The sequence below is a fragment of the Pleurodeles waltl genome, chromosome 9 (genome assembly GCF_031143425.1).
Source record: "Pleurodeles waltl isolate 20211129_DDA chromosome 9, aPleWal1.hap1.20221129, whole genome shotgun sequence".
In the NCBI taxonomy this organism is placed as follows: domain Eukaryota; kingdom Metazoa; phylum Chordata; class Amphibia; order Caudata; family Salamandridae; genus Pleurodeles; species Pleurodeles waltl.
Window position 1 is genome coordinate 650833784 of NC_090448.1, and position 144179 is coordinate 650977962.

The 144179-nt window shown below is 46.0% G+C and overlaps 1 protein-coding gene across 4 annotated transcripts; it reads right to left on the reverse strand.

Annotated features, from left to right (window-relative positions):
* Positions 1 to 13857: 13857 nt before the first annotated feature.
* ZNF296 (zinc finger protein 296) lies at positions 13858 to 86671 on the reverse strand. 4 transcript variants are annotated; one of them, XM_069207700.1, is made up of 3 exons: positions 86527 to 86671; positions 68891 to 69196; positions 13858 to 15997 (listed from the first exon to the last, which is right to left on the reverse strand). In XM_069207700.1, exons 1-3 carry the CDS (start codon positions 86576 to 86578, stop codon positions 14154 to 14156), a joined length of 2202 nt encoding a protein of 733 aa, XP_069063801.1. In that variant the 5' UTR covers positions 86579 to 86671; the 3' UTR covers positions 13858 to 14153. The 4 variants fall into 4 exon arrangements, with proteins under 4 accessions (XP_069063801.1, XP_069063802.1, XP_069063804.1 ...); XM_069207701.1 differs by lacking the exon at positions 86527 to 86671 and adding an exon at positions 83567 to 83681; XM_069207703.1 differs by lacking the exon at positions 86527 to 86671 and adding an exon at positions 83354 to 83385.
* Positions 86672 to 144179: the final 57508 nt, after the last annotated feature.

Consider the following 144179-nt stretch of genomic DNA (forward strand, 5'->3'; position numbering starts at 1 on the left):
TTTGCGTTTTCTTTTGTTGCAAATAGGTCTATTTGTGGTGTTCCCCAACTTTGGAAGTAAGTGTTTAGTATTTGGGGGTGAATCTCCCAATCGTGGATCTGTTGGTGATCCCGAGAAAGATTGTCTGCTAACTGATTCTGAATCCCTGGAATAAACTGTGCTATTAGGCGAATGTGGTTGTGAATCGCCCAATGCCATATTCTCTGTGCCAGGAGACACAACTGTGTTGAGTGTGTTCCTCCCTGTTTGTTCAGATAATACATTGTTGTCATGTTGTCTGTTTTGACAAGGATGTGTTTGTGGCTTATGATGGGTTGAAATGCTTTCAACGCTAGAAATACTGCCAGTAGTTCTAAGTGATTTATGTGAAACTGTCTTTGCTGAGTGTCCCATTGTCCCTGGATGCTGTATTGATTGAGGTGTGCTCCCCACCCTATCATGGAGGCATCTGTAGTTATTACGTATTGAGGCACTGGGTCTTGGAAAGGCCGCCCTTGGTTTAAATTTATATTGTTCCACCATAGAAGCGAGGTGTATGTTTGGCGGTCTATCAACACTAGATCTAGAAGTTGACCCTGTGCCTGTGACCATTGTGATGCTAGGCACTGTTGTAAGGGCCGCATGTGCAATCTGGCATTTGGGACAATGGCTATGCATGAGGACATCATGCCTAGTAGTTTCATCACCATCTTGACCTGTATTCTTTGTTTTGGATACATGGCCTGTATTGCATTGTGAAATGCTTGTACCCTTTGTGGACTTGGAGTGGCAACCCCTTTTGTTGTGTTGATTGTCACCCCTAAGTATTGCTGTGTTTGACAAGGCTGAAGGTGTGACTTTGTGTAGTTGAGTTGGAAACCTAGTTTGTGGAGGGTTTCGATGACATACTTTGCGTGTTGTGAACACCGTTCTTGCGTGTTGGTTTTGATTAACCAATCGTCTAGGTACGGGAACACGTGTATTTGCTGTCTACTGATATGCGCAGCTACTACTGCCAGGCATTTTGTAAAAACTCTTGGCGCAGTTGTTATCCCAAATGGCAACACTTTGAATTGCTAATGTACCCCTTGGAATACAAACCATAGGTACTTTCTGTGTGAAGGATGTATATGGAAGTATGCATCCTTTAGGTCTAGTGTTGTCATGTAGTCTTGTTGTTTGAGCAATGGGATTACGTCCTGTAATGTCACCATGTGAAAGTGATCTGATTTGATGTATGTATTTAACGTTCTGAGATCTAATATAGGTCTTAGAGTTTTGTCCTTTTTGGGTATGAGAAAGTACAGAGAGTAAACTCCTGTTCCTTTTTGATGACGTGGAACTAATTCTATTGCTTCTTTTTGTAACAACGCTTGGACCTCCAGTTGTAGAAGATCCATGTGTTGTTTTGACATATTGTGTGTTTTTGGTGGGACATTTGGAGGGAAATTGAGAAATTCTATGCAATAACCATGCTGGATAATTGCTAGGACCCAAGTATCTGTTGTTATTTCCTCCCATTGTTTGTAGAACTTGGTTAGCCTCCCCCCACAGGTGTTATGTGTTGGGGATTTGTGACGTGTAAGTCACTGCTTGTTTTGTGGAGTTTTTGGACTTTGGAACTTCCCTCTACTTTTTTGGAATTGTCCCCCTCTATATTGTCCCCGAAAACTTCCCCGCTGATATTGGCTCTGATAAGTGGGCCTTGTTTGTGAGGTTGTGGGTTCCATGCTTTGTCCTCGAAACTGTGTTTTACGAAATGTGCCTCTGCTCTGTGGGGAGTAGAGTGCGCCCATGGCTTTGGCCGTATCAGTGTCCTTTTTAAGCTTTTCGATGGCAGTGTCCACCTCCGGCCCAAACAACTGTTGTCCGTTAAATGGCATATTCAGCACGGCTTGTTGTATTTCCGGCTTGAATCCTGATGTACGCAGCCATGCATGTCTCCTTATTGTCACTGCTGTGTTTACAGTTCTAGCAGCTGTGTCTGCTGCATCCATTGCTGACCGTATCTGATTGTTTGAGATACTCTGTCCTTCTTCCACCACTTGCTGTGCTCTCTTTTGGAACTCCCTGGGCAAATGTTCTATAAAGTGTTGCATTTCGTCCCAATGAGCCCTATCGTATCTGGCCAACAAAGCCTGTGAGTTGGCAATACGCCACTGGTTTGCTGCCTGTGCCGTCACCCTTTTCCTTGCCGCATCAAACTTACGACTCTCTTTATCTGGAGGTGGTGCATCTCCTGAAGTGTGTGAGTTCGCCCTCTTGCGAGCTGCCCCTACTACCACTGAGTCCGGTGTTAACTGTTGTGTGATATACACGGGGTCTGTTGGTGGCGGTTTATATTTTTTCTCTACTCTTGGAGTAATGGCCCTTCCTTTTACAGGCTCCTCAAACACTTGTTTGGAGTGTTTTAGCGTTCCAGGTAGCATGGGGAGACTCTAGTACTGGCTGTGTGTGGACAACAGTGTATTAAATAGAAAGTCGTCTTCAATTGGCTCTGCATGCAGGCTGACATTATGAAACGCCGCTGCCCTTACCACCTGTGCGTAGGCTGTACTATCTTCTGGTGGTGACGGTCTAGCTGGATAACAGTCAGGACTGTTATCTGACACTGGCGCATCATAAAGATCCCACGCGTCTGGATCATCCTGACTCATCCCTGTATGAGTTGGGGATTGCATCATTGGTGGAGTGGGTTACCGGTGATGGTTGCGGGGAGCGTTGTGGAGACGGTGGCGGGGTTACTTGTTTAGCCACCTTTGCCTGTGGCTGCTTGTCTTTCTCTTGGAAGGCAAGTTTGCGTTTCATTCGAATCGGAGGGAGAGTGCTGATCTTCCCGTTTCCTTTTGGATGTGGAGCCTTCTTTGGGTGTAGTCTGGCTCCATTGTCTCCAGTTCCTGTCCAAATCTATGTGTTTTCATTTGTGAGGACAGGCCTTGTTCCTCTGTGTAGGAACTTGATTTCGGTTCCGAGGCCGGATGTTTCGGTATCGAAACCTTTTCGGCTGCCTTTTTCGGCTCCGACGACACTTTTTTGCTCTTCGGCGTACAGATTTCTCGGTGCCGACTTGGTTCGGTGCCGCTCTCTCGGTGCAGAGATTGCTCTGACCCGGTGTCTCGGGCTCGAATCTGCTCTGACTCAGTGTTTCGGGGTCGAGTGTGCTCTGTGCCGGTATCTCGACCGGAGTCGGATGACTTCGACACATGCATGCCCTTTTTCGATGCCGATGCCCGGTCACCTATTTTTTGGGGTTAAGCCATGGCCTGTTGGCGGTGGCGTCCCCTGGGCTTTACTGGTTTTTACGTGAGTCTTGTGTATCAACGTCTTACTCACGGTTTTCGGCGTCTGTTCAGGATCGACCTCTTTCGAGTCCGAATCCTCGATGGAGAAGGCTTCCTCTTCTTCCTCCATGTGTTTTTGTCCTGTCGGCACGACGCCATCTGTAATCTTCTTGCTCTTCGGTCCCTTAAAGTCTTTCTGGACCGAAATGCTCGACAGGCCTCACAGGTATCCTCTTTGTGTTCTGGCGACAAACACAAATTACAGACCAGATGCTGATCTGTGTAAGGATACTTGTTGTGGCATTCGGGGCAGAAGCGGAATGGGGTCCGTTCCATTAGCCTTGAAGACGCACGCGGTCGGGCCGACCAGGCCCCGGCGGGGAATCGAAAACCCCAAAGGGTCGCCGGAGCTCTTCCGAATTTGGTGTCGATCTGTTGTAGCTAACCCGATACCGAACGCAAACAATACCGTCGAATTTTCTGAGTTTTTCACTAACTTTCCGAACCGAAGCGCAGGGCGAAAAGGAACACGTCCGAACCCGATGGCGGAAAGAAAACAATCTAAGATGGAGTCGACGCCCATGCGCAATGGAGCCGAAATGGGAGGAGTCCCTCGATCTCGTGACTCGAAAAGACTTCTTCGAAGAAAAACAACTTGTAACACTCCGAGCCTAACACTAGATGGCGGGATGTGCAAAGCATGTGTATCTGCAGCTACACATGCCATCGAACATATAAATACCCAATGCTAATAAAAAAAGAAGGGGCAGTTGCTATGGTTGTTACGGCTATGGCAACTCCTCCAGTTTGGGGTCCCAAAGGAAGTACAAAAGCACTAAAAAAAGAGTGCGAGGGTAGCTAGAGGTGGGAAAAAGAAAGCCCACGGTGCTGGGCGTCAGTCTTCACCTATAGTAGGTAGTCCAGAACATAGTAAAGCAGAGGGTGTAGGTAGTACCACAGCCCACGGAATTCCATCTACCCCGCACCAGGCCAATACCAAGAAAAATGCACACAAGCTAAAGGGAGTCTCCCTCCTCAGGCTCTGCAAGCAAGTTTGGTTGGTAGAAGTCAGGAGGACCAAGAAGTGAATAAAGCAGGTCAGCAGAAGGGTACTGTTAAGGAGGGGGACATTTGAAAGCAACCCAAGTGGGTGGGGTGAGGGGGAGGGGGGTTGGTGAAAGGCCCGCCAGGTCAGTTATTGAGATTGAATATAAACTAGGGCATAAAGAGAGTATGTCAAGCAGCTGGGATCTATTTAAGGGACTTAACTTCTTTACTCTTTCCCCTTGTCGACTACCTAGGGCTGGCTCTAGAAAGACCCATAGGGAGTTTACCTCCTTCCCCCTGCCTTTTAGTCCAGGGTGAGGATGACCATTCCGTCGTAGGGACCCCATCCGTAGATTAGAGGTTAGATTTGTCCATGCTCTGGAACAAAGTTCTAGTTAAACCCTGGGGATTCGTGGGAGATGGCTTAAAGAGAGAATTTAAAAACCCTGTTAGTAGGATCATGCAGGAATCAAATGCAAAATGCTGGGAAGCCATGATGGAGACCATAGAGACCAAAAATGTCAGGAAATTTTGGAGGCTGGTACAGAGTGGATCAGCTAATTCCCAGGGGCAGTCATCAGGTCATGTGGAAGAGGATGTGTGAGAAAATATTTTAGAGACTTATGATAATGGTGTTATGGCCGGCCAGAGTCCAACTAGATTCATTTTTTAGAAGGAAACAAAGGAGAAGTTCTCCAAGTTAACAACCAAGAAAACAATTTAAAGCTCACAAGGGCAGCCATCCCGGATAACGTACCAGTGGTGGTAATAAAAACTAATACTGTATTGTGGTCCAGGTTGTTTTATATCCTCTTTCAGGAAATACTTTGGACAGGAAGATTTCGCTGGAAGGTAGCAGTGATCAAACCAAATCATAAGAGGGTGAGTATGCCCTCCAGGAAAACTATCAACACATCAAACTGTTGGACATAAGCAGCAAAGTTTTCTCTAAAATTGTTCTGGAAATGATAAATGAGTAGGCAGGATTAAATTCCATTATACCCTAGGCACAGGGTGGTTTTAAAGTGAATCATTTGACAATTCACCATTGTTTTAGTCTGTGGGCCATTGCAAAGATATCTATAGAGCTGGACAGAATATTTTATTGTTGGTTTTGTTGATTTGAGCTCCACATTTTATTCTGTTGATTGCGTACTGTTGTGGGAAGTGCTAAATGAATATGAGATTCCTAAAGATTTGCTTTTAATGCTGCAGGAACTACACAGGGATAATTGAGCCCAAGTCAAGTTGGGCTGTGGTGGTTCCCTTTCCAGGAGAATATAAGAAATTGCCTCAGGCAAGGATGAGTTTTGGCGCCAACATTGTATTCCTTGTTTCTGGCTCATCTCCCTGAGACCCTAAGCCGACCTTATACGTTTAGCCCTAAAACGAATGGTACACACATCAGTTGCCTTTTGTATGTCGACAATTTAGTGATCTTTGACTTGACAGGAATCGGGCTCCAAAGAAAATATTGGAAGAACAAAAAATTTAAAATAAATATGGAAACTAAAGTGCTTCAAATAGGCAAAGTTAGGAAAAGGATGAGTTGAGTGCTAAGAGAGAGTGAGAAAATATAAATATCTTGTAGTATGTTTTTCCCAGAACTTAGGATGGAAGGGTCACCTTGCTTCATCTCAAAGACAAGGCATTCTTGTTTTTAGGGGTATTAAAGAAATTTGACACCCGCTATGAGGGACACGTCAGCCTGTGGTGATGGCCTATCATGCTATGATAATGCCACAATTCATGTATGGGGCTGAGGTGGTCGGCATAGGTGATAAAAGAGTTGGCACCTTGAAGAAGGATGCTCTCTAAAAAAAGTTGGTATCTCTACCATCCTCCTCCGTGTTGCAGGCAGTTAGAAGGGAAACAGGCTTACCAGGGTGGATGCACTTATCAAAAATGTTATTATCTCTGCATAGGCTAAGAATAGACAGTGTTGAAACTTCAAAAAATCTCCCTGTTATGTAAAAAGGAGATATTGCAATGCGAGTTCTCCTGAGCCTGGGGAGTCAGGGGAAGGATCCAAATATGTGCCAGGGAATTAAAGATAAATGTTGTAGAGGGCTCCAATTTCATGGAAGTGATTAAGGTGAAGCTGAAAAGAATATTAAGGCAGGTTTCAAGGGATGAGGATCTCATCTACTTGAGAAAGAAGCAAGCAGTCTCCCACTTATTAAACTTCATGGATGAACGGTGAGAACTTTCCCTATCTGGACAGACTTCTGAATATTAAGATGCGTCAAAGTCTCTTAAGGTTTAGGTGTGGTTTAAATTTAGTTTTAACATCAAGGAATCATGACATCTTGCTAAATGAAGGGAAAGTCACTCAATTTAGCTTTAACATAAAAGACATTTCAATGCATGTCCTTGTAGATTGTCTGTGGTTATAAATCCAACAGAAAATATTTTTAAAGCCTATTTTTTAAATATGGTATTAGGGATAGGGGACAAGCAATCAAATTAATGGTTGATATGAGATTTCTAGATGTGACGTGTTATGGGGCAATTTTCTGTTTCTGTTCACACCCTTTAAAGTCAAATCGAGATTAACTATCTCATTTAGCTGTAGCTAGCCTTTGACATATTATGATGTTTTAGAATATATAGATTTTATGGTTGCACGGGTCGCTTTTCATTGCATTTTATATCTTGTTTATTTTAATTAATTGTATTGGGCTTTTTATCACGTTGTTGTATTTTACTAAATTGTTTTAAAGACTAAGGTCTGAATAAACATATATTTTGACTGACTGACTGTATGATTGCTTGTGATACGGACGGAACCACATTAGGCATGGGCTTAGGAACTGTCCACATGTGAATAATACAACCCGTGGTGGTGCGATCTTGAATTAACCGTTGTAAGTGCACTCAAGTCCATACAAGAATGGAAAAGTAAGAGCCTACATAGCTGGCATTTTACAAACAGCTATGGTATATGGTGCAAGGAATTCAAACATATGCAACAGGGAGCAACCCCTACGAAGGAGCATTACACAACCATCAATACTGTATGCTCTAATGGGTGAATCACTGATTGGCAGAGACACAATCATTATAAGGACAGCTAAGGTATATGGCTGTAATTCCACACAGGAGAGGCGGGTGCAACCAATAGTAATGGGCATTATACAACCAGTAATAGAACACAGTCTGCTGGGCCACAGTGGAGCAACAGAGAACCAACTTTTACACATGCAATCACAGAATATGCTTTGAGGGCTCCACCGAGTGGCGGCACAGAAACAACCATTAAGAATGAACATTATATTAGTGTATGCTCTGATGGGCCGCAATAGAGCAACAGCAACTATTGTGCTACCGGCTAAGGGGTATGCCCTGTGAAAGTTCTCTGGATGCCACAAAATAGTGGCAGTGGAGCAAACCAAGGAATTAAGAGGCAAATCGCATAGCTGACTAACCCAGGAGTGGTGACAGGACAAGCCATCACTGAGATTAAGGGATGAGGGCTTGCACAGGAAAACTGAAGCAACCAAGCCAGAAGGGCTGGAGCAAACAGCTGCATGTAGAAGACGAAGGTGGTAAACAGATTTGTAAAGCCAGACACAACGGCAAGTCAGATATGGCATAACATGCACATCGACTGGTCATCAGCTGCTGTAACTAGGCCAGGAGGGCTGGGGCCTTTATTCACACAAGCAGAGGGGACTGGAGAATCAGTACATTACCCCAAAAAATGCACATCAGCTGGGCAATAGCCACTACAACCAGACCAGAGGTTGGATGGCAATGAGGATGGAAAAAGGACCCATTGTGGCCTAGGCAGCAGATCAATGTATATCAGCTGTTAACACACGTTGCCTTGGAGGACTCAAATATACAATTACTTATTTAACACTTTAACGATGCACTATGATGAAGTGCCTCATTCCACAGCTAGTAGGATCTGGGTTTGGATAGTCACTCACTGAACCTAGAATAGCCTTTCTTAAAGTTTTCAAGTCCCAACTTTTCATGTTAGTCTCTTCCATGCATTTCTGGCCCAGTTTGCGCAAATAGCAGAAGTGCCATACAAATGTTAATCTGAAGTATACAAGAAGTGACGGATGGAATGACTGAAACAATCTCAGCGAATTGTAATTAGGGCTAATCAGTTGGATATAGCTTGGTTCAAGTGGCACAATGTGCATGAGACCCATGGCTGTTTATACCCATCCCATTTAGGGCTTTGTACTGACGTATACAAAAAGAGATGTAGAGAATGTCTGAATGAATCTTAGGCACTGTAATTACTCAGGTCGTTTCCCATTCCACCATTATTTTGCACACCATGCCTCCTCAGTTTAGGCCCAGCCATATACAAGTCAGTCTTGACTCAGCCCAAACTGCGAGGCCAGGTCCTCCCTGAACTGAAACACAGTTTGTTTGTATTCCGGTTCAGAGAGGACCTGGTCTGGCAGTTCAGGCTGGACTGTCCCACTGAAAGGTAAGTATATATAAATGTTCTATTCCTTACTCTACATATATGTACTTGTCTATCTCTGCATTTTTAGGGTATGGGGATATAGCATAAGGAATAGTAAATTTATATTTCCTCTATACACATTTCACTTTCCATAGTGAGGTCTTCCATATTTTGTCCAAGATAAAGCATTTCACAAAACACATATTACACATTCCAATTTTTTCGAAACCCCTGTTGATGGAATCATTTCTTTTTTCCATCTTGCGCTGATTAACACCTGGAAAATTAAATGTGCCATCACTTTTACAATTATAAAGTACTTTCCAATAAAGACGAGCTCAGAACTGCTGAACTTCAAGATTTGCGGTTGCTCTCAAACGTCCTTCAAACGGTCTTCAGCAAGATGAAATATGTATAACGTTGTCACTGAAAACTCTAAAGATGCTAAACTGTTCTAAGCCCAAGTAAGTCCCTGTAGTCATCGAATTTGGAAGTCTATTTAGCCTTGATGAAATGTAGATATTTGCATTTAAGTAGTATCAAAAGAAAAGTAGCTTAAAACTTGATGGTTACAAGGAGAGTTGAATCAACAACTCCCGAAAAGATGAAGCCGCAAGTCCTTACCTTGCACCAAACTAGCTGCTATAAAACCAGCTTATACCACGTGTCTATTAAATCACAAAACTGCCAGTGAGAGCAGAGTTGAAAGCTGTACAGCGAAGAATGAAAGGCACATACAACTCAACCACATTGTTGATCTACTAGAGTATGTTCCCGCAGTATGAGCAGTCCCGGGAACAATGTCAACTACATGTTTGTAAATAAAAATGCATATTAAGGTTAGAGTAACTAAAGTTCGCTGGTAGTGATATGATTTCATATATGTGTGTGTGTGTGTGTGTGTGTGTGTGTGTGTGTGTGTGTATAAAATTGCTGACAGCTGTGCAGTTTCTAGTACAATGTGTAAATGAAAATATATACATAAGCTTAGAATAACATTTGCCAGTAGCAGTAGGGTTTTTACATAAAAATAAGTTATACTTACTTTAGAGTAAGTGCTACTGGCAGGCAAAGAAAAAGTCAAAGAAAGAATACAGAACAAAGATGGACAAGTGGCCGCAGCCTTCCATCAGAGGGCCCCAAAGACAGGTGGCGGCCAGAATGGACCAGCCAGGGTCAGCGGCCCAACTGGTGTTGCATTGTTCAAATTTTCGTGGGCTTGGTTTCCCGCGGGGGACAATCATTGGGTGGGCAGCAGGTTCACCTTGGCGGGCAGCAGGGGTAGCAGTGCAACTTAAAAGGGACAAAATTTACCTGGCAGACACCTTGCTGCCTGCCTACCACTCAGGACTGCCACTTCTTGCAACCCCCATGCCACATAGGGGTTTTTGGAATAACCCGGGTGTACCATGATCACTAGTAAAGGGCTTGTGACATCTGCTGCCTTAACTGTCCATGTGAGATGTGGGGTGTTTGGCGAAGGTGGCTGGCCCAGTTGCTCAGTCTCATCACCCCCCGGTTGGTTACCAGGGGGCTTCCCTTTATTGGATTGCTCTGGCATGGTTCTTGTGAAAGGGCAGCTGCTTTGCTGCCCCTAGCTCCTTCTATCTTGAGGGAGTGGTGAATCCACCTTGTAATCAGTGAAGTATGTGATGCCTCTGGGGACTGAGGGGTGATCAATTATGAATGTGAGAATACGCTGCTAGGAGATAGCTTCTATTTGTCAAAAGACTATCTATTTTTCAATTTTGTATTTAATGAAAATGATTTTAACATGAAGATAACAGCTGGCTTTCTTATCTGTTTAGGAACTGCAATAAATACGACCAGAGAATGTGAATATCCTCTAACGCAAGAATGGTGGTTGTAATTGCATCATTGTAAGTAAGTAGTAAGGAAGTAAAGATTTATTGTTTAGTTACTTAAAACCATAACAAATCGGAAGAAAAAAAAAAGTTTTAAGATGCATTAAAATTGTAATTGCATCATTAGATTGCAGCTTTACTTTGGTTTAAGGGCGGAAATGGCAATGTTAGACTTCTTTCCCAGCCCATAGACCTCACAACAGTCCTCCACCTGTCATGTAAGACTCATTGTCAAGAGAGACCTTTAAGATGTTGTCATTAATTGCAATGGCATGCGTCACCTACAGACCCCATTGGAATTATTTTTGTAATACCAAATGAGAGAAATAAATGATGTGGAAAAAACGGCGCACTCTGCAGTGCCTTGCTGTTTTGCATATGGAGTTTTGTGATTTTTTGAAATTGATAAATGAAAGTTAAAAAAAATATATAGTATAGCAGTTTGCTGCCAGTGTTGGAATTCGAAGACAAACTCTACAAAGAACACTGGAATGTCAACCAGCACCTCAGACTACTCAACCACACCACCTGTGTGATCAAAAGGCTTTCCAAACGGGTCGTGGAGGCATATCCTCACCAAGACACTGTGCTGCATTTAGCAGGGAAGGAAACGAAAATTGCAGTGGGTTGAGCAACAGAGAAGAGCTAGGTACTCTGGCTGTATAATAGTTAGGGTCCAAAACCCCAAGAAGGTGATCTGTAGGGTCAAATCCAACAACGACTTCACGTGGAACCATTGCCAGCTGTGCCCAAAAGGTTGACATCAGCGAAATTCCGTGGGTGTGTGCAAAAAGAGAAAGACAACACAGCAAGAAAAAAAGCACATGGGGTTCACCTAAAAAAATACAACTGCTTCACTTGGGAGGGGTGGGGGGGGTTGCGTTGGGGGGGAGTAATCCAAAACCCACTTTCTTTGTATGTACACAGCAAGAGTTCTTGGTTTATGCCAGACCCAAAAACACTAGGTATTCAGCCAATGCAAGGATGGAGGTCTGATACCCTTACAGGTTTCCATCCCAGTTTGTGCAGGCATTAATTCGCAAAGGCGATACCCGACTCATTAATATAAATGGGACAGGGATTCTGCAAACACTCATGAATACAATTTTTACTTTTTGATGAATTTGCATACTTGTCCCACCGTAAAACATAACTTTGGGTTGCATCGCACATCCTGTGCTAAAATTGCATCTGCGATGTCACACAGTATTGGTAAGTTGGGCCCTAAATTCCTCGTGGGTTCCAATTAAGTTTTTGGCGAGGTAGCTAGAAGCACGTGTATTAGTAGTCACTTGCGTGCTCAACAAGGACTTCTGTTTTGGTAGATCCTCTTCTTTTTCCATCGATTGAAATGACGAGTTGCCCAGGACCCTAAGTGAGAACTGCAGTACAAGGATAGCCGATTGTGCATACCTGAAAAAAACATAGATCTCGTTTAAGCATCATTGCAATTTTTTTTGCTGCGATGGGGTTTTTGAATGGGGCAGATGCGAATGGATCACGGGGAAATATCAACCCACAAGCTGATGTTTCCGAGGAGACACGATAGATTGAAGCCAAATGCCATCAGGAAGAGAAAGAAAACTATTTGGGGATATAATATATTCTCCTTCCAAGTGGATGATTGACTACTACACAGTTCAACATAATCAGCAGGCATTCCATCATTACTTTTGGAAGGAAGATGTCCATTTTGGATACTTGCGTAAGTGAGGCACGGTCACTCCACCTCCCATATGTCTGTCCCTTTGCTGGAGTTGGAATAAAATAATGGTTAAAGGCCTGGTAGGCCAAGTTGAAATTACCAATTCAAATTCTGAACAGCCATATTAAGAAAAAGTGTTGGGCTAAATGCCCTAGATTTTAGATACAATTAAAACTCTAAACCACTATCATCAGTGACATCGAGACTGTCCTTTGTTTAACAGCAGCTTGAGGATTTAATAAGACATGCCACAGTAGAGTTTGGAAATGTAGCCATCTTTGTTTTCCTGTGACAGAGACGCTGACATCTCACTGGAAGAGTTTAAGGAGGTACGCTAACAAATATGGATTATCTGATATTTGTCATCCTTGTGGAAGCTAAGAACCTTATATTGAATTGTGGAGCTGCCCAAGAACCTGTCTTTGTGGACGATGCGACGGGGGCCTCAGAGAGAAAAACGGAAGAACATAGAGAGGCACTATCTATGGGAGGATGACAAGGAGACAGAATAGCAAGTCCTCCCCACTCACCCAAAATGGGCACTTTATTTCTTCAAGACTGGGCCACAGGAAGTTAAGAGTATCTTGTTGCATTATTTGCTGTCTCCCATTTAGGCCTCTCCCCAGAAACAAATGGGACTGCTCGTAAATATAAATGGATCTTAAAGAAGTATGGAAACATAAGAAAGCTGGAAAACACGGCCTACCCCTTCCATAATTTCCGTGAATAGACCTTTTACTATTTGGACTCCAGTCTTTCAATAGTTGATGAAAATCTCTTGCCACAGATACAAGGCAAATGAGGTGGAAATGTCATGTATACATTAATGAGAAGGCAGTGGCAACTTAGGGAAAACTGTAAGCGCCGGTGTGTCAGTCTGTGTGGTGGGAGGATGAATAGTGTACAAGACGCACGACTGCTCAGTCAATCCATGTGACAAATATAAACATAAAACTGTATTATTACCTTCACAGATTTGAGACCGTAATATTGTGCTTTGTATTCAAACAACAGGCAACTTAGGGCAAATAATTGCAGGCACTGGAAGGCTTGGTGCATACCTGATCACGTTATGCTTCTCAAAGAAACCATCTGTCAAATCGCTTGAGTCCACTGTGAAAGCCTATATATTGATAAACTGGTGCCAAATACTTTTTTCAAAGAGAAGGTTCTACTTGGGAACGGGGGGTACTAGGGGCATGGGTGAAGTAAGAAAAGGACTGCCTTCTGGGAAATAGAGCGGACAAAGAAGGAGGTTAGGAAAAAGATATGCAAACACAACAGCACTAACCTTCAAGTCAAGTAAGGGCCACCAGCCCTACCTAGTTAGTGTGCTCCATTCATTCCAGACAGGCCAATGTCTCCAGGACTGCCCTTGGAGCGCTGAAGGAGTGGTGGGAAGAAAGCAAGGCTAGAGGCCCTGCAACTACATAGGACTCAGCATCTTTGTAGATAACTTCTGTTCCCTAGTCGCTAAGTTTTGTTGATTTCTGCAGTGAATGCCAGAATATGTTGACATTCTTATAACAAATAAAATGGCAAAGTCAGTTTAAAGAACAAAACAGATTGTAATGAACTGAGTAACATGTGAGAACAATCACTGAACCAAGAAGTGCCACCCACAGGTCTCCACATCGACTACTGCCAGAGAACCCAATTGCTACAGAGAAAATAGGAGCTGCCTATGTCCCAGCATTTTCCACCACACAGTCAAAGGATCGTAAAAAACACAAGTTGGAGTGTTCCCTTATAAAATCAGTGCAAATACATATATATATATATATTTATATTTATAAAAAGAGAGGTGTACATTGGGTTTCTACACACTCGAAGTACTTGGCTATCTAGTCCACGTCTTTGGCTCTGTTGAGCTCAGTGCAGGAAAGTGTGGCACCATGATACTTCTTCATGTGTTTCTCCAAGGTGCTGAACACGCTGAAGGGAATGTTACACTTTTCACACTGGAAGGCTGGCTTGCCATCTTGTAGGTGTGTCTTCATGTGACGCGTTAGCTTGCTGCTCTGCGCGCAGGCATAGTTGCATAGTTGGCAGTGGTATGGCCGCTCTCCAGTGTGGCTGCGACGGTGCACTGTAAGGTTGCTGCTGTTACGGAAGACCTTGCCGCAGAATTCGCAGGTGTCGCTACGCTTAGAGCCACCTCGATCCAAGCCATTCTGTTTAGGGGTGCAATTTCCACTAGCGATGCCACTCTCTGACGAAAGGGCTTCTTCTGAGCTGTCATCTCCCGTAACAGCTTGAGAGTTGCCCGGATCAAAGGAACTTTCAGAGGAGTTGTTGAAGAAGGGGGGACGCACCTCTCTATAGCTTGGAAAGAGTTCCTTCACAAGGTTCTGAGAGTCTGAGCAGTTGGTGAACCACTGAGAGTAGAAACTATGGAGTGCTGGTGGCAGCAGTGGGACGAGGGGCTCAGAATCATGCTCCAACTTCACTCTTTTCTTGATATAAGAGAGAAGATTCTCCGGAGAGGGATGCAACCTCTTTGGAAGACTAAACTCAGGAGCTCGGATGCTACCAGTGAATGCAACCCCATCTTGTGCTTTGTGCTCCATAGTGCTCTCCTTAGAATGATAAAACCCTGGCGAGGCTGTAAAGAGCACAGGTCGTTGTGCATTCTCAGATGCTTTATTCTGCTGGTAAGGGGACCCCGTGCCCATCCCAGTCTCTGACTCATTCATTGGCTTCTTATTTTTTGAGTATTTTTCACTGAGGATGAAGCTGATGCACATGGGTGGGTCCTGCAGGCTATCCTGGTCACCCTGATCCTGAAGCTCTTCTTTGCCAGATATCCGATTGTCCTTATCTGACTTTCCCTGGTCATCGATCTCATACCCTTCTTCCTCATCGTCATCATCCTGAGGACAATTCTCTAGCCTCTCTAGGTCAGTGTCCACATTGCTGTCATCACCGATGGACATCGTTTCCTTGAGTCTGTGAACTTTCATGTGGCGCTTCAACTTGCTGGACTGAGTGCAAGCATGGTCACAGAACCTGCACTGGTACGGTTTTTCTCCTGTGTGGCTTCGGCGGTGCACCACCAAATTGCTCAGGGACTTGAATGTCTTCCCACAAAACTCACAGGATCTTCTCTTCAAATCCAAAGCCTCATCTTCACTCAAGACTCCTGGATGTACTTGGCGGAATGGTGAATGTGCTTGTGCTTGGCAAGCCAGACCTGGACTATGAGGGAAGGAATTCCCTGCGAGTTCCCGAAGTTTAGTGGAAAAGTTTAAGGCTTCCTCTTGTACTGAGGTAGCTTGGAATGGCATGAATGTTTTCTCCCGATTGCCACGGTGAATTGCAATTGGGTTAATGCCAAAATGAAAACGCTGGGCATTTTCTGAGAGGTCTTTCTCCGAAAATGTAAACGCATTCATCAAACTAGTATGGCCATGGACGTCAAGTCGCTCTCTGGGTGCCTGGGGGGCTTCTTCAACACTACTGGTGGTACTCGATCTCCTGTGATCTGACAAGTCACAAGGTTGTGGCAGTAAACTGGTCCCTCGATAAAAACAGTTGTCTATTTGTTTCACAAGTGGGCTACTGTCATCATCTGAACTTAGGTAGATCTGTAAGCGATGGATATTCTGAGCGTGATGAAGTAAGAACCAGGCACTGGTGAACTCGTCATTACATGTGGTGCAAATGTAGCAAGATGGCTCCGAGTCACCTGCAAAGACGAAATAAAAATAATTAGAACAAAAATCATGAGATTAAGCTTTAAGGTTTAATAATTCAGGAAAAACTCAAAAATTTCTGTAACAGTCCCCAAGCCCCATTAACAGTGGTTGCCAATGCCATTCATAGTAAAGCTACATTTCTGAGCCCAAAACCTAGGAGTTCAGCGTAATGTTGCAGAAAGGTTCAGGTGCTGCATCTAAAAGTAGGCCACTGACCACGTTTACCACAGAGAACCGCTGAAGAGAATTAACAGCAGCATTTGTTTTCAAAAATGGAACACAAGCAGTGGAGTAAATAATATTAACTAATATTAGGTGAATAAAGGGAGCGAGCACAGTTTCGACTTAAATGTTTTCTACTCAAGTCACTCAAACTTTCTGGATTTTGTTCAACACCAGAAAATGTCGAAGTACCTTCGAAAAAATGAGCAAAACAATCACATACGTCTTAATTATTGTGAAAAAAAATGACTAGCCTTTCGAGCCTCGGACACGTCCTTCACTGGACGAAACCAAGTTTTATTTTCATGTTATGCATATGTTTGTCTCTTCTCGCTTCCTTTGGTTTAAATTGAACTCCTACATATCCATTTTGCTCCTTGGCTCTTTATGTTATGCTCTCAGCATTGTAAGACAGGCAGGAGACTTCATACTATCAGGTATCTTATTAGGTTCCTATATTTCTGTCATCAAAAACATTTATGCGTTGAAGTGTCTAAAAATGAACAATTGAGTCCGATGTGCTAAGCCCAGGACAATTTTTTTCAGTTAACTGACGATTGGTGTGTGACCTCCGCTTTATTTTGCGATGCGCATGATGTACTAATCACTCACAAGCAATATGTACAGAGTCGAGACGTCGAAATATTTCCTACTTCATTAATCTTTATAAAGAATGAGGCATTTAGTGACTGCCCTGCGAATATCTGTGAGTGCAGGGATAGAGGCCTTTGCGGGGTAACAACAGATCTCCATCCCTGCGTTTGCATTCCTGCACTCAGATTTTTTTGATTTTTTAAATTTTTTTAAATAACAGCCTGGAAAAAAATATTCACATGCAGGTAAAGACTTAGGGTGGAATATACACTACTCCTTGGACCTCTGCCTACTTACCGGGGGGAGGCAGTCTGCCACCATTCACAAAGTGGAAGCTGCCCCACGCTTTTCAGCATCTAGTCTTAGGCTGGCAACCAAATTACAAAGAAAACACCTGTGACTCCCACTCCTCTCTGTGATCCAAAATGGATTTTAAAAGACACTCCAGAAGTCAGAGAGACTTTTTCGGCTTGAAAAATACCCTCACAACATTGCGATTAATTAGTTTCATGTCATGTTATTTTGCAGATCGCAGGCGTTGTTACTGAAAAATCACTTCATACATAGGGCTCATTTTGGCTTCCTCACTCTCAAAATTAACTGTAATGTAAATATCTGATAAAGGTTTAATAAATTAAATCCAATTTTTAAGACGTGCAGATAGATACAACAGGTTTTGGCTAAGGCTTGCACCACACACACACACACACACACACACACACACACACACACACACACACACACACACCAAAGAAATAGAATACAGATCAAAATGGTAAGATGGTCATGATGGTATTCCCTCATTATAATTAAACCCCAAAATGAGGGCGCCACAAAATGAAGGCTTACAAAACATTTCTGGGGAACTCTCACGGTGATTAAATACCCATTTCATGAAAATACAATGATTTTTGAGAAAACAAATCCATACCCGACCTGGGCTGTAATCCTGTATTCGGTATATACGAAAAAAAAAACCTTACAATTATAAAGCATCATAAATTGTGCGAATGAATAAATAAATTAAAAGAAAACAGAAGAAAAGAAACATGTCTGTAGGAATAAAAAAGGGTTTACAGTAGTTTTCCTCTATATTTAGTGCAACCCAGAAAAAAAGAACAAAGTAAAGCAAAGGAGAAAAAACAGAAGAGAATCACAGGTAAGTAGGGAAAATGGGGGCAAGGTCTACCTAAATAACAGAGGAAGAGAGAGAGAGAGAGAGACGTGCTGCCTACGGGGGTGGTAAACGAGTCGAGGTAGGAAGGGGTGATTTAAAGAGGGGTCGCCTCCCCCCCAACAAAATTGCAGACAGGGACTAAGCTGCCCCAACCACACCCCTTCAAAAGAGAATAAAATGAGAAAACGCAGTTTTGGAAAGCAGGGGGGAACCACCGGATCCTGGTTACAGCAGCTGTTTCCTCAGAGCCACATGCTGAATTCGGCCTGGCGCCATATTCAAATACCAGGATATAATTCACCAATGTGCAGGCAGGAGGGGTCTTCCTTATTTTAACATCCAGCTGGGAGCAAACAATGGCCAAATTTAAGGGGCCATCATCCATCCTGTACCTCAAGTATCATCCTGGCTGGGAACCATCTGGAGCCTAACACTTAGACTCCAATGCAATTTAAGGAAAGAAAGGTACACAGCTTGTTATCACTTCACATGCACTGTAAGATATTTTAAAACCGCTAATTTGTGAATTGTCAGAGTATTTTTTTTCCCCCCAATTCGAGCACTGGGTAAAGACCAACCATACAAAATGAATGTTTGCCTGGAAGGACACTGAAGGATGACCACCATTATAGGTGAGAAACGTATCAAAACATGTTCAAGGTTGAGGAAGAGTCATGGAGGGGAAAATCTAAGAAAAAAAACATGAAGGGCTCACAGGGCTACAACTATGCACAGATCATTTGCACTGGACTGCAAGGTTTTTCTACACACAGGTTACACTGAAGGCCCACCGTATATAAATACAGAAACGCCAACGGACGCCAACCTTGCAAAACCAGATTTGGACAAATGCAAATACAGAATGAGATGGCTGCTTACTTTTCGTGGGTGTACAAGTAATTGCAAAGAATGGCAGGAATTTGTAAGTTTCCTTTTTGCTTTGAATGTGAGCTGTTGTGAAAGAGCAACATATCTACTGCTTGAGAAGACATTTGATTACAAAAACAACAGAGACCACTGGGAGCAAAAAATAAAACTCCAAACCACTCTCTCCTCATACATACAAACACATCATTACCTTTCACTTATTAGAACAATACTTTATTACAAATACCAAAAATATATTTCTTTATACACAATTTATAACATCCCCCATCATATCACAACAAGAGAGAGAAAGTAGAAGAGAAACAAGTGCAATTGAAATAGAGTGCTTGTGTTTTAGAAAAGAATGAGAAGTGATAGATTTCCCATCAAACCATTCCAGAAAACATCCTCTTAAGGAACATATAAAATATAGCCTGTTGGTTAATCCTTAAACCACATAGAATCACAATATTATTTCTTCAAACAGAATTGTATCCCCCATTCTGGTTCTCTTTAAAAGTAAACCAAATCCAGGCACTTCAAAGACTTCCAACCAATGCCACTTCTATTTCTATTTCTATTTCTTTTTCACAACCTTTTGCTAGGCAGCCTTCTTTACACCTCAGATCCTTCGTAATGAAGTCTTTGAAGGGCCTGAAATCTGCGTAATAAATGAAATGGTGTCGCTTTATACGAGTCAAGATTGATGGATTCATTAAGGGCTATGGATGAAAAAGGATATTTAATTTAGTGTGGATTTATATGGGTTCCCCTGTCTGTCAATCCTGATGAAGACCCGTGTGGAGCCGTTATTTGGCCCAAGAGCGTGAGGGGGTTCGAAATGTCGACGATATTGCTCTAGCCTGGATTTGGTTTACTTTTGAAGAGAACCAGAATGGGGGATACAATTCTGTTTGAAGAAATAAGAAATAATATTGTGATTCTATGTGGTTTAAGGATTAACCAACAGGCTATATTTTATATGTTCCTTAAGAGGATATTTTCTGGAATGGTTTGATGGGAAATCTATCACTTCTCATTCTTTTCAAAAACACAAGCACTTTATTTCAATTGCATTGGTTTCTCTTTTGTTCTGATATGATGGGGATGTTATAAATTGTGTATAAAGAATTATATATTTGGTATTTGTAATAAATTATTTTTGTAATAAGTGAAAGGTCATGGTGTGTTTGTATGTATGAGGAGTGAGTGGTTTGGAGTTACCAGGGGTCTCTGTTGTTTTTGTAATTAAGTTTTACCCAGACCCCTTTGGGGTTTTGATGTGTTACTCTCTGTGGTTGGTAGAATACTATGAGAAGACATTTAGGCACCTTTCAACAATTACTTGAATGAGAAACAGTCGGATAAGCAAGGACATGTCTGCAAGTTATTCACGTCTGCAAATCAGAAAGTCATTGAATGGATTCTCACACTACCCAAGAACTTCCTGCTAGTGTCCCCGACAAAATGTATTTCATAGGGCGGAATACATGTTATCATCAATGACAGGGGAAAGTTATACCTTACACTATTTTCTATATGGAGTTCTTCTTTCATTGTCTCTTTTTATCTTTGAATATTTTGGGTTTCCTTTATCTGTCCTTTCTCCCTGAGCTGTTGCCCCCTGGCTCCATCTTTCTCCATTCCTTGCTCTTTGCCCATTTCACTCTAGATTTACGCATCTCTCTCTCTCTGTGTTTCACCCATATTACACCTTTCTCACTCCCACCCTTAATCCATATCTGTAAATCTCTCTTGCTCATTCTCAGTTTCTCCCCTTTTCTCACGGCGTCTCTGTCTGCTTTGTCCCATCTGACTCCATCTGTCTTTCATTCCTCCTCTCTCTCTCAAATGTTTTTCAAAACGTTACTTGTTAGACTTGACAGCTTTAGCATGGTCATCCCACAACTAATTTGCCTGTCCCACCCTTAATCTGTATCTGTATCTGTAAATCTCTCTTGTTCATTCTCAGTTTCTCCCCTTTTCTCATGGCTTCTCTGTCTGCTTTGTCCCATCTGAATCCATATGTCTTTCATTCCTCCTCTCTCTCAAATGTTTTTCAAAATGTTACTCATTAGACTTGACAGCCTTAGCATGGTCATCCCACAACTATTTTGCCTGTTGCCCTCCATTTTTCTGACCATGTTTTTGCTGGTTTTAGGAATTAACCACTGCTGACCAGTGCTAAAGTGGATGTGCTCTCTCCTCTAAATATTGGAATATTTAATTTACTTGTAAGTCCCTAGTAAATTGCACAAAAGGTGCCCAGGGCCTGTAGATTAAATGCTACTAGTGGGCCTGCAGCACTGATTGTACCACCCACATAAGCAGCCCCTTAACCATGTCTCAGGCCGGCCATTGCAAGGCCTGTGTGAGCATTTAAGTAACCCCTAAGGTAGGTCCTAGGTAACCCATAGGGAAGGGTGCTATGTAAGTAAAAGGCAGGACAGGCACCTATGCGTTTTACATGTTCCGGTAGTAAAAAAAACTCCCAAGTTCTTTTTCCACTACTGTGAGGCCTGCTCCTCTCATAGACTAGCATTATAACTGCCCTCATGCTTTTAAGTGGTAGATTCTGATCTGGAAGGAGTAGCCCTGTCATATTTAGTATTGCCAGAATGGTAACAGAAAATCCTGATTACTGGTGAAGTTGGATTTAATATTACTATTTTAGATATGCCACTTTTAGAAAGTGGAAAGTTACCATAAAGGCTGCCCTTTAACCAAAGAACCTGGGCTATTAAATACATCACATGCAACAGTTCTTCTCCTTGATACTTAAATATTTATGATAAACAACGCATAATGGCAAAAAATATACAACAGAATGTACAGTAAAAAGGGGCTTCTCTCTCATAGAGTTGCACAAAATAATCTATTACAAACACGTACAAAGTCAGTTCAGTGTTCAATAGAGGTGTCCCACTAACTTGAACCTCTGACCTATAGTGACATCCATAAACCAATATATGACACAAGCCAAAACAGGTTTCAAACAAACGGCATAAACGACTCTACATCAGTGATCAGCCTCACTGAGGTTTCGACAGGGATACTGTAAGATTGAAAATGGCGTCCCGCCGTTCATTTGAATGAGAAGATCGCGCTATCGTGCGCCACTGTTATTGAGCAATTGTGCTTTTTCAAATACTTATGATTTAAAGTATGCGCGGTGCACGTGGACCCTCACCTCTTTATTGGAAGGCCATCAAGCCTTTGATTATTTGGTATTAGTGAAGTTTCACTGCGGTTTCACATGGATACCGGCATTCTTCTTAGATTGGAACTGGTGTCCCGTCCTTATTCTGAGTGGTGAGAAGATCATGTAAAATTGTTTCCCTTTTTGCATATTTAACTTTTCTGATTCTCAAGTAATGAACACTTTTAGTTCTGTCTAGAATGAAAGCGTGCATTTGGAGTTGTGACATCAAAAAGTCATCTCCCACTCGGTTTGTTCAAGCAACAGGGGGGTAAGTTGTATCTGGAAGACTTATGCATACTGTTTGGATTTTATTTGTCTGGAGATTGATCCAGCCTAATGGAATATATGTTTCTATCTGATAGAAGCTGTATATAGCTCTCCCCTTTGAGTACAATCCTATTATCACTTTGGGATACACACTTGGTGAATTTCAGTTCAAAGGTGTCCCCTCACCAATTACTGTGCATCAATGAGACCCCCATACTACACGGAGGGTTGAAATGTCATTGACTGAGCTTTAACAAACTAACTGCCCCATATTCTAGGGCTGTAATGGATACTGTTTGATTTTTTTTTGTACAGTTGTTTATGGCTGTTTGTTTGAAACCTGTTTTCTCTTGTGTCATATGTTGGTATATGGATGTCTCTATATGTCACTGGTTCAAGTTAGTGGGACCCCCCTATTGGACACTGAACTGACTTTGTATACGTTTCTAATCACATTAAATTATTTTGTGCAACTCAAGAGAGAAGACCATTTTTCTGTACATTCTGTTACATATTTACTTGCCATTGTGTGTTTTTATAAATATTTAAGTATCAAGGAGAAGAACCGTTGTGTGATGTACTTTTAGAAAGTGGGCATTTTTCTGCATTTACTGCGATCTGTGCCTTACAGCCCTGTCTCCAATCCACATCTGGTCTGTACTGGTTGACAGCTCCCCAGTGCATTCCACCCAGACAGCATAAACACATGACAATCAGTCTCATCTGCATACTGAATGGGTCTCCCTGGGCCGGAAGGGTGGAGGGGCTCTCTCATTTCAAAGGCCAGTGGCCTGCCCTCACACAAAGGACTGATAACCCACCATAGGTGTCCTGGCAGACAGGACTGAGGTGAAAGGGGAACTTGTGCACTTCAAAACCAATCTTTGAAGTTTCCCCAACTTCAAAGTCGTTTTTGGGGTATATAAACTGGGTCTCTGACCCCACCACATCAGGCACTTCTGGATCTATACCTGAACCCTGCCTGAGGACCTGCATGGCTGCCAAAGGTTTCATCAGGTCTGCTTTGCTGAGAAGGACTGATACCTTGCTGTTGCCCTGCTGGCCTCTGACTTTGCTGGAAAGACCCTGCCTTCCTCAAAAGTGCTCTCCAAGGGCTTGTATTGAGCTTGCTTCCCGTTCTGAAGTCTCAGGGCCAACAAAGACTTCATCAGCTAGCTTTTGGCTAGTTTTCAGACTTCAGGGACGCCAGGAATAACTTCAGCGACACGGCCACCAACGACGACGCAGCTGCTCCCGCCCTGTGGACCTCACTGCATGCAACGACCACGGCCTGCAATGTAAGTCTGACGCTGCTGCGACACCGCTGACATCACCCAGTGTGATCGGACACCGCAAAGTCGACCCATCACGTCTTCACCAACTAGATTCATCGACCCTAACGGGCCACAAGGAACCGACGCCTCACCACTGACGCCGCACAAGCTCCCCCTGCAGCCGCAAGGAATCGACCCCTCAGCTTCCCAGCCTCAAAGCACGGAACCAACGCCTCACCTCCCCATACACGGTAAGGGACTGACGCCGCACCGGCTTCAGCGACGCTTCATCTCCCCGACCCCGTGCAAAGTCTTTGTTTCGTCGTTTTCAAAAATACTGTGCCTGGGGGTCCGTGCGACTCCGTGACCGGCGCCCATAGCGTCGGAGTATTGGGAAGGACTCCGTCAACAATGTAGTAATAGCCCCAGTTGGAGCTATTGAGTTTCAAAGTGCTTTAGTTAATCTTTAAAAATTCATAACTTTGCTTGTGTACTTTGGATTTTTATCATTTTACCTTATTTCATTCAGATAAATCTTATTTATTTTTCCAAACCTGTGTGGTGTATTTTTGTGGTGTACTCACTGTGTTACTGTATGATTTATTGCACAACTACTTTGCACATTGCCTTCAAAGTTAAGCCTGCCTGCTCTGAGCCAAGCACCAGAGGGTGAGCACAGGATGATTTGGACTGTGTTGTGACGTATCCCGACTAGGATTGTGGTCCCTACTTGGACAAGGCTGTATACCTCTGCTAACTAGAAACCCAATTCCTAACATTACTCATTTGTTTTAATCCACGTATGGAATAAAAGGTATTTGAAGCTCCTTCCAGAATACTAGAGAACATTGCTTTCGAAGCTTAGGTGCATTCCACACAGCTGCGACAATGCTGTGTACCTGTGACTTGATGCGATTGACAGTGTTGGGCGATTGCTAGCAATGAGTTGGGTGGCAACATAAACAAGCATTTACAATGCATCGGGTCTCGCGTTTGCTCATGTTAGAGCTGATCGCGTTGTAAACTCCTAACCCGACTTTTCACCTATCGGGCAAAAGTGCATTTATGCACATAACCCGAAAAAGTGAAATCAAGTACGTAAAGCGCTCGACTTCTGCCAAGCGAGATCGGGCTCGTAAATTAGAGAAAAAAAAGTCCACGAGCCCGATGGAAAACAGCGAGCCTCGCATGTTTTCTGTACTTGTTCGCTGCGCTGGAGGAGGGCTAGCCACCGGAAAAGGCATGCCATATGCGTGCCTTCGACTAATGAAAGCAAGCAGATTTTATTAGGGAAGCCCACCAACCAATAAAAAACACTGATGTGAAGTTGACAGGGCTCCGGGCCCTTTTATAAATACAAAAGAGTCTCCCTGCGAAACGCATGCGCACGCGCATGCAACGCAGGCTCGACCCTAAAAACAGAGATGAAAAGAAGCCACACAGTCATAGAGATTACCAACTTTTTGTAAGGTTTAGACTTGTAAATAGATTTGAGACTTTTAAACAGATACAGTAGCTATGTGGCCATTGTAATGATTACCAGAAAAAAGTGTCTGTGCCGACATGAAGATGACACTAAGAACATCACTCTAGTTTTATCTCCATACAGGTTTATCTGCATGTGTTATTTGCGATCCTACGAATCAGAATTTTATCAGGTCAGGATTCTTTTTTTTACCTCTAGATTTCCTTGGCACCAAACAAAGAGCAAAAAAGGTCAGCTGAATTTCTGGAACTGGCCTAGCCTTAGCTACTTGCAGCAACAGCTCCAGAGGCATGTGAGATGCTGTCTGAGTATTATTAATCCAAGATGTTTAAATAAGGAACCATATTCAGCTACTCTTGTTCCCTCTGTGCCCTTCCTTGTTTGTTCCCTCATTCAGTGTACATCTGTTTACTGATGCAAATGTTTTAATTGATTTCAAATTTGTAATTTGGTACCTCTATGGAGTCCTGTTAGCATCCTGAAGTTCTCACAAACAAGTCTTCTTGTGTTAGGCTCCAAAACTACAGAATTCACTACCTGAAGAAAATAGATTCAACACTAACCTGGCGTTTTCCATACAGAAAGCTGTACTCACCATTTGAAAATCTACATTAACTACAGACTTTTTTCACCATGCAGTTTATTGATGGTCTGCAATGCTGGCATCCATTGTTACTTGTGAAGCACTCTGTTATCTGGGTGGCCAGGTTTACACAACAAAAATGTGTTTAATAAATATTATATCTTACTGACCAATCTCTTTCCACTAGCTCTACACTTTTGCGTTTCTAGAGTCTCCTCAAGCAGACACTTGCATTATATTTTCCCTTTTCATCTCAGCTGGCAATATGGGTATGGTCTCAGCCTAATGTTGTGACTCCCTAGGACGTTTCCACTCTTCGGCAGTTTCCAGGTTGGACTTCCACCACATCTGAGGATGTAAATTGACTATGATCTTGTGCTGGATTAACTGAATTTGCCTGCCCATGGTGACAGTGTCAGAGCACATTATAAACGTTATTGCTCTGACCTCTATTTTATTTAAGTACCATAGCAGGTTAAAGCAATGTATACTATGCGACCATGCAGCAAATACATGGTTGTATCAATGGCAATAAGAAGAAATGTTCGAATTAAACATAAAATGTATAAAGTTGCAGAGCTAGATGGAAGGTCACAATTTGGGACAGCAAGTGAGGTGTCATATAGGCAAGGAGGTCATTTTTATTACACCATTTTATTACGCTGAGGAAGTTAAAAAATTTCAAGGTACTGTAAAATTTGCAAAATTTCTGTAAATTTTGCATTGTGTAATTTAGGTTCCCAGAGGCTTGTTCACACAGAAAATATCGTGTGGAGAGACATTTTATTCTCAAACGAATCTACTAACAGTATCTTGGGAGACATTTTCACGAAAGGTGCGTGTTTGTGTAAAAAAGCCATTAGAGCTACAGGCAAACGAAAATTTGCTCTGAAAGATAAATTGTGTTTCATTTTGCAAAATTTACATGAAATTTCACACTGTTTCATGACAAAAAATTGCGACTTCGCACACACCTCATGTCAGGCTGAGATGCACATATGACTGACTAGCTCTGTCGGCCCACTCCTGCCTGTATTTCTGATCCACTACCATGTGAAATTCATAGACTTCCTAGTATGGTAGTCCTGCTCTACAATCTTGTATTTCCCTTCCAAATGTATTCGGATGTGAAAGTGTCTAACGCATACATCCCTTAACGGGCAGCAAAGAGCATAAACAAAATACAAAAACTGAACTAATCAAACAAAAGAAGAAAAGACCATTACTGTCAGACTTTGAGATAAATGAGGAGGAAAAAAAAATCACAAGATTCCAAATTCTACCAAATATGTATCAGTTAAACATCATATTTTTAGCCAATGTGCAGGAAACAAACATCCAGTGATTTATATTCTGATTTTCCTACTAATCGGTGAGATAATGGAGTGGGAGTGTAGGGCAAGTGTGAAAATGAATACAGAGAGGACTGACTGCGGGTTGTGAGAGCAGATGGGAGATGTAGAGAGAGAAAAGGGGAATGGGTTGAAAGAGTTGAAATGGAGTCGGGGCTGTTTTCGGGTAAGAAAACTTAAAGCCTATGTGGTGTGAAAGTACAGCACAATGTATGAGTGGGTAAGGGGTAGGGAAAGTGTGGAGAGTATGTTATATTATGTTATGACTGATTTGTTTCTGCGTTACCCTGTGATAAATATAATGAATGTACTTTATTCACACAGTTATTTTTTTAAAAATATTATTTCCTCTCATAGGAAATAGATTGTTCTTTTAAGTTTGGATTGTCACCTGCAATGTTTGCCCTGACAGTCAGTGGCTCCTCAGGCAAAATGTTTATGTGAAGCATTGCTGGGGCTACCTAATTACCTATTAACAGATTAGAAGAACTGACTAATGCTTTCGGCTCACAAATTTGGTGATGCTGCCTACTGACGTCAGGATTCACTTCAAGGTAGTTTGTATGTCAAAGCATGTCATAAATGTCAATGCCCCTGAAATCCTTAAATAAAAAGTGCAAGCATTTTCAGAGTACTTCCTTTCCCTATGGCATTCTTATGACTATTTCTTGTAATTTGGAGCCCTCACCGGGATATCTGTAGTAGACTCAAAATACAACTGCCTATATTGACCTTGATGTAGCACCAGCTCTTAGTGTCAGATGTATGATTTGTTTTATGTGACTGCCCTCCCTCTATAAAACAAATGTGCTACACATTTATTGTAATTACTCCTAAAAACTCAAAAGCAGGTTATTTCCAGGACTTTGCTAACAATTCCTTCTCATCTGGCAGGATACGCCTAGGCTGCTCTGTCTTGACCAGAAACCTTACTTGGCATCGAGCACTCTATAAATGCAATCACAATATAAGAGCCCAGTGAAGGGGGTGAGCACGGACGACCATGTCTCACTTTATGCTGATGACATGCTTGTCTTTCTCCGATTCCCCAGATGGACCAGGCAGAGAATGATGGAAATTCTGGATTACTATGCTGATGCCTCCAGGTGAACTGGGATAAAAGAGTCATTGTTCTGGTACCAGGGGACTTTGGTCATTAGTTGGCTAATCTAGGAACTAGATGGCAATCTAGGCAGGTGGGGCACTTTAAATATCTGGGGATACATATGGCAACATCCCCATTAATATGTTGGGAACGTAATATTACTCTCCATTCTCCCTTTTGGGTGAACTGAAAACGGATCTGCAATGCTGGGGAACCTTTCCTCTCATGATCATTGACACAACTGTTCTGTTTAAAGTGATTACACTCCCTAAGATGTTTTACAAATGCAGAATTATCCCTTTGAAATCCCCAATACTTTTTTTAAATGCATGTTGTTGTACATCTTTACGATCCCCTTGAAACTCTCCACAGTGACTAGAATCACTCTTCTGAGCGCTCACAAACTCTCTTTTGGGTGTATTGGGACCACAAACTCACAGGGAGCTGTCACTCTGGGAAGGCATATGGTTGTCCCATGCTTCGCTGACCGGCTTCAAGGCATGGGACTCAACTGGAGTATCAAAGATTGACGTATAGGAGGGACTCTACATAAAATCCTTTGACGAGTTAATGACTTTGTTCCCCACATTCCCCATTTTTACTTTAAGTGCACCACACACTGGAGCCTTACCGGGCAGAATGGACATTGCTTTCAGACTTAAACCAGACAGAGGCCAAAGTTACCACAGAAAGACTGGGTAGGAAGAAAGTCACCAACTTTCTCTGGAGTTAAATACCCAGGATCCATTTAGCCTACTATGGGAAAGCTGAAAACGTGGCTTAATCCTGTAGAGGAAGATGACCGGCAGGAAACTTGTGCTATTCACATGCTTTCAGCTTATACGGGTTAATTACCTATATAGACTGTACCTTACTCTGGAAGAGTAGTGGAAAATAAATAGGAATTAGTCTACAACCTGTTTAAGATGCTGTTTATCCGTCAGATCCCTCTTACATGTGACATGGGAATGCTCTGTGATACAGGAATACTGGTGATACATTCAACATAGACTGATAGCAATCCTCAGACAGTCCTTCAAACGCAACTCGAAAATCAGAATTTGCAGGGCTAAGGGTTCACTTAAGAAACATAATAACATATGTGGGCCTCTGAGATAACTTTCACTAACACAACACAGAAGAAGACATGTATAATCTATTGTCAGACCAATTGGTTGTTAATCGATTGTGAGATTGTCTAAATAGGACTTGTTGCCAAGCGAGACTTACATGAATTGTTAAGTTTTACATATAAAAAAGCGGTTTCTTAAAAAAGGTGGGGAAAGGGAATAACACGTGTGCACCCTCCTTCCCCTCCTGGAGAAATATCTAAGCTACAAACAGAAACAGGTCAACAAAAGAGGCCTATCACAGACACAAAGGAATCAATGCAGGTATAGAGCAAGGGCAAAGCTCAATACCACAGTCTGCAAGGAAACTGTAACAGAGAGCATGAGGCTTCCTCTGCCGCTCGAGAAGTAAATCCGTTTTTAAGGTATTTATTTACAATATTAAAACAGATTTGGTGTAATCATGTTAGCCACCAACAAGTTCACAGTCGACCCATTCCATACATTATGAAAAAAAAAGTTTTTTTATCAACCTGGTTTAAACGTAGTTGCGATACACCGTACAGCCGTTAGTGGTGAATCGCTTCCACGTTTAACAATTCACCTCCCTATCTGCCATCACATTTTACACGTCTTTAAATTCTACTGATTTACTGGTCTTAATCTTTAAAACCTGAAACCACTAACATCCGAACAAAAGAGAAACAATGGGAAGTGGAGCCAAAGGCAAAGATGTGGCGCAGGGCGTGGGGCACGGGTGTGCTGCGTAGATTGTACCAGGCTCCCGAGCGTACAGGGGCTCTTAGGCCAATGCCGCCTTCCCCTAATGGAAAGTCTCGCATCATCTACGCTGCACGAGTAAGAACCTAGTTCTTCCTTTGTGACTTTAGGTGGCCCCGCACGGACCCCTAGGCATGACTATCGCAGTCATAAAAACACATCAGGCACATCCACTTATTAAAGAAAAAGAAAAAAAAAAAGTTATGTTTGTGATTGTGCCAACTCGAGTAAAGGCTCGAAGAGGGATTTGATCGTTGACGGGCAATCCTTGACCGGATATGCTTCTTTCGGAGAATTTCATCACTGCTCTAATAAGTGAACATAACCTGTCATCGAACAACCGACCTGCTCAGAGTATCACGATATCAACACTCAGAGTATGTTTTGGATTCGTATTTCTTGCCTAGGCAGTATTATATCGACTCTAATATGGATGCAACAACGAAACAAGCGTTTTTTAGATTTCTCCTTTGTTATATTTCTTTGAAGCAGTTTGAGGGCTCCCGGAATATGAATCAACCTTGCCCCTCCTGTAGGTTGTGCAATAACTTAGACGAAACCTTAGTGCCTATAGTTAATTTGGAAATGAAAGAGTACCGGTTCCCAAGGCCCTGGAATACCAAGGCTGGAAGTCTTACATTCACCCCATATCTCTTTAATCCACTACCAGTCACTCCCTGCCCATTTATTTCGCTTTTGCAGGTTCCTGCTGCACCGTTTGTAACGGTTTTAGGTAAGACGAGTGCCAGGAAAGGCTGCCGCTCTGGCACTGCTCTGGTCCAGGAAGGGATAGTGATAAGCCCACTGCACGGGAGGCTTTCTAGTCACTATACATGTGCGGAAGCTGACGACTCCGTCCCGCTGCACTGAGAAATGACTGGGATATGGCCATGCAACGGTGGTGGAGATGGCTGTGAAGAGGATGCCTGCGAGGCAGGGTGGGGTGAAACCTCTAGGGGCTGGTCCGTTTCACTTCTGGTCTTCACACAGTGATAAAAATACTCACGCCAGCTGGCCGGTTACAGCTCCACGCCTGGGTGAACGGGAAGCCCAGCTGACAAGGTGTCAGCCACTCCGAAATTCAGGGAACCCCCCCTACCAGGACCCCAAGGGGAGGGTCTTCAATACATGTGTTATTCTAAGGGCTGACAAGATGCGGGCCTGACTAAGCCTGGTTGGGCAGTCGTATTAACTCCTGCCCAAGGCAGAATACTGACCACAGGGGTAAACAAAGACAAAGCAGTCGCATTTTAAAATTAACGGAACAATAAGCTCTTGCACTTAGTGTGAGGCATACTACTCCCAAAAGCAGACCGGAGTATATGGCTGTAGGTAGTGGGATCAGATTTTCCAAATTAAAAAGGGGATAGGTCACTCAGGGGGTCATTCTGACCCTGGCGGTCATGGATCGCCAGGGCCAACGACCGCGGAAGCACCGCCAACAGGCTGGCGGTGCTTCCTGGCCAATTCTGACCGCGGCGGTAAAGCCGCGGTCAGAAAAGGGAAACCGGCGGTTTCCCGCCGGTTTTCCCCTGGCCATAGGAATCCTCCATGGCAGCGCTGCATGGGGATTCCGACCCCCTTCCTGCCATCCTGTTCCTGGCGGTTCTTACCGCCAGGAACAGGATGGCGGGAACGGGTGTCGTGGGGCCCCTGCACTGCCCATGACACTGGCATGGGCAGTGCAGGGGCCCCCTAACAGGGCCCCATAATGATTTTCAGTGTCTGCTTTGCAGACACTGAAAATCGCGACGGGTGCCACTGCACCCGTCGCACCCCAGCAACTCCGCCGGCTCCATTCGGAGCCGGCTTCATCGTTGCTGGGTCTTTCCCGCTGGGCGGGCGGGCGGGCGGCCTTTTGGCGGTCGCCAGCCCGCCCAGCGGGAAAGTCAGAATGACCGCTGCGGTCATTTGACCGCGGTGCGGTCTTCTGGCGGGGGAACTTTGGCAGGCGGCCTCCGCCGCCCGCCGAAGTTGGAATGACCCCCTCAGTGCTTTAAATGGAAATATAGAAGTCCGGGTACTCACTCTTAACATTACCTGTTTGTCCTTAGCAGTGCCAGTACTCTTTCATTAAATGTACTGTAGCAGAGAAGTGCAGGTACTCTCATTTTCAAATTGAAAAAGTGCAGATACTCAGTCCTGGAGAGTACCTGCCCATTTAAAGCACTGAGCTCACTGAAATAAACAAATGACTGCAGTAAGCCTAGGATGAAGATTGGTCAATTGCACCATCAAACAAAGTTGAAAAGTCGGCATATCATGAGAATCGGTGCAGTGTTCTTTATCACAGGGACATGTGTTTTACATCTGTGTTTTTTTTAAATCACATTTGCAAACCTTTAAGGGCCATTGTGATGTGCTTTATATAGCGAGGTCGCTATTATCTTCCTTTCCATTAAAACCAATTTCCTATCATACCGCCTTTTCTTTAATATACCCATTCATATCTCCTCTACTTCCTCTTGCATCATTTCTTTCCATTCTAGTTCCCTCTTACCACCAATTTCAATCAACTCTTTATTTCCTCTCAGAGCTCCAGCTGTTCCTTTTTGCTCTACTCTCATACTTTTCCTGTTCCACCATCTCTCACCTGGTACCTGCATTCCTTCTGTTGCTGTCATTTTATTATATCGTCTTTTCTTTTATTTCAACTCTTCTTGGGACCATGCGTTCAACTGATCACGTCTTACATCTGTTCTCCTTTTCCTGTCCGCTTCCTATTTATACTGTTCCTGATAAAAGAGCCACAGATGTGTTAAACGGATTCTGAAAGCAAGGGATGACCTGGTCAGTGCATTGCTCTGCCTCCCGTGGCTCCACCTGGTAAGTAGAGCCCTCATCCCTCGCTACTCTGAACTCCTGACCCCTGTCAGGTGTTTGAGGCCCTCCTCCACTCGCAGGCTTTTGCCTGCGCCTCATCCCTGGTGTCTAGTGGGAGAGCTCTGTTTTCCTACTAGGCTGCCTCTCTCCTCCTTTTCTCTGCTTCACTCCCTGTGTGCTCTCTCTTCCATGTCTGCCCCCTCTTTGCCCCTTTTGCCGTTCGCTTTTCACAGTGCTCCTTTCTTGACTTTCTGACTTTACCTACACTCTCTCCACTTTTTCCCTCCACTCCACTCTCTCTCTCTCTCGCTCGCCCCTCTCGCTCGCCCCTGCTGCCCCGCAGCCCGGTCCCCTTTTTTTGCGCCGTTATTCGCCCCCCGCCTCCCAGCTGTCCTCTCCTCCCCCACCTCCCTACTTAATGGCGGCCGCTGCGTGGTAGGTCGAGCAATACCACTGACCTGGTCAGTGCACTGCTCTGCCTCCCGTGGCTCCACCTGGTAAGTAGAGCCCTCATCCCTCCCTCCTCTGAACTCCTGATCCCTGTCAGGAGTTCGAGGCCCTCCTCCACCTGCTGGCTTCTGCCTGCACCTCATCCCTGGTGTCTAGTGGGAGAGCTCTGCTTTCCTACTAGGCTGCATCTCTCCTCCTTTTCTCTGCTTCATTCCCTGTGTGCTTTCTCTTCTGTGTCTGCCCCCTCTGTGCCCCTTTTGCAGTTCGCTTTTCACAGTGCTCCTTTCTTGACTTTCCGACTTTGCCTACACCCTCTCTCTGCTTTTTCCCTCCAATCCGCTCTCTTCCCTGCTGCTGCTGCCTGGCCCCCTTTTCTGCGCTGTTTTTCTCCCCGGCTCCCTCCTCCCAGCTGTCCTCTGACCCCCCTCCCACCTCCCTACTCAATGTCGACTGCTGGCACACCAAAGTCAAGCCGATCTGCGCCTGGATCGCGCCAGAACCCCTAGCTCTCGTTTACCCCCCACCTTCACCACGCACGTCTTCATTACGACGACGCCACCCTCCACGCCCTCAACACCGGCCGCTCTCCCGCTTGCCTTCAAGCCTCCCCGCAGACCATCTGCAGACCCTTCTCCTTCCGGAACTGCACCTTCACCAGCCTCCACGCCAACGACACACCCATCCACCAAGGCAGGACGCAACCATCTCAGATGTGTCCTCCTCAACACCTGCTCTGTCCACAAACACACAGTAGAGCTATGGAATATACTCGACTCAGCTTTCCCAGACTTCGCCTTCCTGACCGAGACCTGGATGAACCCCTCCTCAGCGCCTGACATCGCCATAGACATCCCGGACAGCTACAAGATCACCCGCAGGGACCGCACCAACATCTACAAGAACACCCTCAGGATCACAACCAGCACTGAAGACACCCTCAGCACCGCAGAACACCTGCACTTCCAGATCCACACTGATCTAAACACGACCCTTCGAGGGACCCTCGTCTACAGGCCCCCCCACTCCCGACAGCAATTCAGCGACTCCATCACCGACTTCATCAGCACGCAAGCTCTCGCCATCCACTGACTACATACTCCTTGGGGACTTAAACTTCTACCTCGAGAACACCAACAACAACACCACCGCCACCCTGCTCCACAACCTCTCCAACCTCGGCTTCAAACAGCTCGTCATGACACCTACCCACTCCGCAGGACACACACTTGACCCTATTTTTTCTGCCAGCAATCACATCTCCTTCAGCCACAACACCTGTTAGAAATGGGTTTTTTGGTTGGCAGTCAGGTTACCCTCTGTCCAAGCAAGAACCCTCACTCTAGTCAGGGTAAGTCACACACAATCCAAATTATCCTGTGCCCACCCTCTGGTAGCTTGGCACGAGCAGTCAGGCTTAACTTAGAAGGCAAGGTGTAAAGTATTTGTGCAATAAATCATACAATGATACAATATAGCACCACAAAAATACACCACACAGTGTTAAGAAAAATATATAATATTTATCTGGATAATTGCAGGTAAAAGCGAATAAAGATGCAATATGAAATTGTAGAGATATCACTGAAAAGTGATATAAAGTGTCTTAAGTCTTTAAAAAGCAAACAAAGGGGGTTATTCCAACTTTGGAGGAAGTGGTAATCCGTCCCAAAAGTGACGGTAAAGTGACGGTAAAGTGACGGATATACCACCAGCCGTATTACGAGTCCATTATATCCTATGGAACTCGTAATACGGCTGGTGGTAAATCCGTCACATTTGGGACGGATTACCACCTCCTCCAAAGTTGGAATAACCCCCAAAGTCTCTTTCAAGCACAAAGTACCTGGTTTAAAGTGGAAAATGTCCGCAAAGGGCAGAAGAAGAGATACCTGGAAAAATGGTGTGTGCGTCGATTTCTCCCTTGCACACACGGACTTGCGTTGTTATTTTCACGCGGGGAAGTCGTGCGTCGTTTTCCGGCGCGCGGACATTCTCTCTCTGTGGTTCGTGGGATTACCAGATGTACCGGGGTCTGTGCGTAGAATCCTATGCTTGTTTTCCGGCTGCGTGTCGTTCCGGTGGGCTGTGCGTGGAATCTTCTCCCTCACGGCAGGCGTTGCGTCGATTTCCTTTCTGGAGTCGGGCGGTGTTGTCCAGGCGAGGCCGTGCGTCAAAGTTCCGGTCGCACCGCAGGCGTCGCGTCGAGCGGCGTTTTTCCGTATCGGCGTGCAGTGAATTTTTCACCACAGAGCAAGCTGTGCGTCGAATTTTTCGGCGCTCAAGGCGTCCAAATGAAAAAGAGAAGTCTTTTTGGCCCTGAGACTTCAGGGAACAGGAGGCAAGCTCTATACAAACCCTTGGAGAGCACTTCAGCAGCAAGGCAAGAGTTCAACAAGGCAGCAGGGCAACAGCCAGGCAGCATTCCTTTGTAGAAAGCAGTCAGGTGAGTCCTTTAGGCAGCCAGGCAGTTCTTCTTGGCAGGATGCAGGTTCTGGTTCAGGTTTCTTCTCCAGCAAGTGTCTGATGAGGTAGGGCAGAGGCCCTGTTTTATACCCAAATGTGCCTTTGAAGTGGGGGAGACTTCAAAGAGTGGCTAAGAAGTGCATCAGGTCCCCTTTCAGTTCAATTCTGTCTGCCAGGGTCCCAGTAGGGGGTGTGGCAGTCCTTTGTGTGAGAGCAGGCCCTCCACCCTCCCAGCCCAGGAAGACCCATTCAAAATGCAGATGTATGCAAGTGAGGCTGAGTACCCTGTGTTTGGGGTGTGTCTGAGTGAATGCACAAGGAGCTGTCAACTAAGCCCAGCCAGACGTGGATTGTAAGGCACGGAAAGATTTAAGTGCAAAGAAATGCTCACTTTCTAAAAGTGGCATTTCTAGAATAGTAATATTAAATCCAGCTTCACCAGTCAGCAGGATTTGGTATTACCATTCTGGCCATACTAAATATGACCTTCCTACTCCTTTCAGATCAGCAGCTACCACTTCAATACTGTATGAGGGCAGCCCCAATGTTAGCCTATGAAGGGAGCAGGCCTCACGGTAGTGTAAAAACGAATTTAGGAGTTTTACACTACCAGGACATATAAACTACACAGGTACGTGTCCTGCCTTTTACCCACACAGCACCCTGCTCTTGGGGTTACCTAGGGCATACATTAGGGGTGACTGATATGTTGAAAAAGGGGAGTTTTAGGCTCGGCAAGTACTTTTAAATGCCAAGTCGAAGTGGAGGTGAAACTGCACACACAGGCCTTGCAATGGCAGGCCTGAGACAAGGTTAAGGGGCTACTTAAGTGGGTGGCACAACCAGTGCTACAGGCCCACTGGTAGCATTTAATCTACAGGCCCTAGGCACATACAGTGCACATTACTGGGGACTTATAGGTAAATTAAATAGTCCAAATGGGTATGATCCAATGTTACCATGTTTAAAGGGAGAGAGCATATGCACTTTAGCACTGGTTAGCAGTGGTAAAGTGTGCAGAGTCTAAAAACCAGCAAAAATGAGGACAGAAAAAGAGAAGGAGGAAGGCAAAAAGTCTGGGGATAACCCTGCAGAAGGGCCATTTCCAACACCACCGAACTCCACTGGACAGGTCAGCGCCACGTCCACTTTTGCATTAAGAAACCACAACACACCACCACCCACAACGGATCCCCCACCGCAGTTAGAGCAAGGTCACCGTAGACCAACTTATCGCGACCCTCTCCCGAAACCCGCCCATCGACACCACCAACACTGACACAGCTGCCCACAACTTCAGTCAATGGATCGACACCTGTGCCAATACTCTCGCCCCGATCAAGAATCGCTCCAACATAGGCACCAACAGAAACGCCTTCTGGTTTACCGCCGAGCTCCACAAATCTAAGCAAACCTGTTGAAGACTCAAAAAGAAGTGGCGCCAAGATGAGACACTGGACAACCACACAGCCTTAAAAAAAAAAAGCTCAGTCATCGCACCCCAACTACGGAAGAACATCAATAGCTCCTTCGAGTCCGCCACCCTCTTGGAGAGCTTGAAACACCCTGAGATCAACGCCCTCCTCAAAAAACCCAAGGAAGACCCAAAGGACCTCAAGAACTTCCGGCCTATCTCTCTGCTCCCCTTCATGGCAAAAGTCATCAAGAAGGCTGTCAACAGACAACTAACCCGCTTCCTCGAGGAGAATAGCACCCTGGACCCTTCCCAATCCGGATTTCGCAGCAACCTCAGTACCAAAACCGCACTCCTCGCCGCCACCGACGAGATCAGAACCATACTGGACAATGGCAAAACCGCGGCCCTCATCTTCCTGGACCTCTAGGCTGTGTTCGACACCGTCTGCCACCACACCCTACGCACACGCCTCAGCAATGCTGGAATCCGCAACAGAGCCCTGGACTGGGTCACCTCCTTTCTCACCGGCAGAACCCAGAGAGTATGCCTCCCCCCATTCCGCCCAAAGCCACCAAAATCATCTACGGTGTACCCCAGGGTGCATCCCTCAGACCGACCCTCTTCAACGTCTACATGGCACCGCTCGCTAACATCGCCCAATCCCACAACCTCAACATCATCTCATACGCCAACGACACCCAGCTGATCCTTTCCCTCACCAAGAACTCCGCCAAGACCAACCTCCACGAAGGAATGAAGGCCATTGCCGGATGCCTTAAACTCAATACCTACAAGACGGAATTCCTCATCTTCGGCTCCACCCCCTCCGTGTGGGATGACTCCTGGTAGCATGGCACTCTCGGATCCGCTCCGTCTCCCACCGAACATGCACGCAACCTAGGATTCAGCTTGGACTTCTCATTACCCATGACCCAGCAAGTCAATGCCATCTCCTCCTCCTGCTTCAACACCCTCTGCATGCTCCGAAAGATCTACAAATGGATCCCCACTGAAAACATAAGAACAGTCACCCAAGCCCTCGTAAGAAGCAAATACTACAGCAATGCCCTCTACGCAGGAATCACGGCCAAACTCCAGAAGAGGCTGCAACTCATCCAGAACACCTCCGCACGCCTCATCCTGGGCATCCCTTGCCACTGCCACATCACAGGCCATCTGAGAGACCTGCATTGGCTCCCATTCAACAAGAGAATCACCTTCAAACTCCTCACCCACGCTCACAAAGCACTGCACAACACAGAACCAGAATACCTCAACAGTCGGCTCTCCTTCTACACCCCGACCCGGCAACTCCGCTCCGCCGACCTCGCCCTTGCAACCCTCCCACGCATCCGCAGAACTACAACCGGCGGCAGATCATTCTCATACGTCGCCGCCAAGACGTGGAACACTCTTCCCACTCACCTGCGTCAGACCAAAGACCTCCTTACCTTGAGGAGACTTCTCAAGACCTGGCTGTTCGAGCAGTAGCAGCACCTCACCTTGGAATGGAAGACACAGATGTGATGTGCTTAACTGATGCTGTGGTACCAAGGAATCTTAGGTATGTACAGAACTGATGCTGTGGTAGCAATGGATCCTTTGTAGATGACTAATGATGAGCCGGGGTAGGGTGTCCCAGATGTGAAAGACAGATGCTGATGTAGCACGAGGTAACAAATAGGACATCCTGGACGGGTGGAAAGGGGTTCATTAGAAGCACAGGGCCCATGGTATGGTAGCAACCTATGGTCTTGAAGTATAGGACTCTAGGTATATAGGACTGATGATGAGAAACAAAGTGTGCCCTAGATGTCTAGGACTCTAGACAAAAAGATCTGGCGCTCTGGTACCAAGTTGTGCTCTAGTTATGTAGGACCTATTTTGTTGTACTGGGGGATGCTCTCAATGTGGACTGATGCATAAGGGTGTTCTGGATATGTTGGAATAACACCATGGCACTAAAAGGATGCTCCAGTATCGTAGTGCCAGTAGTGTTACAAAAATGGGATACTGAATGCGTGCAGTACCGTCTCTGAAACACCCAGGAAATTGTGTGTCAAGATGCGTTGCTTGAGGCCCTTTGGTGCTCGTTTTGATTAATGAACCATGAATGTAGTGAACAGACGACGGGTTTATAGAAAGACAGGGAAGGAAGACAGGATCTATCCTTGGTTCTGATGGAGCAAGAATGCCACAGGGAGCTATTGGGCGAGGGCGGGCGGAAGTGGCAGAACACTGTGGGTAGGGGCGACTGATGTGCTCACACCATGACAGGTAATGCAATGAATGCGAGGCTTTTGAGATTGTACCTCCTCGTACTTGGCAAATGGTCCAATTTGCATTTTTGTAACAAGCTCAGACAAGGATCGTTCTCAAATGATACTTTTGTAACTCGGATTTCTTAAGAGAACGCCATACAAAGAATGAAAAACACGAAGCACTAAGCTCTGGAGAAGTAATACAATGTGTAATTCCAAGGAGGTGCTTCAGAGCCGGAGCGAGGGGAAGGCCTCGGCTGCTGTAATGGTGAATAATGAATGTGCAGGAGACGGCGCTCTGCTTATTAAAAATGCACATTTCCATCTCCGTGTCCCCAGGCCGCGGCCCTGTGGGGCTTCGGGAGGAGGTAGAGAATTATGAGCCCCGAATATTCATGAGAGGCGGATGAGGAGACTGATGCCAAGTGATGGGGTGAGGGCCTTCCTCCCTGGTGCCATGCTCTCTCTCGTTTGCAGCGATTCAGGGGTCTCTTGTGTTCGGTGGCAGACATTCAATCACTAAATGGGTCTGTCCTTCGAGCTGCTGGGGGACTCGGCTTCCTGGGCTACCCCCTCTTCTTCAGAGCACAGCTCCTAGCTGACATGCAGCGCTTAAGAGCATGGCAGCGCCGCCCTGGGCCGCAGCACCCCGGGTACTACTACTGACTGTACAGCAGCAACAATCGCTATCTCGTACTAAGGGATAATGCTACACATCTGGACTTCTCCGTTTTAACGGTATTATAACTATCCATCGGGAGCACTGCTACTGCTTTCTCAGTTTCATTAGTACGCATCTAGAGGGCGTCTTTGCTAGAACAGCACCAGGGGTACACAGCTAGGGCATACCAGACTATTGTAACAGGAGTGCTTCACCCATGACGCCCACGGATGAGACTGCACTTGGATGTGTGTCTCTGTGGGTGCAGTCTCAATTTACTACAGTGGGTGTCCGTACGGCATTACTCATGCAGTTCGTACATAAAAATACTGAGTGTACATGACTGAGTACGTACAGCATACACGGCAGCATCAATACACGGACACATACATCCGTTATCAGCAAAGGCAAGACACTGAGGTAAGGGTGCATTTCACTAACATTCAGACCTTCATGAATTTTCTTTTTTAAATTCTACATTAAATAGTACTTTACATACATTAAAATATGTTTAAGGGGGTGACAATCTGTTGGAAACCGAGTGGCTCCTTGCTTCACATATAAGTGTACTCATTTTGTGAAGCAAAACATGGGAAGAAGAAAGTGTTACCTAAACATTACATTTATAATATTGTTGCACGCAATTCCTAACCTTTACTTTGTAAAATTAAACTACCCGTGGCTGCAGTAACAGGAGTCATACCAATATCACTGGCCACCAAATAACGCACCTTGAGCAGTGGGAAAGGCCATTGCAAAATCGCGGGCGTCGATGTTTCTCGGGAAATATGAACTCCCTACAACTAGTTTGCTGCATGTATTGCAACATTTACGAGCAAAAAAAAGTGTTCTACCTCAAATTATTAGAAAATTCTTGAAGTCAGCAAAAGGAGTGCAGTATTACACTGGGGACTCAAGTTAACTTTTAGATGTTGACTGCATTATACAGTATAAACGAGACAGTTTTTGAGATACGCCGTGTCAACAAAGCCAAATGATGGACTGAGAGAATTATTTCTGCTGCAGCAGGAAACAAACACCTTAAAGGTCCATCTAGTGTAAAGAAAATTCGGTTCAGTTTGCCGGGCCTGCAGCTCTAACAATCATCAATTTGCATTCTAGAATTCTGCTTTGTTTTTTAAAGTCTCTTTGAGCTTACAGACCTACTGTGATATCACCAGGACTGACCCTTTGACTACTTAAATGCAATTCATGAATTTCTGGGTCTGAGAACATGGAAACAAAACACTTTCATGAACAAACATTCACTTTTTTTCACCTGTTCTCAACGCAGTTCTTTTTAAGAGTGCACACTCCGACTTTAAAACACATCTCAAACATGGTGCATCTCATTTTAAAGGTCCATATCCTGAATCCTGAAGTATCTCCTAGTGAAACAACCACCTAACAATATATACTAGTATGTTTAATGTAACGAGGTGCTTCCAGAAGCTCTATTGGGTGAACCCAGGACTACCCAAAGTGGAATGCACCAATTAACTAATGCACTCTTTTTAAAAATGGAAGTGTGTGCTTATAGGCATGGTTTTTGATGTGTACAACATGGAATGTGTTTTACACAATCGTTTTGTTCCACATTAGCAAGGAGGTTTTGTGTCATATGGTGTTATGGGAGCGGTGTTTCGTGCCATGCAAAGTCACTAGCTGCTGCCATAGAGTGTTCACAAACATTACAGCAGTGATATGCTGGACAGGCACACAACGTGATGTATTGCCCATGGAAACCTTATAGTATATGTACTGTAGGGATATTTTGTGCAACAGAACCTCAATAGCGGTTATTTGTTGCGCTCCTGAAGGCAACAAAGGTAATACTGCATGTGAGAACTTCACAGTGGAACTAGCTTAGGCATGGGAATGCCACTAAGATACTATGTTGTGATCATATTCTGCCACTGAACCTCACAGTGGTGACTGGTTGTGCTTGAAGCCTCAAGAAGCCATGCTTAGTTGTAAACCACACTCTGGCGATATGTGTTCTTAAATCTCACAGGAGTTAGTGTTTTACTTGACACCTCATCAGCAGTGATTCAGTGTGCCTCTATAGTTCACAATGGGGATATGCTGCAATTGAGAACATCGAAAATTGTGATTTGCTGCCCCAGGAAACCTCACAATGAAGAGGAACCTCAGAGTGGAGATATAATTTACCTAGGAAAATAGAAATTACTTCAATGATTATTATCTCGCAAATTACAATTTCGAGATTAAATATACCAGCTATGTGAATAAAATCCTGAGGGGCATAGATACTACGCAAAAAAATAAAAATAAAAAAAAACTTACTAAAACACATTTTCAATAAAGATACATGTTAAAAAACATCAATTTCCTAACTTGACAGTTTTTATTGTATTCTAGCAGTTTCAGACATTGTGAACCATTCCCAGAGAGCTGTATATACTTGTGGGTAAAAATATTCAAAGTACATGTGCTAAGAAGAAAGGTCAACACGGATGTAGACAGCAATTGCTAAAACCGGTTTTCACATTTTACCTTGAGCATGTGGTAAAGAAACCTCCTCATGTGATACATATCTCGGTATTCAATGCCATAGCAGACGTTGTTCTGTCGCTGTTATTACCTAGCGAACGTATCAAGACAGAACATGAAGCGAACAGCTTGCAATTCATCAGCAATGTGAACATGGTTTTCCTGCTGCTGTAAAAATTGATGAGCTCGCGCTTTCCATTTAGATTCCACAGTTTTCAAGTTCGGTGCTTGTTAAAGGAGAACCCCAACTTCTTCACACTATTATACTTTTCCTTGTGTCTGCTTGGTGGTCTTTTTATATCTTTTAACGTGTTGCACTGGTGTTACATGATGAAGGAGCAGTAATCCACTATGTGAAAAGCAGTTGTATTCGAACTAATTAGTGAAGATTAACTTTTAGTATATTTAAAATAATTTGCACTTGCTCAATTCTATTAACAATTGTTTTCTGGCCTGATTTTATAGAATGGTTCTCCCATTGGATTGAAATTCAATCTTACCACAAATGGTAACTATAATTCCTGAAGAAATGGAAAAATAAAAGACATGGAAACTGAAGAATGACAACCGAAGAACCTTTCAAATAGGATTATACAGAGGGCAATGTATTTTATTGTATTGGCGGTGGCATCCTGTTACTGAAGCTGGTATAAGATTTGCGATGACCGCGTTAGAAGCCAAAGGGCTGAACAATAAGCTAGATATTACGGCACATGTGAAATATTCATGAAAAGTTGTAAATGACAGAAAGAATTCAACATGGGATTGATTATTTCATGCAGTTTGTACTCAAGCTATGGAGAACATCAAGATTACCCAAAAAATTAACAGCATCCTTTTAGTAAAATTGTTCAGCATATGTGTTGAGATGAAAACTCGACCCAAAAATTGCAAATTGCTTATTCTAAATAGTTCAAATCACTTGCACAGAACAGTTTACAGCTCCAGCTTCCACTGAGCAGGCTTCCTCCAGCGGCTCAAACGTTACCACCTGCTGACGGGCACCACGAAGATACTAATTTGTTTATAAATTTTGGTCGCAAGTGCTGTGTTTGAGGGTGATGTAATGTAGTGTTTTTTCGTTTTTTTTCACAGAAAGGGAGCAGGAGGCACATAACTGACAACGAGAACCACCACGAACTTCTGTTGCCAATTCCTGCAAAACAGTGTTGCATTTCCTATCTGTATCAAGCAATGGTGCACATCAATGTAATCCTTGTTATGCAAATTGAAGGCACCATATTGAAACAGGAGTCATATGGCTTGGCCCTCGCAATATTACAATCAGCTCACTTCATCCATGATTCCAAAGTAAGACACGCCTAGCAAAAATAGTATTACCCAATTACCTACATCGCCTCACATCAGACTCTGGGATGCCACATCAGTGCTGCACCAAGTCACCAGTACCAACCTAACCCTCTGATTACCTCTAAAAGCCATGGACACTGTCACCACTAAATTGATCACCAACCAAAGACTATGACTCTCTCTACAGCTCCATCGCCCTTGAGCTGGATTTCGTCTGACTGCCTGACAGTTTACTGCTTTTTGCAAGGGAAGCACATCAGTCCCTGTTTTGTTTATGAATGAAGAACCGCTGCATACTGTTTTGTATGATGAAAACCACTGTGAAGACCTATAGGTGGGGGACAGTTGTGAGACTGGTCATATCTCAAACCACTCACATATTTATTCACCCACAAATCTATAAACGATTCTGCAAAGGACACAATACAAGATGCCATTATTATTACATTATTAAAGAATAAAACATTCTCCGACTGTATTTATTACATCTCATAAACACAGCAATTGTTTTCATTCTCATGTTAAGTTACTATATGTACATAAAAGCACTGTGATTATTAAATGGACATAAGTATTACCAGAAATCGCAATCAAATACTCCATACCTAATACAAGAAAATCCCTAGCAAATACCAATTACATGAAAGGAGTCATGGTTGACCACCCCAAGGCCCCTTGTGACATCGACTGATTGAACTGACTTGGACCCGGGATGAAACCCTGCTGGCCCCTCAAGAAGTTGTCCATTACAAGGCGAACTCACTTGCCCCCTCAAGACAGAGGGATCTTGGGCCAGCAGGACAGCTGGTCCCTCAAACAACCATGCCAGAGCCAACCAAATACATGGGATTCCCTCTCCCCCTCCCCCCGGCACCCATTGGGAGATGGACCTTGGCAACCAGGCCATACCTTGGTCCCCTGGCACAGCCCACCATCCCCCCAACATCCCCAGAGGCATGTAATGGTGTATCCTTGTCGGCTATAAACAATCGCGGTAGCGGGCACCCTCAGCCTTGCAATAAAGACAGTAGTACCCCTGCTGCGGCTTCTACTAAAGGCTTAAAAACTGATTCCATCCTGAATTCACCTGCACTTATATTCTTGATGCCAAAGTTGTCTACTGTTTTGTGGTCAAACATGACTCCTTCTCCCCCTCAACTGATAATCAACAAAGTCACTTCACCAAGTGGACTTAATAAAGGGATGGGAAAAGAAGAAATCCGCTGTGAAAGAGCACCGGGCACATCAGCAGTCATTAGGGGCCACCAGCAGTGGACGGGCAATCAGGTAGCCTTGTCCATTATTTAACTAGTGCCACTGCCCATGATGCTCAACCAGGCAACCCCTCCAATACCATAGCAACAATGGCTGCTGTCCATGGGAGACTGCCAAAATTCTAAACCAGAGCCATCTTTGGCCTCTGCCCCGACTGGTCCAGCCCACAAGCTCTCGCCTGGTCTCCTTGTCTATTCGCTATGAAGAGGCCGAAACCACAGACTTTGCCAATGTTTATATAGTTCATTTCCTTTGAGACCACTTCAGATTAAAAAAAATCTGAAATTCACCAGAGTAGGTGTTACAGCTAGTTATTGGTGGTTGCAGAGGTTTGAGAGCTGTCTAGTTGGGTTAATACCAGTGTAGTCCCTGCCTAACTGGAAAGCAGGAGGTCCCAAATATGGAAGACCTAACAATACAGTTTAAAGTTCAATAAATAAAAGGTGAAGAGTCTTACTGGCTACAGCTTGGTGAGAGCCTGGCACCGAAGGCCAACGTTGCCACGAACAGACCTGACCTACAGGTGTGAAGTGGGCTGGCAGCACAGGCCATCCTTGGCACAGTATGATACAATACACAACAAAGTCTGTGAGAGGATGACAGAACTTTCAAGCTCTGACACTTCAAGTGAACCTTAGGTACCCACCATGCACGAGGGAAGATTATTCAGGTGTCATGTAATATCTGTCTATTCAAATATTTTATATCTAAAGTAGTTTAGATAAAAAGCGTTATATGCAGATCAAATTTCTGTACATAGCTTTTTTATTATTATAATTAGTCGTTATCTCAAGTGAGAAAGAGTGTTTTTTTGTCTTGCAAGAATGTTTTTAGTGCAAAAACAAACACCTTTGAGAGGTCAGGATAGTGCTAAACAGATAAAGGGTGGGCAGATTCCTCTAAATAAAGTTATTCGCACCAAAGTACCCCTCCGTATTTATGAAGTGAATTCTGCCATGGAGGTAAAAGGCATCTCGGGATCAGGCGATAGAATGCGATGATTTTAAACGCTAGGAAGCCCGGGTGGGTCAACAGGTGACACCGCTGCTTGGGTTACATACAATACGTGGGATGAGGGGAGAATAGTAATAACTTCCAGTGACCAAGTGCTCAAAGAGGCATGCTGGGCAGCCCCTCTTCAATAGTGCGTCGATACCGTTCGCTTGTGTCCGGTCTCCACCTCCTCCCTGAAAGCCTCCCCATTTTAGGACTGTAAATACAGGAATACAAGGTGTCATTTGTCACAATGTAGGGACTGGTGAGGGTGTCGTGCATGACAATGTACGTCATCTATAGTTTTATTTTTCCAGTTAGAATATTATTTGAGCACTAACCTATCAGTCTCTGCCAATTAAAGTTATTCAGCTGAAAGCACTGCAGTCATTAGGAAGCCCACGGAGCAGCAGCCCTGTTATTTGATAGTTCACGCAAACCTCAACAGAAGGGGCACAACCTTATGAAAATTAGCTCAACTCCACCCCTGAAAAAGCCATATGGCCAGGATTGGTAGCCCACGTCCCCCCTGCACGATACGACCAGCCACCCCCAGACGAGTTTCAGACTCACTGGGCCTGTGACGTGTCGCTCTAGGCGGCGCGAGCAGAGGCCTACGTCTAGGCACAAGCACTCCACTCAGGGAGACTCGACAAAAAAAAAAAAAAAAAACACTGATTCAAGTGAAAATGCCTGCTTGGAGCGCCCGCCTTTCGCGGCCACTGGTACTACCTGGGGCAGCAGATATATCATTTGTCACCTCGCCATTCTCCATTTATAGAGTGACCAGATTTCCAATACCAAAAACAAGGGACAGTTCGCAAAAATAAAAGAATAACTACAATTTTACATCAACCAAGGGACACAGAATGATAGCTCTCCCCAACCTAGAATCACATAAAATGCACTAGGAAAATAAATAAAATTAGATCTTTTTTAAACCCAGCGCAATGCATTTTAATTAAATGGCTTTATTATAACAGCTGCTAACTAGCCCTGCTTTGAAACCCATACAAAACATGACCCCCTCAGTTGTTGGTCGGCTCCGTTCAAAAATCAGGACATAGCTGAATTTGCCTAAATCTGCTGACAGTTGGTGAAAAAAACTGGACCGTCCCGGCAAATACGGGACTCCTGGTCACCCTATCCATTTAAGGCACCATGGAAAACAAACATCAAAGGGACAAACGCCATAATCAGTCTCTCGCGTTCACAATTTCCCTAAACACATCTTTTTTACTGGCGTCCGCTCCGTAGTGTTCAAACCGATCTCACATGTGATCAACTGGTGAGTTTGACCTACTTCTGATTCCATCATGGTATCCCTCGTTTATGTTTCACTTACCTTAACATAAGTACAACTTACGCCCAGTGGAACGTTTGCATTTTGCCCCAAAATAAAAAGCAATTCCTTCAGAACCAGGTGTGCACGAGGAAAGCAAAAATGTGCAATTGGGCAATTTTTATATTTTTTTCTTGACTATTTCTCTGGAGGATACACAAACTTGATTTCAAGTACCGCGGAACGTTCCGGGCTTGGGCTTGGTACAGTCAGTGTATTGAGAGCAAGAAGCCAGAATCCCACGACCACAGCCCCCTACAAAGCCCACCTCTGACTCGTTCTCACATTGCTCACCAGTGAGCGGCAATGACTTGCTGTGGCCTCTTAAAGCTGGCTGGAGGGCCAGCTTTCCACCCTGGCCCACTAACAGCAGGTTTTTACTCTGACCACAAGTGACAGGTCCTTGCACAGTTAAGAGCTGGAATCTCACACAGACCATAGTGGTAGCTTTTCCCACTGACCACAAGTTCATGCTGCCCACACTGCGCCCCAGTGTCAGCATTTCACACGGCCCACAACTTCTGGCTTGTCACACATCTCCGCAGTGCCAACTTAAAGCTGTGGCCTCCTTACTCTGACCACCACTGCTTCCTTGTCCCCAGGCCGCCCACTATTCACGAGACTGGAGTCCATAAACAGCTCCTCCCTATGAAATATGGCTTGGAGTCAATCTAAAAGACGACTTGGCCCATGTGACCTCTGCCGACTTAGAGGCTTCGTGCATCGCTTCATCAAAATTATAATGTTTGAGTCCTTGATATTGTTTCAGGTTACAGCAGGAGGCCTTCTGTCTGACATTGAATACACGATAAATCGACCTGAGAAAAATAGAGGATTTACCTCTGCCAGTGAGCCAGCTGAACGAAGAAAGGCTGAGTGAAACGTGAACCCCCTTGTATTGTGAGTGGTTGGCTGCCTTGCTGGGTCCGCAGAACTGTACTATAATTTGGACCGTTCACGCACTCTGTGGACTAATTGCCGAGCATTTAGCCCCCTATACCTTTGGGTGGGTATGTAGATCGTTTTACAGTTTAACTGATTGGTTGAAACCTCGTGAAAAGAAGGAAATCGTCCTTCAAGCACATCATTTGTTTCACATGGATTATTCCAGCCATCCCGAATATTAATGTGGGATCATTGTTATGTTCTATCCGAAGAAAGTGTATTACTGGGAAAGGCCACATCATGCTAAAGGGAATTAAATCTCAATAAGGCTCTGCTGGGCTTGTGGCTGGCTGAACTAGTGCGCTTCAATGTCGCAGGTCAAAATGATACACGTGAGCTTATGACCCCCTCACTGTGATGACAGGGATCCTCAGTATGAGGCCAAGTATGGCTCGAGAGGCTTGGATGTTTGTGTGTGAAGTTACTTGTACAGCACAAACCTCGGTGAGGAGCAACAGCGCTGAACATTGGCAGGAGTTCACGAAGGAAGGGAGGCGAGTTAGAGCACCCAGGGGAGTAAAGTTATTTGAATAGATATGTTTTCAGTTTGTTCCTGAATTGTTTGAGGGTCTGAGCAGCTCTGATGTCAAGGAGAGAAGCCTTGCGTATTCATTTATCTCTGTGGACCTACACCACAGGCGATGGCTGCTGTGCACTAGTTAAACTGCCACTAAATGGTAGTAATTCACTATAAAATCCTATAACATATAACACAGTTGGAAGGATCCGGCCAAGTGTAAGGTAGCAGGAGTAAAAACGATAAATAGCTCCAGTTTTAGGACCCTTGAGCTTGTGGTGGTTTCCGTGTTCAGGCAGCAGCCACGCTCATTCAACATCAGTGACTATTTTCACCCTTCACAAGTGTCCTCGACTTTGAATACTTCCACCACACTCGTGCTCTCGACTTTGTCAGCCACATCTACGCTTGTGCACTTCGAACACCATACTCACACCCTAAACACTTTTTCGCCTCCATGGCAAAAATGCTCTTCACATTTCCTCTTTCTTTCACACGAATGTGTTCAACAATGCCTCCCTCACTACAGCATTGAGGTCTTTCCCTTTCATCACATTAGTGCTAGAGACTGTCTCACTTCTCTTCCACAATGCCCACAGCTTGGCCCCACTCTACCATTACCGACCCTGGCCTATTTATCTAATTTGGTATTAAAGATTTACCCTGAGGTATGCAGGCAGGCGTTGGCATTGCCGAAAGTAACTCTAGTGGGTGACTTGTTCCTTTCAATTGACTGGCTCTCTGCACTTCCCTTTGCTGTCATCGACAGAAGAAAGGAGAAGTGAAGATGGAAGGTTCCTTATTTCGGTTTCCATAATCAGGTGCGAGAAGAAAGCTTGTCGGCCAGCTACACAGTAGGATAAAAGGACAAAACTGCATGAGAACCAGGTCATGTTGTGCCAGGGCAAGGCAATCACTTAGAAAATCTGGTTAAAAGGACGTCAAACATGAGACGCAAGCCAACATGGGCCGATGCAGTGGCTGGAGATCATGACCTCTCATGTAAAGAAAAAAAATTGACAAAAACACCCCCCAAAAAACAGGAACAGATATTAACGCTCACGCGACGGCACAACAAAGTAAGAAACAAGACAAGAAGCACTAAGCTAGCATACTCTCTAAAGGAACAAGTGTTAAAGAAACAAGCCCCGATTTTCTGAGGCTGGCTTAGGTCCAGACAATACTAGAGCTCTAAACACCTAGACTCTTGTCCGTGTAATCACTTACATGCAGCCGTGGCTGTAGTCTGGTCCCTAGAGATATTTTTAAGTAGCCTGGCTGTAATGCAGGTCAGACAGTGGATACTCTGCAGGTTTGACTGTAAGCTTGTCCATAACGTGAGTCCACACAGTCTAGGCTATTGTTTTCTTCACACAATGGCTGCTTTACAGCACTAGTTATAATTCAGTTTATACATGGACTCCTGTAGGAGGCTGGACTGGCTTGTAGTGAGTACCTAGGGGTACATGCACCTTGCACCAGGCCCAGTTATCCCTTATTAGTGTATAGGGTGTCTAGCAGCTTTGGCTGATAGATAATGGTAGCTTAGCAGAGCAGCTTAGGCTGAACTAGGAGACGAGTGAAGCTCCTACAGTATCACTAGTGTCATATGCACAATATCATAAGAAAACACAATACACAGATATACTAAAAATAAAGGTACTTTATTTTTATGACAATATGCCAAAAGTATCTCAGTGAGTACCCTCAGTATGAGGATAGCAAATATACACAAGATATATGTACACAATACCAGAATATGCAGTAATAGTATTAGAAAACAGTGCAAACAAGGTATAGTTACAATAGGATGCAATGGGGACACATAGGGATAGGGGCAACACAAACCATATACTCCAAAAGTGGAATGCGAACCACGAATGGACCCCAAACCTATGTGACCTTGTAGAGGGTCGCTGGGACTATTAGAAAATAGTAACGGTTAGAAAAATAGCCCACCACAAGACCCTGAAAAGTGAGTGCAAAGTGCACTAAAGTTCCCCAAAGGACATAGAAGTCGTGATAGGGGAATTCTGCAGGAAAGACACAAACCAGCAATGCAACAACAATGGATTTCCAGTCGAGGGTACCTGTGGAACAAGGGGACCAAGTCCAAAAGTCACAAGCAAGTCGGAGATGGGCAGATGCCCAGGAAATGCCAGCTGTGGGTGCAAAGAAGCTGCTACTGGACAGTAGAAGCGGAGGTTTCTGCAGGAACGACAAGGGCTAGGAACTTCCCCTTTGGAGGACGGATCCCTCACGCCGTGGAGAGTCGTGCAGAAGTGTTTTCCTGAAGAAAGAGCGCCAACAATCCTTGCAAGCTGCAAGTCGTGCGGTTAGCGTTTTTGGATGCTGCTGTGGCCCAGGAGGGACCAGGATGTCGCCAATTGCGTCTGGGGACAGAGGGGGCGTCGAGCAAGACAAGGAGCCCTCTCAGAAGCAGGCAGCACCCGCAGAAGTGCCGGAACAGGCACTACGAAGTGGAGTGAAACAGTGCTCACCCAAATTTGCACAAAGGAGTCCCACGTCGCCGGAGGACAACTTAGGAGGTCGTGCAATGCAGGTTAGAGTGCCGTGGACCCAGGCTTGGCTGTGCACAAAGGATTTCCGCCGGAAGTGCACAGAGGCCGGAGTAGCTGCAAAAGTCGCGGTTCCCAGCAATGCAGTCTGGCGTGGGGAGGCAAGGACTTACCTCCACCAAACTTAGACTGAAGAGTCACTGGACTGTGGGAGTCACTTGGACAGAGTTGCTGGATTCAAGGGACCTCGCTCGTTGTGCTGAGAGGAGACCCAGGGTACCGGTGATGCAGTTCTTTGGTGCCTGCGGTTGCAGGGGGACGATTCCGTCGACCCACAGGAGATTTCTTCGGAGCTTCTAGTGCAGAGAGGAGGCAGACTACCCCCACAGCATGCACCACCAGGAAAGCAGTCGAGAAGGCGGCAGGATCAGCGTTACAGAGTTGCAGTAGTGGTCTTCGCTACTTTGTTGCAGTTTTGCAGGCTTCCAGCGCGGTCAGCAGTCGATTCCTTGGCAGAAGGTGAAGAGAGAGATGCAGAGGAACTCGGATGAGCTCTTGCATTCGTTATCTAAGGAAATCCCCAGAGCAGAGACCCTAAATAGCCAGAAAAGAGGGTTTGGCTACTTAGGAGAGAAGATAGGCTAGCAACACCTGAAGGAGCCTATCAGAAGGAGTCTCTGACGTCACCTGCTGGCCCTGGCCACTCAGAGCAGTCCAGTGTGCCAGCAGCACCTCTGTTTCCAAGATGGCAGAGGTCTGGAGCACACTGGAGGAGCTCTGGGCACCTCCCAGGGGAGGTGCAGGTCAGGGGAGTGGTCACTCCCCTTCCCTTTGTCCAGTTTCGCGCCAGAGCAGGGCTGAGGGGTCCCTGAACCGGTGTAGACTGGCTTATGCAGAAATGGGCACCATGTGTGCCCATGAAAGCATTTCCAGAGGCTGGGGGAGGCTACTCCTCCCCTGCCTGCACACCATTTTCCAAAGGGAGAGGGTGTAACACCCTCTCTCAGAGGAAGTCCTTTGTTCCGCCATCCTGGGCCAGGCCTGGCTGGACCCCAGGAGGGCAGAAGCCTGTCTGAGGGGTTGGCAGCAGCAGCAGCTGCAGTGAAACCCCAGGAAAGGCAGTTTGGCAGTACCCAGGTCTGAGCTACAGACCTGTGGGATCATGGGATTGTGCCAACTATGCCAGGATGGCATAGAGGGGGCAATTCCATGATCATAGACATGTTACATGGCCATATTCGGAGTTACCATTGTGAAGCTACATATAGGTAGTGACCTATATGTAGTGCACGCTTGTAATGGTGTCCCCGCACTCACAAAGTCCGGGGAATTGGCCCTGAACAATGTGGGGGCACCTTGGCTAGTGCCAGGGTGCCCACACACTAAGTAACTTAGCACCCAACCTTTACTAGGTAAAGGTTAGACATATAGGTGACTTATAAGTTACTTAAGTGGAGTGTAAAATGGCTGTGAAATAACGTGGACGTTATTTCACTCAGGCTGCAGTGGCAGGCCTGTGTAAGAATTGTCAGAGCTCCCTATGGGTGGCAAAAGAAATGCTTCAGCCCATAGGGATCTCCTGGAACCCCAATACCCTGGGTACCTCAGTACCATAGACTAGGGAATTATAAGGGTGTTCCAGTATGCCAATGTAAATTGGTGAAATTGGTCACTAGCCTGTTAGTGACAATTTGTACAGAGAGAGCATAACCGCTGAGGTTCTGGTTAGCAGAGCCTCAGCGAGACAGTTAGGCATCACACAGGGAACACATACCAATAGGTCACAAACTTATGAGCACTGGGGTCCCGACTAGCAGGGTCCCAGTGACACATAACAAACATACTGAAAACATAGGGTTTTCACTATGAGCACTGGGCCCTGGCTAGCAGGATACCAGTGAGACAGTGAAAACACCCTGACATACACTCACAAACAACCCAAAAGTGGGGGTAACAAGGCTAGAAAGAGGCTACTTTCTCACAACTCCCACACAGCCATGGTTATAGTTTGGGCTGTCTATTGAGTGCACTGCAGTCTGGACTACCGACTAGGGGTGGGCGGTAAACTGTACTCTCTCGGTGGAGTTTGCGGAGTTTCGCACATAGTGCAGAGTTTCCTGCTATAAGTGCCTCCATAGCATGGTGGCAACCCTGAAGTGCCTTGTAGCACCATCAAAAAGACAATTAACTAGAAGTAATTTCGAAATAAAGCAAGGGCAGAGATCAGAAGTAGTAATTGCTTAAAACAAATTTTACACCTCTTAACCACAAAAAAAAAGTTTTGAAACATATTCAGTTACCCATGTTTAGCACGAAGGAGGTCCACATTACCAGTGCAATATCTCTGCACGTCTGGAGCACACACATTACATTTTTGGATGAGGCGAGTTTCCCATATCTCTATGGATCAACTATAGATGTACTTCAGTTTGGGGGCAAGCAAAGCAGACCGCTTCAATTTGCAGGCCACTAAAACCCCTGGGCTAACCCCAATGGCTACTCATAAAGCAAAGAACACTACAATCATTTTTAATTCTGATCTCTTCCTACCCCTACAAATCAAAATGGTAGATTAGGAGACTCACCAGCTAAAACTAAAGAAGAACCCCTCTTCCTTCAACAGAGCTGTCGGCTTTACCGTGACAGGCCTGGGTTAACCCAGATTAGGACTTTTTACAACCCACTCACTGCTGACCTTCAAAGAAACTGACTGACGAGATCCAAATGGCTTAAACAATGGCTAACAAACTGCGTTTCAATCTGATGAAGCATGCTAAAGTCACCCCAATGCGAATACCGTCAACTGACTATCTGCAGAGTGAAGAACGGGCTTCAAAATCTTGGGACCGAATGCTAACATCATCTGTGGGAAAGGCCATACTACCGCCAGAACCTAGCTCCCCTATCTGAACATATAGGACCCATCATTTCAATACAAGATTTAGGTCTGCCATTGCCCAAAGATCATTAAACAAATGTAAAAATCTGAAGCAAGGAAAATTAATAAATACTGCTTGGTAGTAAGCAGTGAAACACTGTTTCCCATACCATTTCAGCCCTTTATATGAACCTGACACAGATATATTTCAGATGTTCCTTTGCTAACCAAAGAAGGTAATGTAGTGAAATACAACTAACACTGGCCATGTATTTAGCAAGTAACGTTATTTTTTCATGTCTGGCTCATAAAAGTGCACTTTGTACCTTTGACCTTTGCAGGTTAAGCCTTAGCAGGGCTGTTCACGCTTCCAAAATATCCAGATCTATGCCACTTTTTCTTGATAAACACTGGCTATAACAACTGGTCCCATTTGGATTCAATGTTTTTTCTGACATCTCCACTGGATATAAAGAAAATGCCATGAATCCAGCCTTATTGAACGATATTGCCTTACCCTAAGTCTATATTTTAGATGGAAGGCATGGGCAGGTGTAAGAGAAGTAAGTTTTTTTATAACAGTAATTCGCGAGTTTTAAAAGCCTATGTTACTACGTTCTTTGCCGTACAGGCCATTTGATAATATTGGCCACTTTAATGTGGCTGAATCTAGCGACCTCACAGCATGAAAGGCTCTGACTGGTCTACTGGAATTAGAACCTGGGGCCCTCTGCTTACCACACACTTTAGAAACATGCACTTAACTCATTAAGCTATTTTACAATCTTTGATATGTTTTTGTAAGAACAATTCTAGATAGACGAGCAAAAGAAAATAGTAAATGGCAACGTACAGCGCCCTGCACTGCTAGCAGAACAATCCAATCTTGGCTCCAAACTAAGACGGATAATGTACGGACAGAGTCTCAGGCTTGAAGTGTCTGGGGTTATGTCAAACCTTGGATGTTGTCTCTCAATTTAGACAAACGAGGGCGCCGTCCCTTCAACGGAGGCAGCCAGTCCAAAGCCCCTTTTTTATTAACTGTCTTTTGGGGCTGTGAATAATTCAACCTTCCAAGTTTATATTTCCAGACAGAATTCTCGGGTACCCCTAGTGCGGAATAAAACACCTGAGGCAGCCAAGCATGTCACAAAAACACAAAATATATGCTTTTTCGTTTTATGTCTGAAATGCAAAGGCTGCGGAGTGTACTCTTACAAATGTGGACTACTGCCCGTGTCTGATAGTGTGAAGTCACAGCTGAATGGCCATCTGAAGTAAATAACAAGCACATTCCCAAATCAAAATCTGGAAAATTCATTTTGTGGCCCACCTGCTTTTATGCTACAAGGAATCGGGATGGGAAAGACAAGAGAAGGTGACTAAGGAGGAGCTGCCACGGGACATAACTTCGTGCAACACCTTGTCGCAGCTTAGCCAGCCCTGGGACCTTGGCAAACAACACTTTTCCATCTGGACTTGTAATTTTATTGTTCATCTTCTGGGTGTGGGCCTACAAGTCTAACCGAGCAAGGTGTCAAAGGCTAGGACAGGCTGAAGGTGTTAAGTTGCCATAGCAATACTTAACATTGTTCAAGCGCAACTTGTGCACCTCACAAGAAAAAAGGTAGGAAGGATTGCTATTAATAAGTACAATTATAATTAGAGTTTTAATAAAGAATTTCATATCACGCTTCTATTTCTAAGCGAAGTTAAAGAACAATTACCCAATTTAATGTGCCTCCATATACCGGCCTCTGAAGGATGAGGTGGGATTGCTTGGATTACATCCTACGGCCACAACAGATTTAACTGATGGAACTTACAGCCAAAAGCTACTGCATTATTACTACAATCTCATCAACAGCAGAGCTGCAGACAGGCCCTATAGAAAAATTATGATGTCTAGAGACAGTTACCAGCTTTTAAAAAGAGAACATTCTTGGTATTTTTTGTTGTTTTTGTTTTAGCAGAATACCTTTCCATTCTCCAACCGCCTTCAACCATTTGCTGGCTAAGTGCCCACAAAACTGTCCACAAAGGCAAGCCCCCTGGCAGACATAGGCATCGCCTGCTATATCTCTCATTCTTGTCCTGGAACCCCACAGCTGGCACCCCTTTAATGCCGGCTTCATTCATCTCAGGCAAATATTCCTCTTCTGCCCATACCCCAATCCATCCTCCTTCCCTTAACCTCATAGAACCTTTTACTTCTCTGGTGGAGCTCCTACGCCCTTCTCTTGTTTTCATCAATGTCCCCAGCCACCTAGTATCGCCTCAAACACTACAGCCCTGCACCCCTATAACACACATTAATCACGTTCAAACTTTAAGTCCCATTTCCAACTCAACCTGTTCTCATCGACTTTCACATTTACCTCATGGCCACCCCACTTTACTCTTCTGCCTCTATAGTCCGCAAGGACTCACTCTGGCACGAGTCCACTTCATACTGGCTGATGCCGCGACAAGCTGGTGCATGGAAGGCCTCGTGCACCACACCACGAGGCACAGAGACAGCCTCAGGCCAAGGAGGAGCAAAATAAAGATATTTGAAAGGGTTGATTTTGGCCTTGTTCCGAGTCTGGACCGGATCCCAGCAGGTAGTGCCCCAGGCAGCCAGGGCTGGGACAGACAACCACGGAGGATGCTGAGGGCAGGGGTGGGGGGGGATAAGATGAGGGTTTAATGGAAAAGGAGTGCGAACGTGAGGGACAGACAGGAGCAGATTGGAGGAACAGAAGGGGCAGGGCAACAGAAGGAACAACGTGAGGGCTAGACGGGAAGAAGTAGGGAAAATAAGAGGCACAGAAGAATGCAGGATGAAATGCCCGAATAAGAACATGGAGGGCAGCGAGGAAGGTGTGAAATAAAGAAGGGGAAAGGGCAAAGGAGGGAAGGATATTGGGCGATACAGTGGGGAAGAACACGTGAATATACCGCAGATTCAGACTTACAAAGCACGCTGAAGAGGGAGACAAGAGTAAAAAATCCAATTCTGACATCAACGGTGGTGTGCGCCTTATAATAAAAATTAAAAACTTAAAAAAAATATTTAGGTGTGGAGGAACGGAAATACATGATACTGGTTTCTGCGTGTGCATGTGCAGACGGATTTAGGTAATGCAGTGACAGTCCCTGGGGATCGCTTGCTTCGTGGCAGATCTAGAAAAGGGGAAGGACAACATCTACTTGACACGGTCCAACAATCTCCTAGAACAGGTCTTTGCTGCTACCTCCATCCTACCTCACTGGCGAGGCCACTGCAATGCTCTGCATTCGAAAGCCACATGAAAGGCTTTCAAAATAACCCTCTTGACTCGAAAGGATTGAAGGGCAATTCAGCTGTACAGCACAGCCCACGTACTGTCCCTGATGAAGCGGTCAGTGGACTATTAAAGGGATCACTATAGATGCCAAGGTTCCACATCGTCCCTGCATTAAACGCTCTGCCCAGCGGTAACAGAATGTTAGAGATTTCGGTCCAAAGGAGTCATGCTCCCTGAGATGCACGTGTCCCTTCTCATTTATAACTCACTACATCATGAGCCAGGAAACACACATCTTCACTTTTTCCACCAATCCAGGACCCACTGCCCCGTACAATGAGCTACATCACAAGAGGTTCCGGATTAACTGTTCCAGGTCCCGTAGCATTTTGATGAGAGGTCCCCCACCACTTATTGACCAAGAGATGTCTTCCTTTATATGACCTCATCCCATTTCTTTCACACTCACTCACAGGGGCACCTTTAATAGGATGTTTAAAATGGCAGGGTCACATGATGTGACAATAGTCTTGACGTAGCATGAAGACTTTCAAACATACTATTCTGAACAAAGATGACAGAAATCAAACTGGCTGTCAAGGCACTATAATGGGAAGTTAAAACTCAGTGAAGAGGATCTGTATCAATCCTTTTTCGTGATAATCAGGTTTTCAACAAAAAGGATGACACCCAAGCCACTACGTGGTCATTCATTCATGGAGGAAGTGCACTTCTAGAACTGACCAGATGCTCGTTTAGGGGTTTCCACGACAACGCTGACCAAGCATCACCTACAATAAGTAACAAAGTGCAATTGCAATATGGACAGCAAGGCTTCTGAAGAAAGCATTCAACGATGTTTTGACCTAAAGTTTACAAAGGTGGCACACAACACATCGGAACTCTGGAAACAAAAATCAGTGTGGTGTCGATTACATCAATGACTACACTACAAAGTAAAAGCAACTTTCAGCCACAAAAAAATCATGGACAGATAGATACTCTTTATTGGCTTAAGTGGATTGCAGTTCCATTAGGCGAAGGCTCTACATCTAGTACTGTTTGTATCCTGATCTTTCATGTCTCTCGCCTCAGAAAAAAAAGCACAGCTGCACATTGTCACTCTGTACATTAAGGCAAACTGTATTTGCCCTGTCCGTATGAAAATGGGTAGCAAAATAATAAAACCCATAGTTTCAGAAGATGCAGGGCATTTAGGGCTCTGTATGTTCACAACTATCAATTGGCACGCAAGTCCATATCAATAATTTGTGGATATTTTCAGCCTAGGGCAGACTAAAATTGCTAAAATACTACTAAGAAAGTTACTCCACTGTCAGCGAGAACATATCAAAATGTGCCAAGAGATAGAGGTGGTCATTACGACCCTGGCGGATTACTTCCGCCAGGGCCGCGGGACGCGGTGGCACCGCCGACAGGCCGGCGGTGCCCCGCGGGGCATTCTGACCGCGGCGGCTTAGCCGCGGTCAGAGAAGGGAAACCGGCGGTCTCCCGCCGGTTTCCCGCTGCCCCCAAGGAATCCTCCAAGGCGGCGCAGCTTGCTGCGCCGGCTTGGGGATTCCGACTCCCCCTCCCGCCATCCAGTTCCTGGCGGTTCTCCCGCCGGGAACCGGATGGCGGGAGGGGGAGTCGCGGGGCCCCTGGGGGCCCCTGCAGTGCCCATGCCAACGGCATGGGCACTGCAGGGGCCCCCGTAAGAGGGCCCCAAAATGTATTTCACTGTCTGCATAGCAGACAGTGAAATACGCGACGGGTGCAGTAGCACCCGTCGCACCTTCCCACTCCGCCGGCTCGATTACGAGCCGGCTTCATGGTGGGAAGGTCGTTTTCCCCTGGGCTGGCGGGCGGCCTTTCGGCGGCCGCCCGCCAGCCCAGGGGAAAACTTGGAATACCCTCCGCGGTCTCTGGACCGCGGAGCGGTATTCCTGACGCGCAACATTGACGGGCGGCCTCCTCCGCCGCCCGTCAATGTTGGAATGAGGGCCAGAGTGTAGACAAAATAAAGGAACATAGATGGTTAACAGGCACATTCTTCTCTTTTCCAGCAATTTCCCGCACTCCAGAGTTATAGCCCACAGCTCGCTTAGGCACTGAAAAAAAGAAATAGTGGGTATTGGATATAATCCATAAGAAATCTAACATAAGCAACAGTTCATTACAGAGAAATGTTTCCTAACTGTGCCAGGACGTCAATAAAGGCCACCAGTAGAAAACGACTTCAAGAGCACATGCTTGTGGGGTTTGGTAGCAACCAACAATAGAGTTAACAGTGGCTATAAAGAGTGGACCAAGGTAGTGTGCTCAAACATGCTACCAGAAGAACTAAAACATAGCCAGACATTAAAAGTGCAGACTCGGCACATTATATAGAAGCTTGTCTCAGAGACACTAGGGCATCAAACAAGCATCTTGGAAAAAAATTAGGAATACAGAACCTGAAGATGCCTACCAGCAACACATCACCTAGTTGCCACTCCAGACCACTCACGTCCCGGAATTAGGAGGATAAGGTAGGTGATCTGATTTGGGTTTGTAAGATCCCGGCCAAAAAGGAGGTAGAAATAAAAAGCCACTTCGCCTCTTGAATTCTTATGCGGCCAATGAAGCAAACAATACATAAAGACTCTTGGACTCAGAGAATCAGTGAGAAGCCTTGCCCTGGGCAGATGCACGGCATCAAGCCTTGATCAGCTACGAAACACCAGGGAGAATTTATAATGAAGAATATGATGAAAGATTCAACTCTCATCTTCAGGGGGACAGTTAAATGAGTGATGGGAGTCTAGCTGAGCTCTTAGAGACTGAGGAGAGGAAACCAAGATGTAAGATTGGGGTGTGGGAGCATACAAGTGGAGGAAAAAAGGTTTTACGTAAGACACACAAGGTAGAAATCTGAACATCCTTAAGACTCAGGCAGAAACATTCAATGGTGCCTGGAGTACACCTGATATATGTTGGAACTTGTATGCAAAAAGTTTGTTGATTTTTTTGCCACATTCGCATTGCAGCTCTGTGTGGCATACAAAGAAACAGTGTTTCCATATGACTAGTTGCATTTTGCACGAGTCACCACCAAGGATGTCTGAGGGATGGCTTAGGCAGGAGTACCTCACGGTGCATCTGGCACATCTGAGATAGGTTGGAATTTCTAAACCACATTTCCTAGATTTTTTGCAGGATAGTGAGTGCAGATCCTGGTTGCACAAAAGCAAACTGTAACTACACACGATTATTTGCCAATTTCACCAGAAGTCACCAAGATGAATAAGGTTCTTTCACAGGACTATCATCTTATCAGCCCAGCATTAATCACTGAAACTCACATTACTATTTACTCACATTACTATTACTTAAAGCACTAGTAAACACCAAGATTAAAAAAAAAAAAAAAAAAAAAAAAAAAAAACTTTGGAAATCAAGGCTCCGGAAGCCAATTTAATGAGACTTAGTTCTATGCCGGGGAATATCCAACCACAGTGAATGGCCAGACTCCTCACTTTTCTAGAAAAGGGATGCAGATAGGCTCTAAGTAAACTGGCCTTATTACTGCTCTACTCCGTTCAATCTGTGATCAAAGCCAGAGTGATGCATTTATTGTACAAGCCTTATATAAATAAGATAATATAAATAAGATTTCTCATGATCTTTCTCACTGTTGTTGACTGTGGGATACCTCTCACCCATGCCTACTCAATTCTCCCCATACAGGTGAAGGATTAACAAATGTACATAGGAACACAATGAAATGACAGCACAGGATGAAATGCTCAGGATCTGATGAAACAAGACCACAGAAAGTAACAGAATGATAGTGCCAAGTAATACAAAATACCAACATAGTGTAACAAAATAAAGTGAGAGAAAAAAATGAAATTATGCAACTGTAATGTAGTGCATCGTATAACATAATCAAATGGTCGTGTTTAAAACACAGCGGCAAACAAGAGACACAAAACCTCTGACATCGACTTTAGGGACAGCCACCAAGGATAAGGATTTACCTCTTGTTTTCTATTTTCCACTGGATCATTTGGGTGTCACATTCACGTCTTCCTCTTTTTCCCCTCTCACCTCGATATCGTTAAAGGACACACTTTGAGTACACAGTTTGCCATGCCAATCACCTTCCTCTCACTAGTGTGTGCATGCTCACACATTTTAACACTAGCGGAGCACGAGTCCAATTTATTTATTTTTCTGACTTGTATATACACTGAAGAATATGCGACACTTAGCATTGATTATTGTTTTACAGCCTTGAAAAAGTCACTTGTGTGACGAAACACGTGTTGGCTGTTTCTCTGCATTAATGAAAAACTCATCTATGACCAACACGGTCTAAAGGATTAAAGACCTTGACCAACATCAACTTGGAATCAGTGTTTTTTTTTTTCTCCGCTTCTGGATCCACATTACTTAGGGAAACTTTTTCCCATTGATATAACCGGACTTTATTTCTCTGAGTGCCTGGTCATTCTGGACTAATTTTCATTGTGTATCTGTATACACAACTCTCAGTGCCCATCGGGTAGTGGGGCACTCGACCAACTTGGCACCAGTTTCTCGCTTCTTTGACTTTGTTGCTTAATACAAACTGTAACGATACGGAGGTGCGGCACTCTGACCGCCACTACCCTTTTTCACTTTTGAAAAGGAGCAAGAAGTGAAGGACTGATATGGGGGCAGACTTTGCCAGATGCACAGTCATGGTCTAAACACTTATAAATTAAGTGGCGCCCTGACACCCCATTATTCAGAAAGGGAAAATGAAGCCTAAAATTCATCTGGACATTAAGGGTGAATAGTGAAGTTGGTGTAAAGAGTCCATCCTGTATTTGATTCTGCAATTGGGGAGGACACAGTAGGGTGCTGCTACAGCACCAAAAGGACCCAGTGCGGCCTGTGGCATTTGGAGGCGGAGCAGCAAATGGCAGGTTAGAGAGAAGTAAAGGATCACTATGCTTTGGGGACATAATTTCATGGGACAAGCAAGAGTGGGTCAGGCCTCAATAAGCGTATGATAGGAGGTCGAGCACCCTGCCCCCCTATGGCCAAGGAATGTCAGGAGAGTACATGGTGGTTCACCTTTGTTGAAACAGTAATGGGTGAAGTCTCGGTGTAGCCTCCACTGATCAGAAGGAAGGGTGCTCTACTTTAGTGCAAATCATCTTTAAAGCCAGGATGGGAGGTGTCAGAAACCATTTCAGAGGGCCACGGGGCACACAGGAGCAACTGAGCCCAACCGTGGAGGTCAATGTCTTTTACTCCTGATGTCCCAGGGCCATCTATGGGCTCTGAGCAAGCAGTTGCTCTGGTTGGGTAGTTCAAGGATTCTCTAGGGCATGGGACAACTTTCACATGGGGAAGGGCCTCAAAACACATTCAGAAGCCCCAATAAATTATTGTCAAGTCAGATACTTGCTTTTATGTAAAAATGTAGTATTTATATACGAACACAAAGTGAAACACAGGACACCACAGATAACATACACGGTCCTTGTAAGGCCAGCACTCGAGCATTGTTCAGGTAAGATACCAAGTATGCTTCCTTGTCTAAGGGTGGTGAATATTTCCCCATTTACCCGAGGCAACACTTAGGCTTGGCCCTGCTAGTGAGTACAAGACTTAGAAGTTCCACAACAGCTTTTACAAAGTTAAAGTGCTTCAGGGTCATAGCACTTCAGTCAGAGCAAGTTCCCCCAGAGCCCCAGTGGCCTGGCATTCAGTCTTACCCACTCTCGTTGGAGTGGTGGTTTGGAACGTCCAGATGAGCGTCAGCGGTGAGTAGAAGTCTGGTTGCTGCAGGTGAGATTGCGGTTATCCAGAACTCTCCTCCATTCATGAGGGCAGTCTTCCTCAGTCTGAACGCAGGTCTCGGATGGTTCTGAGTTTGGATGGTTGACTCGATGCTCTGCTTCCATAGGTCGCAACACGCTGCTCTTCACTATTGCATGCTACTCGTGGGTCCTCTCTTTTCACTGTGGCCCAGACCTGGAATACCGTGACTGCAAACAGTGACACACAGGGGACAGCCCCTCCAGGCCATAGTACGACACAGGATTAAGCCCTTGTTGTGTCACAGCAATGCACCCATTCCCCCAGCACAGCAATGGTGGGGGAATGGGTCAGGAACAACGCACATAAGGTGACAGCCCTTTCAGGTCTTAAAACTGCATAGGGCGATGACCATCTTTTTGCCACAGTGATGCACCAGGGTAACGCCCCATAATTTTTATCGTGGCTCCCACCAAGCAAATGGGAGTGTTGAACAATGGCACATGGGTGGAGTGCTTGAATGGTGCAGCAGTTCCGTTGTGGACTGAAATATAACACTCGACTTCAGGTATCCACTCGAGAAGATCCCGACTGGACCTCACTCTCTCCAAGCACTCTCCTCCTCACAGCATCCTCTGATGCTGGTGCTCCAGGCTCACAGGTGAGTATTCTTGATTCTTCTGAGTGGTGATTCCCCACCCAGCAGGGACACTAGCAGATCTTTTGTCCCCAGTCCTGCTCTTTTGTTTTGCTTTGTTGCTTCCTTTGTCCACAAAGCAGTCTGTCACAGCAGGAGAAACACCAATCTTGATGATTCCAAAAAGCATGCAATGGGAGTGACTAGAGGATCAAACCTGGATGTCGGCCTCACTGATATATCTCTACCAAAAGGTTACAAAGATCCTCAGCCCTACTCTTATGGTTCTCTTTACAGCCCCATTCCCTCCCTGAGATGTGCCCAGGCCCCACTCACCAGTGACCTTTCCAAAATCAAAGTACCCTTTTGAAATGCACAGGTAAGCCTGGCTCTCCTTTCCTCCAGTCTGTGCCTCATCCAGCTCTCACGAATGTAGAAATCCACAAAATTGTCTGAAGGGATCATTCAACCTCTGCATACCTTACTCGATACCCTGGGCTTCCAATATGAAATCCACAGGCCTCTGTGTATTGTACCACTAAAAGGCGCATATACAGACTCAGCGCTACATGCCAACACCATGTAGGTCAACAACGAATTGCGCATACAGGAGTGGAATTTTACGAGTGGACCAGTAGACCACACTCCAATGACACAGGTATAAAGGACTGTTGACACTTATCATTACTAAAACACAAGCTTCTGATACTTAACTCTTTGGTAAGGACAAGAGCCATTTCCCACATTTTAGCGTAGTGCTTTGTGTGCCACACCGGTCCAATAAGACTGCAATCCACAAAACAGGCCTTGGAATGACCCATGTTCGCCTATGACTAGGGATTCAGATATAATTGCAGCAGGGGCACACAGGGAAGGGGTGCACGCCTGTCAGCATGTAAGGGACTTTTCTGCTCAAAAGGAGAGATGAATCGGGATCAATCCTCTCCTTGACGGAGTCACTGAGAAACACTAACAAAGAAGAAAAAGGGAGAGTATGGTGCCAAGCAGGAGGAGTGAATTTTTCAGGAGGAAGCAAGTGGGCCTGCTGGTTAAATACAGACTTTGAGCTTTTAGGGGAAGCTGTGGGATGTCATCTAACACTGGACATATTAGAGGTTATCTTGGTAACACATTTTCAGAATGGAGACAATGGGAATGAGGGAGGTAGCATTGTATAGTTATATAATGCATTCTCTAATATATAGACTAGCAATGATTGGGTACAACTCTCTGGTACAAAATGAATAAAAGAACATAGCTGAATAAAATGCATTCCAGTACGGGAATGCAAGGTTGTTCAAGCCTAATATTTGATTGGAATAAATACTTCTGGGGAGACGTATCAATGGGAAACGAGGCGGCAGAGGACCCTATCAGAGTAGGCAAAGGATGAGGAAAGACCTGTCATAGCGGGGAATGTAGCTGAAAAAAAGGGCAAAACTAAGGGATTTTTTCACTATAGGGTGCAGAGAAATTGAGCTCTGAGGGACATTCTTTCAGGGTATTACACTATAGAAACACTGTCACAAGGTATGAGGAATAGAGAAACCGGGAAATATGGGAGTTTTCTTCAGCTAAAACTTTAGAGTTTGGAGATGGGGGTGAGCCTAAGGTGCTGTATGGTCAGCTGTCATAATTGTATACTGCTATGTGGGATATGGGTGGAATTAAGGACTGCAAAAAGGTTACCAGAAGGTAAGAGTAATCCCAGTTTCCAACGGCCTGAGTTTACCAAGGAGTGAGGTAAAGAACTTTGGCATCTAGGAGTTTCAAATGAGAAAGGAATCAGGAGTAAGCATGCTCTCCAATCCAATGTGAAACATTTTGAAAATGCGAGACTGGAATGGAAGAAGCATCAGTGGGGAAGATGGGATACAAACACCACCTGCAGATTTACTGATAAAAGTAGTAGAATGGACATGGAGTAGATACTGTAGGGAAAGTGAAAGAATATCAAGTGGGGTATGTTGAGTTCTACTTATTAGAAAAGCAGGTCTTGTAGCTGACACCTACAAAACAACATTGACTTTAAAAAGTTCAAGGGCGCATGGAAGGGCCAAAGAAATAACAGCTTCCGATGGAGACACAGTCTTGTCTTGTAGGGAGGTTGTAAGGGGATAGGGTGCACAAAGAAGTCAGTATGCATATGTATGACAGCTTGAACAGAGTAAAAGGCAAGCACAGGGAGTGGTTCTGGGTCTAACTAGGAGAGTATTTCGAAGTCTATTAAACCAAGGGTACTAAAAGATTCTACAACATGATAGGCAAGAAAGTGAGTCTATCACAAGATATCTGACGTGCGCAGCATATGGGATAAGAGTGGCAGGTAGACCCAGGGCCGTCTTTAGGACTGGTGGTGCCCTGTGAGACAGTTTATTGTGGCGCCCTCCCACCCCATGACCTCCTCCTCGGTTTCACTCACTGCCACCGGCAAATGAGTCCCTCATCTCTCCATTGCTTCACTTTTACATACATTCATGTGTTTTAAAGCACTGGTAAAGACTGGCTTTACTAATCCACTCAGCTAGCCATATATAATATAGGGGCATATTTAAGAGCCCCCAGCGCCATTCTAACGCTACCTTAGCGTTTTTTTTGTTTTTTTTTACACTAATGTGGCATTAGAATCCCGAAGGAGCTGTGCCATATGTGCAAAATAATGTAGTGCATTCATTGCGCCAAGTTGGATCCCTCTGCGCTACATAATGCCTGCACCAGGCATAATGTATGCAAAGATGGTATTCCCCCATTGGGGGGGGGGGGGGGAGGGGGGGAATGGAACAAAGAAATCTGACAGATTTCTTTGCGTCATTTTTTTCTGGCACTTTTAACGCCTGCTTAAAGCAGGCGATAAAAGGAGGTGTCTGTTGGTTACAATGGGATTCTGGGTGCTTTGCAGGATTAGCATCAACATTTTACACTAATCCTACAAAGCGCCAGACTAGCGTCAAAAAGTCTGACACTAGTCCCCTAGCTTCTGCCATGTCGCGCCATATTTTAAATACAGCGTACACATGGTGGCGTTAGGGGAGCGCTAAGGGGCGCAAGAAAAGTGGTGCAGCACTGTGTGCAGTGCCACTTTTTTCAAGTATGCCCCATAGGGGCTTACTTAAGAGCCTCTAGTGTCATTCCAACACATTAGTGTAATATTTTTTAAGCTACTGTGGCGTTAGGAGGCCAAAAACGCTGTGCCATATTTACAAATTGGCGCAATGCATGCGTTGCGCCACTTTGTAACCCTTTGCGCCACGTTATGCCTGCGCCAGTCATAATGTATGCAGAGGGGGCATCCCCCCGTTAGGGGGACCAAAGAAATGGCGCAAAGAAATCTGACAGATTTCTTTGCATCATTTTTTTCCGCTCACATTAGGCATTAAAAGAAAGCTTCCATTGGTTACAATGGGCCTCTGGGTGCTTTGCGTCAACATTTTTGATGCTAATCTTGCAATGCGCCGGACTAGCATATACAATTCTGAAGCTAGTCCTCTAACTACCGCCATGGTGTGCCATATTTCAAATATGACGCACACATGGTGGTGTGGGGGGGGGGGGGGGGGGTGCTAAGGGGCCAAAGAAAAGTGGCAGAGCACTGTGTGTCTCTGGGTGCTTTTGCAAGATTAGCATGAAACTTTTTTGATGCTAATCCTGCAAAGCGCCAGACTAGTGTGAAAAATTCTGACACTAGTCCCCTAACCTTAAATATGCCCCATAGTTCTGTTTTTTGCAGCAGGCATATTAACCCTCTATGCTACTTTATGTTGAGTCAAAGCTGCCACTAGGCAAAACTCCGATCTCTCTCTTTAGCAGGAACATTAATCACAAGAGGTATCTTGGCATTTTAATTGTTTCTTGAAAGCTAAACGCACAAAGAACTTTTCAGCAGGTGCTTTTAAATCGCATGTTTCGTAAGAAATTGCTAAACACAGCGCTCCCCCGAGTTCAGCGTCAGGTGTGGTCGCACCGCTCGCACCGTCCAAAAGCCGGCCCTGGATAGACCACCAGCACTCGTAGAGAGCCTTGCAGTACAGAAGCTGCAAGTGCCATTGGGGTGTTATTGAATTTCAGAGCTTTGAATAGTTTAACAAACCTTTAAGGCAACTAGATGCATATGTTTGGAACCATTTTTTTTTTAATTTAAGTCTCTTCTCATGATATCCAGACAGCTGTCAAAAACGCCTACCAGTAACAAGGGGTGGGGATACTAATTATGCGAGTTGACTTGTGAGATGACATGTATGCCACTGGATGCCAGAAAACGATAGAGGAGTTCAAGGTGCATAATTAACAATTGTACTTACCGGACCACTTGGAAAGCAGCACATTTTTGTAAAAAAAAAATGTTATGTAGATCAGCACAACAGTGTACATGCACATCGACGCAAGAGAGGATATTGTGGTTAAAGTTCAAGCTGAATTGGCTATGGATGTGGCACTCTGATATTATACATGAGAGAGAAAACAGCAAAGTTCTTAGCTGCGTTAAAACTGAGAGTTAAAGATAAACTCAGGAAGGCTAACGGGGATCCTTGGAGTGATATCTGGGGAGGTATTTTCGGAGAACAATGTTATATATGGTACAGTGGGTTAAAAGTTTCCCACTGCTATTTGCTGTGACTTGAAGGCAATGAATTAGAATCTCAGCAGCGCCATTGAAGTTCCATATAAAAATACCCTATTAATAATATTCATATATGGGGTGTAAATCTCAAGACACAAGCTTATGGCGATAAGAACGGGGGAGTTGCACTTTTTTTTTATTTTAAAAGAGCGTTTTGTACACTACTACGTCTGAATACAAAAGCGCCAGTTCATCCATTAAGTGCAGGTACTCACTTTGTACTGAAATCTCCCTCTTCACCAGTGGCCCAGTCACCCGTGTCTTGGCCTCCGTATCAGAGAGCAGGGGCGACAGCTCAGTCATATCGCTGATTGGTGAGGGACTGCGGCTTCGGCTCCTGCGTGCCTGGCAGTATTTTGAGGGGTCACACTGCATTCGTTTGTGCTCAATGAACGACAAGATGTGACGGAGTGGAAAGGTGCATCGGCACTGCCCACAGGTCAAGAGGTCGCTTTGCCCAGGGAAGGGGCCTGCTTTCTCCCACATGGCTGCTGTGACTGCTTCCATCTCGCTCCCGTCTTCTGAAAAACAAAATATAAGAAGAGTATTCAGTTTGAATCTTTAGTGAAAAATGGCACTTGCAATCACTTGCTCTCTACGGTATGACTACTCCTCTTCTCATACTAACTTAAGAGAGGGGCAACTGGCTGGTCGTTCTTGCCTTTCAACACCGCCCCCCCCCCCCCCCATGCCCCCTCTCCCCCCACTCCTAATGAGCCAAATCTAGGATTCCCAGGGTGAAGTGGCCTGTTACATGGCCGACTGCCCCAGTGCTACTCGCCTTCCAGAGAAGCAGCCCTCTGGGAAGCCACCCCAGGTATGCACCAAGCGACAGGAGGTGCAGCTCGCTTTATGTGCATGAGGACGTGCAGAGAAAGAGTGAAAGAGAATAAGCGTGAGACATATAAATGGACGAACTTCAGAAAGATGTGTGGAGAAAAAAAACGTGGGTGTCTTCATAAAACAGCAAAGGAAAATAGAGTGAAGTGAAAAATTGGAGAACATCGGTGTTGACAAGCTTTGTTAAAGCCAATACGTCCTTGTTTTTGCAGTGTATGTGTCTGTTATTGAGAGATCAATCTGGATGCACTGAAAGAAAACACTGATAGGGGCACAGGCACAGGTGCTAACACTCTCCCGTTACACAGGCCACGCCTGTTAGGTTCCTGAGGCCACATCCATCTTTTTCATCCCACTTTTAGCAATTAATTTATGCGATATCAGACTTCCCTCTAATTCCAATATGGTGACAAATATAGGGTAGACACCGAATTTACACACCTCGGTGTTTAACTTTCACATCATTATTGTTAGGTCTAATTAGGTCAATGACTGTAAAAGAAAGGCTACAATGCCCAGATTGCATTGTTATACGAAAACTGAAGACCATGTCCTTGAACACAAGGAGCAAGTCAGCCACCCCTCACGAAAAGGACACTACCGGCATTAGTATCATCAAAATATGAAATAGATCTCCCTTTTGAGGCACAAAGTAGCTCATGACGCCACCTGCCTTTGGTTTCCCTGGCATACCCTCCTGCAGCAGGCTCTACTAAAAAGACCTCGGCTCCCATGTTCTCATTGCCTCGAACCAAGTATATTATAAATACTGCTGATCTGAACGCCATGTTTATAATCTTTTTTGGAGGATAGGCCTGCTCTCATCTTTCATACTATTTTTCAGCACAGACTACGCTTAGAGTAAAGAAGAAATATGGATGTTACTGCGATAACAAAAATGCTGTGTATTATTCGGTATATGTAAGTGTGTGTGTGTTAATAAATATATACATATACACGTATTAGTGAAGTATTTGCACAATAAAGCAAAAAATAAACTACAAATCCAATAAATACTCTGTGGCTAAATAATCTTTAGGCTCGATCTTCAGTTCTCATGAAATGTGGAGCACTGATGGCGTTGTTTAAGCTCAGGGCCTTTTTCGATAGCTCTCTGTGACAACAGTCTCTATGCTTCCTCATACATTGACTGACTTCAGGAATCACAAGTTTATTATGCTATTCGCTTATGCACTCCGAAACTCCTCACACTGTTCATCCATGTGTCATTAACTTCTTACACCGTGGGCCAAAAGGTAACAAGCTCATCACACTTCACAATCAATAGAAGAAGGCCTCCTCTCTTCCAGGTACTGAACCCACCCAAAAACTGTAGGTGCCACAGATAGGCTGGCCTGAAAAATACACAAATGGCAGTAGGGACCAACAAATGTGTGCCTTTCCCACTGGAAACGAGCCAGATCCTGACAGCCTATGAGCATCGGACAGTAGCCGTATGGAGATGGCTGTGGTGCCGTATGGAGATGGCTGTGGTGCTATATATGTCCCGTTTAAGTAAGAACCGGACTCCTCTGGGAATCATCTGCACAGCCTTGTCCTTTCAGTCCCCATGTTTTTTGCCTAATTATCGTCTAAAATATGGTGGCAGGGAAAAACCAGAGTACGCAGCTTTGCCTCCTCTCAAATTGCACTCTGCTTTGTGTCCATCTTTACCTTTTTAATTTCTAAGGCGTTTTCGAGTCTGTCTAGTCTAGGGCTGAAAGACATGGAATGAGCTTACCAACGTCTTTTCAGAAGATTAGCAGATGCACTGGCTTAACTCCCCGAACTCCGCTACTACCTGAGATTTACTTTGCCAAGTTTCAAAGCACGATGAGAAATGTCCTTAAAATAAGATGGACCACACATAACACCGCCCCATGGGTGCCGACATGAGCTTGCAGCTGTGTTGTACACCTGTGGGAACAGCGTCTGGCCGCTTCTCCCTGGGCGGGAGTTCCCGGCTCTGCACGACAAGGTGCTGCCTCGCCATCACCAACGGCCGCTTGGAGTCTGGCCACACCACTTCTGCTGTGAAGCCCACAAGCCTGAGAACAAGGGAGCAGCTGGCGCAGGTGGGGCTAGGTGTGGGCCTGCTCGCGCATTCTTGGCAGCCGGCCACCAGAATGGCCTTTAGGCGTTCGACGCACTCATCATAACAAGATGGATCGAGATGATAAACCTTCCAGAACAAACACCCTGTGTCTCGGGGCTGGGAGGGAGGGCAGTGGCACACAGCTGCATTTCTATCGCTCAGACAAAAGAGTGTTCTGGTCCGGCCCGGTGGAACCGCCCACTCAGCGCCCAGCTGCCACATGCTGCCAACAAATTGGAGGGAAGCAAGGCTACCTGAACCCAGGTGAACCGCCCAACGCAAAGGCCGAAACAAAGCTGCACATTTTCGTTCGGAGGCTTCAAGAAGACTCTTTCCAGGTCCAGGGGCCGTGCTCAGAGATCACATGTAAGAGACAAAGGCAACTGACCCCCTATGCACGGAGCACAGGCGAACTAGACAATCTAGTTTCCAGCCCCAACAGAGAGATGAATCGCACAAGTGCATGGCATGACCAGGCCCAATAGCAGCTTTCATAGACCCCGGATAGGGAAATGAGGGTACCGGTGAGAAGAAGTCTGTACCATTCCATGGTTGGGTGCTGCAGCAACAATAACACCCATTGCAGAGAGTGGGAGTTCAATGAGAATTTAAGATGGACAGTACCTGTGCATGAAGCCTGCCTCGTATCCAAAGGTGCACTGAGTGGGGGCTGGGCCAAGCCAAAGAAATGATCACACTTAAATAAATAAAAACATAGTGGTCTATTCTCGACAAGATGTGATGCTTCCAGTTCTGTTAGAATACAAGGTGTCACCCAAGTTCACAAACGCTGATCATATGTGTGTGTGTATATATATTACACACACACACACACACACACACACATACACACACACATATTGCCAATGTGCCAATGTTGCAGTGATATTATCAATAATGTCATAGAAGATGTCATGACGGTAGTAATATGTGGGGGTAATTAGTACTGCATGGCAAGGGCACAAGCTATAGTTACCTTAGGGCGCGAATTATAGTTTCTTGAGAGGAGTATAACTAGAACTGCTTAATTTCTATGGTTTTGTGCGTGTAAAATCTGAACTTAACTTTCTACGTTTTTTTTTTACTTCTATTTCCTAACAATAACGTCCCTGTAACCTTTTTTTTTTTTTTTTTTCAGTTAATTTCTAGGTCCTTAACGTAAAGTAATATTTAATTACCATATGTTAATCCAACTAACGCTGTGCATAGGCTTCAGATGTGCATCGCTGGGGGTTGGCCCCACAGCCTGGCTTGCAGTCAGTCCCTGTGGCCAACACCTCAAAGGCAGCAAACCATGCGTCTGGCACATATTGGGGAGGGGGGGTATAGGGTACACATGACCCCCTTCCTGGGCCGATTTTATCCCCAGCGACCCCACCCCTGGGGCCCAGTATTTTATTATTTATTTATTTTTTAACATGGCTCTCACCAGTGCCGTTGTTGTCCCCAGAGTCCCCATCGCCCAGGACACCCTGGGGCACAGCAGCGGCTGGTCCCAGGGGATAGGGTCACCAGGATCATAAATAGCTCAAAGGAGGGGTTGGGGGGAGGGAATGGCCCTCCCTTCCCATTCTTATTGCGCAACTGGGCCAGGGAGGGGTGGTCGGGCGGTCCCCTTCCCCTTTTTAATATTGGCTAGGCTCCGGTTAATGGGGTCCCTGGGGCTGAAAAAGGCCTTGGGTGGGTGGGGTGGTCGGGAAGTCCCCTCCCCCTTTTTAATATTGGCTAGGCCCCGGTTAATGGGGGTCCTTGGGACACTCGCCCTGGACCTGGGCCACTCAGGAGGCTAAAAAACAGACCCTTTTGGGATTCCATATATTTTTTTAAAAATTCAAAGATTTTGCTGTGGATCCTCTCTGAATTTGTGGCAAATTAAAAAAAAAGTTTTTGGCCATAGGAGGGGTCCCTGTGGGACAACCAGGTCTTGGTGGTCAGGGTATTCCTACACTGCCCCCTTGGGTTTTTTTTTCCTCCATTTTTCTTCGGACTCAGGCAAGTCTCAGGTCCCACAATGACTCCCACCACTTGCTTGTTGAAGTGGTGGCACCCAATCAGATCACACCGTGAGATCGGTCGGATCTGCGGACCCTCGAGGTTTCAATGTATAGATACTTTTTAATTACTTAAACTATTGAACTGATTAACACCAAATTACAAAAATCACTCTTTCTGGATCAAGATCTAGCTCAGTGGTTCTCAATCTGTGGTCTGGGGACCACTGGATGTCCACGAAGCCCCCTAAGAGGGTTCGTGACTTCTTAGAAAATTAAGTAACGTTAACACATTAGACCCCCAGTTTTCAGTGGGGAGTCCCCAGATTCCAATATTGATTCAGTGGGGGTTCCAGTAATGCTAAAGCTGAGGTCCACAGAAGTCAAAAGGTTGGGGACCACTGATCTAGCTTTCTGTCAGATTTGGTATAATTCCATTCCGCCATTTAGGCCGTAGTTGTGCGTGAAATTCATATAGGAAATCGCATTGGGGAAAAACACGTTTTGGGACACCCCTCCTTTTTCTCGGCTCCCGCTTGGCGAATCACCCTGAAACGTTCCAAACAGCAGCTGAAATGAGTGACAAACTAGCTGTGAAAAATTCGTGAAGATTCATCAAACATCGCCAACGTTGTTAAGCAAAACAAAAAAAAACACTGTTCCTATAAATACTAGGTCATAACTATAAATACCTACTAGAGCATAACTATAACTACCTTTGGCTCTGCCCAAATGTTGGTTTTCTTGAGTATGGATTCTGATTAGACAGAACTAGTGTGCTTCCACTGAGAGAGTGCTTGCATTGCACTTTATGGCTTGTGAGAAAACTTATTTTCATCACAGCATGGCTGGGTTGGTTATGACAGTAAGCCTTTGATCACGGGTTAACAGCCTGACGTATATATTGTCAAAGGCCAGCAGGCCTGACATTTATTGTGAAGAGCATATGTTAAAGCCATATTATGGGTCAACTGTCATTACACTATGTTAAGTTACAGGGAAAGCGATTATCGAAGTAGGTAAGGAGTTTGGTGTTGGTCACTGTGAGATAGACTCCCAGGCAGGAAAATTTGAATTTTGAGAATCACTGTTATGTCGATTTAGGCAGAGCTATATTTTTGTTTTGCCAACATAAACTCTGGGCATATTTATAACTTTATGTCTGCTGAAACAGAGGCTTGAGTACAGATTTTGATAGGGCATGGGTTGTATACTTCAGCTGAAACAAGTGCCTTGTGGTAGAGGTTATGCTCGATTCAGGAAGGCTGAGTTGGTTATGATGACACTCACTGATCAAAGCTCCACGATTGATCTATTTACTATCAAATGTTACAGAGACAGGGGGTATGACTTATGTATTGAGAAAAGCATGTTAAAGTCAGTAGCTCTTTAAGGGTAGAATGTTATTACATTATGTTAAAACCAGTAGACACGTATATTGTTACAGGAAATTTCACTTGTTACAGTAGAAGTCAAGGATTATGTTATTGATTATCCTCTTTGACAAACCCTGGTGGTAGTAAATCAGCAGACTGATAAGCCTTCGTACGCCCTCTTAGGACAGGTTGCATATTTTATTTTCAACTGTAATATTTTGTAAGTACTTGCAATTTAATGACTTTATTCCTGATGGCTGCCTTATGGGAAAGCTCATAGTTAGGATGACTAGACAATAGCAGAGGCTGCGGACCCAAATGGTTTATTGGGATAAGCTATATTAGATGTCATAGGTCTGATCTATTAATTATGAACATTTATAACAAAAGTACTAGGCCAGACACATTTATTGTTAAAAAGCATATGTTAAAGCCAGCAGGCCTTTAAGGATAAATTGCCAATACACTGTGTCAAATCCTGTAGGTTAAGTATAGTGTTACATGGATTCTCACAGATTACTGTAACAGTTAAAGGGTCTGTTGTTGGTAACCTTTCTGACACAACTCTGTGGAGTGTTGCAGAGGGTAGATTTCAAGTGAAAGTTTATTAGGCCTGATAAGGAGGGTTTGTATATTGTTTTGCCTGCTGTAATTTGGTACTTATTTATAATTGTATCACTCTGTTAGGTTATAGGAAAGCTTAATCGTCATATAGAAAGCCTGCAATGGTTATGGAGATGATCCAAAAATAAGGGATATAGACCCAACTGGTTCATTATGGAAAGTATTGTCTGTTACCATATGTTTATTGTGGAAAATTACAACAAAGACAGTGAGCCTTATTTATTTATTATGAAAATCACATGTTAAGGAAAGAAACTTTAAGAAAGGAATGGTATTACAGTGTGTGAAAGTCTCCATAAAGGCATCTATTTTGGTACATGGAATCTCACAGATTACTGTAGTAAACATTGTTTTTTGTATTGGTAATTTCCTTAGACAAGCCCTAGAAGTAGAAGATGTGCATATTAATAATCCTTACTAGGCTCTCTTAGGTGAGCCTGGCAGATGTAGTTCTATACCATACTCATGTAGTGATTTAAAAACAAAACCTCTAAAAATGTACGTACACAGAGGGTCTTGGTGTCAGCCCTCTTCTGCCAGTTCAAGTGTCATTCACATTCTGTACTGTTTCTTGACATGACACAGCATGGGGTAATGAGTTTGATTATTTATGCCACTGGCACTGTTGCCCTGTGAGTGAAGGCATTTTGCCAGATCACATATGCACATCCACCTGACAATGAATGGATTTCGGTGTCTCAGCTGGTGACAAGTCCTTTAGCTTTCAATTTTTTCCTTTTAAACGGTTCCCTTTCATCTTCTTTAAAACAAATGAAGGGAAAAAGAAAACAACACCATACAACCCTCCAGAAAGTTACACCGGAAAACTTGCTTGCCACTTAGGTGAACTGAAGAGTGACCCTTCCTCTATTTCTAAACTGGGCAGCCATTTTGGAATAGTATTATCCATGTATATCATTGTCTTACTGTTCTAAGATGGCCAACATATTTGAAACACTATTCTGGTCATCTTCAATTAGTACAACAGTAATGCACTATAGTCTTCAACATTTTAAAATGGCTATAAGAATGCAATGCTTACTGGGCGGCAACCTAGGATTAGCATTGTACATAATGTATCACAGTTTTTATCTCTGCAAGATGGCCAAAAAAGTGCTTCTAAACAAAGCAGCTATATTGAAACTTTAGAACAACAACACAATATGTGCAATACTACTACAAGATGGCCACCCATTGCAACATTTAATTTAATTTTTGTATTGCAAGCTGATGCTTCCTGAATTCAGGTGGTGGCATGTTTCCTTTTTTGTACTTTTGTTTTAATTCATTGGTTATATGCTTGTTGAGTGTGTGTATGTTTACTGTGAATTGGTAAACGGACGAAAGTATGAATGGTCAGTTGGTGAATAAATGGATGTATGAGTGCAAGGATGAGTGACAAATTACATATATAATGACTTACTGAGTGCTTAAATTAATCAAAGACTAAAGAAACACTTTCAGTTACAAACAGACCTTGCCAGTGCTCGTTATTCACTTGCGTATGTTCTTTTTCATCCAACTCTCGTATTTGCACACTTTGTTTTACAGTACAGATAGCCAGCTCACAAAATAAGGTCACAGCCCCTTGCCGCCCAAAGAATCTTTAAAAACAGCTAATCATCCATAAAGTCATCACAGGTGGCATCCCTGCTCCTCCAACTGAAAAGCTCACTATCTCATCAGGTTCTTGTCGTACTTGTTGCTAGTTAGTGATCAGACAGCGGCTAAGCTTCAGATGTCCGCAGTAATTTGAATACATTTAAAGGGTAGTGGTTCTTAAAATCGGGGCCTGCAGTGAAAGGGGCTGTGAGGTTGGAGCAGCCTCTTCTGCTAGTAGATCAAACAAAGATCCCCAGAGTGTGCAGATGTTGATGAGTCTGCTTTAAGTTGGCGAGAAGCAACCCGAGAACCTTTTCAACCTATTTTAGGGCATTCTGTGTAAAGGGGCCATGAATATTTACCTTCCTTCCGAGTGAGGGGGTGGGAGGGATACGAGCAGCAGACAGCAGCGGGTGCCACAAATATCAACTGGAGGGGGAAATACATTTAAAAAACGACTTACTGTTCGTCGATGCCGCCACCGTCCTCTACTGCCACCTTGCTCGTCCTCCTTTCCTGTGCTGGTGTCCTAGCAAGCGCTGGGACACCACAACAGGCATCTCAGCAATCCTGGCGCTGCTTTCATGCTAAAGCTAGCATGAAAGCAGTGTCAGTATTGGTCTGAGTAGCTCGGACTGCTGCTCAGACACAAGCCTGGGGCTTGTGCAGTTTCTCCAGTCCAGCTGTGTACACAGCCGGACTGGAGAAACCCAAGTGCGCATGTGTGTTTGGACAGACATCTTAGGCCGTTCAAACACACATGTACACTTAGTGCTCTCTCTCTCTTCATCCCCCCCTCCTGAGGCCCAGTCCCTCCCTTCACATGGTGGCTGAGCCACCAGCCCAAAAATAAAACGATATTCAAGTATTGTTTTATTTTTTTGCTGTTGGCTCTTAGCGAGTGGGTAACTCTCCTCTGCCATTGCGGAGGAGCTGCCCCTGGCAGCAGAAACCGATATGACCGCACTACCACGGACCCTTGTTGCTTAGTATTTGAGTGCTACAATTTACTTCACATGCACATCGCTATTAGTACGCAATGGCATAAGGAGACTCACATATCACCAGCCACCGACTGCATGTGGCATTGCTTTATGTTGCATAAGGACCAATGAGAGTGGGACATGAATACTGACAGAGCAATGTGGGAGTCCCACTCTGCGAATACACATGGAGCTGGTAAATCTGAAGTGTAGGATATTAACCTACCTACTCCAGGATAAACAAATCCTCTGGCATCATCAGTGGCACTTCAACAGATCACAGATTGAAGATTAGCCACTCGACAGAGGCCATCTACTGAGCACTAACCTCACCACTTTGAACCTGCATATTCTGACTTTTGTTTTTATTCTTTAACTCAGGTGTCTCAAACCGGTTGATCGCGAGCTACCAGTAGCTCCCAGACCTCTTCAGAGTAGTTCACAACCTGGAGTTCATTTATAAATGAACACAAGATCACATTTTTCCTTTTTAAAGTTAAGGAAAGGCTGTGTTAAATTTTACATTAATATCACCAGGCTGTAGATAGCAGGGCATGATAAGGAGCAGTGCTGGAGTCTGATTTATGTCCCAGGTCACACTGGTGAAGAATTGAAGCACTAAGGTCTTAAATAAAAGTCACTGTCAACTCACTATTGGAAGTGAGAACAAAATATTGTTTCTCAATGCTTTTAAATTGGAGAAAATGAAAAGTTACCTTATATTTAAAATACATTTTCCTTTCATTTTCTCAAATTATTTTTCAAAGTGTTGCATTTACAAACAACACGACTCTTGCTCCCAGTGGCCATTAGAACACTATAGAATATTTATAAGTGAAAAATACAATCATTTTTTTAAATGGGAGAAATTTAAAGTACTGAAAAATGTTCCACATGATGAACATTTTTGCACTTTTACTTTTTCCCATTAAAAAGCATAGTTGTATGTTTGTGTTATACTTGTAACTGTGCCACATCTGTGGAAAGCTATTCCCTGCACCACAAGTACATAAGACACCTGCTCACAGTTACCCATACACACATATATCCCATTCAAAAGCACACATGTTCATACATCCCCAAAGACCACGCTCTCACTGACACACGTGGCAGCCCTGTCATAGTGCCCCTAGTCAAAGTATTTATTCAAACCATAACATCTGGCTCTATCAACATTAGGCTTATGGTCAAGGAAGTTTGCCATGTGGGTGTCTGGTAATAACATGCAAGTTGTTTAGCCTTCAGTAGCTCACAATGATTTTCATTGATCAGATGTAGCTCCTGCTACAGAACATTTTGGAGACCCCTGCTTTAAATGGATTGAAACACACAATGAGACCTCAGAGGTAGCCTGGGCAGTGTTTGTGCAAGCATAAGAAACAAAAGAGCTCAATTTAAAAGAGAAATCAGGACTCTCTTGAGTTTTACAGGCATTGGTTGCTGCAAAGGAGACAAGGAAAGCATTACTTCCATAGCGGACAGACACCCTCTCCCCGCACACCTGCCTGGGTGTGGTGGAAAAAAATTGCTGGTGAGACAGCAAGGAAGATTCTCACATTGGACTTGTTTGTGTCCATGGGCAGGGACACACCTTCACAGGCTCGGCCGTCAAGTCCTCAACCGTCAGACAGCAGGGCCTGCCAAAGGTGTGCTCAGGCACGCCACCGCAGGACCAGCCCAGGCGGAAAGCAGGTGTTGCAGATCAGAACTGGACGCTCGCCAGGGGACTGGGCTCAATACCTGGAGTCGTAAACAGGCAGCAATGGGAAAGCCTGTACTTGTGCCAGAACCCCATGGGCTCTCCAGGGATCATCTGTCACCAAGCCCTGCCAAACTGCACTTAGCCCACAGAGCAGAATGTGAAAGGGACGCCCTACCTTTGGGAGATGTACTGGGCAGTGAGGTGGATTCTTTGTAGTGGGGTAAAAGACAGTCAGAGGACTATGGTATGGTCATCTTGGGTTTACAAATGCAACTCATTTGCAGGAGGATTTAGAAATGTGAAAACAGCATTTAAGCCACTTACATTATGGTATAAAGTGAGATCACCAGGTGTGACAGGAAGAGCAATAATATGGCCTAAAAGTGTCTTGTGCTTCCCTGGTGAAGAGGTTCTATTCTGCCTTGGCGCTGGATAAATCCGTCAGGCTGAACCACTGTGATGCCAGTGTTTCAGGCCCTCTGCCATCTTTGAAGAAGTTCAAATTCTGTGACATAGGCTAATCTGTTATGTCCGTCCATGCTTTCCACTGCACAGCTTCAGTTGGGCCATGCCGTGGTTCAAGTGCTAAAACTAAAGATTCGAACATGTTACTGGTGAAGGGCCGGATATGGTTCAGACATGCTAATGCGATGGCTGCAACCAAATCTGCTGGAACAGGCACGGTTAGAAAAGGCAGTGTACAAAGCATCAAAGTGCAGAATTCGCACAGTATGATGCTTCCACATTCTGGACAGAATCTGGAACCCGCGTGCTGTCGGGTATGTGTTTGATATGCTTTGTTGGTGGCATCTAACTCCTGGAGTTTAACAGTAAGCAAAACTATTAGCTTTTCACATCAAATCAAGGACGTTACTACACCAAAAACGCTGACGAACAAAATCATATACAGACAGAACAAAGTAAAAACGCCAAAGATCATTTGGACACAACTTTAAACTTGCAGGCTTCCACACACAAAAAAATAAAAAAAATACCCAGAGCTTAATAAACACTAGACAAATGCAGACGGAGTGACCACATGCTTGAACTGGAGACTGGGTAACACAGACCAACCACTATCCTCCAAAGACAGAATTTGCCATTGACGTGGTGTCCTGAGAGTAGACAGAGTCACCTTCTCCCGCAACACAAGTTCTAACGCCATTCGTTAAGGAAACCCAAACAATAAAAAACGATATGCTTTATACTGGGGGAGTATCGCACTATTACTATGCGGGTCACCAGAGAGACATGTGCTTCGAACGTGGGCTTCAAAATTGTGGAAAATGAAAGGACAGCTACTGTAGAGTCAATAGCATTTTACCTATAAGACATTTTCTTTGGTATAACATGTTCAGCAAGCCAAAGAAATACCTTGTTTTGTATAATTATGTATACGATTCGAAACAGTTGTAGGTCAACCCACAGTATCATATCACCAACTAATATCTGGGACAATCAAAAGTCCATAAGGTATACCACTGACAATACCAAAGAAACGCAAGACAGCCTAAGTGTGCCACACCTAAACCAGCTAACTGCTCTTATCACAGGGACCCAGCAACAACGTTTAGCTTTTTATGACCTATAACCAGAGCCACTGGAATTATGCAGCAGGGAAGTACAAAATTATGCTGCAGGGTTCACTAAATTATGCAGCAAAAAAAGGCAAATTAAGCTGCATAATGATTCACATTTTTAATGGTATTTCTTCAGTAATTTGTCACTTTTACACATGGTAATATTAGTTGGGAAAATATTTCACCTCATTAGTACCAATTGAACAACTAAATGCCAATAAGCAACTGAAACTTGACCAGTTAACCTTTGCAAACTGCGTCAACTGCACATGAACATGTCACTATATTTGCAGTAACTTTCGATTTGAGCTAGAAACGTGTTTTTTGTTCAAATCTGCAGATTATACAGAAGATAATGGATTATGTGGCAAATGTGCCAAATCCATAATTATGGAAAAAAGGCTGCAGCCACAGAATCACATAATTTCAGTGGCCCTGCCCGTAACAGCTCCAGACCAAACCTACTGAATACTGGATAATATTACCCACCACAGGCATGACACAGCTCAAATAAAACCCTTTATCACTATCACTGTCAACAGCACTTCCAATAACATTTATGTCCAAATATCTGCACAAATTATGACGCAGACAATTCACATCTCTGCCACACTTAGTGTGGCCCTACAGCTCTCCTAATCAAGTGCAAAAATATATCTTTCTCCATGCTCAGCTTCTGCCTTGTATCTCTGCCTGCTTCTTATTCCCATATACCTTGGTTACTGTACCCAACGCAGTCTTTTGTCAGTTCCTCTATCAGTTTACTACTAGCTTGCCTGGATGCACATCTCTTCTCCATTTGTGTAACCATATTTTGAAAGGACAAGGAACGCTTTCAGCGTGTAGATGCTGAAATCAAAACTTTGACAGGAAATAATTAATTATACTCAAAATCGTGAGGCTGGGGTGACCTGGACATCTTATGTCCTGCTCCTGTGCAATGTCCTCTTCCACTGGTTTATGTATCAATTTCCTAGGCCCAGCATCTATACCACACTCCATTCTTCCCATAAACGTAACTATCTCCTCCAGTCTCTAGTACCCTTTCTTTCCCCAGACCATTTAACCTTTTTTCCTCCACTATTAATGTAGCCGCCGACTTTTCCAGGAAGACGTACACACTTTGTTCTCCTTTTCCCAATATCCCTATTCCTACTATTATGGTTTCTGTATCTCTTACCGCATACCACAGAACCCTTCCACATTCATTGCACGGCTCACCATATAGACGTCAAATTGTTACATTGTTTACAGGCAACAGCATTACGGATGCTAGGACTTGATGACATATATTTAGCAGGGAATTTAACTATAAAGCCCCAGCATGGCTACTACTGTGGCCATGGCTAGCTGAAACTCCCCACGAGAGGATCCATTTAACGGCTGTGTCATTTATGATTCTTCTTGTACTGGAACCTCGTGTGTTCCTATCTCAGTTACTGCACCAATCTTGCTTCTGCCCAGTAGCTGCCCCGGATACCAATTCTCAAGCATAGTCATTTAAGTTCATGCTAATAACGGAGGGAGTGAAACTACAAGTAAAAGAATGTAAAGTGATGTTGATTAAAGAGTCAAGACGTGGTGAAGGGCTGTTCTGTGACACATGATTATTTCGACTTCCTCCATCGCCACCCAACCACTCTGTCACCTAAGTACCTCTTCTCCTCATTGTCTAGCCCAGAGGCGCAACTCTTCTCTGTGCAGCAACCCCTATACACCTCAACCGTGTGTCCATGTATCCCCGTCTTCTTTCCTACTAGGGCACTGTGTCTCTCGTCCTCCTCTGTATACTCCTCTCTCTCTCTCCTCCAGTGCGTGGACCTCCTCTTTCATTTACCTCCTTCCTGCTCCCCTTTACAAGGGTCAATGACTCAAAATAGTTTACCCCTGCTCCTCTACAGCCCTGCTCCTTCCTGGTCTTGTCTCTCGTCCCCGATCTCAACCGCCAGAAGCACTAGCTCCTCCTCTTTCCACCTCCTCCAGGGTGCCTCCTCCCCCCGTCCCTGCCCCGGCCCTAGCTCCAGACACGGACACATGGCCAAGGTCCCCCTCCCGTGGCTGCTCAGAATATTAGATAAGGAACCAGTTTCCCACTCACGAACAGAGCATCCAACTGGCCGCTTTCCCGGAAGGTCCATCCGGTTTCACAGGAGGCACATGGCGGGTGCCTGAACACACCAGCGTGTTATTACCGCTGCACGAGCACAGCCACCAAGGGCTTACGCTGCTGCACGCACTAAGCAGGACTACGCACGACGTGCGTCTTATATAAAACCTGGCGCACGCCAAGCGGTGACACCGTGGTAAACACACCGCATATGCTTGCAACTAATGTACGGACACCATGCAGAGATAAAGGCGTATTCCCAAAAAACGCACTCACACAAAAGTACGACCATTTACATGTGGAACAAGTTGACCTACTACTAGTACCGGAACACAAGCCATATTCAGTGTCACATATTACACATTGTGTGTTTATATCCTTGATCACAGACTTTACAGTGGTACCGGTGCGAATTAGTACTTCCTTTTTATTAGTATTGTGCAAACCTTGTGGTAAGGCAGGTCCATGCGTACCTTTTATATGGTACTGAATACATGACACAGTATATTCCAAGTGCACACACTGTTTACGTCGTGGGACACACTCACGCCATGTGGTGAATGACAGTGCCTGATACAATATACACTCAAAAGCACAGTCTATTAACGCAGAGTGTGTACTGAGATGGACTCCGGCCATGTGGTGAAACGGGTGTAGATACACCGTGTTTACATTACTACATGCAAACCAAGAACAACACTGCTGCTCTCCTAACTTGTACACAGATCTAAGAGATATAATAAACTGTATATAGAGCTAAGGGAAAGGGCAGAAGTATAGAGGTTATCTTCCCCCCAGATTGGCCCATTCACATACACCTCTGCTGTCTTGACTCGGGGCAATATTTTGGGCTGAGCAGCTTTTAGGGGCAAGGCTGACGCAGACTGTTGTTTTAGGCACGCGTAAAAGAGCTCAGGTATAGGTTAGCATTTCATCAACATCTAAAGAATCCTTCGTAAACCTTCTTAATTGATTAAAGGAACTCATGGGGTCTCTCTTGAATTGTTATTAAAGGTAATATACACCTTATTTGGGAATGGAAGGCCTTAAGGGTGACAGCCACGTTCGCCCTCGGGATATTTTTATCATTTGGACAAATAAACACTAAAAGATTGAAACAGACAAAAATCACACAGTTCGTTAGTGCTGCAGCACACACACTAGGTGGTGAGCATGTTTACATGTTATATAGGCACTCCAGTGAAGAAACAGGTGTGAACATGTGATATTACGTATGACGACGTTAAAAGCACTGTGTGTTCATTTCAATGTATGGTTTCCCTGCAGGGGTGTAAACGCAGTTGTATTTGTGGCACTCCGTTTTGTCTGTATATAACAGCCCAGACAGAGGATAACATCCCACGCAGTGGATGAGAACACAGAATGTGTTCACAGGAATCATAATATTAACAACCATTGTATGAATCCGTGTTTGCATGATGTCTGTGTGTCTGTATACAATACTATTTCCAGTGTGTATTTGTCTCTGTACCATTGCCTGGTGTGTATTTAATGGTTTATACATTTACATACAGTGCATGTGTGAATACTTGCATCTGTGCAAATTGTCAATACTTGTCAACAATACTTGTCAACAAACACCATCAGGTGAGTGACATGCATATTGCGTGTTCATAACATTGTGTCACGGGCGTGTCAACGGTTTTATCACTGCCTGTGTACCACACTGACACAGATGTGCACCTTGTGTTTGTATGCCTTTCAACACACGATCCAATGACACATCGACAGCAACAGTCTTCTTCTCAGTCTTTATCGGTATACCTTTCTAAACGGGGCAGAAGTCCTTAACTGCACCCACTGGAACACCATTGTGTCTAAGAAGTGCCATCATTTCTGCACCTCTTTCCAGTAACTAGGACCCACCTTTCTGACCTCAAAAAGTCCATGCGTCTTTACTGCATCACACGAGAGCTCTTCCACAAAGAATAATTTAAACCTCATCTTGACTGATCAGCGTGCGATATAGCACCTGGGATCATCCCATATGCATCACAATTTACCAAGACACTGGTGATCGGAACCAGATCACTCCGTATGGAGGGCCCATTCAGAACATCAGTCGGTAACTAACAGCCGTCATTCTACCTCCAATGTTTCACTTTTCGCTGACCAGCTCTGATTAGGCTTACTCCCCTCTGAAATCAGATCTGAAAAAAATATTTTTGAACCCCTCTTCGGACAACTCTTCCAAGTACATGTACGTAAAGAACCTCTCCCCCATGAACTGCAAACCTGCTCTCCTTCCGATCTCGATAGCTCTCGCGTTATATTAAGACTTGCAGTTCATAATCAACAGTGCAGCAAGCACTTTAATCACCATTTATGCTTGAGCACAATATGTCTCCCACAAAGAAAAAGCGAACACAATACTATACATCACTCAACAGCTTAGAGATTTCTCCACAAAGAATACGCGCAGCAGAAGCGATACAGAACGGCAAGAACCCGCTTTTGGAGGACGCGTGTCAGGCACTGTACGATCACCGAAGTAAGGTCAGTCAGCAGGCGCTGTTTCACTTCACGTCACACTCGACCTAAATCAGGCACTGATGTAGCTTACTTCATACATCTGTATAAATAAACTTTAGATATTTTGAAAGCTTGCTTTGTATAAAGGGCAAATTAGAAATCCAGAGGCACATCACTTCATTCCACATTGAGGACACGATACAGCGATCTCTCTGCACACAGGGCACGTGTCAGGTGCTGGTCACCCTGGAAGCCTTGTGGGAATTCAGTAGTAGGTATCGCTGCACTGACAGCATATCAGCTACATAAAGGACACAGAAGAGTTGGGAAACACATCACATTACCCAAGAGAAAGAACTTAAAGTTACCCCTCAATCCCTTCCCTACGTTGTCTGTCGTGCCCCTTCACAATGTCCGGTCTGTCCACGCCCCCTCTATAACACCACCAATCTACTAACCCGTGAGGGAGCTGCGGTGCTGCGGGTTGCTGCCTTGCTTCCTCCGGGACATGCTGGTCTTCCCTGCGTCCAGTCCGGATACCAACAGCACCTTCTTTCTCTGTCTGCCACAACCGCCAGGTTCAAGGTAGCACCAGGGCGAGGGCGGGCTCCGGGCGTGGTTGCGGATAAGAAGGCGGAGCATTGAATGAAGAAGCTGAATTCGCAGCAAAACGAGGCGTGGCCTTTCATGGTAATAGGCGGGCTTGAGAAGCGCGCTCCGAGAAAGATTGTAAAAGGGCGGGGCCTCTCGATCGCACTCCCCTGAACGCTCTTATTTCACGTGCGGCTTTAAAAAGAGGCGGGGCCGGGAAGAGCGAGGATTTGCTGCGCACGAGGCAGCGCTGTGAGGAGGGGTGGAGTCGAAGGGAGTGTTCACGTAAAGGAGGTGTGGCCTACGTTCAGGTTCAAGGGCACAACGGTGCTCTACATCAGAGGAAAGACCTGGCGGCGGGGCGTGGCCTACTAAGTGTAAGAGTTGGGGCGATCCACTAGGTGAACGTCACATCTAGGGAGGTCCGTAAAGGAGAAGGCGGGATTTGTAGTGCGCTGGTCAGTGCGGGGGGAGCACGAGAAACGGCAGTCGGGAAATAAAGGTGGTTTTCTGGTGGTCAAGTTACCGTTCCGCTCGTGCCAGTCTCTACTTTAGTGATAAGATCCTTGTGGGTCCTGTGCTGGTCACCCGTCTGTCATTACCTATCCTTTGTGACCTGTACGCGAAGGGAGCGGGAGAGAAGGGGAAAATGGGCTCGAGGAGACCCCGGGAGAAAGGAGGGTGCGGTTTCCCAGTGTGTGGGCCCTTATTTGGGTGCAGGCCGGATAGGAGACCTTTTACTTTAGGAACCTTAGTGGCAGCGCGGCGGAAAAATGAAGCTGTCCTCCAGGGAAACGGTGATAAAATTGCGAGGTTTATTTTCTTCTTTTAAAAGTCAAGGAAACGGAAAGAGCCATGGCTACAGTTGATACCTGATGAGAGGTTGAGAACAACTGCCTCCCACTAGGAAAACAAAAGAAAACATTCCAAAAGAATTGGAACATGATCGCATCAGAAAGAGAACTTTCCTATCCAATCATTCAAACAAACATTGAAGACGTACACTACATCACCTCCCTTTCTTTAACACATTTTTTATCTAAGATCATAGTCTAACAGTTTAACAGGCAACTTGGAAACCCTTTTGGTAGAAACAGAACCCTGCGACAGACGACAAGAAGAGCTGTCAACATTGACGTGTTACTAGAAATGTCCTCTGGTACTACAGGAGATTCAGGACCCAAAACATCGGGAAACTTATTTGACATAGGCACAGTACACAGTTCACTACCCCCTTGTTTCTCTTTTTCGAAAATTATGGAATCCTGCTTAGGAATAACACGTTTTATTATAAATTTCCTTCTGAGCATCGGAAATGTGTACCAACCTACTCTTATTCCACCAACCTTTACCAGACAGTAGAACAGCACTATTGGAGGCCCGTTCAATCCTAAAAGGAGAGGAAAACTGAGACATCCCTTTGCAAAACTTGTAAGGTTTTTTGATGAGTACCCATTGACCCCCAATAAAATGTTTCCCATGTACATGTTTATGAGAATCAAAATACTATTTTTGTTGAGCCTGTTTAATCCGTACTTTTTCTTGAACACGCGTTTGAGGAGGCTCAGGGGATTTATGTGCACGCTCTAACCAATTGGGAAACACTTTTGACACACTCTTCCTTTCCCTTAATAACTCAAAAGGAGACACACCCGTAGTAGAATGGGGAGTAGAGTGATAAGCATTAACTTTGTGCCTCAAAAAACTCAACACATCTGTGCCAGAAGAAAGAGCAGATTGAATGCCCACTTTGAGAAAGCAGTTTACTCTTTCAACTTAACTATTCGCTGAAGGACTATACAAAGCTACTTACAGGTGTTTAATATCATGTTCAGTGAGAAAAGATCTAATTTCACCGGAAACAAAGTGAGTACCATTGCCTGTAACAATTTCTTTAGGGACCCCTTCAATAGAAAAAACATTTTCAAGGAATTGAATGACAGATTTAGTATTTGGTGACTCTACAAAAGAATAGTAAACCCACTTTGAAAAGTAGTCAACAAGAACAATTAAGAACTTATTAGTGGAAGCAAGCAGGCTGAACGGACCTATGAAATCCAGAGCCACTTTCTTCCATTGTTGATCAGGGAAAGGTACAGGAAAAGAGGGCTTCCCAGCTGTTTTCCAGTGTTTATCAGAAACAATGCACTGTGGACACAAATTTATGAAAGAAGAAACTTGGCTGTTAAAGCCAGGCCACCAATAATGCTCTCTGATTTTCCTGCACGTAGCAGTAATCCCCAAGTGACCCTCATGCACCAAAGCAATCAATTTGTTTCTTAGGCCTGTGGGTGGAATAAAGCATCCCGTCTAATGCAGATGCTGTTTTCACAATGATAGCTCTGCTGAAATCTGGGCAAAAGGTTTCAAAACAGCTTCAACACTGCGAATGTGTGGCCATCCTTTTTGTGTGAATTCGATAACTTTCAATAGCACGACATCTTGAGACATGGCTTATAACCATTCTTTTTCAGAAATGGCACCATGGAACTCTGACACTGCATCAGTGGTAGCAATAACACATTCAATATCTTCATCAATATCGGTTACAACTGGCAGCGATAAACGTGAAAGACAATCCGCACTGAAATTCTCCCCACCTTGTATGTAATGGATGGAAAAATTATACTCCTGCAGCTTAGACAGTAAGCGTACCAGGCAAACAGACGCTTTGCCTAGACCATCCCCTTGAAGTAAATAGACTAAGGGTTTATGATCTGTAAATAATTCAAATGAATTACCCCATAAATATGTTTTGAAGTTCTGAACTGCCCAGACACAGGCTAGCGCCTCCCTTTCTATCGTGCTGTAATGTTTCTCAGAAGCAGTAAGGCTCCTGGATGCAAAAGCAGTAGTGGTTTGCTTGCTGTTGACAAGCTGACCAAATACAGCTCCTAGGCCTTTCAAGCGTGGATTGGCATCCACATTGATGAAACACTTCTGACCATGAACAAAAGGACTCAAAGTAGGAGCCTTAAGCACTAAATTCTTGGCGGTAACGAAAGCCTCATCAACATCAGTGGACCATGTAAACTTGGCACCCTGTTTAAGTAAATTTCTCATGGGTTGTACAATGGAAGCATAGTTGAGAACAAACCGTGCATAGTATTCACGCAAACCCCAAAACGATTTAGGAGAATGCTTGTCAGTTGGTGCTGGAGCTTTGAGAATGGCTTCTACATTGCAAAATGTTGGTTGGATACCCTCCGGGGAAATGGAATGACCGAGATTTGTTGCCCCAAAAAATTGCATTTCTCTGGTCTGATGGTGATTCCCCTATCACTCAGTATGCTGAGCACCCTCTCCAACACAACTATTCTTCGTGAATACAAGGATGTCATCCTGGAACGCTTGTACATTTTGTAGATCTTTAAACAGGATATCCATAAGTCTCTGAAAGACACTAGCTGCCGAGGCCAGGCCAAAAGGCAACCTCAAATACTTGTAAGCCCCAAAAGGTGTGACGAAGGTAGTAAGATCCTGCGACTCAGCATCCCAAGTGATCTGATGGTAAGCAGCATGTAAATCAATAACAGAAAAATATTTTGACTCTCCTATATTGGCTAACATTTCATTTCATGCAAAGGGTGACAATCAACAAGAATGTTACTGTCGAGAGGCCTGAGGTCCACACACAAACAAAGCTCACCTGATTTTTTCCTCGCTAGAACAATGGGAGAGACCCATTCCAATGACTCAGTGGGAGTTATAATACCCTCTCGCTCCAAACTTCCAAGCAATGTTTTTAAATCTTCTCTAACACTGATGGGTACATGCCTGACCTTGTGCGAAATCGGTTTGGCATTGGGTTTCAATTTGATTTTATGCTGGAAACCCAAAACAGTACCAATCTCAGACTTGAAAACATTTGGGAACTTGTAAAACATGGCAGGTAAAACATCAGAATGCATTTCCACAGATAACACCGGTAGTTCACCCAATAGAATAAGATCAATTTGCCCAGGTCTGAGATGAATACCTAACCTGGCCAAATCCATCCAACCAACAATATTTCTCCCATTAACAGCTACATAGATTTTGGCCTAGGTGCTCCTGCCAAGAATCTGTAAACACGCAAAAAAGAACCCCAGCAACTCAATATCTTTGTCGGCAAATGCTTTGGGGTTGCGATCTGGACTTTCCAATGTAAAGGTAGTCGACCAAAGCGAGTGAAAAGTACTGTCAGCCAAAATCGTGATAGGAGCTCCCGAGTCAGCCATTACTGAAAGCGATCTTCCATCAATCAGAGCTAGACACATAGGACCTTTAATGTTAATATGAGGATGATAACTATCAATGGTAAGATTCACATTAGTAAACCTGTCCGAACAGTTTTGAACTTGTGTATTGTAGGCATCTGTAAAGTCTTGAGAAGAGCCAACCTCTACATTGTGTATTCTAACATTCGCATTAGGAGGTAACGATTTACAAACTGCTTGGAAATGTCCCACTTTTTTGCACCTCATACATTTCTTGCCTATCGCTGAACATGAAGACTGATTACCAAGGTGGTTGCGTGAACCACATCTGTAACAAATAATTTTCTTCTTTTCTTTCATATTCCTTATGGTTGCAATAGTATAGTCGCCATCTGTAATACAAGAAACTGGTGAAAAACCCTCTTGGATATTAAGAGCTTGCGTGGAAACAATAGATCTCTCAATGGTTTTGGCAGTGTCCACGACTTCAGAAAGAGAAGGATTCTTGCAGGTGAATAACCTTTCTTGCATTTTTTTAGAGAAATGGTTGAAAACAAACTGGTCTCTAATATATGTGTCAACAGAATTCTCAAACTCGCAAGGTGCTGCTAAAATGCGCAAAGCCACAATGTATTCCTCCACAGACTCGTCACTAGATTGCTTGCATTTGAAGAAACTGTGTCTTTCCAACAGAACACTAGACTCTTCAGAAAATTGTTTTTTAACCTCTCAGTGGTCTCAGTATAGACATTCCAAACACCATCCCCGCTGGGAGTAGGTACTTGGGGAAGATTGTCAAAAACATTTTGCCCTGCTACTCATAGATGATTGAATAGTAATGCAAACTTCCTGGGTGGATCATATGAAAGTCCATCTATGGCTGCCAAATAGTTCTCAAATATTCACAACCAACATTTCCACTGTATCTCAGGTTTGCCTGGCCTTGACAAAAAAGGAGGAGGATTAATAACATTTCGCGACGTTGCCATGAAGTCAACTGCAATAGTAAAAGTAGAAGCAAAACGTAGAAACAAGAAAAAGAAAAGTTCAAAAGTATCTTTACCAAATATTTATATATATATATATATATATATACATGTATATGTTTCCGAATCCCATTAATATATTTCCGAATTTTCTCACCCAGTAGGACAGAAAATCAAGACACAAAATGGACAGTTCCAAAATGTATTGAAGAAAGCAAAATGGTCTTCCTCCCACATCCGTGAACAAGGCTACTGCTGAAACGCGTTGGGAGGAAGACCATTTTGCTTTCTTCAATACATTTTGGAACTGTCCTTTTTGTGTCTTGATTTTCTGTCCTACTGGGTGAGAAAATTCGGAAATATATTAATGGGATTCCCGATCCCATATCAAGACCGCCATAATTGAGCCTCAATAAGTCGGGAGTTTTTCTGGTGTTTATATATATATATATATATATATATATATATATATATATATATATATATATATATATATATATATATGTGAATTATAAAATGAATGATGTGAAGAGAAAATGATGCTTGAGAGCAAGTGTTTAAAATACAGCAAACGGTGTTAGCAAAGAAAACCTTTTAAAACAAAAAAAAATGATGGTGAAACTCATAAAACTATTTGAATACTCAAAAGTATCCCAATCCTCCAAAATGGTGGCAAAGCATCACACAACGTGAGTATGTAGATCTCTAGAGCAGGTGTGGCTTCCTGCACGAACTGAGAAGGAAACGTGCTGTGCATGTGAAGCCAGGCGCATGGCCAAGTAACAGCGCGAGCAGAAACGGTGAGTAGGAAATAGAAATAAAAGTCAAGGTGGCATCAAACCTACACACCACGCACCTGGAATAAAGTGCCGGTCCAAAACAGCAAACAAACGCCTGTGGCTCTTTTATTCCTCCTCTTCTTTTTTTTCTTTCTTCCCGAAGGTGTGACGCTATAGTCCAAGCAGTCACAGCACCACAGTCCTGGTACCAAATGTAGTGTCAGCGTGACGAAAAAAAGAAGCTGTCCTCCAAGGAAACGGTGATAAAATAGCGAGGTTTATTTTCTTCTTTTAAAATTAAATGAAATGGAAAGAGCCACAGCTACAGTTGATACCTGATGAGAGGTTGAGAACAACTGCCTCCCACCAGGAAAACAAAAGACAACATTCCAAAAGAATTGGAACATGATCGCATCAGAAAGAGAACTTTCCGATGCAATCATATTCCAACAAACATTAAAGACATACACTACAGGAACACGCTTCGAAAACGGCTTACAAGCCTTGCCTCGCTTATTAAGTGCTTATGTTCAAAACCACGCCATGAAACTGTTCATCAACCATAGACCACCATGTTGTGAGGAAGTCCACTTAATTTGGACAGGTGTGCAGTGTTTCAGAATGAAACATTTCCTACCTAACATAAAGTTTCAGTTCTGTTAAAGACATGGAGGTGAGGATTACGCTTTACTTTCTTAGTTTTTTAGGTGGAACATAAGCGTACGGTCTCTTGTATACTGTTATTATACTTACTTCTGTGGGCTTACAGCCATTTTATTAGTTTCAGTGTAATTTAAAAATCCTTGCTTGCTAGTGGTCAATCATGCCTCTTTGTCCCTCCTTTTTCTCTTCGGGAGCAGGGAATAACTATTGTAGAATTACGCTATGTCACGTTTATCTTTTCTTTGGGGGACTTTTCTTTCCCTTGGTTTCCTGCTCTTATGAGTCAATGTGCTTACAATGCTGAGCTCAGGGGCACTTTACAGGCACCCTACTGCTTTGTCCATAGAGCTTAAATCGCACTCTCCACGCTATATTCTTGCTTGTACCACCACCCAATCATTTTCCTCCTGATGTCGCTTGTTAACTCCTGTGCCACAGTGGCCGATTGCCCCGTACCAACTTGTTTTTTTTTTTCCTCGCTGCTTCGCGCTCTTGGCATTATGTTGTTTCTTCCTTGTTTTTGGGGATCTCTGCTGTTTCTTTGCGATGTCTGCAGGTTTTTTTAACATTTTGTTTTGCAGTTTTATGTAACGCAAACTTGACCCGAAGGCATTGGAGCACTTTATTTTTTTGCAGTTTTACATAGTGCAAACTCAATACAAAGGTTTTACAGCGCTTTACATGAGCACTGGCTACATTACACAAGAACACATTCATTTTGAAAGCAAGGGGAGATTAAGGGCCACACGTAAAAAGATCCGGTTTTGCGACTCACATCTTCAACATTGTACTTTACACTGTTTGTGATTCCCAAAGGCATTGCAAATGACCTACCTCATGAATATTCAGGAGGTAGGTCACAATTTGCGACCATATTGGGAATGGTCGCCGTCACAGGGATGGTGGCCTGCTGGAGACAGCAGGCCACCATGTCTGTGACTGCTTTTAAATAAAGCTGCTTTTTTTTTTTTTTTTAATGCAGCCCATTTTCCTTAAAGGAAAACAAGATGCATTTCAAAATCAAAAATGAAAAGTTTTCTTTTCATTTTTTCACAGCAGGCAATGGTTTGAAACTGGTGCTAACTGCGATTGTTTTGCGACCGCATTCACGGTCACAAAGCACTCATACATATCATTTGGATTCGGTATTAGGAAGGGAGGCCCTTGACACGCCCCTTCCTAATACCGAATCGCAAAACCCAAACTGCGATTCGGTAATAAATTTGGGCTTTGTACATCCCAAAAAGCATTTTTCTGTAAAACGGCCCATTTGCGACTTGAAAAATGCTTCGCACATCTGGTCCTAAGTGATTTGCCCAAAATCTCAGGATGTTGAGCAGGCGCCGAGATTTGAACCGTGTTCCGCCACTCCAAAGTCAGCAGCTCTGGCCCTTACTCAATATCCTCTTCTCTAGGGTCCTTTGTCTGTGCGTGTTGGGGCAGTGTGGGAACAACTTTCTTTTTTATATAGAGGTTGGTGAAACAGGTTCTGCCATTTCATAGTGCTCCAAAGCAGGTGCCATTCTTAACAAAATCGCTATAATTAATTTGCTTGACCTTGCAGAGATGAAAGGGTGAAAAAGCTATGTCAGGATCTGTGATGATCTCGTTCTGTCAAAACTTTTGCAGTGGGTGCATTAACCAACTGACATGGGTAGAGCTTCACACTAGGCAATAGCACATGCTCTTGATACCCTCCAGAGGGTCACCAACCAAGCACATAGGTCAGTTCTAGGCAAGAAGACGGCGAAAGGTGTCTCAAAAATGGTGAAACGGGAGTCAGGACTCTAGACTCAAACACCTCATGGCCTCAAGCTTGATAGCAAAAAAAATCTAGCCTTTGGATGTAAATTGGACCTCTTTAACTAGAATTCAATTAGCGCAAACTTGAATCAAAGATATTACAGCGCTTTACATGAACAGTGGTCACATTACACAAGAACACATTCATTTTTGGTAACAAGGGGATATTGAGTAATTTGCCCAGAATCACAGGATGTTGAGCCGGCACCGAGACTCAAACTGTTTTACCCAGCTCAAAGTCGGCAGCTATGGCCCTTACGCCACATCCTCTTCCCTAGGGTTTTTTGACTGGTGCATGTTGGGGCAGTGTGGGAGTAACTCGTTTTTGTAACAAAGCGTTTAGTAATACAGGTTGTGCCATTTCATAGTGCTGCAAAGCAGGTGCCATTCTTAACAAAATCACTATAATTCATTTGCATCGACCTTGCAAAGATGAAGAGGTGAAAAAACAATATCAGGTTTGTAATCTGTGACAGTCTCATTCTATCAAAGCCTCTGCAGTGGTGCATTAACCAACTGACTTGAGTAAAGCTTAACACTAGGCAATAGCACATGCTCTTGATAACCTCCAGAGGGTCACCAACCAAGCACATAGGTCAGTTCTAGACTGAAAGACAGTGAAAGTTGTCTCCAAAATGGTAGAAAAGGAGTTGTGACTCCAGACCCAAGCATTTCACGGCCTCTAGCTTGATAAAAAAACATCTAGCCTTTAGATGTAAGTTAGGCCTCTTCAAATAGAGTTCAGTTCGTAGAGGCAGCCATTTTCCTAAACCTGTAGCGCAAAGAAGCTAACACAAGGGTGCCACAGTGAGAGGAGCAGCATATGATAGGGTACAAAAGTGGAGCAAACTCCATCACTTCCTCCTCTCTTAATTCACTGGTGTTGTGGCTTTGATGACAGTCTCCTCACAGCTACTGCGACCTTGCAGATGCCACTTCCGGAAGCACTGCCTAAAACACCACTCAAATAGCACTGCTTCCTGTTTGAAGAGGCTCCACTTCGAGTACTCGCCACAGGCGCAGAGCGCTTCCTCATCATCCTCTGGACTCCTGTGTTTAGTGATCCACACACATCATCTGTCACAGTCCAGTAATGTTTAACCTGCTCTCATCTCTTCCAAACCCAGTCTTCCTGTAACCACTCCACTAAGTTCCCATGTATCATTTGATGTAAACTCTGTGCGTTGTTTGTGATTGCCAGGGTTACCAAGTACAAAGAAAATGTCAAGAAAATATCTTTCTGACCTTATTAAGTGGCCCTTTTCTCACTCCTGCTTCTACTGGTGTTCCTCTCAGTGCTTTCCCACACTTCCCTGTGTACATAGGAATATACTTGTGTTTGTTTATGTGGCCAAACACCCCAAGGACTACATCTCAAGGTCAATCCTTGACAGTAACAGTAAAGACCCCATGGGCAGGAGAACTGTTGTTTCATAAACTGTGTCCACCAGGATCAGTCACTGCTTGTACTTATATAACCCAAATGTGTTGTTGTAACTTAAGTATTTTTTTTTTTGTATAAGACAACAAAGAAAGACTACAAATAGATGTTATGACAAGTCCAGATTTGTTGCTGGCACAACATTGATAGGTTGTTATAATATGTCTCACACAGTGCCACAGTGGTAAGACCCTAGACAACTGAAATAGTGTACATCAAGTGGGTTTTTTACATAATTGCATCTCACATTTTGTTCACATTACACATATTTGAAATTTGATGAGCCGGCATTTAAGTGAAGGTAGCCTGAATATGGGCTAAAATAGCCCACAGGCCTGTGTCCTCAGCAAAGATCTGCATGGCAGCAAGGATTAAATGTGTGATTCCAGAGGGGCTAGCTTGGCTTTTCATCATCCAGGGTGATTCCACCTGAGCCTTTCAATGATATATCATATGATCACTGCATGGAAGAGAAAGGCCGTCACTGAACTAACATACTAAGCCCATACCACCATTATCTTAGTTAGTGAGACCTTTCAGAACCCAGTGGAAGGGGTGCCACAGCTTCAGGTGATGGCACACAGATAGCAAAAGTGTGCAAAACAAAATGGTGGGAAGATAATATATATGTTTTATCTTTTGTCTGTCTCTTGGTCCTTTCCTTGTTCTGAAGTCATATCTTGTCATGGTTTTGTGTGTGATGCCATGTGGTTTCTCAGGATTTTGTATGTCAGCTGGAAACAGGAGAAGCAACTCTGGGAATGAGGTGATAAAATCACACTGCTGGTGGGACAATGCCACACCCATAACTGATCACCTACCTTATACTGATTTACATGGTAATAAATGCTTCACATGTATTTTCCCGCCTCATGTGCTGTGCATCTGTGTCTTGTCTTCAGATCACCTATTATCAAAACCACTGGAATGATACAGCAAATGGTGGGCAAAAATATGTGGCAGAGGTGCCTGAATCATGTGGCCAGGAAGTACAAATTATGCTGCTTAATGCTGCACATTCACTGGCAACATTAGTTAGCTGTTTTGTCATTTAACACACATTAATACGGTCTGAGCAAAGATTTCTCCTTATTAGTACCAGTTTAACGCATGACTACAATAGTCAGCAACTAAAAGTGACCAGATGAACTCTGCAAGGAATCTGCCTCTCTGCAGAATACTCGAGAGTCACAGAACTGCATCATTCTAGTGGCTCTTCCTTTTACTAACATGCACCACAAGGAGACACTGCATGCTTAACCCCTTGGGTGCCTTGGACAAGCTGGTCTCGCTCTCGGCCACGGCGCGCGCGTGTCCCGAGGACAAGACCAGCTCATCCTGCACCCGGCCCGGGCCTCTCACCCACAACCCCTGTCAGGGATGGAAGGGGAATTGTTTCCCCTTCCACCCCAGTCACATCTGATGGCGTCAGCACGCAATTGCGTGCTGACCTCATCAGAGGTCACCTCCCATCGCTCTGGAAGCACTTTCAGCGCGATGCGTCTTCCGCTCGAGAGGAGGAGGCAGGCAGAGGCATGAAAGGAAAGGAACGGCCTTTCCATTCATGTCTCTGCAAGTATTTCTGCTGCCCGATCGCGATGCGATCGCGCAGCAGAAATGCCCACTAGACACCAGGATTTATTTTTTATATACTTATGCATAAGGGGAGTGGCCCCTTGGACAAGGGCCATTCCCCAGGGATGCAAAATATTTTTAGGCCTTTTCTGCCCCCCCCGGGGGAAGATCAGCCTTTTATAATTAGGCCGATCTGCAAAACCCCTAGACACCAGGGATATATATACATTTTTATTTTTTATTTTTTTATATATGCAGAGTGACCCCTTAGGCAAGGGTCGCTCCCCTGGGGGGCAAATTGTATTTAGGCCATTCCTGCCCTCCTTGGGGGCAGAGCGTCCTATTTTTACTAGGCCAATTCTCCCCCAAGGGGGGCAGAAACCACTAGACACCAGGGATTTTTTTTGTCAGTTTCATGTGAGGGGAGCGACCCCTTAGGCAAGGGTCGCTCCCATAGGGGGGCAAATTTGTTGTAGGCCATTTCTGCCTCTCTTGGGGACAGAGCGGCATATTGTAATTAGGCCCATCTGCCCCCAGGGGGGGACAGAAAACCCTAGACACCAGGGCTTTTTTTTGTTTATTTTATTTTTGTATATGTGGGGAGTGACCCCTTAGACAAGGGTCGATCCCCTGGGGGGCAAATTGTCTTTAGGCCATTTCTACTATTTTGATTAGGCCAATCTGTGAAACCACTAGGGATTTATATTTGTTAATGTCAATGTCGCACAAGGGGAGCAACCCCTTAGGCAACGGTCGTTCCCCTAGGGGGCAAATTTATTTCAGCCCATTTCTGCCCCCCTTGGGGGCATATCGGCCTATTTCTATTAGGTTAATATGCCCCCGGGGGGGGCAGAAACCACTTAGACACCAGGGATTGGTGCGTGGGTATGTGTGTGTTTTGTTTGGGGGGCAGCCCCTGGGGCAAGGGTCGCTCCCCCTGAGGGCACATTACTGTTGGCTATGTCTGGCCCCTTTGGGGGCAGATCGGCCTATTTTTGGGAGGGCCATGTGCCCTCAAGGGGGGCAGAAAGCCCACCAGAGAACAGGGAAGATATTTTTCTTCAAACTAAGAGGGTGGGGGAATAGCCATACCCCCACCCCAAATAAATGGGGACAAAGTTGTTCTGCCCACCAGTGGGCAGATGGGGCAATTACCCCCGATTCACACCCCGGGAGGGGCAGAAAGTCTACTAGATGCCAGGGAATTAAGAAAAACAATAAATAGTGAGGTGGTGGCTACCAACCAGTATGGGCCTACCCCAACTGAAGGGGATAACAGTCTCTCAGCTCTCCCACGCACACTAAAACATCTTATCCCACAGCAAGCAAGAGGACATTTGATTATTTTGGGTTTTGGTTTTACATTTGGGCCATGAGAGCTTGGCTAACTCTCAAAATCATCCCACTTGGAATGGTGAGGGCTGCACTTTTTGGACTTTGGGATTCTGCCATGTAGAAAAATCCACAGGACCTAGACACATCTGAAAACTAAACATCTGGGTGATTGCAGGGTGGTGTGCTTCACATGCACCCTGCACCATTTTCTTACTCACAATGCCCTGCAAACCTCCAACTTTGTTGGAAATCACACATTTTCCCACATTTTTTTTTATGGAACCTTCCCGGAATCTGCAGGAATCCACAAAATTCCTACCACCCAGCATTGTCTCATCTATACCAATAGAAACTCTGCGGCACATGTCAGCCTAAAAATGTTTTTTTTCAAACTGCCCTTTTGGATCCGTTTTGGTTCCCCCTCAATTTCAACATGTTTTTGGCTCTTACCTGTCACAGGCACTTTGCCCACCTACAAAAGTGAGGTATAATTTTTACCTGGAGACTGAGGGGAACGTTGGGTGGTAGGAAATTTGCCCCGGTGGGGTGGTCCCACACAGAAATGTGAGAAAATGTGATTCTTTTAGCTACATTTTAGGTTTGCTGAGGATTCTGGGTAAGAAAACATCAGGGGATCCACGCAAGTCACACCTCTCTGGATTCCCTCAGGTGTCTATTTTTCAGAAATCTTTGGGTTTGGTAGGTCTGCCTATATGGCTGCTGAGCCCAGGACCAAAAACGCAGGTTCCCCCCCTGCAACAACAGGTAGCTTAGTATTTGATAATTTTGATGTGTCCACATAGTGTTTTGGGGAATTTCCTTTCACGGGCACTAAGCCTACCCACACAAGTGAGGTACCATTTTTATCGGGAGACTTGGGAGAATGACAGGTGGAAGGACATTTTTGGCTGCTCTCAGATTCCAGAACTTTCTGTCACCGAATGTGAGGATAAAGGGGGTCATTCTGACCCCGGCGGTCATGGACCGCCGGGGCCAGGGTTGGAGGGAGCACCGCCAACAGGCTGGCGGTGCTCCACAGGGTATTCTGACCGCGGCGGTTCAGCCGCGGCCAGAAAGGGAAAACCGGCGGTCTCCCGCCGGTTTTCCGCTGCCCTGTAGAATCCTCCATGGCGGCGCAGCTCGCTGCGCCGCCATGGGGATTCTGACACCCCATACCGCCATCCTGTTCCTGGCGGCAGAGCCGCCAGGAACAGGATGGCGGTATGGGGTGTCGTGGGGCCCCTGGGGGCCCCTGCAGTGCCCATGCCAATGGCATGGGCACTGCAGGGGCCCCCGTAAGAGGGCCCCACTTTGTATTTCAGTGTCTGCTTTGCAGACACTGAAATACGCGACGGGTGCCACTGCACCCGTCGCACCTTCCCACTCCGCCGGCTCAATTCTGAGCCGGCGTCCTCGTGGGAAGGCCGTTTTGCACTGGGCTGGCGGGCGGCCTTTTGGCGGTCGCCCGCCAGCCCAGTGCAAAACCCAAAATACCCTCTGCGGTCTTTCGACCGCGGAGCGGTATTTTGGAGGGGGGAACTCTGGCGGGCGGCCTCCTCCGCCCGCCAGGGTGAGAATCACCCCCAAAGTGTTTTTTTGGCCAAACTGCGAGGTTTGCAAAGGATTCTGGGTAACAGAACCTTGTGAGAGCCCCACAAGTCACCCCATCTTGGATTCCCCCATTTGTCTAGTTTTCAGAAAGGTGGAGATTTGGTAGGATTACCTAGATGCTAGCCGAGCTAGAGGCCAAAATCTACAGCTAGGCACTTTGCAAAAAACAGGTCTGTTTTCTTTGGGAAAATGTGATGTGTCCACGATGAGTTTTGGGGCATTTCCTGTCAGAGGCGCTAGGCCTACCCACACAAGTAAGTTACCATTTTTATCGGGAGACTTAGGGAAATGCTGGGTGGAAGAAAATTTGTGGCTCCTCTCAGATTCCAGAACTTTGTGTCACCGAAATGTGAGGAAAAAGTGTTTTTTGGGCCAAACTTTGAGGATTGCAAAGGATTCTGGGTAACAGAACCTGGTGAGATCCCCACAAGTCACCCCATCTTGGATTCCCCTAGGTGTCTAGTTTTCAAAAATGTGCAGATTTGCTAGGTTTCCCCAGGTGCCGGCTGAGCTAGAGGCCAAAATCCACAGCTAGACAGTTTGCAAAAAGCAGGACTGTTTTTTTTTGGGAAAATGTGATGTGTCCACTCTGTGTTTTGGGGCATTTCCTGTCACGGGCGCTAGGCCTACCCACACAAGTGAGGTACCATTTTTATCAGGAGACTTGGGGGAACGCTGGGTCAAAGGAAAATTGTGGCTTCTTTCAGATTCTAGAACTTTCTGTCACCGAAATGTGAGGAAAAAGTGCTTTTTTGGCCAAAGTTTGCAAAGGATTCTGGGTAACAGAACCTGGTGAGAGCCCCACAAGTCACCCCATCTTGGATTCCCCTAGGTGTCTAGTTTTCAGAAATGCGGAGGTTTGGTAAGTTTCCCTAGGTGCCGGCTGAGCTAGAGGCCAAAATCCACAGCTAAGCACTTTGCAAAAAACAGGTCTGTTTTCTTTGGGAAAATGTGATTTGTCCACGTTGTGTTTTGGGGCATTTCCTGTCACGGGCGCTAGGCCTACCCACACAAGTGAGGTATAATTTGTATCGGGAAACTTGAGGGAATGCTGGGTGGAAGGAAATATGTGGCTCCTCTCAGATTCCAGAACTTTCTGTCACCGAAATGTGAGGAAAAGGTGTTTTTTAGCCAAATATTTAGGTTTGCAAAGGATTCTGGGTAACAGAACCTGGTGAGAGCCCCACAAGTCACCCCAACATGGATTCCCCTAGGTGTATGGTTTTAAAAAATGCACAGGTTTGGTAGGTTTCCCGAGGTGCCGGCTGAGCTAGAGGCCAAAATCTACAGCTAAGCATTTTGCAAAAAACACGTCAGATTTCAATGTAAAAACATGATGTGTCCATGTTTCATTTCCTGTCGCGAGCATTAGGCCTACCCATGCAAGTGAGGTACCATTTTATCGAGAAACTTGGGGGAACACAGAATAGGAAAACAACTGTTATTGCCCCTTGTCTTTCTCTACTTTTTTTCCTTCCAAATGTAAAACACTGTGCAAAAAAGACGTCTAGTTAAGAAATGCCCTGTAATTCACATGCTAGTATGGGTACCCCAGATTTCAGAGATGTGCAAATAACCACTGCTTCTCAGCACCTTATTTTGTCCCCATTTTGGAAATACAAAGGTTGTCCTGATACCTATTTTTCACTCTTTATATTTCAACAAATGAATTGCTGTATACCCGGTATAGAATGAAAACCCACTGCAAGGTGCAGATCGTTTATTGGCTCTGGGTACCTAGAGTCCTTGATGAACCTACAAGCCCTATATATCCCCGAAACCAGAAGAGTCCAGCAGACGTAACGGTATATTGCTTTCAAAAATCTGACGTTGCAGAAAAAAGTTACAGAGTAAAACATTGAGAAAAATGGCTGTTTTTTCACCTCAATTTCATTTTTTTTTTATTTCAGCTGTTATTTTCTGTAGGAAAACCTTGTAGGATCTGCACAAATTACCCCATGCTGGATTCAGAATTATGTCTACATTTCAGAAATGTTTAGCTTTCTGGGATCCAGCATTGGTTTGACATCCATTTCTGTCATTAACTGGAAGGAGGCTAAAAACACAAAAAATAGTAAAAATGGGGTATGTCCCAGTAAAATGCCAAAATTGTGTTGAAAAATTGGGTTTTCTGATTCAAGTCTGCTTGTTCCTGAAAGCTGGGAAGCTGGTCATTTCAGCACCGCAAACTGTTTGTTGATGCCATTTTCGGGGAAAAAAACACAAGCCTTCTTCTGCAGCCCTTTTATCCAATATTTTGAAAACAATGTTATTTTTGCAGTATTTTGGCTAATTTCTTGGTCTCCTTCAGGGGAACCCACAAACTCTGGGAACCTCTAGAATCCCTAGAATGTTGGAAAAAAAGGACACAAATTTGGCATGTGGACAAAACGTTATGGGGGCCTATGCGCAAACTGCTCCAAATAGCCAAAAAAAGGCCTGGCACCAAGGGGGGAAAGGCCTGGCAGCTAAGGGGTTAACGTGGGCTACATAAATTATAGTTATAATGTTATTATTATTGTTATTGCATTATTTTGTGATGGAGTTATGAAGAGAAATGCATCTTTACAACTGCACTATGTGTACACGATGCAATCTAGGTATCCAACACAGGAGTTAACATTTTCACTAAAGTACTACATGATTCCTATTTATGACTTGTGAGGCACTGAGAATTTGTGGCTGGTGCAACATCTATTTATGCTTCACTGTCTTGGACAAATCCGCTCTCAGCATCACCACAACATAGATATGTTTCAGAGCAGCAGTTCACAACATCTTCAATACACACAAACATTGATGTCACATGACCAGATTATGTGTGGACATCTTTTTTGACTTTAAGAGAGGTCAGGGCTGAGTCACTACCTGAGAGGGACATGATTGTCTTAGCTTATTCTCATTGTGTGTTCTACGACTGCACACCAGATGTACACTAATGCTGCATGCTTTATATTTGTTGCATTTGGGGATGCACAAGTTCCCCTTCAGAGGGTATATGATCTAACCAAGCCCTGTGGTATAAGGAAGGTGTCTTACGGGGTCACCTAGTGGTTAGGTGAAAATATTGCCAATTTACCCTAAAACCTATATTGGGACTGAAGCATTGACACTGTTTTATTTTGCCAGAGAAGCTGAAAATTGCACTGCTCCCTAGTACAGCTGGTCCAACAAAACATCCATTGAATGGTTGGGCCAAATTAATTCTCACATGGTTTGTCCCAGCCTGTAGTGGCACAGACAAGCTATAAATGATGGAGCAGTGCCTCACCATGCCTAAGCATATTGTATTCGATATTGCAATTCACACAGAGCTGCTTGCCAGCTGGAAAAGGTCTGTGTGATTTCTCATTTACGGCTGTGCTGCACAACCAAACTGTGTCAAAACCAGAAAGAGGACCAAGCATCAGCGTGATATAACACATGGCATCACTACTGCGTTATCCAGTGCCACAACAGTGACATGAACAATTGCCACCCTTAGCTGGATCAATGTCCATGTCCTTGTCTGAAGGTATATTTTGAATGCAAACCTTTTCCTGGCACATAATTGGGCACCATGAAATTTACTTCTCAAATGATTTCCCGGGAAGCAGGAAGTTGGGCTTATGTGCCCCATAGCACTCATTGTCCGATTCACAGTCATTTGCATGTATCAGTTCAACTTACTTGTGTAAATGGCTTGATTTACACTTGTGAAATATGAATTTAAGCTTATAAGTCAATTTACACAAACATAATATAACACCTGTATTATGTAACATTAGTTTGGAGTAAATCTTCTCTCATAGGTGTGCATTCCCCAGTAAGGATGCCATAGAGAGTTTGTGTACACTGACAAAGGTTTGAATTGGTAACTTCTCACAAACATGCTCTGCCTAGAAAAGTTTAGAGACTTAGGGGGTCATTATGACCCTGGCAGTCTCCTGACCGCCAGGGTAAAGGTGGCAGTTTCACTGCCAATAGGCTGTCGGTGAAGACGCTATATTATGAGTGTGGCAGGTTGGCCTCTACCAGCCCACCACATCACCACTCGTACCACCATGGGAACAGAGCTGCTGGGCTGGAGTTGTACATCTCCAACCCGGCGGTCCACAGAAGACCGCCGGCGGTATTAGGAGCTGCCTCGAAAACCCTGGTGGAAAGGCTGCCGGTAACAGGGAATTTCTTCCCTCTCACCAGTAGACAACTCTCCACCCCAGCAAGCACTAAACCCCCCGACACCCCTCCAGACACAGCATCTCTCTCCCCTCCCCCCTCCAGGCACAGCACCCCATCCCCCCACCTTCATATATGCACACGCACACGGACACCCACATGCACCACACATACACTCATTCACCTACACATACATACACACATTCACTCACGCTCATCCATATTTGCATTAACCTCAGCACTCATACACGTATTCAACCACGCATACTCACACCCATCCAAACACGCATACTCACACGTAAACATGCATACTCACACACATCCAAACACGCATTCTCACCCACCTAAACACACATATACACACATAGACAAACATGCATTCACCACAACACTCATACTTGCATACACACACGCATACATACTTACATGCATACACACACTCACCTCTACATTCAGCCATGCATACAACCAACGCATACACATTCATGCACACACGCAGACAACACACCCACACACATGCACAAACAACACCCCCCACCCTTCCACCCCCTCTCCTGTCGGACGATCAACTTACCTGGTCTCGGGAGGAGGTTAACCGGCAGGGAACAGGAGCATCCACTTCCAGCAGCGCCCCGCCAGCAGGACACTGCTAGACCATATTATTGCACATAATACGGCGGGCGGTGTCCTTCTGGCAGGGCGGGCCGGTGGTGGAACCGCCTCAGCGCCTCTGCCTGCCACCACGACTACCGCTGGATTTCCACCCAAAATATGGTGGAAATCCAGCAGTACCCATAATATGGTGAGCAGAAGACCGCCAGCACTGGCGCTATTCAAGGAGGACCACCAAAGTCATAATGATCACCTTACTGTTGTTACAGACAGGAGTAAATCATTTCTCAGTATCAGAATGAGGGGAAACATCCCTAAAATTTGTGGAGTTTTAGGAGATGTGGGAAAAAGTAAAAAAAGGTAAATATCTTAGTAATCTTTTTTTTCTCATATGAAATATTTTTCCATGAGCAGTTTTGTATGTATAGCTGCTTACAATTGTAAGTACTTCCTAAAAGTTGTGACTGTTGCAAGCTCCCAAGATTACTTCTGGAATTCTTAGAGAATTCCAAAATCAGAATCAAAAATCTCCCCCTTGATGTAGGAGTAAGCTTAAGAATGTAGGTGTTCTTAGTGAATGTGGCCCCTTGTGTCTGAAAAAAAACCACACACAAGCCTAGAACATAACTGGAGGAGTATGACTGCAGGCCGGGTGGCAGCCCAATGCCCCCTCCTCCCTGTTAATAGTTATGTTACTGTTTTGCTTCTGTAATTCTAATTTGCCATTTCAAATGAAGCCGGTGAGTTGTGGTCAGACAGTCTTTGTTTGCTTCTGTACACAGAAGTTTGGCCTAATTTGCTGCTTGCATGTCTTTGCATTCTGAAACAGTCATCTGCGATTCGGGCTGCAAAGCCATGGCTGTTTTATAGCACCTTCAGGCTGGGTAACTTTTCCCTTCATAATTCGTAAGGGCCCAAAGTACATTTTTTTCCAATATTTTGAACACTGGATTGTACTTGCTGGAAATGCTTGCTTTACCCCTCAGTCATCATTCTCCTCGCTCAGAGAGAGACATCAGTGACCTCACAAGCTGATAGAGTGAGTGGCCTATTTACAGAACACGTGGTGGCACAGGAAGCAGTGCACCGCACAGCAGCTTTTTATTTCATTTTTATGTTGTGGTTCTTATGTGCTATATACATATTATAGGTATATGTTGAGATTATTAGAACACTTTGGGGGTCATTCCGACCCTGGCGGTCAAAGACGGCCAGGGCCGCGGATGACAGAAGCACCGCCAACAGGCTGGCGGTGCTTCCTAGCCCATTCTGACCGCGGCGGTAAAGCCGCGGTCAGAAAACTGGGGCCGGCGGTTTCCCGCCGGTTTACCCCCGGCTGGGCAAATCCGCCAGGGCAGCGCTGCAAGCAGCGCTGCCTTGGGGATTCTGACCCCCTTCCCGCCAGCCTGTTTCTGGCGGTTTTCACCGCCAGGAAGAGGCTGGCGGGAATGGGTGTCCTGGGGCCCCCTAACAGGGCCCCAGCATGCTTTTCACTGTCTGCCTAGCAGACAGTGAAAAGCGCGACGGGTGCAACTGCACCCGTCGCACGCCTGCAACACCGCCGGCTCCATTCGGAGCCGGCTTCAGTGTTGCAAGCCTCTTTCCCGCTGGGCCGGCGGGCGCTACCTTGGGTAGCGCCCGCCGGCCCAGCGGGAAAGTTGGAATGGCACCAGCGGTCTTTTGACCGCGGTGCGGCCAAATGGCGGTTCCCGCCAGGCGGGCGGCAACCGCCGCCCGCCGGGGTCAGGATGACCCCCTTTATTGCATATCATTGTAGAACATGCATGTCTATTGAAGGATTGGGAAGGCAGTATTCATGCCAGGCTTGCAGGGTAACCACTGTGTAAATAAGTTCCATAAAAAATCATTTTTACGTAATTTATCTTATGTGGGTATCAAGGAACTCTGACATGGTTTTGGACCTACCTTGGATTCCCAAGAAAAACATACATTTGAATCCTTTTCATAGCCCGAAAAAATGCCAACGAACCAACCCTGTAGGAGCCTCACTGGGCACCACTGGTCTGGGTGAAAAAACACTGTTGTCCTAACTCAGGCTTCCTGCTCTACTCCATTTGGTCTTGATGGCAAGACCAAGACTTCACATTTTCAGTAGCCACCCCAACAGAGATAATTCTCAATTCCACACCATCAGCCAGTGCACAAATGTATGCACTGAAAAAGCACCATCAAGGCCCAGGAGATTCAGGTACATGTATCTGTTCTACAGAGTCCAGTCCTGAGCTGAGGGCTGTCATGAGACTATTACCCCAAGGCAGTGTTTAAATGAATGCAGAGTACCAGCCCTTCTGTATTTCTATTTAAAACACTGACCCAAGGTCACAGATGTCACACCTCTGGAACCTCTCCTGTCGGCCTATCTTCTGCTGAAGCTCTGTTTCACCAATCTGCACACATTAGAAGCCTCCTGTTCAGTTAAGCTGCCTCTTCTATTTTTCTGTTTGTATACAGTCAATGTTTTTAAAAGTTAGACTGGTATTGCCAATGTCGAGGTATGACAGCCAGTCTGTAGGAATAAGTTAAAACACTCCCAAGATGGTGGCCTTGTTGTGTACTCTCTCTAGAGTGACAGGCCTGGAAGGGTTGCTGTGGCACCTGGTATATATCCACTACACTCCAAATCGAAACACATAGGTAACATACATTGTCATTTATAACACCAATAGCCCTAACTCTCAGAAATGCGAGACCTATTTCTCTGCAAATGCTTGTATTAACAGCAGTCTTCCTTAACACAATAACAGACTTCATTTACCATAACACTGAGGAAAAAGTCACAGTTCAAACAATGAACAACTAATCACGAGGAGACTGAACCCTCTATAGTCCTATGCCTCTGTTGTTGCCTCCTCATTCTTCCTGTGAGTGCACACATTGATTATTCCTGTTACTCCAGCTTCGCTCCTTCAGACCGTAACGAGTAGATAAAAAAGTGTATGAACAGAAGCCACTGGTACCAAACAATGACATTATCCACGTAATTTAGAGAACTCTCCCACCCCGTAAAATATTAGGACTTGCAATTGGAAATAAGATCCATACTTAACTGAAATGACAAGCTGTTCCAAATGGAAGGGGGAAAATCAGGTTGGTTAATCCTCACCTCCGTGTCCTTAATAGAATTAAACCTTTCTCTTATGTTAGCTAGGAAATCTTTCATTCTATGGAAGGACCGGAGACGGGGATTATACTGGTTCAAAGCTTATTCACAGCCACTGAAGCAATGCTGAGAACTGGCTTAAAACAAAACCTTTTAAAGGTAGAATCATAAGGCCAGTCCGCAGCATTGAGAATATCTTTGAGACGGGCTCCAAGTGAGAATGCCTTAGAGGCCATAGTCCTCCTGGCAGAATGTGCCCCAAACATTTTTGTGTCAATGCCCGCTTCCTGCGTGGCCCAACTGATTCATCGGGCAATCGTCAGGGAAGAGATCGCTCTGAACGGCTTGCGTAATGCAATGAGCAGTTGGTGCACCCCGTGGGGATGTATATCATAAGTTTTGATGCATCTTACCACACAAAGCTTTGGGGAATCTGGAAAAGAAGGGTAGTTAACCAGTCTATAATTGCATTTTGTACGCCTAGAAATATGGAAAGAAACCCTTTCCGGAGTAAATATTCTACCCGTTAGATCCAGGGCACTGACATCTGATACATATCAGCAAGAAATCAGGCAGAGAAGTGAGTTCAGCTTAGCCGTGAGTTGTTTGCGTGTTAGCAATCTATAAGATATCTATTAAATGTCCAGGACTGAAACAAATTAAGGCCCTGATTCTAATTGACCGAAAGACCGCGGAGGCCATTCAGGCTTTCCCGCTGGGCTGGCGGGCGACCGCCAGAAGGCCGCCCGCCAGCCCAGCGGGAAACCCCTCCCCACGAGGAAGCCGGCTCTGAATGGAGCCGGCGGAGTGGGTATGTGCGACGGGTGCAGTGGCACCCGTCGCGTATCTCAGTGTCTGCATAGCAGACACTGAAATACATAGTGGGGCCCTCTTACGGGGGCCCCTGCAGTGCCCATGCCATTGGCATGGGCACTGCAGGGGCCCCCAGGGGCCCCGCGGCACCCCCTACCGCCATCCAGGATGGCGGTAGGGGGTGTCAGAATCCCCATGGCGGCGGAGCGCGCTCCGCCGCCATGGAGGATTCTAAAGGGCAGCGGAAAACCGTCGGGAGACCGCCGGTTTTCCGCATCTGACCGCGGCCGAACCGCCGCGGTCAGAATGCCCTGCGGGGCACCGCCGGCCTGTCGGCGGTGCTCCCGCCGACCCTGGCCCAAGTATCTTGTTAACATTCCACAGGACAGAATACCTGGGTTCTGGGGGGTTGGAAAGGGCCGCATCAGAGCAGCTTTTACCCCAAGGGGTGCTTGCCTACTGGGTGGCCATCTACAGGGGCATGGCCTGCTGACCTAGCATATCTGAAAGTATTGATTGTTCTTTATGAGGTTGCAAGAGTGCCAGTTGTCTTTCTGGTTGGCAAACCTTGGGAAGTGTTCTGCTGAAACAGAGATCTGATTCTGCAAACAATATTCCCAAAAGTTGTGAGCTAAATCCGCTAAGTTCTTGGATCGAGTCCCTCCTAGCTGGTTTATGTAGCGGACTGCCGCCGTGTTGTCCATTTTGAGAAGGACACATCATTGGATCTTTTTCTTGATCCAACAACCCACTGCGAAAGAACCAGATAAGAGTTCTAGACAGCTGATATGCATTGAACGTTCTTGAGCTGACCAACTTTCTCTGGTGGAGAATTCCCCACACCGTTCCCCCCATCCCAAGTCACTGGCATCAGACACTATGACCAGATCTGGAAGGAGGCCGAAGATTGCTCGGCCATTCCAGGCCTGTCACGACCTCCTCGTTGTCTATGTCTGTGGCCCACTGGAAATGTGGTGAGGTCTCGGTTCCTATAGGTTCTGCCTTGACCCAAGTGGTGGGGACCCTTTCTGGTAGCCATGGTGCTGCTGACGGAGGGAACGCAAAAGGCAGTCCGTGCCCTCCAGAAGGAGTCCCGAGGGAAAAAACCCAAAAAGGGAAAAAACCTCAAACAGGAACCCCTGGAACAAAAACAAAAAGTAAAAAGTGAATCTGAACAAAAAACAAAAATGACAATGAAAAAAGCTGGAACAGGCTCAGAAAACATAAAACTGACGCAGAAGAACAGGAGCGAAGATCACCACTAAAGGAAGTGTTGCAGTGCAAAGAGAACAGGAATCACACACCTTATATACCCAAGGAACAGGAAGTGACCGGCAGGAAATAAAAGACACCATATTGGATTGGGAATATAACATAGAATCCTATAGAAAAAGTCACCATGTTAAGTAAGGTTCCAAAAGCATGCAGGGAGAAGGAAGGCATGCTGGGAAGAAGAAAGGATCATGGAAATGAATGAAAGGCATAAATACAGGAAGAAACGAGGAAGGCAGAAAAGTAGAAAGAAAAAAGAAGCAGAAGGTAAGTGGGGTGAATGGAGAGTGGAGGGAGGCAAAAACTAGCAGGGGCCCGCCGCGCCCTTAACATGTCGCGGCCCCATGCCCAATTTGGGGCCTCGATAAAAATAGAATATGGCAGGGGCGCAGCACGTCTTGCCGGCGCGGCTCACGGCTGTGTCCCGAGCCTAATGTTCGGCTTGCGCCGCAACAGTAGGTCCCCCCCTCAGAACCCTGGGTTTGTGCGGAAACAGCAAAAAAAATTACGAATCAGAAGAGGGGCGTGAACAGAAGAGGCATCTTCCCAAGAACATTCACTAAGAGGATAGCCTTTCCAAAGAATAAGATACTGGACACGATTCTGGAATATACGAGAGTCACATATTTCTTGACCTTCATATTCAGGTTCATTATCTACCAACAAAGGAGGAGGACATGTGAAATGTCGGGAAAAAAGATCAGGTGTATAGGGTTTCAACTGAGGGACATGAAAGACTTAAGAATACAAAAAGGTCCATAGCAACGGGATTTAAACTTATTTTGGGAAAAGCAGTGGTAAAAATCTTGCAGAAAGTCAGACTTTATCTTGGACGTGTTAAGCTGGAGCCTCACTTTGTTTCTTATCGACCAGTCTTTTCATGTATCTTTTATTGACTAATATATTAGATTGAATAAGCCGTTGGATTCTATGTAGTCTCTTGGAAAGAGAGGTGATAGCAGGAAGTGTAGAGGAAGTCTTGGGAGTAGTAGGAAAAGATGTGGGATGGAATCCATTTGAGCATAAAAAAGGAGTGACTTTGGGGGCACTATGGACGGTATTATTGTAAGAAAACTCTGCAATGGGAAGGTAAGTGTTCCAGTTGCTCTGAGTGGAGTTACCAAAACAATGAAGATATTGCTCAAGTCCCTGGTTAAGGCGTTTGGTCTGCCCATTGGTTTGGGGATGAAATCCAGATGATAAAGCTACATTGATATTCAAGATCTTACAAAAGTGTTTCCAAAACCGTGATATGTATTGAGGTCCCCTGTCTGACACAATACTTTGCGGGAGACCATGGAGACGAAAAAATGTTTTGAATAAAGATCTGACTCAATTCTTGTGAGGTGGGTAATTTCTTCAAGGCAGTAAAATGAGCCATCTTAGTAAATGAGTCTATTGTCACTATTATAACTCGGTTTCCTGCTGATGGAGGCAATGAGCACATAAAATCAGTTGATATCGTATGCCAGGGGGCTGGTGGAACTGGTAATGGTTGAAGTAGTCCTGCGGTCCTAGTATGGGGTACTTTCCATTTGGCACAAATGGGACAAGATTCCACGGATCTCTCTGTGTCTTGTTTCAATGTAGGCCACCAAAAAGAGCGGAGAAGTAATTCCTGCGTGGCTTTAATACCCCGATGACTGGCTACAGAGGAATCATGACACGTCTGAAGTGCCTTTTCTTGCACTCTTTTAGTAGGTAGAAATATGGTGTCCTTGTAATAGTAGTATTCTTTATGTTTGCATATTTTGGGACACAGATCCTTTAATTATTGTTCTTAAAGGGTTGAGTATTCAGACTGTACTTCATCTAGTAATGATTGGTCTACACCAATTATCTTGTCTGGTTCAAGTAGATATTGTGAAGGAGTACTAGAACTGTAAGGATAACAGGGAGATAGGGCATCAGCCAAAATATTTTGAAATCCTGGAATATAGGTAATATAGAAATCGTATTGACTAAAGAATAAGGCCCAACGAGCTTGTCGACTGTGTCAACACTGAAAATTGCGTAAGCATTGCAGATTACGATGGCCCGTTCTTACTTCAAAAGGTTCTTTTGAACCCATGAGGAATTGTCTCCACTCTTGACAGGCAGTTTTTAAAGCCAACAGTTCTCTTTCCAGTACTGAATAATTTTGTTCAGAATCAGAGAGCACATGGGATAGATAAAAGATTGGATGTTCTAATCCATCGTCGTCTTGTTGTTGTAGTAATGCTGCCCGATAGCTCTTTCTGAGGCGTCAGTAACAACTATGAATTGTTTATTGGTGTCCGGATGTCTCAGTATGGGTGCTTGAGTGAAGGCCTGTTTTAGGTTTTGGAAAGCAGCCTCAGCCATGTTCGTCCAGATGAAACCATTTCGTAAATTCTCCTTTTTGAGAGTTTGTGTAATTTGACTGGTTTGTTTAGCAAAGTCCAGGATAAATTGACGGTAGAAGTTGCCCAGCCCTAAGAAACATTGAGTTTCCTTGATTGAAGAAGGGGATAGCCAATCGAGAATGGCTTGAACTTTTTCCGGATTCATAGATATACCGATTTGATTAATGTCATAGCCTAAATATTTCACCTCAGTCTTATCAAATTCGCATTTCTCCGGCTTACAGTAGAGTTGATGTTGCCTAAGTCTATTTAAGACATGCTTGATGTGTGTAGGATGAAGTTCAGGGTGTCTGGAATATATGAGGATATCATCTAAATAAATCACTACAGTGTGATTTAATAAGTCGGAGAATATTGAATCCATAAATCTTTGAAACACTGAGGGGGCATTAATTAATCCAAAAGGCATTACCTTATATTCGTAATGTCCAAAGGGTGTCCAAAAGGCAGTTTCCACTCATCTCCCTCCTTAATACGCAAGAGATGATATGCTCTGCGAAGATCTAATTTTGTGAACATTTGTGCCCCTCTGACCGCCTCCAGAATGTCTTTGATGAGGGATAGTGGATATCGATCTTTTATGGTGATTTTTTTTAATCCACCGAAGTCTATACAGGGGCGAAGACCTTTCATCTTTTTAGGTTCGAAGAAGAGGGGAGCCCCCGCAGGAGAAGAAGATGATGTAATAAGACCACTCTGTAGATTTTCTTGAAGATAGTCCTTGAGAATCTTTTTTTCTGGTTCAGTGAGAGAGTACATTCTTCCAAAAGGAACCATCGCTCCAGGTTCCCGGAGAATGGTACAATCGTAGTCTCTGTGTGGAGGCAGTATGGGCTCTGATGGTTTTTGAAATACGTCAATAAATTCCAGATATTGACTTGGTACCTCTTGGACTGAATTTAGGGAATGTCCTACATTTGGTTCTGAGGTTATTATTTTTCTGGGAGACCAATAGGTGTCAGAAGCTTAGCAATTATCGTGACAGAACGTAGAAGACAGAAAAAGTCTGGTTTCCCACTTAATATATGGATTGTGTCTCATAAACCATGGTATTCCGAGGATTATAGAATGATTGGGGGAGGAAATTAAATCAAAAGAGACATGTTCTTGATGTTTCCCAAAGTGTAGACCTAGAATTGATGTGGTAACAACAGGACCGGATTATACTAAGGATCCGTCTACAGTATGTACTTGTTCTGGAAAGTCTTTAGGTAGAAGTGGAATTTGTAGTATTTTAGCCCAGGTCATATCCATATAAATGCCACTAGCTCCACAATCTAATAATGCCAGGGTCCTTTCTTCACGACCATCAGGTAATTACAGGATAACAGGTAACAAATAGAATAGTGGCATCTTCCTTGGAAGAACTGATGGAAAGTATTGCAGAAGATCCCATCCCCTCCCTTCTCACAGAGGATGGAAAGTGGCGTTTCCCGAGGTCTTCATAAGACGAACTGGACAAGTGCAGAGCAAATGACCTGCTGCACCACAATATAGGCACAGTCCTCTTCTCGGTCTGTCTTCACATTCACTAGTAGAGAGAGGACCACGAGCAGTATCTATCTGCATAGGTTCTCCTTCTGTTTCCCTAGATATAGGTCGAGGTTCTTCAGGATGATGTATAAAGATACGTGGGTTGCTTGACTGGGAAGGTCCACGATTCTTTCTTTTTTCTAGACGACGTTCTTGGAGACGATATTCTATAGAGAGAGCTAAATCCATCAAACCTTGAAGATCATCTATTCTGGCAGAGTGTACTAATTAATCTCTTATGTCTTCTCGTAAACTTCTGCAAAAAAGAGTTACCAGAGTACGCTCTACCCATGTTGTCTCGGCAGCCAATTGTCTGAAGCGTGTGATGTATTGGATAACATCTTGAGTGCCCTGTTGAATATCACAGAGCGTTTCTTCTGCTGATGCTTCCAATCCTTTGCATTCAAACATTTGTTTAAATCTTCTCACAAAGGATGAATAATCAGACAGCACTGGGTCGTTGGAGGCTACTATCGGAGTCGCCCAGGCCAACGCAGGACCTAACAAGGCACTGATGAGATAACCCACTTTCGTTTTATCTTGTGAAAATTGTGTTGGTCTAAAACCAAAATAGACAGTCAGGGCATCAAGGAATTCTCGCAGCTTGTTTGGGTCTCCTGAAAACTGAGGTGTAGTAGTAAAGACAGTAGGAACATCGGTACTTCTGGATGCCAAGGCTTGTCGTAAACCCACATTTGAATTTCTTAATTGTTGCAATTCCTGAACTTGTTGTCGAATAGTTACGAGTAGGGACTGGTTAGGGTCTGCTGTAGCTGTTGAGCTGTTGGAAATCTTCCATTCTGCCTGACGAAGTCTGCTTCGTTTGGCGCTGCAGTCTGTCACGACCTACAAGTTGTCTATGTCTGTAGCCCACTGGAAATGTGGCGAGGTCTCAGTTCCTATAGGTTCTGCCTTGACCCAAGTGGGGGGGACCCTTTCTGGTAGCCACAGTGCTGCTGACGGAGGGAACACCAAAGACAGTCCGTGCCCTCCAGAAGGAGTCCCAGAGGGAAAAAAAACAAAAAGGGAAAAAAAAAAACTCAAACAAGAACTCCTGGAACAAAAACAAAAAGTAAAAAGGTACTCGCCAGTATAGGGAGTCGAGTAGGGGGGATTAGTCTTGCATTGAAGCCACCTAGTGCTTGTTCGACTGCAACCCATGAAAGATCAAATTATTCCCATGAAAGTGATTTATCTATGGCAGCAAAAACTCTTTGTTCTCTGCCAATCACTGTATGACTAATTACTGCTCAGGAAGCACCTACTGGGATGTACCTTGAGGATTTGCTCACAAACGAGATTAACAGGGCGGTGTCATCAGGGATTTGTAATGAGGAGATGGACATGAAGGAGGTTGGACGCCCGATCCATGGAATTGAGTTAGACAACTATGAATTAACTAAAATGACTTGGAACTTAGCTGGCCTTGATAGGAAGTTGGCCGACCCAGAGTGGATTACGTATATTAATAACCAGGACATCTGTTTGTTCCAGGAAACTTGGGCAGAGGATAAAATTAATATAGATGGGTTTCTTTCATTAAGTCTTTCTGCCCAACCACCAGAGAAGGGTTTAGGTCGTGCCAAATGAGGCTTGCAAGTCCTTTTAAACAAGAAATTGCAATGTGACCATATGATATTAGATATTGACTCTGTTGATTTAATGGGCTTGCGAATATCTTTTTCAGCAGAATTTTAAAATCATTTTTTATTAATGTTTATGCCCGGTCTGTTTCACGAGGTTTTGAGTCTCAGACCTTAGTTTTATTGTCTGAATTTTTAGATACTTTACATCCTACGACTTTTTTAATCATAGCAGGTGATCTGAACTGTACTTTCGAATTTTCTGTTCTGCTCAGTGGATTAATGGTAGAAGAGGATGATCTCTGGGGAATTCCACAGATAACTAACTCTAGGTATTGTACTCGTTCTTGTGTGGCCTCTCAGTAGGCCTCTTTATGTTTAAAGTATGGCCTCAGGGCCTACAATGGTCGTACGCCCTCTGATTTAAACATCGCGCCCACATTTAAACAAGGTATGTCCACAAGTGTCATTGATTATTTTTTGGTGGACGTTAGGTTGTGGCCTTTGCTGAGGGACATAAGGTGGATCTGCGATGTGAGAGTGATCACTACCCCCTGCTTCTTACTCTTTCTGGGGATGTATTTAGGAGGACACTTAATAATCAACACACAGTGGTTCCATCCCCATGTTTGAACAATAATTCTTCAAGGGTTGGTTGGCCAAGTGTGATGTCTAACCCCCACTTGATAGGTGGGATTTACCAACTGTTTATAGACAATTTGGCTGCTCATGAAGAGCAGGATGCTAATGATATTCCTATACTTAGTATACATGATAATATGTCTAAAATACTACAGAGCTTCTTTTATAAAAAGGCTGGTTTTAGGCCCACTGGTGAATAATTGGTTAGTAATGAATGGTTTGATGAAGTCTGCTCCAGGACGAAGTCTGGGTTAAAAACAGCTATCACGAATGGTTTCTTAGGGGAGATTCAGCAAGCCAGACGTATATATAAGGAGACTAAGGGCCAGATGTACCATCACGGCCCATTGCGATTCGGTAATAGCGATTTTTAAGAAATCGCTATTACCGACTCGCAAAGGGCCATGTATCACATTTGCGATTCGGTAATAGCGATTTCTTAAAAATCGCAAATGCTATTACCGAATCGCAAATTACGATACCCGCCCCATTTGCAGCTGGCCCATAGCTGCGAATTTTTTGCACTTCCAAAATTGCAATTTCTGAACCAGAAATCACAATTTTGGAAATGCAAAAGGCCAGGGTCTCTCCTGCACCCCAATTTTTTTTTTTTAACATGTAAGGTACACACATGCCAAAAGGGCATGTGTGCTTTACATGTTCAATTTAAAAATGCAGTTTTACTGCATTTTTAAATTTTGCACCAGGTTACCACCTGGTTGCAGATCATGGTATTTTGCATGTGCAAAATACCATTCTGCGAAAAATCGCAATTTGCGATTTTTTGCAGCATTGCCTTGCGACCTGGATTTTGCGAATCGCAAATTGCGATTTGCAAAGTCCAGGTCGCAACGCTAAAAATCGCAATTTTTGCGATTTCTACTTTGTGGTCTGCGAATGCCTTTCATGCATTGCAGACCACTATTTTGCACTCGCAAACGGGCGATTTTACCGTTTGCGAGTGCAAAATATTTTCATACATCTGGCCCTAAATCACAAGCAAAAAGGTTATGGGAAGATTCTATCTGGCGGGAATTATTGGATGCTTCAAAATCTAACAATAATATTCTGTTTTGGGAACTGTTGTCTAAAAGACAAAGAAGGGGTAGAAGCAATATCAAGAATCACATACAAACAGAAAGCTGGGTGGATCATTTCTCCCGTCTTTATGCTACACCTGATAACTTCTTGGTATCCGATTCTCAAGACGGAGATCATGTTCTCTCATTGATGTCAAATGCGAATTTTAGTCTTGATTTACCAGGGGAGAGTGCCAACGCCCCTGAGGATTATATTTTTGACTCTATGGAGGAAACCCTTGATGCAACTAATTCACTAAAACCAGGCAGAGCTCCTGGTCCGGGCAAGCTTCCGGGAGATCTTTATAGATCAGAGCCAATTATATTGTCCTGGTATATAAATTTGATCTCAAATAAAATCGCTGCAGGGATGAAATTCTGAGTACGTGGAAAGGGGCCGAAATCATCCCTATCTATAAAAAGGGTAATGCAAATTTCCCAATCAACAATAGACCAATCAACCTCATTGATAACTCACAAAAATATTTTGCTAAACAACTTTTAGGGAGGCTAATTAGTTGGGTCCAAGATCATCAGATCCTCTCTCCACTTCAGGTGGGGTTCCGCCCAAAAACCAGCACAGTAGACCAGGTTTTTAGGCTGGCCATCCTATATTGGAAATATGTACCCCTTGCCAAGCAACATTTATATGTTGTTTTTGTAGACCTATGATCTGCTTTTGATCTGGTCCCAAGAGAAAAAATGTGGGAAGTGTTGCATAGATTAGGAACCCCAGCTAATATAATTCAAATGCTAAAGCGGCTGCATGAAAATACATATGCGCAAGTGCTATGGGGTAATCAAGGTGAGCTGACCGAAAAAATCCCTATTCAAAGGAGAGTTTGCCAGGGCTGTGTGATGGCTCCGATATTATTCACTTATTTATTAATGAGGCGGTGAAGGCCCTGATTTCCTGTCAGAATGATGCTCCTTCTTTGAATGTACAGAAAATTCCCATTCTCCTTTTTGCTGGCGATTCTTTTCTTATCTCAAAGACACCAATGGGTTTACAAATTTTTGTTGACAGATTTAATTTATTCTGCAGGGACTACGGGCTGGAGTTGAATATTAGTAAACCTAAACTGATGGTGTTCAATTCTGGACCTTGCAAGAGTTGCACCATTAAACTGGATGGAGTTCCTCTAAGCAAGGTTAGTTCAATAGATTATCTGGGCGTGAGGTTAACAAGTAAATTACACTGGGAGGACCAGATTAGTAAAAGTGTGGAGCTTTTCCAGCACAGAGCAGCACCCATCCTGCACTTTTACAAAAGTTCAACAACAAAAGCTGTATCCCCAGCTATTAAGATTTATCTGGCTAAGGCACAGGGAGCTGCTGACTATGGTGCGGAGATATGGGGATTCTCCAATAGCAATAGAATAACTGTGGGCGAAAATAATTTTGCAAGGGCCTTGATTGTGTGCCCTCACAGCACACCACTGATCCCAATGTTTTTCGACTTGGGGCTAAATCGAGTAGCTGATTTAATAGTTTTAAGACCATTAATATATTGGATAAGGATCTGGACTGTCCCTGAATTGGATATATATAAGACCTCACTTCTTGATTTATTAAAGAGACCAAATGCCGCTACTATCCCTTGGGTCAGACATGTGTCCAACTGGTTCCGCACCTTGGCTTTTGGAGATTATTGGGAGAATCCTCATAAATTAGTGAAATGCCATAAAATTGTCTTGAAATCTGCATATTGGTCCCATTTAAGGAATGATTATATTTGCTGTAAATCTCACTGTCGATTAACTAATCTTTTTATTGATTTTAAGTGGTATCCACAGTATGAACCTTTTTTAGATACTATACCTGACTTACTGGGCAAAGGTTTATACGCTAGATTTCGTTTTGGGAGCTTACTGCTGAAGTCCTTAACAAGCAGTTGGGGCTCAACTGCTATTTCTGACATATGCCCAGAATGCGGTGGTGCCCCGGAAACAGTTGTACATTTTATGTTCTTCTGCCTTGTTTATTCTTCTCCTCTGTCAAAATGGATCCGCAAAACATGTCGAGAAATGGGGCTGAAAAAATGTTGTATAGAAATAAGGGTTTTAAAAAGCCACAGTTCTAATGAGTTAATTCTTGCAGTTAGTACGTTTTTAGTGGTAGCATGGCATATACGTAATTGTTTTTTAAATAAGGACTCATGATGATCGACTAGGTGGGATTTTAGATATGAGCAGTTTAAGATTTTATGTATTTATTTGTTTTATCTAATAATTGTATAGGTTATAAAATGAGTTTTTTAATGTATTTTGATGCTTTGATGGTTCATTGACCGAATAAAGCTTGTTTTGATGATGAAAAGTAAAAAGTAAAAAGTGAATCTGAACAAAAAACAAAAATGACAATGAAGAAAGCTGGAACAGGCTCAGAAAACATAAAACTGACGCAGAAGAACAGGAGCGAAGATTACCACCCAAAGAAAGTGTTGCAGCGCAAAGAGAACAGGAATCACTCACCTTATATACCCAAGGAACAGGAAATGACCGGCAGGAAGTAAAAGACACCATATTGGACTGGGAATATAGCATAGAAACCTATAGAAAAAGCCACCATGTTAAGTAAGGTTCCAAAGGCATGCAGGGAGGAGGAAGGCATGCTGGAAAGGAGAAAGGATCATGGAAATGAATGAAAGGCATAAATACAGGAAGAAATGAGGAAGGCAGAAAAGAAGAAAGAAAAAAGAAGCAGAAGGTATGTGGGGGTGAATGGAGAGTGGAGGGAGGCAAAAACTAGCAGGGGCGTGCCGCGCCCTTAACATGTCAAGACCCCCATGCCCAATTTGGGGCCTCAATAAAAATAGAATATGGCAGGGGCGCGGGAAGTCTTGCCGCCGTGGTTCGCGGCCGCGTCCCAAGCCAAATGTTCGGCTCGCACCGCGGCTCGCGACGCGACAAGGCCTCCATGTGAGTCAGTCCCCACTGAAGCTCCTCTTGAGCGTCCTCTGAAAGGCATGGCACTTGCGATTAGGTCAATCCTCTCCTGAGGTGGGAAGCTTTTAACCATTGGAGAGCACGGTAGTGCATGGGCCCCGGGAAGATTGCCTAAATCTAAACGACTGGAGCCCAACCACCCTCTCTAGCTGGCACAGGGAAGTGGAGTGTCGAGCTACCAGGTGACGTAACTTGTGATTGATTTTGGTCATACTTCTGGACGGGAGGCCAGTGTGGCCCCACAATGAGTCTACCACAAAACCCAGGAACACCAGCTACTGAGCCAGAGTGAGGGCCGACTTCTGTTGGTATGTCAGAAAACCTAGGGACTCCAGTAGGGAGATTGCCATTTGCAAATGATGCGAGAGCTGATGAGGGCATTGATCCATGAAGAGGATGTTGTGCAGGTAAATGCTGAGTCGGACGCCCCTCGCTCTCAGGCACTCCACCACAGGACACATCAACTTGGTCAAGCAGCAAAGAGCAGAGGACTGATTGAAAGGAGGGGTGGGGAATTTGAAGGTGTCTCCCCACCAGTGGAACTGTAGGAAGCTGTGGTGAGGAGGGAAGGAAGGGACCGTGAGGTAGGCGCCCTTGAGGTCTAGACATGCCATCAAATCATTGGGCAGCAGAAGATCTTGTAGCAGATGTACGCCCTCCATTTTGAAGTGCTGGTAAGCCAACCATTTGTTGAATTGCTTTAAATTGATAAGCTGTCTTTGTCCGGCGTCCCGCTTTTCCACAAGGATGATATTGCTCATAAAACCTCTGGGGCACTGAGAAATCTTGATTATGACCCTGTTCCAGAGGAGGTTGAGGACCTCCTTGTCCACCAGGGAGGTGTGCACCGTAGGGAAAACTACAGGAATCGGTGTCTTTCCTGATAAGAAGAGCAGTAAACTCTATGTGGAACCCCTATGTGGAACCCCTGCACCATTTGGAGAACCAAGGCGTCTGAAGTAAGAATCTGCCAGCTGTGGAAGGAACAGCGCAGCCTGCCCCCAGACCCTGACATGGGCGAATGCTCACCTGTATTAGATTCCTGGGCAGGGCCGCCCGTCGTCCTACTCTCAACCCTTGGTGTCTGGGGTAGAAGTTGCCAAATCTGGAAGCGTCCTAGTACCAATCCTTCTTGAGGTCTTTTCCCCTGGAGGAGACTGGGTAGTTAGCGATGCCAGCTGAGCGCCCCTTACATCGACAGCCCTGGTGAACACCTGGGTCGTGAAGATGTGTATTATAGATGCCTGGGCCTTGCCGAAGGAGCTGAAGGTTTGGACAAATTTACCTAATACTCTGATGAAAGTGTCACCAAACAACCCCCCTTGGCCCACTGGACCCGCTTCAGACATCTCAAGTCCCCCCAGTTTAGGATCAACTTAAATAAGGAGTAAACAATGTCACTCTGTAAAGATGCCACAATTCGCATTCCTCAGGAGAATAATGGCCAGTTAGGCCCAGGCTGAGAGGACCTTGTGAGAAATCAGGTTCCCTGACACTTTGAGTCCTCCGCCATGTCCAGGATTCCTGGCCCAAAATCCTGCCCTGGCAAGCCCGCCAAAATCGTTCAGTCCCCTTCTTTGGGTCTCTTATATATTTGTCCAGGAAAGTGACCATGCGGTCGTCGATGTCGAGAGTGAGGGCATCTTGGTCCTCCCAAGAAGGGCACTCCATCTGAAGGCGATTACTGACTTCTTTGACCAATGGCTTGCAAAGACACCCTGTGACATAAGTCGCAACCTTGACTGCGGAACCCATTCCGAAGAATGGGACTGTAGCAGAGTGTCTGTATTTAGCATATCTGAAATATCTTGGATAATGTTGTCCACAGGCTTCTGTTGGGGCTGCGGAAAGGGTGCCAAGGGCGGAAGTTCTGCTCCTGTTCGCCATCTGAGCCTGAGGGAGAATCAGGGTCCTGAGGAGGGTTCGGAAGAGTGGGGAGCCACTGGGAGTAGAAGACCCAAAGGGCCTAGCTCCAAAGCATCTAGGGGTTCAGGGTATTCTTGGGGCAAAAAGGCATGCTTCAGTTTATCAAACACTTCTAAATTGATGACAATAACAGGGTCTCTTTTGCATTTGAGCAGCAGCGGTGGCTGAACAGGCCCCCCCAGAAGTTGAAGGGACAAAGGCCCTAGATCAACTTCCTTCCCGGTAAGGGGTGTGAATCAGCGTTCAACATACTACAGCAGTGTCTTCTCCAGAGGGGCCACCGCCAGGGCCACTGCTTTTTTAATAGAGGAGTCCATCACCTCACAAAAGTGGTCGACAATGGGGAGGTAGGTAGTGGTGTCCTCCTCCAAGTAACACTCTTCCACATCACTCATGCTGACCAGAAGCTTAGAACCTGAAACAGGGAAAGTATTGGATGAGAGACCACAATCCTGGTGTGTGGTCCAGCCAAAAAGGAAATAAGACTTTGGGGGGTTCCTGAGAATTTCAGTGGGGCCCAGGAGGTCAAAAACAGGGTACAGGCCTTGCTGGACACCAAACACCCCCTACTCGTTACAGGGGCAACACCTGAGCCGATGTCCAAATTTGAAGAACAGTGCAGGAGAGTGGTAATTATTATAGACCCCTTGGGGTGTAGCCGACTCTGCGCTCAGGGAAACAAACTCATCAAGGTCGGGGTAGAAGGCTCCAGGCACGGGGGCACAAACACAAGCACCTAGTCCCAACCAGCCACGCTGAAGGATCAGATTCGGAATGAGTGCGCCGGTAGGGAGCCTTGAGACGCGCATGAAGCAAATGTGGTTGCCTGTAGATGCTGGAGTCCTACGCTGCAATGGCCCCAGGTGCTGAAGCGCAACACTGAAAGAGCTGACAGCAGCCACAGAGGAGTGATAAGCATTCCGTCAGCCGCATATACTGCAAGATGAAAAGCAAGTGCAAGGGAGGCAAATATCAACTACACTTAAATCTAGAACACATAAAGTAGGGAAATAAAAAGCCCGGAGGCACTTAACCTGGCTGCCGAGATGTGAAGAAAGAGGAGGCAACAACAAAGGCATAGGACTAGTGAGGGACCAGTCACCTTCTGTAGGAAGCTGGCTCTGTATATACTTTATCAAAATGAGATTTGTGTGCACAGAGTGCAGGGGTTCCCTAGAGGATTTACAGAGACTAAAGTAGATAATACTAATGCTCTCTTTTGTGGTAGTGTGGTTGAGAAGTTGGTCTTATCAAAGGTAGTACAAAGCATTTGTTGTACAGACACAGGCAATAAAGGAAGCACACACTCAATGACTAACTCCAGGCCAATGGTTTTTATGTAGCAAAAATATACATTGTTACTTTATTTCTGGAACCACAAGATTCTGTTTTCAGGTAAGGACATTTGCAAGTAAGTTTCAAACATATGAATCAACACCACCTTGTTTCAGTTTGACTAGTTAAACGGTTTTCAAGAAAATAGAAAATAGCAGTTTTAAAAGTTGACACACTGCAATTTTCGAAGACAGTTCTTGGGAGAAGAAAAGTTAGTACAATTTTGAGGTAAGTACAAGACTTACAATTTCATTCCCTGGGGGTTGGGATGTCCATAGGTTGCTGTTCAAGCTAACCCCAAACACCCACCACCAGCAACACAGGGCCAGCTGCTGCAGTGGTCAAAGATGATGTAAGATTTAAAATAGGCTCCTATGGCTACTGGGGGCACTTGGAATCAGGACTGCTTGCAGGTAAGTACCCGTGTCTTCAGAGGGCAGGCCTGGGGGGTTTAGGTGAGCACCGTGGGGAGGGTGGGGCACAGGTCAGCACCAAACACACACCCTCAGTGGCACATGGGTTAACGGGTGCAGGGTGCAAACACAGAGTCTGGCTCCTAATGCTTTTCAATAGGGAGACCCCGGGGGTCACAAAGATGCTGCAGGCTAGGTCCAGGGGGTCAGATCCAGAAAATCACAGGCTGGACAAGGGGGAGGACCGCCTGCTGAATGTTGCTGGACCGGTGGTCAGATTCCCCAAGACCAGGGGGCTGTGGGTGCATGGGTACCTTTAGGCGTCGGGAATCTTTGTCCCATTCTCTGCTGTCAGGGGGGATCTCCAGATTTAGGCTGCAGGTGTTATCATGTTGGTGAGGAGGGGTCAACCCAGGGTGGACACTAGGTCGGAATTGCCCCGGGACCTGCCCTGGACCGCTGGGCCACCTGGACACAGGCTGTACAGTGCAGAGTGGGCGGATCTCACGGATCTCGGGCAGTTCTGGAGTCCTTTGCTGGAGTTTCTTTCTGGACAGAGCCGCTGTCCAAGGGAGATCTTGGTCCTCTGGGGTGCAAGCAATCTTCTTTGGGCTTTTAAGAGGTCACTGGCCCTGCAAGATGAGTTGCCTTTTTTGTAGCAGGGGCTTCAGAAGGCCGGCAGGGCGGGGCAAAATCAGTTGGTGCCTTCAGTCTTCTCTGCTGGTGGCCAGCTTAGCAGTCCTTCTTCTTTCTTCTTGTCGTCTTCTGAGGGTGACTAAGCCCTTCTGGTGTCCACGCTCTTTGGGGAGGGGGACACAGACTTACCCTATTGGTCCCTGTCCTCCTTACCACGATGAAGGATTTTGCAAGGAGAGGGTCACTTCAGCTCTGGACACCTTAAGGGTGGTCCTAGCTGAAGTGGTCACTCCTCCTTGTTTTTCCTAATTTTCCCGCCTGACTTGCCTCCAAAAATGGTGCTTTGTCCTGGGGCGGCTATCTCCATTAGCTGGAGTGCCCTTGGGCACTGTAACAGAAGGCCTGACCCTTTGAGGCTCACCACCAAGTGTTACAGATCCTGCAGGGGGGAGGTGTGAAGCACCTCCACCCCAGTGCAGGCTGTGTTTCTGGCACCAGAGAGCACAAAGGCTCTCACCCCATGTGGTCAGAAACTAGTCTGGAAGTCTCAGGCTGGCACAGACCAGTCAGTCCTGCACTAGTTTGGCTAAAATACAGGGGGTATCTCTAAGATGCCCTCTGGGTGCATTTTTCCATAAATCTATCATTGGCATCAGTGTGGGTTTATTGTGCTGAGAAGTTTGATACCAAACTTCCAGACTTTAGCGGAGCCCTCATGGAGCTGTGGAGTTCGTAATGACAAACTCCCTGCCATGTACTTTATATGGCCACACTGCACTTACAATGTCTAAGAATGTACTTAGACACTGTAAGGTCGTATTGCTCATGCAGCTATGCCCTCCCTTGTGGTATACTGCACCCTGCCTTAGGGCTGTAAGGCCTGCTAGAGGGGGGACTTACCTATGCCACAGGCAGTGGTTTGTGGGCATGGCACCCTGGGAGGGGTGCCATGTCGACTTTGTCTTTTTCTCCCCACCAACACAGACAAGCTGCAATGCAGTGTGCATGTGCTTGGTGAGGGGTCCCCTAGGGTGGCATAATACAAGCTGCAGCCCTTGGGGACCTTCCCTGGCCACAGAGCCCTTGGTACCATGGGTAGCTTTTACAAGGACTTGTCTGTATGCCTGGGGTGTGCCAATTGGTGAAACAATGGTACAGTTTTTGGGACAGAACACTGTTGCTGGGGCTGGTTTAGTATTCCAGCACACTCTCAGTCTAATCAGCATCAATATCAGATAAAAAGTAGAGGGGGCAACCATGCCAAAAGGGACACTTTCCTACACCTCCTGATCGGTTGTTTATAGTTTTAAATGTGACTTTTCCCCTGAGTGTTATAGGAAATTAAGGCCCTCATTATGACATTGGCGGTAAATACCACTTACCGTCACGCTGACAGCTGCCAACTTACCGCTGCCACGGCGGCTATCTGGTCACCATAATATGACACACACACACACTAAACCATCAGTATTCAGCCACGTACACAAATCCACCAGGCCAAAGGTCAGTGATAAACTGGCAGTATCAAAACCCACACCGTTATACCAACAGAACAACGCCCACCACAGTATGACCCATGAATCACCACGGTGGACATTCAACAGCGGTAAACCATTGGCGGTACATACCACTGCACTCAAAATGGACACATACAAACAAATTAACACCATATTGGACAATTCAAACAACACACACCTGACACCCACACACACACATCACCAACACACACCACTATAAAGCACACGCCCACAGTACCCACAACCCTCAACGATTACAAACCATTGCCAGCAGAGAGACACCAAGACCACTGACACAACTAGAGCCACACACTAACCACACCTATACACCACTTGCGCATTCCACAGCACACACCCCAACACACACTCACCAACACACATCACACAACACCCATGGCACTACAAAGACACCCCTGTTTCACAGAGGAGGAGCTAAGGGTCATGGTGGAGGAAATTGTCTGGGTAAAGCCACAGCGATTTGGATCACAGGTGCAGCAGATATCTATAGCTAGGAAGAAGGAGCTATGGCGGAGAATCGTGGACAGGGTGAACGCCGTGGGACAGTACCCCAGAACTAGGGATGACATCAGGAAGAGGTGGACGACCTACAGTCGAAGGTACGTTCCATAGCAGCAAGACACCAGCTCGCTATACAGAGGACTGGCGGTGGACTCCCACCTCCTCCCCCACAACTCACAGCATGGGAGGAGCAAGTCTTGGCAATACTGCATCCTGAGGGCCTGGCCGGAGTCAGAGGAGGACTGGACTCTGGTAAGTCAACTCTCTACTATTATCACCCACCTACCTGCATGCCATCACAGACCCTCGCCCTCACTCCCATCACTCCACTACATCCCACACACCCCACCATCACAACCCACTCATCCCACTGCCAAGCCTTGCATGCTGTACCAATGCATGGACACCCCTCACAGCCCTGCATAGACACACATCACTAAAGCATGCACACCATAGAGAAATAACTATCCCACCATACACTAACAGACACAAGTGAAAGCTGACAGGGCAAATCCAACCATAGAGGGGAAACCACAGATGCACAATATGTCAGACACAGAAACCATAACACATCATTTACATCCCCACAGGTGCCCCAGCCAATGTCAGCAGAGAGGAGGTGCCACCACTATCCAGTCCCCCAACTGAAGAGGCCCACAGTGATGACAGCAACTCTGGTCTTCAGGATCTGGTTGACCTACCTGGCCCATCAGGGACCACTGGACAGCCGGTTACCCAGGCCCAGTCACACCACCATAGAGCCTCCCCCATCAGGAAACACCACCACAGCACCCACCCAGCGTACCCATACCTCTGTCCCCAGGACACGTCAATCAGCAGTGAGTCCACCTCTAAAGGGACCCCAGGGCACACCTCGCCCCCAAGACAGTCAGGGACCTGTGGTCAGTGGCTTTGGGCACACCGTTCAGGGGACAGAGGCACAGGCCACCAGTGATACTCGGAGGACTGCTGTGCACCAGGGGGAGGACATTCCCAGGGAACCGACTCTCCAGGAGGTGCTCACTGAGATCCTGGGAGCCTATCAACATTCCTGGGACACGATGGGCCAGATCCTGGACCACATGCAGGAGAGCAGGCAGCTGTAGGAGGGACAGTACCAGGGGTTCAGGGAGGACTTGCAGGCCATCAACAACACCCTGATCTCCATAGCAGGGGTGCTGGCAGACATGGCCAACATTATGAGGGAGGCAGTCTCACACCAGCGGGCCCCTGCCTTTAGCCAGACATCTGAACAGCCTTCCACCTCCACTGCTGCTAGGGGCCAGGAGGCTCCACCACAGGACTCACAGGCCACCACCACCCCTCCCCTGCAGAAGGTGAACCACCCCGCAAACGTTCCCTGCAATCCAGACAGAAGCCAGAGACAATTGCCAAGACCCCCGCCAGGAAATGAGACTCTCCTGATTGTCACCCTTGTGTCCCACTCAGTCACCCTGTCCACCTTGAACTGTCATTGCTCTCCTTGGACAATGCACCTGTGCTAAAAACAGACTGTAACAATACCCTGGACTTTCCTCCATCATCACCCCATCCCAATGCACTTGCCCCTCTATACATTAGCAGTTCAATAAATACCAATTTTAAAAAATCCATTTGGAGTATGTCATGTATATCAAATATGTATTCATTGATACAGGTACAAACATTGCAAATCAACTGTACAGAGAATGAACATTGACTAATGACCTGTAGCTGGCTTTAGTGATCACACGAGGAGTATTTGTCAAATCACCAACATCTGCAAAATGAATTGCCAGAGGGAATAGTAAGTGGGTATAGAAGTGGGAAATATCAGCATGCCATTGCAACACAAATTACAACCAAAGTCATTGAAATGTGAATTAACACTGTCCTACCTGTGTGTCATTGGAAGTATTGTCGGATCACATATGTTCTGCTGTCCTCATCCTCATCCTCTGCCTCCTTATCCTCACTGTCCACAGGGTCTACTGCTGCCACACGGGCATCTCCAGCCTCCTCCTGCAGGAATGACACATGGCGTCTGAGGGCCGGTTTATGCAACATGCAGCATGCCACCACTACCTGGCAGACCTTCTTTGGTGCGTAGCACAGGGAACTACCTGCTAGATGGAGGCACAGGAGCCTGGCCTTCAGGAGGCCAAAGGTTCTCTCAATAATTCCTCTTGTTCGCCCATGTGCCTCATTATAACTTTCTTCTGTCCTTGTCCTGGCAGTCCTCACAGGGGTCAGCAGCCATGATAGGTTTAGGTAACCAGAGTCACCTGCAAATATTGAGGGACAACATTTAGCCACACACTATCGTATTTGGCCACACCCTACCCATACAGCAACATCTACTGGGTGGGAGCCAGCGCTCACCTATTAGCCACACCCTGTGCCTCTGTTGTTGGACCATCACAGGATGCTGCTATTCCTCAGGACAAAGGCATCATGCACCGACCCAGGATATTTAGCATTGACGTGGGAGATGTACTGATCCGCCAGGCACACCATCTGAACATTCATGGAGTGGAAACTCTTATGATTCTTGAACACCTGTTCATTCTGCCGGGGGGGGGACAAATGCAATATGTGTACCATCAGTTGCCCCAATTATGTTGGGGATATGTCCCATTGCATAATACTCTGACTTCGCAGTGGCCAAATCCTCAACCTGGGGGAAAACAATGTAGCTGCACATGTGTTTTATCAGGACAGACAACACTCTTGTCAGCACGATTGAGAACATTGGCTGTGACATTCCTGCTGCCAAGCCCACTGTCACTTGGAAAGAACCAGTTGCCAGGAAATGGAGTACTGATAGCACTTGCACAAGAGGGGGGATCCCAGTGGGGTGACGGATAGCAGATATCAGGTCTGGTTTCAACTGGGCACCCAGCTCTGTGATTGTGGCCCTGTCAAGTCTATAGGTGAGGATAATGTGCCTGTCCTTAAGTGTTGCCAAGTTCACCAGGGGTCTGTACACAGAGGTATGCCTCCATCTCCTATTCATCTGCAGCGGTAGCAATCTAAGGGACAAAAGAGTGAGGAGCCGGTCACAAACTGAACAATGGAGCTACAACAGTAGTTTGCATTATGTAAACATGTAAAGGGTCAGTGTGATTTGTCCAGTATATGCTAATTTCTCTTGTGACGCATCATTATTCCAGGGCCGCCCCCCCCCCCGAAATGGCGTCCGCCTGTCCTGTGTGGAGGGACAGGTGGAAGTGAGGTAATTCCGCTGACATTGTGCGCCGTTGCGGGAGACAGTCGGGAACCGAGTGCAACTCCTCATTGGTTAACATTGGGCCCTATGAGGTAAAGTGGCCAATGGGGATCTATTCTGGCGGTGACGGTATGCACCGCCGTGGACGTAACCACCATTTTCTATCATATTCCTCAGTTGCTACCTTACCATCCATAGGAGAGGACCTACATTGCATGTGCTGCTGTGACCTGTGTCTTGAACCTACCATGGCCAGTGTGACCGGGGAAAGGGCCCCAGCCTTCACTTTGGAGGAGTTGAAGAAACTGGTAGATGGGGCCCTACCCCAGTACGGACTGCTGTATGGGCCTCCAGACCAACAGGTGAGTACACTGTGAGCACAATGCATGTGGCATGAATGCATGGAGTTGTGTGTGTGAAGGCCTCGTGTAAGGGGGGTGGGTGAATGTACTCTTGGCGGCGTACAGCTTGTGTGCTGGACCATCTGTGTGGAAATGGTGATGGGAACGGGTATGATGGGCCATATGTGTAACAGGCAGGACTGTTTGTGTAGTGGTATTTTCCTGTGTGTATTGCCTTTGCAGGTCAGCGCCCATCAAAAGAAGGGTATATGGCATGCCATAACCTAGGAGGTGCAGACCCTGGGGGTCTATGGCAGGCGGAGCACCCACTGTTGCAAACAGTGGGAGGAGCTGAGATGCTGGGCATGGAAGGCGGTGGAGGCCCAGCTGGGGATGGCCTACCAACGAGGAAGGGGTGCCCGTCGAACCCTAAGCCTCCTGATGGCCCTGTACACTGGCGGTGGCCTATCCAGAGCTGGATGAGCGCTTGACGGCATCACAGCAGCAACAAGGGGGTGAGTACAGTGCCCATCATTACAACTTATGCATGGGTGGTATCCGGATGTGTCAGTGGGTGCCCCTAGGCCAAGCCTGACATTGCAGCGTAGGTGCCCTGGTGGCTAGGGTTCTGAAAGGATAATCCTGCTACGTAGCTCGTAGGCATCCACTACTGGATAGCACTCCGTGGGTCCCAGGTGTGCAGCGTTTTGCCTTGTGTGCCCCTCCCCATGCCTTGGTGGCAGGCTATTTCTCAGGTAGTGCAATGCATAGTGCGTAGGGCTGTTCCCTGTGTGTGAGTGTGCTGTTACGCCACCAGTGGTGTTGGTTCAGCCATTGACCCAGTGTATTCTTTGTCTCTTCCCCCCTTTCTTGTATTGTCATCCTGTCCTTATGTGCATTCGCATCATCTCATAGAGGAGCAGAGGCACCGGTGACAGAGGAAGCTGCATCCCACAGGAGCGAAGAGGCAGAGTCCACCGATGGTGAGGGAACCAGTGGGACGGAAGGCGAGGGGAGCTCCACGGCAGGGACTGGAGGGGACAGTTCAGACACAGATACCTCCTCCGATGGATGCTCCCTGGTGGACGTGGACACTTCTGTGACCACCCCAGCTGCAGGTACAGCTGCCCCCCTTACCAGCACTGCCCTCCTAGCAGCCCCTCATCAAGTTGCCCAATGCCCACTCACCCAGGAGGGAGGGCATCTTCTTCGCCTCAAGCACCTCAGGCCCTCCCCCAGTTAGCTCTGCTGCCCTGGGTGAGGAGCTATTGACCTCCTGAGATCCATCTCTGTAGGGCAGTCAACCATTGTGAATGCCACACAGGGTCTGGCAGCCCAGATGCAACTATCTAATGCATTCCTGGAGGGCATTCACACTGGATTGGCGGCCCAACAGGGATCAATTCAGGCTCTGGCCTCCTCTCTGATGGCAGCCATTGTCCCTGTTTCTAACATCCCCCCTCCAACTTCCACTGCCCAGTCCCATTCCCCTCAACCCCAACCTATCCCAGGCAGGGCATGGGCATGCAGACGGGCATGCACACAAGACAACAAACAAGAGTATCACAGGCAAACACAAGCACCACTCTTTATTCTACAGGCACTCATGCAGACACAACAACATCCACTATTTCCACTGTCTCCCCCTCCTCCATGTCCACCCTCACACCTGCATACACTACATCAGCATCCACTACCAGGATCATCACCACACCAAGCAGAACGCACACCTCACTGGCAGACACCTCCACAACATCCATGCACACATCCCCTGTGTCCTCTCCCACTGTGTCTGTCCCCCCTAAAGTACACAAATGCAAGCACTCAGACACCCACCAGCCATCCACCTCACAACAGCATACATCCCATGCACCTGCACCCAAATCCGGAAGACAGACAACTCCAACAACCATTCCCTCATCCTCCACTCCCATTCCTTCTCCCTCTTCCCGCCCCAAAGTCCCAAAAAAACTATTCCAATCCACCACTGACCTCTTCCCTCCCCCTCCCCCATCCTGCATGTATGGCCAGGGTATCACGAACCCAGTCAAGCACCTTAGCCACACAGTCCACGGGCCCAGTCATAGCCGCACCCACTTGTGGTGGAAAGGGATCCAGGCCACATGTACTGAAGGGGAAGGAGCCTGCACCAGCCAACCTAAAGGGGAAGGAGCCTGCCCCAGCAGGCAAGAAGGCAAGGAACCTGCACCTGCCACCCGAAAGGCCAAGGATCTAGCACCTGCCACCTGAAAGGCCAAGGAGCCTGCACCAGCAGTCAGGAAGGGCAAGGAGCCTGCACCAGCAGCTGTGACAGAGCCCCCACCACCAACCACGGTTGTGCATCCGTCTGAGGGTGCAGGGGATGTGCAGGAGCCTCCCCCCGCTAGCAGCACCACCACTGTGCATCCGTCCAAGGGTGCAGGGGATGTGCAGGAGCCTTCCCCCACCAGCAGCACCACCACTGTGCATCCGTCTGAGGGTGCAGGGGATGTGCAGGAGCCTCCCACCACCAGTAGCACCACCACTGTGCAGCCATCACCGCCGGTGGACACTAAGTAATCCAGCTTCCATGGGCTTCTGTGCAGCCTGCCCCATCCAGAACCAGTGGGCAGGACACCCTCTCGACAGACTATGGCCCATCACTCCCCAGGATCAAGCACAGGGCATGTTGCCCCATCCAGAACCAGTGGGCAAGACACCCACTCGACAGACTGTGGCACATCACTTCCCAGGATCAGGCATAGGGCATTTTGCCCCATCCAGAACCAGTGGGCAAGACACCCACTCGACAGACTGTGGCCCATCACTCCCCAGAATCAGGCACAGGGCATGTTGCCCCCTCAGGAACCAGTGGGCAAGACACCCACTCGACAAACTGTGGCCCATCACTCCCCAGGATCAGGCACAGGGCATGTTGCCCCATCCAGAACCAGTGGGCAAGACACCCACTCGACAGACTGTGGCCCATCACTCCCCAGGATCAAGCACAGGGCATGTTGCCCCCTCCAGAACCAGTTGTCTTGTTTCATCTCCCGGCTGAGGTGCCCCTCCCCCCATCCCATGAGGTGCCTGCCTATTTACCAACTGATGCCCCTGCAGTGTTCTCTTGTGTTGAAACAGGTGACAAGTGGGGCCTTGGACTTTGGCCTGTGGCCATGTGGCCCACGCAAATTGAGGACTGGGCTGTGTCCCTTTTACTGTAAATTTGTATATATCTGTTATATTGCCTAACTTATTATATCTACTGTGTTGATCTTATTACAAGCACTTTGGCGAAATCGTTTTGTCCTTGCATTATTCAGCCGATTTACGGGTATAAATTGTTTTTGTAATGCAGTTGGTTGTGTGTATGGTGTGTGTGTGTGGGGTGTGTGTTATGCGTATGTGTGCACTGTCGTTTACCTCCCCCCCCTTGTGCGCTAGGCGGCTGTACTCACCGTCGTCATCGGGGTTGGTGTTCGCGGTGGAGCAGAACGTAGAATATCATTGGAAAAACATGCAGTTTGGGCTCCATGGCGGCGTGGTTCTTCCCTGTGTCTCCAAAGGTGAGTCCTTTCACTTCTGAGCTCAGTTTCTGCCAGGCCATGTCGTTGGTACCGCCCCGGAAAAGGTGGCGGTTTGCAGAGTCTTAATATGGTGGGCGGAACATTGACTTCCGCCTGGCTGTAGGCGGCTACCGCCGTGGTGGCTATCATTTCTGCCCTGGCGGTCGGTGTGGTACATTGGCTGTATTTCGTAGATCTTTCCGCCATGGTCATAATTTGGCGGTAGTTACCGCCAGCCTGTTGGCGGTATTACCGCCACATTATCACCGACAGCCAGGGTCGTAATGAGAGCGTAAGGTGGTCATTACAACCCTGGCAGTCGGTGTTAAAGCGGCGGTAAGACCGCCAACAGGCCAGCGGTAAATAAAATGGAATCACGACCGTAGCGGAAACCGCCAACAAAGACAGCCACTTTAACACTCTGACCACCACGGCGGTACAAACAAACAGTGCGGCGGTCACCGCCAACAGACAGGTGGAGGACAATGTACTGCCCACAGTATCACAACCTACCAATCCGCCACCTTTTCCGGGGCGGATTCACTGCAAACAAAAACACAGTGGAAACAGGACTTCGAAGGGAAAACGCTCACCTCTACACACCCCACGAGGAATCCGGACGCCATGGAACCCGAGCTCCAGATCCGGCCAGTCCTTATCTTCTTGCTCCTCTACCAGGAGCACGAACGCCGGTGGCAAAGACCACGGTGAGTACTGCACCTACGACACAGGGGAGGGGTGAGGGAAAAAACAGGGACACACACACGCAACACCCCCACCCCCACCCTCACTCACCACAACACACACACTAATACAGCATGAAACAATACAGTTACACCCCCAAACCCCCCAGAAGAATGCAAAGACAAAAGCAAATGAGTGTAACCATTGTAATATATGAAAATCCAGTACGCAACAATATATATACACTATAAACAAATATATACACCAAGAATAGTAGTCCAGGTAGTGCTCCATTGAAGTCCGTGGAACACTGGCCCTACACGGCATGAGCAAGGCCCACACTCAATCCCGAACATGACGGAGAGAACACTGCAGGGGCATCAGATAGCAATAAAACAGGCACTCAGGGGGAAGGGAAAGGGGGGCACCTCAGCCGGTTGAGTGCTCAACGCCAAATCCACGAGGGGGCCACATGCCCACTCTTCAATCCTGGGGAGTGCAAAGCCACAGTCTCTCAAGTCTCTGCAGTGGGTGGGTTGCCCACTGTTCCATCCTGGGGAGTGCAACGCCACAGTCTCTCAAGTCTCTCCAGTGGGTGGTTTGCCCACTGCTTTATCCTGGGGAGTGCAAAGCCACAGTCTCTCAAGTCTCTACAGTGGGTGGGTTGCCCACTGCTTTATACTGGGGAGTGCAAAGCCACAGTCTCTCAAGTCTCTACAGTGGGTGGGTTGCCCACTGCTTTATCCTGGGGAGTGCAAAACCACAGTCTCTCAAGTCTCTACGGTGGGTGGGTTGCCCACTGCTTTATCCGGGGGAGTGCAAAGCCACAGTCTCTCAAGTGGATAACAGTCTCCACTGGTTCTGGAGGGGGCATGGTGCCCAGAGTGCTTCATCCTGCCAAGGACAGAGGTAGTGGATGCCTTACTCCACTGGTTCTGGAGGGGGCCTTGTGCCCAGAGTGCTTCATCCTGCCAAGGACTGATATAGTGGATGTATCTCTCCACTGGTTCTGGAGGGGGCTTTGTGCCCAGAGTGCTTCATCCTGCCAAGGACAGAGGTAGTGGATGTATCTCTCCACTGGTTCTGGAGGGGGGCTTGTGCCCAGAGTGCTTCATCCTGCCAAGGACAGAGGTAGTGGATGTATCTCTCTACTGGTTCTGGAGGGGGCCTAGAGGTAGTGGATGTATCTCTCCACTGGTTCTGGAGGGGGCTTTGTGTCCACAGTGCTTCATCCTGCTCGTGACGGACTGAGTAGCGTCAGTGCCCTTGGCGCTCATGGGCCAGCGGTGCTTGTTGCGGCAGTGTCCTTGGCAGCGGTGCTTGTTGCGGCGGTGTCCTTAGCAGCGGTGCTTGTGGTGGCAGTGTCCTTGGCAGCGGTGCTTGTGGCGGCAGTGTCCTGTTCAGCTGTGCTTGTGGCAGCAGTGTCCTGTTCAGCGATGCTTGTGGCGGCGGTGTCCTGTTCAGTGGTGCTTGTGGCGGCAGTGTCCTGTTCATCGGTGCTTGTGGTGGCAGTGTCCTGTTCAGCCGTGCTTGTGGCGGCGGGGTCCTTGGCAGTGACTCAGCTGCTGGCGGTCCTGTCTGGCCCAGCGGGGCTGGTGCTGGCGGCCCTTTTTGGCCCAGCGGGACTGGTGCTGGCGGTCCTTTATGGCCAGGCGGGGCTGGTGCTGGCGGTCCTGTCCTGGGCAGCTGGGCTGGTCCTGGCGGTGGCCTCCTGGGCAGCAGGGCTGGTGCTGGCGGTGGCCTCCTGGGCAGCTGGGCTGGTGCTGGCGGTGGCCTCCTGGGGAGCAGGGCTGCTGCTGGCGGTGGCCTCCTGGGCAGCAGGGCTGGTGCTGGTCTCCTGGGCAGCTGGGCTGGTGCTGGCTTTGGCCTCCTGGGCAGCTGGGCTGGTGCTGGCTTTGGCCTCCTGGGCTGGTGCTGGCAGTGGCCTCCTGGGCCGCTGGGCCGCAGGGCTGGTGCTGGCGGTGGCCTCCTGGGCAGCGGGGATGATGGCGGTGGCCTCCTGGGCAGCGGGGATGATGGCGGTGGCCTCGTGGGCGGGGATGATGGCGGTGGCCTCCTGGGCAGTGGGGATGATGGCGGTCTTCTCCGCCGTGCTGCTCTTCCCAGACTTGCTTAGTTTCTTGTGGCCCTTCCCCACCTTGGAAGGTGTCGCAGCTGACTCCACACTCCCACCCGTACCCCTGGGAGCGGCTTTGGTGGCTGGAGTCTTCCCCCTCTCCCGCCGGGCACTGGCCAGCGTTTGATGCTTCACAGGTGGGGGACTGTCTGTGCTGTGGCTCCGTGCCGCACTGGCTGCCCTGCTGCCAGGTGCACTCCAGATTCCAGTGACTACAGGCACCACTGGTCCCGGAGATGTTTTGGCTGAGGTGCTAGGTTGGGACCTGGAGAGTCGGGCCCTAGGAGACTGACGGGTGGGGGAGGTGAGGGAAAGAGGTCAAGGTTGGACAGGAAAAGTTTCTTGGGAACACTGGGACGGGTAGCTGGAGGGGGTTTGGGAGTGGAGGAAGAGGTTGTGGTTGTAGGAGATGTTTGTTTGGTGACTTTGGGTGAAGGTGCATGCGCTGGAGGCTGTCGTGAGGTGGATGGCTGTTGGGTGGGTGTGTGCCTGCGTTTCTGTATCTTGGGAGGTGGCGTCACAGACACACTGGGAGAGGACACAGGGGATGTGTGAATGGTAGTGGGGGTGGTGAGTGCACATGAGCGGGGTGTGGTGGTGTGTGTGCTGGTGATGGAAGTAGTGGCTGTAGATGTAGTGCATGCAGGTGTGAGTGGAGACGAGACTGGGAAGGAGGAGGGAGACGAGGAGGAGGGGGACACAGTGGAGGCAGTGGATGTTGGTGTGTCTGTATGTGTGTGATGCTTGCGTGAGTGCCTGTGGGATGTATGGTGCTTATGTTTGACAGAGCTTCCCTTGTGTGTTGACGTTTGTGCATGCTGGCCTGAATGTGTGCTTGGGATAGGCTGAGGTAGAGGGGATTGGGTCTGGGTAGAGGAAGTTGGAGGGGGAGCCTAGAGACAGGGACAATAGCTGCCATCAGTGCTGAGGCTGAGGCTGAAAAGTTCGCTGAAGGGCCGCCTGACCAGAATGAATGCCCTCCAGGAATGCATTTGTTTGTTGCAACTACCTTTCTACACTCTGGATGGCATTCAAAATGGTAGACTGCCCAACCGTGAGGGACCTGAGGAGGTCAATGGCCTCCTCACTGAGGGCACCAGGGGTGACTAGGGCAGGGCCTGAGGTTCCTGGGGCGAAGGGGATGCCCACCCTCCTGGGTGAGCGGGCACGGAGCAAACGCTGAGGGGCTGCTGGGAGGGCGGTGCTGGTAGGGGGGTGGTGGCTCTACCTGTAGATGCAGGGGGTACAGATGTCGCCGCCACCACAAGGGAGCCACTGCTCCTCCATCTGATGATGCTAATGCGCACAAGAACAGGGAGACTACAAAAAGGGGGGGAATGACAGAAGAAAGACATGTTGAGTGCATGCATTACCGCTACCGTTGGCGGACACGACAGACACAGAAGCCCCCTGCACCACGCCGCGCACTTGGGCTCCACTGTTCAATCCCTGGGACATGGCCTACAAGGCTATGGCTGACATCTGCACACATGGTTGTCACAGGAGCCTGACTAGGTGTACTTGGCACTGTACACAGGTGGGGTGGGGTGCCACAGGGTCTGCCAGAACAAGGGGACCTAACTAGCACACTCACCCTGGCCTAGGGAAACCCACAGCCCACCTCCCGAACCCAGACACCTCCACTGCGCGCAAAATCAGCAGAATGTGACTGTACCCACCCCCTTGTGGCTGGTGGGATGCCCTCAAGAGCCCATCCAACTCCGGGTACGCCACCGCCAGGATCCTGAACATCAGGGGGGTCATGGTGCGACGGGCACCCCTTCCACGTTGGGAGGCCATCCCCAGCTGGGCCTCTGCTGTCTTCTTGCTCCAGCGGCGAATGTCCTCCCATCTCTTATGGCAGTGGGTGGTCCAGTCCGTCTGTGGTAGACCTCCAGGGTCCGGACGCCTTTGGCGATGGCACGCCAAATATCCTTTTCCTGGTGGGCGCTGGCCTACATGAATTGTACAGGGGAAAAGAAAAGTTATTACCAACTGCACCATCACAGTCATTGGCCCCAATCCCTACCCTTGCCATGTGGCACATGCACTCACCATCGTTTCATGCACGCCTCAATCTCCCCCCATCTTTCATCCACCACACTCCACACAGACATAACCCATACAGCATGCTCCCAGTGTACTTACCTGTTTGTCTGGAGGACCGTAGAGTAGCATGTGTGTTCTGGGGGAGGACCCCATCCACGAGTTTCTCCAACTCCTCTGATGTGAAGGCAGGGGCCCTTTCCCCAGATGCACGATGCATTGTCTCTTCCAGACCGAGGTCACAGCAGCACTTGCAGTGAAGGTCCTCTCCTGTCGAAGATCAGGTATCGAGTGATTGAACAGATAGAAAATGGCGGTCACATCCGCGGCAGTGTGTACTGTCACTGCCGGTGTGCATCGTCATTGTGTCCTGGGACCCATAGGGTCCAATGTTAACCAATGCAGAATTGCGCCGCATTCTTCGACCGCCTACCGTGACGGTGTACAACGCCAGCGCAGTTACCTCACATCCCACTGTCCCACTTTACAGGTCAGGCAGCCGCAATTTCAGGGGCCCACATGGCTTAATTTTTAACTGCGTCACACATACCTAGGCCTTGCCTCAACACTCATACAGGCCAAATTTCGGATTATGATTTGTGTTCTGTGTAAGCTGTGGGTACGTACCTCTGAGTTGGTTGACTCTGTGCTCGCTGTTGTCCTTCATAGGCACCGTCCGCTGGGACATGTGAGGAGATGGCGGCATCCTCCGGTGTACAGACCGCTGGTGGACCTGTCGACAATGGAGGAAAGACATGTGATCATCACCTACAGGCTTGATCGTGCCACAATCCTGGAACTGTGTGCCCAGCTGGAGCCAGACCTGATGTCAACTATCCGCCATCCCACAGGAATCCCCCCTCAAGTGCAGATGCTGTCAGTACTCCATTTTCTTGCAAGTGGGTCATTTTAAACAACAGTGGCCATAGCATCAGGGATGTCCCAGCCTATGTTTTCCAACATGTTGTCCAGAGTGTTGTCTGCCCTGCTGAAACACATGCAGAGCTACATCGTTTTCCCTCAGGTGGTGGATTTGCCTACAGTGAAAGGTGACTTCTATGCCCTGGGACATATCCCCAACATCATAGGTGCCATTGATGGGACACATGTGGCTTTGGTACCCCCCCCCAGGAGTGAACAGGTGTACAGAAACCGGAAGAGTTATCATTCCATGAATGTGCAGATGGTGTGCTTGGCAGGCCAGTACATCTCCCATGTTAATGCATATTTTCCTGGCTCAGTGCATGATGCTTCCATCCTGCGGAATAGCAGCATCCCTTATGTGATGGGTCAACTCCAGAGGCACTGTGTGTGGCTATTAGGTGAGCACCTGGAAGAAAGTCAGTGGGAATGGTTGTCTGGGTCTGGGGATATCCCTACAGGTTAGTGTGTGTCTAACAGTTGCCCTCGCCATTTGCAGGTGACTCTGGTTACCCCAACCTGTCACGGCTACTGACCCCAGTGAGGAATCCCAGGACAAGGGCAGAGGAACGCTACAATGAGGCCCATGGGCGAACTAGGAGGATTATAGAGCGGACCTTCGGCCTCCTCAAGGCCAGGTTCCGGTGCCTCCATATGACAGGTGGATCCCTATTCTACTCACCAAAGAAGATGTGCCAGATAATCGTGGCCTGCTGTATGCTTTACAAGTTAGCTTTGCGATGACAGGTGCCTTTTCTGCAGGAGGATGGTCCAGATGGCGGTATTGTGGCAGCTGTAGAGCCTGTGGACAGTGAAGACAAGGAAGCAGAAGAAGAGGACATCAACAACAGGAACTCGGTTATCCTGCAATACTTCCAGTGACACACAGGTAAGAAAACAAACATGCTTACTACATGTACTTTAACACTACTACCTCTCTACTGTCTGTCGTTGTCACCCAGTGTATGGTCACTGAGTTTTCACTTTCCCTTACGATTTCACAGATGTGGGTCCCACTGTGTGACATCTGCTTTGTTTCCTCATGGACTAGAGCTGTGTGACATAGGTATGTTGACATTACAATTGTAAGAGCATTTTGTCACTGTAATTGCTAATACACTATTTCGAAATCACAGACGGACTCCAGATTGTTTTGTGCTTTAAGGGTGTTTATTTAGGTGCTCAATATTGGAGGGGGTTGTAAAATGGTGAGGGGTGATGGTGGAGGAATGTCCATGGCAGAGTCTAGTCTATTAGTCTCACAGGTGCATTGTCCAAAAGGGCATAGGAAGAGGATCTGGGGCAGTTTGAGGATGGACAGGGTGACAAGGTGGGACAAAAGGATGACATTCAGGGCAGTCTCATTTCTTAGCGAGGGTCTTGGCATCATTCTCTGTCTTTGTCCTGGATCTCAGGGACCATTTACAGGGTGGTTCTCCCTCTGCAGGGGGTGTGGTGCTGGTGTGGTGGTCTTGTGGCGGTGCCTCCTGTCCTCTAGTGCCGGCAGAGGTGGTGGGCAGTTCATCGTCCAGGCTAGTGTCAGGGGCCCCTTGTTGTGCCACAGTGTCCCTCCTGGTGTTGAGGACTTCCTTCAGCACCCCTACGATGGTGCCTAGGGTGGAATTGATGGATCTGAGTTCCTTCCTGAATCCAAGCCCATATACTGTTCCTCCTGCAGTCGCTGGGTTTCCTGAAACTTGGCCAGTACCGTTGCCATCGTCTCCTGGGAATGGTGGTAGACTCCCATGATGTTTGAGAGGGCCTCATGGAGAGTGGGTTCCCTTGGCCTGTCATCCCCCTGTTGCACAGCAGCCCTCCCAGTTCCCCTGTGTTCCTGGGCCTCCGTCCCCTGGACCGTGTGCCCACTGCCACTGCCCCCAGGTCCCTGTTGTTGTTGGGGTGGTGGGTTAGCCTGGGTTCCCTGTAGTGGTGGACACACTGCTGATTGACGTGTCCTGGGGACAGAGGTATGGGCCCGCTGGGTGGGTGCTGTGCTGGTGTTTCCAGAGGGGGGAAGCTCTGTGGTGGCCTGTGACTGTGTCAGGGGAACCGACTGTCCAGAGGTCCCAGATGGGCCGGGCTGGTCATCTAGATCCAGTTGGACAGAGCTGCTGTCATCACTGTGGGCCTCTTCTGTTGGTGGTGTGGACGTGTGTGGACCCTCCAGTCCGGTGACGTTGGGTAGGGGTCCTGCAGGGGTATAAAAGGATGTTTATAATATCTGTGTGTGGCATGGTGTGCAATGGGTGGGTGACCGTGTACCCCAGTGCTTGCATTCCTGTGTGGGTCCTTGTGTGATGGTGGTTTAGGGGGGTGTATGGGTATGTGCAGTGGCCATGCTTTTGTGATGGGTGTCCATGGTTTGTTGTTGCATGCAGGGCTTGGTGTTAGGATGTGTGGTTTGTGATGTTGGGACATTTGTGAGGAGTTGGAGTGATGGGGGTGAGGGTGAGGGTGGGGGTATGTGATAGCATGCAAGTAGGGTGGGGGATGTAATAGTTAAGATTTGACTTACCAGAGTCCATTCCTCCATCTACTCCTGCGAGGCCCTCAGGATGCAGAATCGCCAAGACTTTTTCCTCCCATGTTGTTTGTTGTGGGGGAGGAGGTGGGGGTCTACCGCCAGCCTCTGTACCGCAAGGTGGTGTCTGGAGACCACGGAACACACCTTCCCCTGTAGGTCGTTCCACCTCTTCCTGATGTCATCCCTATTTCTTGGGTGCTGTCCCACTGCGTTGACCCTGTCCACTATTCTGTGCAATAGCTCCATCTTCCTAGCTATGGAGGTGTGCTGCGCCTGTGTTCCGAATAGCTGTGGCTCTACCCGGACGATTTCCTCCACCATGACCCTGACCTCCTCCTCAGAGAACCTGGGGTGTCTTTGCCGTGCCATGGGGTGGTGTGGGTGATGTGTGGGGTGGTGTGTGTAGTGATAAGTGGGGTGATATTTAGTGGTGTGTTGTGTGAGATGCGTGGACGTTATGTGGGTGATGGTATTGTGTGCCTGTGGATGCTTGGTAGTTGTTTGTAGTGTCTCTCTCTGGCCTTCTCTCGGTAATTTTGTAGTAGGGGTTTGTGGGTGATGTGGGTGTGTGTTTTATATTGGAATGGGTGTGTGGGAGTGGTGTGTGTATGTGTATCAGGTGTGTGTATTTCGAATTGTCCAATGTGGCTGTGTTTTGTAAGAGTGTGTGTATTTTGAGCGCAGCGGTATGTACCACCAATGGAATACCACGGTTGAAAGACCTCCGCGTGGATTCGTGTGTTGTGATAGTGTGGGCGTATTTCTGTTGGCGTGACGGTGGAGGTTTTGTTTTCGGCAGTTTATCACTGACCTTTGATGTGGCGGACTTGTGTGGGTGTCTGAACTTTGGCTGATTCCGAGCAGTGGGTCATAATGACTGTGGCGGAATTCCGCTGCTGCGGTGGTGTGTTGGCAGTCTTCTGCACGGCGGTAAACGGCTTTTGCCGCCAATGTTGTAATGAGGGCCTAAGACTGTTGTATTAAGGTTGGCTTCTGTTATAAAAACGAAGAAAGTAAAGCATAATCCTCGCCTCCAGTCCTGCCAGAGAATTCATTAACACATTATACATAAAATAGCACAAGCGTCAATAATAGATAATAAACAACCTAACAACCCCGATACCTTAAAATAGCCCCCATTAGTCCCACTTCTCTCCCACCCATTTCTTTAACACTTTTACATTTCACACCCATTCTTGCCACAGTCATCTCACTTAAGCATTCCCTCAAACTCTTACATTTATCCAGCTTA

What these genes read in the sequence shown, in the direction of transcription:
- ZNF296 (XM_069207700.1), bottom strand. Translation starts at nt 86,578, where the DNA reads ATGTCCCGGAGGAAGCAAGGCAGCAACCCGCAGCACCGCAGCTCCCTC. An exon ending in GCACCGCAGCTCCCTCACGG is followed by an intron (nt 69,197 to 86,526) that starts GTTAGTAGATTG and finishes TTTGTTTTTCAG; the next exon opens with AAGACGGGAGCGAGATGGAA. An exon ending in GAGGGAGATTTCAGTACAAA is followed by an intron (nt 15,998 to 68,890) that starts GTGAGTACCTGC and finishes TCGTCTTTGCAG; the next exon opens with GTGACTCGGAGCCATCTTGC.